Source organism: Desmodus rotundus, chromosome 6 (assembly GCF_022682495.2).
Source record: "Desmodus rotundus isolate HL8 chromosome 6, HLdesRot8A.1, whole genome shotgun sequence".
NCBI lineage: Eukaryota > Metazoa > Chordata > Mammalia > Chiroptera > Phyllostomidae > Desmodus > Desmodus rotundus.
Window position 1 is genome coordinate 9745412 of NC_071392.1, and position 114544 is coordinate 9859955.

A 114544-nucleotide genomic window follows, 5' to 3' on the forward strand; every position below is an offset into this window, starting at 1 on the left:
CCTGAGATCCCCCTGCACCAGGCTTCAGATAGTGGCCCTGTTTCCCCTCAGACCACATCCAAGGGCAGGGCTGGGGCGTCCCTCAGCCCAGGTATTCTAGAGCAGGACCGTCTCCCTTCAATGTCCTGTAAGGGACATATACTCTGCCCTCCTCCTTCCCCCCTTAGCTTCCAGATCCCAACAGGGCCACACCTCTCCCTGCCCTCTGATTGGTGCAGGGATGAGTTCTGACACTGGCAGGTACTGGGACCCAGCCAGGGTGGGGCTGGAAGGTGGCAGGGAAGCATTGGCACCAGGCCCACAGAGGCCACTGGGCTTGGGCTGGAGTGCGGGTGCAGCACAGCAGGCTAGAACTAGGAGCCTCAGGGGCCTGTGCGTGTCCCAAGTTCTGTGACAGTGTCCTCGGGCCAGGTCAGGGTCCACGCAGCTGAGGACACACAATGTGCCACCATGCACGAGGGTGGGAGCCACCTGGGACCTGCTCATTCATCCAGCAAACATTTACTGAGTGCATGTCAGGTGCCCTACACCGTCCCAGGCACAGGGAGACGCCGACGGGCCAGACAGCCCCACTCCAGTCCTCCTGAAGCTCTCATTCTGGCGTGTGAGCCTGCAGGCTCCCTGTGGGCACCTTGGGGGACAGAATGTGTGACTATGGAGGGCACATGTGTGAGTGTGTACTTAGCAGAGGCCCATGTCCCTCTGGAGCAGGACAGGAGACGGGAGACCCTGGGGTCACAGGGCAGGCAAAGCCCTTTGGCCCAGGCAAATTAGGCACCACCTAGGTCAGGATGAGGGTCCTCAGGGCAATACCCTGGCCACCCCTGCATCTCCCACCCCTCCCCATGCCAGCATGGTTTCTGCCTGCGGTGCCACCGCTGTATTCCGTTCCTCTGGACGAAGGCATTGACACCCCCAGCCCACCGTATTCCCCCGCCATCTCCCATATTGCAAAGGGGCCTCTGTGGCCATGACCTGACTATTTCAATGTAAAAGGAAGAAGATTCCCCCATGGGAGCCCTAGACCCAGAAGGCCCCAAACCCCTCCATCTCCTTCCCTCTGGTCTGCCGCAAATCTGAGCCAACCAGGGAAGGAGGGAAGGAAGGGTGGAGGGAAGGAGGGAAGGAGGGAAGGAGGGAGGGAAGGAAGGAAGGAAAGAAGGAAGGAAGGAAGGAAGGAAGGAAGGAAGGAAGGAAGGAAGGAAGGAAGGAAGGAAGGAAGGAAACAGTATCTCCTGATGGCCTGTCTTCACCGCAGTCCTGGGAGGCCCAGGTGCTATGTGATTTGACAAGGTATGGCAGAGCTGGGGTTATCACTCAGGACCCCCTAATTCCCTGAGCCCAAGCCTGGTTCTCTGCCCGCCTGTCAGGAAGGGCCTGGTTACCGAATGGAATCCCCAGGAACCAGTACAAGGGCTGGGGGATCCAGGCCCCAGCAGTGCCGGGATGGGTGAGGCGGTAAGAGTGAGGGGACCTCCCCACCTTTCCTGAATAATTAGGGTACAGCAGGGGCTGGATGGGCAGGAAGCATGGGGCTCAGAGTGGACATACAGAGGAGCCAGGAGAGGCCAGAGCCGCCTCTGCAGACCCACTGGCCTGGGAGCTCAGACTCCTTCCCCAGCTTGGCCTGATTGGGCAGGCTCCGTGTCCCTCCCAGGGGCAGTGGCACAGGCCCAGCCTCCAGTACCCAGGGCATGAGCCAGGCTAAATAAGGGGGGACTGCCCCTCACCCCGGCTCCTGAGCCCTGGGTGGGGCTGGAGGCCACTCAGGCCTGAGGCCACTGGCTGGCCCTGCTAGAGCAACTTTCTCCACAAACGCTTTTCCAGATGTGCCTTACTCCTGACGTGCCCAGCAAGCCCCGAATACCAGTCAGAGCTGTTTCTAGGACAATCTGCGCTCTGTCCCCTCTGGGCCCCGGGGGGAGAACCTCAGGCTTTGTCCAGAGGTGGATGCCCAGAGCCTCAGATGCTGGCTCAGGACCTGGACCTTGGGCTGTGTGGGGAGAAGGGGCCCACAGGCATGGCCGTGGTTTGTCGCTCTCTTAGCCAGGAGCTTCTGTGGCTCACAGGGCAGTAGGAATGGACCCTCCCCTCGGGGCCAGGCAGGGCTTCCCACTGCAGGCTGGGCTGTGGGAAACGATGACATCACTGCCTCTAGGAGGCCCACCGGGAAGATGGAGTCTGGGGTGGGAGAGGACTTAGGCAGCCAACTGGCCATGACCTTGGCTGAACAGCAGCTCAGATGAGTTTTCCAGAGTCGCTCAGGCTCCCTGAAGTGAGGCAGAGAACTCTGGTGGAGGGTGGGAAGGTAGGGCAAAGCATTGGAGGGGCCCAGATAGGGCTGCGAGAATCAGAGAACGCCCCTCCCAGAGAAGCCCTCTGCTGCCTCCCAGTGCTGGCCCTCCCTGCACAGGGCGCTCTCTGCCATCCTCCCCGACCTTGATCTCGGACCCACGGGCCCTGGTTCTTGACTGCTTAGATGGGGCTTGTCTCCCTCCCTGGCCTACAGGAGGCACAGGTCAAAGCAGGCATTTGACACTAGCGGGAAGCCAGCCTAACCGGGAAGCACAGCCATCCCCTGGCAGGGGAGCAGAGGAGGGGCCCAGGCCCAGAGCACAGAGGCCAAGAAGGATACAGGAGGTCCCCTCAAACTTCTCAGCCCAGTCCTCAAGGCTGGCCACTCGCCACCACCCCTCCCCAACTCCAGACAGGGGCCTGGTTCCTGTGCCGCCAGGCTCCCTGTCCCTGGATGTTGGCACGCACACTCCCCCTCCTCCTTCCCACATGCACCGGCCTCCTCTGACCACCTCCTCCATGGTGGCACCCCCAGTTATGGGCGTGAGTGCATGCTAGCACAGGCCACCCACTCATGGCCCCATGGAGTGAGGCTGTGCCCCATGGCAGAGCTGAGCACAGGGCTGGGCGTGGCAGGGGGGTGACCCAGGAGGCATCTGCTCTCTGAGGACCAGACTCCCTGCAAGGACATGGTGCCCACCTCTCCAAGCATGCAAATCCCTCTCTGTGTGACAGATAACTCCTGGCCATTTAGGCGTCACACGATCCCCCTTAAATCAAAACCGGATTTAGTGGGCCACCGGTGTTCACCGGAGGAGGAACAATTTAGTCATTTTCTAAGCCGCTGCCTCCTGCCTCCGGTTCACTTCTCCTGCTGCCCCCGCCCCCACCCCCACCCCTGCCTGCCCTGAGCAACACCAAGCCTTATCAGGAGGGACTGAGGGGAGGCACAATGTCAAACGTACTTCTGGAAAGCAGGATTTTCCAGCTCTCCTGCAATCGCCCTACTTGATGCCATAGAAGAGGAATCAGAGGGAGCCGACCCAAAAAAGCGGCCCCAGCCCGGCCGGGGTCGGGAGGGTTTTGACACCACACGCCCCCAGAGATGCCCCCAGCAGGCCGGGCTCGCAGCCTGAATGCGGGCTCTGTGAGAGCACAGGGCTGCCCGCCGGTCCTATCCCCAATGTGCTTGGACAGAGCAGGTCCTCCAAGAGCTAGTGGAGTCACAGTTCCCCAGCCCTGCCCTGAAGGCTGGGATGATGATGGGCCCGGAAGGCGGCATCCCTCACTTCCAGAAAATGCTGGTGGCAGCCTTTGTGCAGGGCTGCCCACCACATCCTCAGGGGCTGGGGGTGGGGACAGGCAGGACAGGGGGCTCTGCCTGGAATCCGCCCCTGTGCTGCAGGTCCCTGGAAGGGAAGCTCTAGTCAAATCGGTGGTTTGGGATCACTTCCTCACACTGGGCACACACACTGAACTTCCCCATCCCCCGGCCTCATTGCCACAAAGCATCTCACGTGACTCAAGGCCCCAGTCCCTCCTGCCCTGGGCCCTCACAAATATCTTGTCTTTGCTTTTTAGACTGCAAAGCATCACATTGGGAGAAAGGGCTCTGATGGCATTGGATCCAGTGCAGTCACTGTGTTAATGGGGAAACTGAGGCTCGGAGAGTGGAGGTAACATGCTGGGGTCCTTCAGTGGGTCAGGGTGGAGGCAGGCCTGGGATCCAGGTCTCCTGGTCCCTGCTGAGGCCAGGTCTGCCAGCCAGCCACACCCAGTCTCTCCCTGCTCTGTTTTCTGGTGACAGCGAGCCACCTCCTGCTAGAACTCCAGCAACGACTCAGCGAAGTGCCCTCCTTGACCAGCAACCAAGAGGCCCTGGACAGCCAGAAAGCATCCACGGGGGAGCCTACCTTCTTCTCCCCTGGGGCCCCAAAACCTAACCTTTTCGTGCCTCCCAGCAGGTCCTGAGCCGGTGAGAAGGCACGTCCATCCCTAGCAACACTGCCTTCCCCGAGGCCTCTACCCTGTCGCTCTTGGCGCCCTGCTCACCTTCTGAGGTTTCCCGTGCTCCTTGATGACGAGCCCTCCAACCCTCTTACCTGTTCTCGCGGAGTCACACGTGGCCAGGGCACCTCAGTATAGGCACGGTTGTCCCTCCCACCCCAACGGTGTGTGGGCTCGCATGCATGCATGCATGTGCACGCACACACACTCGGCACCAGCTCACACACACACACACACACACAGGTGTGGGCAGCGCACACATTATATACATGTAACACACACACGGACTGCCTATACAGCACCGCATTCCAGGTGTGTACGTGTGTGCGCACACACATGTGTGCATGCCCAGGCATAGACACATGCAAGTGCACGCAAGCACACAGAGTAACAGTGCACACAGTGGCCACGAACCCCTGCACCTCCTAAACCCCTTGCCGTGCGTGCTGCCCACCCCCCGAGGCCTGGGGCCTCTACACGGTCTCTCTGGCACTTCTGAGTGCTCGAGGCCACTGCCCTGTGCTGCCCATAACCCAGGGCCTCTGCTCCCCTTTCCTCACCGCAGAGCTGATTTAAACGGGGAGGCAAGGAGCCGTGGGCGACAGCCACGCGGCGGTGGGCATTTCTGTAACAGCACGGTTTCGTGGCTCCTCACTTGGGAGTGCTCTGTCCATTGCTATGTGTGTCCTAGCCACCTTCGTCTCCAGATGGGACCCACCCCCCCACCCCCCAGCTTTGGGGGGGGCCAGGGACTGGGACGAGCCAGCTTTCGGGTCGCAGCCAGGAGGGAGCAGGCTCAGTGGGTGGGGTGGCTCAGGGAAGTTTTCAAAGGCGAAGAGAATGAGCCTCCTGCCAGTCCACCAGCCAGGGTCAGGAGGCTGTGCTCGGCCCCCATGGAGCACAGCCACCCTAGGCCACCTACGAGACCACCCCCTTTCACTCTTTGGCTTCCTAGAGTGCCGTGATGCCGTGCACTGGGGCTGGCGTCTGGGAGTGTGAGAGGGAGAGTGGGCAGGACCCGCCCCCGTCCACATCCACTAGAGACCCCTCCCTCCCTCTGGTTCGGTCTGGAGATTCTATTCATGTAAAGCCAACATTCCTGGAGCCCACAGGGCCAGCAAGATCATGTCACACGGGCAGATCACTGTCTTGCCTAATGAGAAAACGATGACATGGCCCCTTGCCCTGGGCCCCTGAGCCCTGCCAGGCTCTGGCGCCCCCACCCCCAGCGCCAGCGGCCTCACCCCAGCACACACCCCTCCTGCTTTGTGCTATTGTTCCACAGCTATGCCCACCCATCCGGGGACACCAACTCACAGGCCCCCGTGCCACCCCCTCCAGGGCCCTCCTGTCACCACGAACCTCCAGGGTACCAGAGCGTTAAGACAGGAGGGTTTCCAGGTCCTGGAGACCCTACTGCACAAAGGCAAACGGAGCCAGGAGCACACAGTGCACCAGCCTCAACAACCCTGCCCCCACCAGCGGAGAGGCAGCCGGTAGGGTGCACAGTGGGCCAGGAAGGGCTTGTTGCCTGAACAAGGCCAGACTCCCCGCTTCCTCCCTGCACACCCTCAACCCGGCCCCAGGGCCGACATCGCTGGGCCCTCAAGGAGCCAGGGCTGGAGAGGTTGGGGCTGCAGTGTCTGAAACTAACGTTGACCTTGACTCTGCCCAGGCCTGAGAGAGCGTGAATATAGTGTTGGCAGCAGCCTAGGGGCGGGCAAGGGGCCTTTCCTCTGGCCCTTCTTGCTTGGGAGCCAGAAGCCCCGGAAGTGGCCATTTTCAGAGCCAGATGGGAAAGAGGGAACTACCAGGCCCGGGTCCACTGCCTGCCACACCCCTCCGTATCCAGACTCTGCAGGAAGACAGACCTGAAGGCCCAGATCAAAGCCAGGGCCAGGCCGGGGCTGGGCTCGGGCAGAGCTGCAGCCGGGATGAAGTCCTTCAGTAGAGAAATCAGGGCAGGAGAAGGAGACTCCGGGCGCATCTTGTTTACGCACCTTTTTTATCCAGAGGGTTCCATCAGAGCTTCTCAGACATCAGTGCAAACACGAATCCCCTAGAGATCTTGTTGAATGCAGATCCTGATTCCGGCTAGGGTGGCACCTGAGAATCTGCATTTCTAACAAGCTCCCAGGTGATGCTGAGACTGCTGGTCTCAGGACTCTGAACAGTGAGGGGCTGAATTCGACAACCTTTTTTAAAAACCTGCCCAATCACAATGTAATTAAAATGAAAAGACAGAGAGGTAGGAAGCTCCTCATGATACCTGAGAGAAACAGCACCTGGGCATCCCTTTCCAGCTGAGCTTCCTGGAAGCCACGGGAAGAAGGAAAAGAAGCATTTACCAGCTCTTACTTTGTGGAAGCAGAGACAGCGGCCTGTTATCAGCAGGAAGCCCCTTGATTCTGACCAGGGGTTTGATGAGCAGCTATTACAAGCCAGAGATGTGAGAGGCGGGCTGTGTTTTAGGGCCCCTGCGGGCCTTTCTGCGAGAAGGACTGAGCCTGGGTACCTCAGTTGGACGTATCCTTAATGTTAAGTGACAGCATATGTAACACAGTGCCCCCAGTGTCCAGTTTGGGCCAGCCTCATGGTCAAGGTCATCAGACACCATTTTTTCACCCCATGCTCATCCAGACACTAGCTGACTCAAGTGCCCTTGATGACAGAGAGAAGCCTGGAGTTCCGGTGGGCCCCTGTGCAGCCCTGGGTGTTCAGGGGAGGGCAGCCGGGCCCAGGCCTGAGCCGCAGGAAGGGGTGAGGTGGATCCGTGGGCAGCGGAAAAGCCCCACCTCTTCCCAGTAATCAGGAAAGTCTTCCTGGAGGAGGGGACATGGCAGACGGATTTGTTTATGTAAAGGAAGGGAGGCAGTTTGGGGAGAGCAAGTCCAAGGAGGAGAGACGGGATGGGGTGGGCTTTCAGCCACAGCAGGAGAGGGGACATTCCCTCCTTGCTCCTCTCTCCGTGGCTGGCTCAGACCCTCAGAAAGGGGCTGGTGGAGGTGGGACGACCACTGCCCACTCACCATCCCCGCGCCCACGATGTCCTGTGTGACTCTATCTATCTTCACAGCCCGGAACTCCGCTTCCCCTCCAGCGCCCTGCCCACCTCAGGGAGCACCCAGGCTGGGGGGCAGAGACTCTACCTTCAGGGACGTCCGTACCCAGACCAGTTCAGGTGGGAGCTGGGGCTGAAGGGGGAGCTTGGACAGTCAGGCTTTGGAATGTGACTGTGGGCACAGCCACAGACAGGACGCACAAGTGGACAGACTTGGGCAGTCTCAAGCCACACGGCCTTAGGAACTCACTGCCCTGGCAGGAGGGGCTCCACTTGTAAATAGGTTGGTTCATATGAGAGACCAACCTGAGAGGTCAGCTCAGCCTGGGGTGGGGGGACCGTCAGGGAGGGTACAACACAGGGTCACACAGGTGTTGGGTGCTCAGCCTTCCCCACTCACTCCTCCCCGATGGGACCCAGGACACCCCCTCTCTTCCCAGCCTCCTTTGTGATGAAAGGGGCATGCAGGACCCTGATCACTTTCCAGAAAAGGAAATGGAAAACCCTTAGACAAATAAAGTAAAGGTGTGTCTGCATTTGCAGGGAAGAAAAAAAGCGCCTGGCATTTTCTGTGATTGCCAAAGCTGTTGGCGCCTGGGGGGCCATAGGAAGTGGGGTGTGCGGGGGCCGCTGGGGGTGTACGGCTGCCCCCACCTTGGCTGACTGGGCCTCCTTCTGGGCAGGGCCAGACAGGGGCTCCGACCCATCCTTCTCCCCAGGCTCCTTGCGGGGAGAAGTCTGAATTGAAGGAAAGGCTGGGCTCCCACACAATAGCTCCCAGGCCAGAAACCAGGACACTCACAGATATTCTCAGGGCCCTGAAGTCTCAAGCCTGGGCTGGTGACAAGGAGGAAGTAAGAGGAGATAGGAGAGGAGGGGTTCCAGGAAGCCCCACCCTCTCGTCCACCCTGATTGGGGGCTTCCAGGAGGCCGGGGAGCAAGGAGGAAGAGCATAACACCTGCCATCTCAGCCTGTAGGCCCTGTAGGGAGAGCGCTTAGGCTGAGACTCAGTTTCCCCATGCGGAAGTGGGAGGTGGGCTGTGGGTCCCTGTCCCAGGGGTGTCACTGATGAGAATGTAGGCCCTGTTGCATAAGGCCACCTGTCCAATCACTTCATTTTATAGACAAGGGACCAGATCCCAGAGGAGGAGGAGGGCCTGATGGGGGCAAGCTCTGAGACCTGGCAAGAGCTGAGGAAAGGAGAGGAGGGACTGCCACTAGGGGTGGGCTTGGAAAGGTAGGGACAGATCACAGGGGTCAGGTGACATGGCTGAGGTCCAGCTGGCCCCACTGGGTCACGGCATGGCATGTGGTCACTCTTCTTGATTCTCTGCAAGTTGGGCCCATCCCAGTCCCTGCCCCGCTCCCATTCAGCTCCCAGCAAAACAGCCAGCACCCATCTCCTGGGCACAGACCAGGGGCGAGCGCCTGTTCCCACATTGCCCCTGCCCCCGGCACCAGCACTGCCAGACACAGGATGCAACTGTTCCCGCTTCACAGGCAGGACACTGCCGCTCAGAGGGGTTTTTTTTGTGTGTGTCTGTTTGTTTTGTAACTTAATTTAGGCTACACAACTGAGAAGTTGGAGCTAAGATCTAAACCCAGGGAGAAAACGCCAGGTATGAGCTCATAACCACTCCACCAAGCTGCCCGGCCCCTTCAGCGTGCACACCCCAAGCAGCAAGGATCCCCAAAGCTAGAAGAGCAGACAGACAGACTTGAACCTTTAGCTGCAGGTCCAGGGGGGCCTGGGATGCTTCTGTGCACTGGCCTGCCCAAGAGACTCCCAGCCCTCAGGTGGTGAGCAGTTTCCGTCATGCTCACTGATACCCTAAATGGCCAGAGCTGGAGCCCCAGACTCTGAGACCACAGATGGGGCCTGGCGGTCCTCCCCAAGGCCACTGAGGGACTGAGAACCATTCTGCCAGCTTGGCCGTCTTCCATGTGCATTTGGAGGTGGCCGGGCCCAAGGGAACCCGTGGGTGCCGTCCAGCTGACCCAAGGTCACTGACAGGAAAACAATGGGCAGTGGGTCCAGCTGTGGCCGGAGCCAGAACAAAGGCCTGGGTACTTCCTCGCTTTGAGGCCCCTCCTTCATGAATCGCCAAGGCAGCAGCAGAGGAAGCCTTCACTGGGAGGCAGGGATGTTCCGCAGAGACTGTTCCCGGGAGAGCAGTGGCCGCCGGGGCCGCCGGGGGCTGCACAGAGGGAGTGACTGCCAGGAAGCAGGGGAGAGAGAGGACCTCAACCCCAGGCCCATGGGCCCCCACCTGGCTCCCCAGGCCGAATCACTGCAGCACAGTTCTCCCCCCCCTGCTCCCTTCTCCATGGGCCAAATCCAGAGGTTGGCATCTTCCCCCAGATCCACCCTCCACAGTTGCAGCATCAGTCTTTTCAAAGAGTTGGATCCACCACAGCCTTGCTCTGAAACCCCCCATGGCTCCCCAGTGCTCCGTGCAAAGCCTTTCAGCATCCATCCCTGATACCCTTAGCCTTCCCACCACCCCAGACCTCCCAGACCCATCCCCATGGCAGCCCTGCCCCTGCCCCTCCCCCCATGGGGTGCCTCTGGCCCTCTTTCTCCCCAACCATCCTTCAGGATCCAGCTTCAATCCTCCTCCTCCAAGAAGCCTCCCAGACTGCCCCAGGCTCTATAGGTTCCCCTCCTCTAAGCCCTATGCCCCCAGTACAATCTAAGAAGTGTCTGAGCCCAGGAGTTCGGAGAATGGTGTCGGGAGATGACTCAATAATGAACAATCCTTCCTTAGATTGAGGTTTCCATGCCAATGCAGCCTGTTTACACGCTTGTCTGATATAATTATTTATAGTGCCCGCTCGAGTTCAGTAGCTGTGCTGGAACAGGGGTGGGAGGGTGGAGGCCGGGCCCGGAGGCGATGCCTCGAGCGAGTGCCCCGAAGAGCACCCAGCAGGGCTCAGGGTGGTGGGCGCTTATCGCCCAGGGCTCCACTCAGAAGACCGGCAGGACTGCGCCAGCCTCCCTGATGTCAGCAGGCTTTAAAACAGAAAATGCCAGATAAGAGCCCAGGATTGCTCTTATCAGGAGCCACAGGAAAGGCGCCAGGTTTAATCGCAAAACCACACCCGGAATCAACGGTTTAGAGGCCTCAGGCAACTGCAGCCTCCCCACCCCATCACCCAGTGACTGGGCTTCACACCTGGAGGTAGGGCAGAGGGGCGTGCAGGTGCAGGCTAGGGATTTGCTTCTTCAGCGAGGGGGTGAGGACCTTGGGCTTCATCCCCCTGGATGAGACAGGTACCTGGGAAGACAAGCAGCCTGAGGCCCAGGGATGAGAACACAGCCTGCCGGTGGCGGAGGTGGTGGTGGTGGTGGCGAGGATGCAGGTGCATGCAGTAATGGAGAAACCTGTAGGTGGGTGACCAACACCCACTAAGTGGCATCTGGGCCTGGGAGGCCAGCTGGTGAGGCAGCGGGGCTTCCTAGAGGCCTTGAAGACAGGCCTTGGTGGTGGGTAGAATCTGACAGATGAACGGGGAGCTAGTACAACGCCACGCTAGCAAAGGCTGCAGGCAGCGGGGGCTCTCTGGGGAAGCAGCAACTGTGGCATGGGGGTGGGGCAGCTGGGGGAGTGATGAGGGGATCGAGAGGCAGGTTTCACCCCCAACATTCCTCCCCCATGAGCTATCAGGTCTATTCCCTTTAGCTCCAAGACCATCTGGTGGTCTGCTCTCCAAGAGAACCCCATGAAGGAGAAATTTTCCGGGACGATTCTTAACTAAGGGCTGCTATCTGGGCCTCAGTTTCCCCATCTGTAAAGAGACGGCCTTCAGTGACTCCGCAGGACACAGGACAGGTGTTTATGGGAACCTGAGCCGGACAGTGGGATGAAGCATCCTGGTCGTGGTGGCGTGAAAGGGCGGGTGGGAACGGCCGACCTCAGGTTTACATGGTCACCGAGCGCCCAAGAGCCCAACCAGTGGGCTCTGATCCCTTGCTTGTGCAGAGCAGGTCTGCTAGAGCAACACGCAGGCTCTGGCAGGGTGCCGCCTGGACCCCCAAGGCAGCTGGCCTGCTCACTCGCCCGCCCACCCGTCCGCTCACTCCTGTCCTGCATTAAGCAATTTCCATATCGCAAATGCCTGGCATTTTTGCCTTGTAGTTCCAACTCCCGGAGCCCTGTGAGGATTAGGGCATGATTAGGGAGAAGGGAGGACTCTCGTGGGTGGAGGGAAATACCTGCAAATAGACTTGGCAGCCTGACTGCCTCCTGCAAGTTTCAGGAACCCAGAAGGGCTTGGGGGCCCTTGAGGATTGTCCACAGAGCAAAGGCCATCAGTGCCTGTCACCTCCGTGACCACTCACCTGTCGCTCACACTGCCTTCCCTGGGAGCACCTAGTAGCCCCTCATTGTGCCCCCTGCCTCTGCCCCACACCACCCCCCTCCCAGGACAAAGGCCAGCAGCAGAGCTCTGCACAGCCCTCGAGTCCAGGAAAAACGTCCCAGCTCCCGGCCCACCAGGAAAGGCCATCACCCACTGCCTGCCTCCTCTCCTAAGCCTCCAGGGCTCCCACTCTCGGGTCACCCCACATGAAACCTATAGACCTGGACACTCGGTCTCTTGGCTCTCAGCGTTCCTCTCACCTGCAAAGGCCTTCCATCCGATTCTCCACTTGTCAACACCTGGCCCGTCCGCCCAGGCCCAGGTGAGAGGGCTGCCACCTCAGAGGGGCCTCCCCGAGCCCCCTGCAAATATGAAGAGCAAACCCTCATTGAGTCCTTGTGAAGGGCCAGTCCCTGCTCTACGTGCTTCACAACGTGTGGACAGAGTCCCCGTTCCAGCTCTGGGAGGTGGTCATTCTGCAGATGAGAAAACCAAGGCTCAGGGAGCTTATGTTAGGTGCTCAGGCCACACAGGCAGGAAGCAGAGGGTTAGCACCAATGCCAGGCACCCCGGTCCCACTGCGGCCTCCCAGCGCGACACCTCCCTGCACCTGGCTTCAGCACTTCCTCAGGGTGGAGACGCTGCCCGCGTTTCCACAGTCGCCCCTCAACGTCACAAGCTCTGCAGCAGAGCTCCTCAAACTTTAATCTGACTCCCCCGAGGGTTTCGTTAAATGCAGCTTCTGAGTCAGCGGGTCTGGCTGGGCCCCTTCTCCTAAAGTCCAGGGAGGGAGGCTTCAAGAAAACTGCATGTGCTGTGTGTCCCGCCGAGATCCCAGTGGCGGGAGGTGCCCTGGGAGAGCTTTCCATCCATAAGAGTATGGAGTGAAGTGTCACCGTCAGCCTGGTCTTCCTGCTCACACTACCCTGAAAGCACCATAACTCATTGGCTCTTTCACTCAGAGACCAAGAAACGAACAGTGGAAAAAAGAGAGAATCCGGTGGGAGGTTATAGTAAGAAAGGACATAGCTCCTCCCTTCCTACTGAGGTCTGATTGTTCAGTGGACCAGACCCAAGAGATGGGGGCCAAGTTCAGGCTCTGCCCCTGGGAGGCCACTCACCTCTAGGACATGGTTGGCTCTTTACTTTGAAGGAAAAGGGGACGTTATTCCAAGTTCAAGGCCATTAGGAAGGCTAAGGATCCTCTCCCCAGAAAAGTACACATATATTCATGCACCCAAAGATTTTAATATAATTGCAGGGGTGGGCATGGACCTCTGAAGCTTACCTACAGCCTCCCTAGAAAGCCATGCACCCCTGAGGGAGAGCACCCACGGGCAGGGACGCACGGGCCTGTTTCATTCCTGCAGGCTCGGCCCAGCACTGTGGGCTCACTCTCGCTTCTGGCCTGGGAGGGGGTGGTGCCAGGCTTTGCTCATCTTCCATTCCAGAAAATTCCAGGCAAAGGGCATCGAACTGCATGTGTACCTGTGTCTTGGCTTCCAGAAAAGTGCTTTTCTAATTTGTCAGAACTGACCTTTTCAAACAACTTCGGGAATATTTTGATTTCTCCAGTCCTGCCAATCGGACCTGGTCAAGAGGTTAAGTGAGTTTCATTGAAAAGATAGCTTTCCTTCCAGGCTGACAAACAAGGCTGCTGCAAGGAAACCACCTTCCTCGCTGGTCACTCAGCTGGAGCGGGCTGTCCCTGGCCAAGGAAAACAAATGCATAAACATTTCGGGGACATATAGGAAGCAGTTCTGCGGGACGCCTGCTGTGAATGGTCACTGGAGTTTACACAGCCGGCCCCGCTGGGGCCTCCGCACAGCCTGGACAAAGTGCTCCCTGCCCTCTCACTTCCCTCCGGGCTCCGCCCTGCCTGGCCAAAGACCGGCAGTCGGCAGCAGCTCATGCACAGCCCACGAGAGCACAAAACAAGCTCTTTGATGGGCACCACCAGAGGCCAACTGTGCCCCCTGTGTGCCTTGCACTTAGAGGAAGGGTCTCCTTTCTGGTAGTACTGCAGAGTAAATGCAGCCCCTGAGCCGCCTACGTCCTGAGCCCGAGGGGCCATTCAGATGCTGGGGACCATCTACCACCCGGTGTTCACCACCCTGGGCCAGCAAGGATCTTGAGTTCGGCCCCCCTGTGTAAAGACCTGCCTCTGCAGGCGCAGCTCAGAGCCCGGGCCCTAGCGCTCGGCGGGCACAGCAGGGACGGCATGGAGTGGCACTCCTGTGGGCTCTGCCACACTGCTGCCTATGGCTCTCACACGGACAGCTGCGGGACAGGTTGCCAGAGGCCAGGGCTCTGCCTCTGGGCTCCCTCCCTCAGTCCTGGTGTTGGGTTCTGACACCATTCTCTCTCTGATGTTTTTAACCAGCCTCCGGGTGCATTTCCACGCTTCCTCCCATTCCTTTCTGAAATGAGCAGGATCTAAATTGACGGAAAGAAGGCGACTTCACCTGTAGCTTTCCCTCTGAGTGACTCTTTATCCCAGGCCCACTGTTCCATCCCGGCTCTGGAACCTGAGGGTCCCCACACACTACCCACCCCCATCCTCAGCCAGCTCCTGAACATGCCCCACTGCAGACACACGGGGGACCCCACCCGTCCCTCTGCCCACCCCCATTCTACTGCCCGCTGTGGCCACGACGCCTCTCCCGAGAAGGTTCTTTGGCCCATACCCACTTGGCCAGGCCCAGCCTAGCCTGCAGGTCCACAAGACTATCCTCTAGGAGCCCCAGGAATCCAGGTCTGCCCAAGATGGGTCAGCACTGCTTGTGACACCTGGCACCTTAGACCTGGGTGTGACCAGTAGCAGTCCACTGAGCTAGAAGTCCAGCCAGGAGCCCCACCAAGCCAGAGGCCATCACTTGCCTGCAGGGACCCTGGTAGAGGACAATGTAGCCCATAGGTCACCAGGGCTCTGGGGCCCCTCCACCCAGAACTGTTCCCAATTGAGCCACAAGCCACGCAGACCTGGTGCTTTCTCTGTGACACCAAAGCAAGTGAGTCTTGGCTCTCGCCATGGGTTTCTCTCCTGCTTTATGGAAAGCCAGCTACTAGGAATGACGAGGGCCCAGTGTCCTGGAGGGTTCATAGGCTTGGCAAGGGGACAGCCCAGCAGGGAGCGTGGGAGGGACACAGGCGAAAGGCAGCAGTGGCCCCAGCAGCCAGCCTCCATCCTGTCCTCAGCAGTCACAGCTCGGCTGGGAGGGGGCCACACGGTGGCAGCACCCGGGCCCTCATCACGGTCCTGGGCAGGCCCTTCATAGAAGGGGCAGGGTGGCTCTGGAGGCTTCTGCAGCAGTGCTGGCCCAGGTAGGGGTGACACCCTTCCAATAGACTCGTCCCTGAGGCCTACAGCCCAGCTGTCACCCCTAGGACAGGCGGTGGAGACATAGGACACAGCTGCCCGAATGAAGCCTCACAGGATGGGGTCTGAGCCGTTCCAGTTCACGGATGCCCCCTTCCACCTACAAGCAGAGGGACAGAAAAAGAGGGTCAGAGCTTCAGGGCCCGCACAGGAGCCATCTCGTGCCCTCACTCACCTGAACTGCTTGTCTTGTGGTCTTGGAGGAGTCAGGCCCCACCCCCCCCCCGTCCCACCCCCGGCTCCTCCACACTCACATACAGGCCTACATCCCAGGCCCTTACAAAACACAAATGCACCCAAGGCCCCGGAGAGTGATGGAGGGGCAGGTCATTCATTCATCGCTTCCTGCCACAAGTGTCCACTGGGGACCCCCTTTGTGCCCGGCAGTATGGGGCCCTCAGCTCATGTGAGGGGTCTACGCATATCTGAACCCAGCCACTTTCTGGGGTGCCCAGTGGGCACCTGTGTCACGGAGCCCATCCAGGTACAAGGAACACCTGGGGCAGGTGTGCGCGAGTGCTGCGGGGCCAGGGATCAGAGGAGGGCAGTTGGGGCAGTGGGAGCACCCAGGGAACCCTGCCACCATGGGTGACCCTCAGGTGGGTGGGGGACAGGCAGGGGAGCGGCCCTGGAAGGCAATGTTTGCAGCTGAAATTACATTTTCAATTTTTTGTCTGAGCCTGCAGCCCCAGGCCCCGGTTGCAAGGCTCTCCTCTTTTTTCTGGACTGCTGACATCTGCCTCATTTTCTCCCACTCTCGCCAGGCTGGAAGGCTGAGAGCTGTCACTGTGTGTGCCTTGTGGGGCAATGACCCCCAGTGAGCCGGGTTTTGCTGAGACGGTTAGAGAACAGTGGGAAGAGGGGGGTGAGGGACAGGCCTCACACTCCTGACACAAGAGACTCTCTGAGGCGGACAAGTGCGTCACACCAGACAGTAGAGACAGCCCGGCATGGAACCCAGGGATCATTCAACTTAGGATGCTTTTCTCTGAAGGTAAAACCCGAAGTCTGGTCTTATGCAATGTCGCCATGGTAACAGAGCCAGGTGGCGGGAAGTCACAATGTCTGCTGAGTGACCTTCCACTGGGCTGGGACAGCTGGAGCCTAGGTTCCAGGCCCCGCACTGCTTGTGACTAGAGGTGAGGCCTGGACACAGACCTGCACTCAGGAGAGCACTGTCTGTAGAGAAGGGCCATGCCTGGTGGTGAGCAAGGGCCCTCCTGTGGGTCCGAGCAAGATGCCAGGTGGCCTGGTGTGTGGTGTGCTCCGCGCTGGGTCAGGGTGAGCGCCAGGGGTTCTTATGGGGCAACAGAGCTGGGTTTGAGGGTGGACAGTGCGTCTCTCCCTGGACCAGAGCAGAGTTGATTCTGAACTTGACTTCCATTTGACTGGGAGCTCTCTGAGAGCAAGAACTAAATCTTATCCTGTTTCTTCTACAGGGTTCAGTCCGGGGTTCCACAGGGTGGAAGTGATGGGGGAACCCGCCTGCCCACAGGCCCATCCTGCTTGGTGAGCCCTGACTGACCTCAGAGGTGACCTGAGCTCCATACGTACCCCCTTCCCGTCAGGGCAGGGGCTTCCCACGGCAACAGGAAGTGTCCCTCAAAAAGCAGGGCCCATGTCCAGAGGGTCCTCACTGACCTTGAAGTTCACTTTCCCAAGTTTCTCCCTTTGAACTGTTTGGGAATCTGGGATGAAAACAACATGCTGAAGCCTTTGTAATCCAACCCCTGGAACAGGATTCCGGGAGGCTGGGCCCTCTGGTTCCCATTACCTCGGGATGTTATCTGATGGAGACAGATGGGGGGACACCCAGAGGTCCCACTCCACCCACTCCACTTTTCCGGGAACGACGGCAGTAACACTGGGAAAGTTTCACAGGTGGATCCTCACGGCGGGGCAAGAGATGGGGGCGGTGGAGCAGGTAGGCATCGAGTCCCAGGAAAGTCCTAGTGGAGGATGGAGCACTGGCACCTGGAGGGCGGGGACAGGTGGCCAGCGGGGCCGTGTGTTGCAGCGGGCCAGATGCACCCGATGTGCCAGGCAGGGAGGGTCGGCACCTCCACTGGGAACTGATCTCACAAGGCAGCCAGGAGGGCGAGGCGCTGCCCTGTTCAGGCCCTGGTGGTGTGGTCCGCAAAGTGTGGGCCGGGAACAGTATCCCCAGCAGCACCTGGGAACTCCTCAGAAATGCACATTCTCAGGCCCACAGTAAACATACTCGACCAGAGCCCCTGGGGGTGAGTGAGCCCCGGGACCTGAGTTTTAGCACACCCTCCAGAGGGTGCCCACTAAAGCCCGAGACCATGCTCCAGGGCAAACCTTCTCGATGGGGTGCTGCAACCAGACCCCGGTGTACTAGACCATCAATCCCTCAGCCACTAGAAGCCGGGTGGGGTCTGTGCCAACCAGGGCCCCCAGTCCGGGTGTTCCTAACCCTGGGGGCTGCACAGATAAGATGTCCCCTCTGTGGCAGGAGCAGGAGGCACTGTCAGAGGAAATGCCAGGTTCAGCTTAGCCCAAGCTCCTCGCCCGACAGTGAGCAGGGTCGGGGGCAGGGGCAAAGTGGACCACCTGCCCCAGGCCGCGCCCGAGCCCTGATGCAGCAGCCTCCCTCATCCCATCACTGTTCATTTCCTGGCACATGGCTGTGGTGGGGCGGGGGGAGGGCCTGGAGAGGGGACAGCTCCCAGAAGAGGAAGAGGTGCTCCAGGCCCACAGTCACATTCGGATGTGTCCAGACTGAGATCCCTGTCGGAGCGGGACCCCAAGTCATTTTCAAGCACTTGCCATCAGGGCTGAGCCCAGGAAGTCCATCCCTGGGCCCCTGGAGGTGCTCGTGGGTCCAGCAGCAGACGCTTTCCTATGGAAAGAGGAACCCCTGCAGGTGTGGCAGCTGGAGAGGTTCGAGTGGTAGGCCACCCCCAGGGGGGCTGCAGAGACAAACATGCCTCCAGAGAGGGCCCCAGGGGTCCGGAGGTGGGCGGAGCCCATGCCCAGGGTGTGATCCAGAGCCCCGCTCTACAAGCGCACCTGCAGGAAGGATGGCCTGTGGCCTCCCACCCTGTCCTGCACAGAAGGTGCCAAGGCCGTTGTCACCTCCTTTCCCCACTGCTTGACCTTCTCTCATCACTCTGAATGAGTGTCCCTTTGTACATGAAAGGAAAGCGGCCTGCACGTGCCTGTAACCCTCCTGACGAAAGAAACGCCGGCCCGTGACCCCACAGGAAGGCTTCATCCTGGGCCCAGGGGGGTGGGCAGGTGTGCAGATGGGTGAACGGATGAGGCCCAGTGGGGAAGTCTCAACATGGCCCATGTCCTCTCCCTGCACATGTGGCATCTTCTTTCTCTGTGCAGCTCCATCCAAGGGCCTGCCTGCCTACGAGTGGGCAGCACCCCCAGGTTCTGGGCAAGTCCCCTGGATCTCAGAGGTGCAAGGCCTCAGCCATCACCCCATCCCTCCGCCCCAACCCTGATCACTTCACAAACTAGAAAACAGAGGTTCGCCTGATGTTCCACTGACTCTTGAGTGGCTGAGACAATAGTAAGGAGAGCTGCCTGCAGAGCGCTTGGTAGCGTCCTGGCAGCTGCAGCACACTGGGAGCCAGGCACTGCCATTACCCGCGTTTCACAGAGGACCAAGCGAGGTCTGCGGAGGTGAAGTCCAGTGGCTCTCAGCCAGCAGGGAAAGGCCAGGATTCACACCCAGGCAGCCTGGCTCCAGAACCCGCGCTCATTGTGCCTACACCTGCAAGTTCCACTGCTTCCCTCAGAGAAGGCACTGGAGTACAGGCCCCTCCCTCCCCGGCCTTCCCCTCCCACCACACCCAGAGGCCTCCAAGTCACCGCCCCAAGGCTCAGTGAAGGGCCTGCTGGAGCCTGGGAACTCCCCACAGCTCCAAGCCCACCACCTCCGACCGTCTGGGGCCCCTCTGGAGAACTCAGGGGAATGTGAGCCCTGACTCCCCCACCCGGGGGACTGGGCAACCCCCACCATGAACTGAATGTCAACCTCCCCATAAATACTGCGAGGGGCTGGCTTAGAGGAGCCAGGTCCCCCTCCCCCAACCTGAGGTGAGGGGGTGCCTCCGCCCAGTAGCAGAATGACCACGGCCGCTCCTCCCCAAAGCAGAAGGTGCTGCTGCTACAGGAAACCACCCCCAGCTACAGTTTGGGTGGGCCAGTCCTGACCACCTTCTGGCCCTGCTTAAGACCCCCACACCTACCCCCCAGGTAACCTTACTATTCCTTCCGCCTCTGAACCTAACAACACTCCCCACACTGGGTGGCTGCTGCCCTGAGCAAGCAAGGGTCTCAAGGGCACCCCCACTCACCCCCAGCCCCCAGCTCAGGGACATCTTCAGAAGCTCTCCCCCCACGAATCACATACTTTTCCACTTGGGTGATCATGAAATACTTCATATAAATGAGCCCCAAGCACTGTGTCTTTCCAGTCTGCAGGGGCCCCACCCCCTCTGAATTGGGGCATCTTCCCCCTGCAGCCCACACTTCCACACTCCCAGCCACCCAGGTGAGGTTCCTCAGCTAGCGCTGGGGGGCCCTGACTCACTTGGTCCTGATGCAGAGCTCCAGGGGTGGGATGAGGTCGAGGTCGCTGTCTCTGTCCTCAGGGATAGTCTGGGTGGTGTCTGGGGGGGCAACAGAGGCATGTGCGGTCCCACTGAGCACCCACCTCCTGGGACCCACCTTTTCTGGCACCTGCTCCTCCTCTCGCCCTATGGGCCACCCTTGTTCCTGCCCCTCGGTTCTCACCCAGACACCACAGCACCCTCCTCACTGGCCTCCCACCTCCAGTCTCCACCCCACCCTCCTGCCCCCCTCCTCAGCTACCAGAATAATTCTATGTAAAAAGACATCTGATCCCATCGCTCCGCTGCTCCAGAACCTCCCAGGGCTCCCTACTGCCCGGAGAATAAACCCTAAACTTGTTGGTGTGGTATTCCAGGCTAATGCATGTTCTCAGGCTCTCCACACACCGTGGTGCCAACAGCTTCTCAGCCCAGTGCTGGCTCCCTGGGGCAGGAGGACCCTGATACTCGCCCACTGACCCCCAGTCTTGACACTCAGCGAGTCTGCACTGCTGACAGCCGTGTGCGGGTGTCTGCACTGCTCTCTGACGGCTGTGTGCGGGTGTCTGCACTGCTCTCTGACGGCCGTGTGCAGGTGTGCTGGGCCCGTTTCCCCAACCGGCCTGGACGCTCCCCGAGGCTTCGAGGGATGGGGTGGGAAGGTGGCTCACCGACAGTCAGCCGGATCTGCTCCTGCTGGTTGGCCAGGCCGTCGTAGTAGTACAGGTCGAAAAGCCTCTCAGTCCTCCAGTCTCGCAGGAGCTCCGGCTGCAGGCTGAAGAGGATGCTGAAGTGGCTCTCGCTGCACACCACCCAGATGGGGAACCTTGGGGTCTTCAGGAAGCATCCGACCTGGGTGGGGGGAAGAGGGCAGGGATGCCTGAGCACTTCCTGGCCAAGCCCAAGGCCAGCTGACCTCAGGGGCCCGGTTGGGGATCATGACCTGTGTGTGATGCTGAGGTTCCCTCGTGCTGCTCACAGACACAGCCTGTCTCCCAGAGCTGTCCCTGGTGGCTCAGCCTGGGGCTCGCAGGGCCTCTGCCTCACAGACAGCCCAGCGGAGATGCTCAGTCTGGAAGCCCATCTCCACCCAGCACACAGGGCTGCCAGCCGGCCACCCAAGGTCCTTCATGCCCAGCCTGTCCTGCCCGGACAATGAACAACCTCCAGAACAGGTCTCCCCCACCCTGCCCTGCCCACCCCGCAGCCCACGGTCCCTCTCACTAGTCCTCACACGACCCCAGCATGGCGAGCGCCCACACCTGTGCATCCGCGGGGCACGGTCTAGAGGGCTGGCACTCCTCATGGCCCCCGCAGGCTCCAGCATCATCCAAACCACCCAACCAGGGCGCACCAATCGCCAACTTGAGCCCCCCGCCTGGGAGGTTCTGGCTACCCCCTCCTCCGGCACACGCACCACTGACTCATGAGGACATGTCTGCCCGCCTCTCGCACGCTGGGCTGTGCCCTTAGCGCCAAGCAGGGGCATAGTCTACAAAAGCAAACATTCGATGAATGAGGGTACTTGTGAGTGAGGTGCATCAGGAACCAGGCAGGACTTTACCTAGAAGATGAGTGGGACTTGGAGCCACAGGGAGGGGGGAGGGACAGCCTGTGGGTGAGCAGGCAGTGGTGACGCCATGGACCAATGTCCAGAGACATTCAGGGAACAGTAAGGCACTAGGGAAGGCGAGCAGGGTGGGGGGATGGGAGCTGGGACTTTCCTCTAGTGAGGCGCTCCCTCCAACGTCCCTGGTAGAGGGCCCTTCTGCTCTCACTGCTGAGGGGGTTCAGCGCCTGGCCACCCCGCCCCTCGGCCCACCCTCTCTGTCACCTGTGACACCCTTGCGCCTTCCCCACCCACCTGGGCCCAGGTTTATCAGCACTACAGGCCAGGGACTGGGCCAACTGACTCTGTCCTAAATCCCCACCAGCCCTGGGAGATGTTTGCTTGCTCAGGTATTTACAGCCACAGCCTGTGGATTAAGGAAAGAATGGGAATTATTTTTCCAGTGGGGAGAAGGGCATACTTTCTCCAGGGCCTGTCACAGAAGCGTGGCCCTCCTCAGGCCCTCGGAGCCCGCTGGGAGCGGCTCTGGGCTGGGGCAAGGGGCTGCGCAGAGTGCCCTGGGCCTGGTCCCTGGTGCACGGCTTGCTCTAAACAGCTGCTGCCTCCGGAGAGCAGGAGGGCGACCTTTACATGGTGTCTGTCCCTTTTCTCTTTGTCCAAGCGCCCAGTCCCCACCTGGCCCTCACTCCAGCCCCGTGTGACATTCAGACGTGACTGCAGAGCCCGCTCCTCAGTGGGATATGGGAATTAGGTGTCTTAGAGGACGTGGCTGGACGTGCCTGAACCCCACCGCCAACTTGGCTTCTGCTCCAGGCTCCAAAGAGGCTTTTCTGGCAGGGGTGTCACCTCGAAGAGGGAGCCCCGAAGGCTGGGGACCCAGGGCTCATTCACGGCAGGAAAAGGAGCCGCGCAGCCACCCAGAGGCAGGCGTCTGCATGGCCAGCCGGCCACCCTGAATTTTCCAGCAGAGGGACAAAAAGGCAGCTTGCCATTTATACAGCGGTCAGAAGAGTAAAGGCGAAAAAAGCTGTCCAGGGAGTTTATAAATGAGCTTTCTCATTCAGGAGCCTCTTCCAAGTGGGTGACATTTTCCAAAGATGAAGTTTCCTTCCTTGGATTCTGGGGTAGCTGACCAAAGGCCTGGGGCAAGGAGGGGGCGGCAGGGGTGCGTTTCCTCCACCGTGGAGGCTTTCTGCTGGTGGGTGACCACCGCGCAGCATGACCAAGGACTACTTTTTAAAGAGGGGTGTCACATCTTTGAGAGGTGGGGGGGTGCAGCCCTAATGGAAAAGGGTCCACAGGTGATTGCGGGCAGGGTCACAGTGCATCAGCAGGGCCTGTCCTCTGGTCCCAGGCACCACGCCAGGCCGCGGGGATGCGGCAGTGAAGGGCGTAGGAACAGCCTTGTCCTATGGCGCCTACCAGGGGAGTGGGGAAAGCAGGCAGTAATCAAATAATCCTATGGACACATTTCCACCGCCTTCCACTGAATCTAAGATGCCATCAGAGTTGCCATCATTTCTTTCTACGGCTAAGAAAGAACGTGAGCTGGCCATTCGAGGCTGACTGCCGTGGACCACAGTGCTGCATCAAGGTCTCTGGAACGTTCAAAGATGGGGAAAGTTTGCACCTCAAAAGCAATGAAATGTGATACTTAGAGCAGAAAGAGGCCTACAGAGGAAAGAAGTAAGATTCTCTGGTGTGAGATGATAGGTGGGCAGGGGCCACGAGTGCAGAGCCCTGTTTAGACAGTGATGAGGTTAGGAAAGGCCTCCCGTAGGAAGTGACATCTAAGCCACAAGGTGATGGAAGGGGCAACAGGGACAGGTCTCGCAGGGCCTTGCAGGTCCTGGGAAGTGCTGGACCTGCAGAACTGCGGCCGCATGCTAGGGCTGCCCTGACCGGGCTTCCACAGACCGGGTAGCTCCGACAGCAGACACGTGTGTCTCTCAGTTCTGGAGGCTGGAAGTCCCAGATCAAGGTGTCAGCGGGTCCGGTTTCTCCTGAGGCCTCTCTGCGTGGCTTGTGGGCGGCAGCCATCTCCCCCCAGGTCTTCACGCAGTCTTCTCTTCATGTGTATCTGTGTCCCAGTCTACTCTCTGACGACAGCACTAGCCACAGTGGAGCAGAGCTCAGCCTACGGCCTCACTGTAACTTAATCGCTTCTTTAAGGGCCCTCTCTCCAAACACAGGCACATCCCCAGGCACAGGGAGCTAGGTCTTCAACATATCGATTTGGGGGGGGTCACACAATTCACCCGTAAACAGCCGGTAACAGTCTCAGAGACCTGGACAATCACTGAGGGTGTTGGGCAGAGGAATGATGTGACCGGACCCACTCTCTAAAAGATCACACTGCAGAGACGGGACACGAGGGTGGTGGGACGGGAGCCCCAGACCAGCTGGGCTGTCACAGGTGCCCAGCCCAGCGACGCTGGTGACTCAGACTGGGGGAAACAGACCCAAGAGACAACGTAGGGTGGGAGCCCTGTGGCCCGCTGAAGGACTGGACGTGCTCCTGGTCTGGGTGACTGGGCGGACAGTGCCGTGTGTGGGGTGGGGACACATGGAGGAAGGTGGAGCTTGCAGTGAACCCAGCTCCGTCTTTGCTGGGATCCCTTCAGGGAGATGGCAACAGACACCCCTTTCAGGCAGGGGAGAAGCACCGAAGTTAAACTCCCTGTCCCATGCGGTCCCTCCCAGGCCTGTCAGTCCCCTGTCACCGTGGCCACCACAAGGAGGTGGCCTTCCAGCTGCAGCGTGCATTTCCGTCCACCCCTCACTGCCAAGCCCTGGGGTGGTGGGAGTGAGGGGGAGTCCGATGGGCAAGGCCAGACCGGCAGGGTCACAGATGGCTGGGGAAGGCCCCACAGTGCCAAAGCAGAGGTGCAGATGCCGTCCTGCTGTGCGGGGTCGAACTGCCTCCCAGTCTTCAGCCAAGCACGCCACACAGGTGGGGGGGCTGTGTAGGTCTGAGGGTTCCCATCTTTGTGGGGCCTGAATTTCCTCAACCAGCATTTCACTCCAAGGGAAGGATGGCCCTCCCTGCCCCCAACCCACCGACTGATATTCTCATCAGTCGCCCTCCTCAGACCTAAGGAAACAGTTGACTTGTCGGCCAACGCCCTCAGCGCAGGAATGGAACTAGGGCTCACAGCCCTAGGCCGGGGATTCCGTGAGCACCGCCAAGGTTACCCTCTTAGCCTGTGGAATCCGAGCTGCATGTTTCCAGAGCCCACCCAGGGTCTGGTGCTCGGGGCCCTGGTGCTTCTCACAGGCCACGTGGCCACATTCCTGGGCTTCTTCCAACATCAGCAGACCTGGGAAGGAGCCGTTATCATTCTTTTCCACTCAAGTGTTTGGAAGCCCCGAGTCTGCTTCCTGTCCATGGGGGTGGGGGTCACCCAGAGAGGACACCTGGGGGTGGCCCACACCACGTGGCCCACGAGCAATGAGACAGCATGCCCGAACGTGGGATCATGTGGGACGGGCACGATGAACCTGAGCCCTAGCTTCCAATGCTGGGTTCCAACCACTCTGCCAAACCAGCTGCCTAGCACTCTGAGCATCCCCTTGTGTCACTGCGTCCCTGGTTCTGGGGATACACAGTGAATGCGGCCTCGTCCAGACGCTCTGAGAACTATGCAGGGCAGCCACAGGCCCCGGCGCTCCCCTGCCCAGGCCGCCCAGAGGCACAGTCACACTGTCCCCTGTCCAGCTTTCCCCGGGGCCCCACCCTGCCGAGAACCTGGCTGCAGTGAGAGAGGCAGTGGAGGGACTGATCCGCTAGCAAATAGACTGAGGGAGGCCTGGTATGGGTGGAACTGTCTCCCAAAAAGATGGGTTGGCGTCCTGGCCTCCAGAACGTCAGAATGCGACCATATTTGAGTTGTTCCAGACACAGTAGTTAGGATGAGGTTAGTGGAGTGGAGTGGGCTCTGAATCCGACATGACTGACATCCTTAGGAGAAGAGGACAAGACACAGAGGGAGAAGGCGGCCACAGGACAATGGAGGCAGGGACTGGGGTGACGCGGCAGGAAGCAGAGGAGCGCCAAGGATGGCTGACAAACACCAAAAGCTAGAAGAGACGAGGAAGGCTTCTTCCTGCAGGTTCCGAGGGAGCTTGGCCTTGACAACACCTTGACTTTGGACTTCTGCTAGGAGAGCCTGTGCTCCAGAAGTGTGAGATAATGCATTTCTGTTGTTTTCAGCCACCAGCTGATAGGGTTTTGCCATAGTAGCCATAGGACACTAACACAAGGCCTGTAACTCCAGGTGCCCTGTCCCGGGAGAAGATACCCCCACCACACACACACACACACACACACCTGCCCCCCCACACACACAATAGAGGAAGCCACACTCTGACCTGCAATCCCACCATAAGCCCCTGGAAGTCTCTTTCAAATAGCCTTTCCCAGAGCATGGTACCAGCTGGCTCCGGGTGTGAATCTGAAGCCCGGCACCCGAGGGCAGCGAAGCCACACTTCTTCCCAAACCCCACCTCCCCCCTCACCCACCCACCCCCGTGAGGGAGACTGGACCCGGATTCGCACCGGCTCTCCCTCCACAGCCCCCCCGTCAGTCCGGACCCCTGTGCCCCTGCTACCTGGCACACGTCGTAGTGCTCAAAGAGAGACAGGAAGCCAACGTCGCTGCGGGCGGCAATGCCTTTGAGCAGCGTGACGTTCCCGTCCCCAGCGTCCAGCTCCACCACATCGTTGAAAACGTTGGACACGGCTCTCCCGGTCAGGAGCAGATTGACCAGCTCCTGTTGATGAGACAGATGGGAGAGGCTGGTCAAGGCGAGCTGGGGAGCGAGGGGGAAAGGCAGGAGAAGGAAGGAAAGCGGGGAGGGGGGGAGACCACAATCAGAGGGGCTTTGACTTCAGGGACCCACAAGCCCTCAGGGAAAGCTGCCGACCCTCCACACCAAGGCCGCTCTGGGCACTCATCCAGCTTTACTCGAGAGTGTTCGACACAGCGTGCTCCAGGCCTTGGCGGGGTGGGGGTCCTGCTGGGGGGAAAGAACGGCCCTGACCTTGGCCGTCAGGGTCACAGTGGGGGCTCAGGGATGTGCCTTCACAGCATAGAATGTGGCCAGGGCTCCAAAACCGGGGCGCAGGGCACTCTGGGCCCAGACGGACACGGGACCACATGACTGGTCCAGGCAACTTGTAGAGAAGTGACATTTGGGTGGGTCTTGAAGGAGGGTAATTTCTTTAATAACCTATTTTATTTTGAAATAATTTTAGACTTAAAAGCAGTTGTAAGAATAGTACAGAGAATTCCTGTGTACCCTTCACCCAGCTTCCCTCGGTGATAACATCTTACATAACCAGAGACATTTACATAACCAGAGCCCATTAGCAACGCCAGGAAACAGACAGACAGCGGTGCCCATAACTCAGTCCCGGGCCTCGTTCCGATCTCGCAGGGGGTGGTGGGTCTTCGGGAGGGGCAGGGGAGCAGAGGGCAGCTGCGGCAGGGAAGCCCCTGTCTGGGTCCCATCTCTGTGTCTGCCCTTGTCGGTTGCATGGGGTCAGGGTTCAGGGACCACGTGGCTTCTGCCTCATGCCGACAGGCCAACAAGACTGCTGACCCCCAAGATAGGAGATGGTGCATCGGGGTGACTGGAAGGGCCTTTCCTCCTGCAAAGCATCTTAGGGGTCTAACCTCCTGTTAGGAATGGGGAAACTGAGGCTTGCATATGGGAAAGGACTTGCCCAAGCCACACAGCTGGTTAGGGACAGAGCCGGGCTTCCATCCATGGGTTCTGGCTCCCAGTCCTATGCCCCTTCCCTCCCCACTTACTGGTTACCCTCAAGGTACCACCTAGCTGGCCAAAGATTCAAGAGAAAGGTGACTGCTAAGTGCCGGCTGACTGCCAAGGAAAGTCTGAGAAAGCTGAGACCTGGAGCTTGGGCAGGCAGGAAGGACTCTAACCTACGTCCAGCCAGGCCTGGCGCATGTGTGAGGCCCACAGAGATCTCGGGCCTGGCGTGGGAACGGCCATCCCAGCCCTTCCTCCGGAGGGCAGGGTTCACAGAAGTGTTTCCCCTGGATTGCGTGAGCAACGCCCGGTTTCTAACTCCCTCTGCCACCGAGACCCCTGCTCCAGTGCCAGTGAAAGGGGTTCTGCTCCGGCTGCACAGGGAGACGTCAGAGGCCTCGCTGTGCCTTCACAGAGGAGGTGAGGGGGTTCTGGGAAGTGGCAGCTCAGAGATACTGCCCCCGGGGGGCAGTGGCTGCTAAAAGGCCTTCATCCAGCGGGGTGGACTTTTCCCAGCTGGTGTTCGAGGGGAAAGAGCAGGCTCCTGCTCCCCATCCGGGGTGTGCCTCACCTTCCGTCCTCACTTTCAAGCGGGACGCCCTCTTGAAAAGGGGACAGGACGGCAAGCTGCACCCTGTCCTGCACTCACAACCACACAGTGGCAGAGCGCAGGGGTCATCCCGTCCCTTGTGACTCACAGTGCAGTCTGTGGGCCTGCAGCCCTGCCTCCCTGGGAAGCCTGTTAGAATCCCAGACTCTCGGCTCCAGCCCAGGCCCCTGGTCTGAGCCTGCTCGTAGACAAGAACCTGGAGGGCTCGTGTGTACATCAGTTTAAAGAACACTGGTCTAGTCCTAACACCTCGTTCCACAAGTGAGGAAGCTGGATCTCAGGGAGGGGGTGGACATCACCTCAGCTCAGTCCGCAAGTGAAACAGCCAACCCAGCTCAGCACCCAGCCCCAACTCGGCTCCAGCGCCCTCTGCACCCGCTCTGCTGCCCACCCTGGGCTGGACTGCTCTCTGCCTGCCAAGGGGGTGGCTCCCACAGGAAGCCAGGCACCCGGGGAGGGAGCAGGACCACCTAGGCGGCCAGGAAAGCCTGAGGCCTTCCTGCAGGAAGGTGGGCAGCTGCCACCCCATGGTCCCTTGGGTGCCCGAAGTACAAGCCCGGTCAGCCCCGCGGGGTGCCCAGGTGCTCTCAGGGCAGGCACAGTGAGCCAGGACACAGGACTGGGTCACCAGCTGGGCCCAGCCCGTCTGTGCTACATGGGAGGGTCAGATTTAATGGCAACGCCCTGGCCACTCTGTGAGGCCTGGCTGTGCAGGGAAAGGCACAGACAGAAGCCAGGTGTCGCCCTTAGTCCCCAGCCCTGATGCTTGCTCACAGGCTCTTGAACAGGCCTTTCCCTTGGTGATACCATGACTGGGAGGATCAATGACAAACGGGTGGGCTCAGTGTCCCCATCCCCACTTGAGGCCGCTAAGGGCCCCTCTGTGACAATGCAGAGGGCAGGGCTGCTGGAAAGACACTGCCTGGTCAGATGTGGGGGCCATGGTGGGCATCTCCCCAGCTGACCCTGGGGCCCCAGTCTGAGCCAACAGCCTCCCCTGGCAGGGGCTGCAGGGGAGCCGCTCGGAGGGCGGGCAGGGCAGAGGAGGAAGGGGAGAGGACGGGGGGTGGGCGGGGGCCACCGGCTGCCCCTGACCTGGGTACAGTAGCTGTGTGCTCCGATCAGGTGGTTGGTTGGGACGTCAAAGTCCTGGCGGATGCTGGAAGACATGGAAAAAGTGACGTTAGCATGTCTCTGCCTGACTCAGGTTGCTGGGCGAGCCTCGCTGAGGGGGCGAGGGCTCCCTCAGGGTCTGGCTGCAGCCCTCTGCTCCGGACCCTCCCCGGGGCTGGTGCCCAGGGCTCCTCGAGTCCCCCGCACTCTCTCTAAGCGCAGCTTCCACTCTGGCCTTGCCAGGCCCTCTGCCCACGCAGCAGAAAGGGGTTTGATGTCCAACATCCTGCCCCTACATCCCAACTGTCACTGATGGTCAGGACTGGGACTGCCACCTTCTCCGGGCCTCAGTCTGTGAGTCTGTTCAAGAGGAGCAACAGTCTAAAGTAACAGCTGCCACCACCTGGCACAGACCTCGTACCAGACCCTGTACACGCACCGTTCCTGAACCCTGGGAGAGGACCGCGGCTCGGTGAGAGGCTGACCTGCAGCCCTAAGTGCAAAGGCCCTTTGCCAAAAGAAATCCCTCCAACCGAAAGGAACGGGTTTCTGCCACTGCGCTGCTTTCACCTGCCCGAAGTCACCCCTAGGGAGATGAGGCAGTATCGCTGCACAGAGCCGTGGACGGGTGAACAGAAAGGGAGCTGCTCTCTACCGAACACGCTCAGAGGACATCAGTGTCAGCCCTCCCGCCCCCCAGGGAAGTAAGAATTACTGGACAAAAGCTCAGACAGGTGACACCAGGAAGGCGACGTGAGGCCGGGGACCAGCCTCCCTCTGCTGCCCGCCCAGCCCGTACTGGGCCTGGCCTCCTCCTTCACTCCCAGCCCACAGAGAGCGCCGAGAGGCGGCCCAGAGGCAGGAAGGGCTCAGCAAGCATGTTTGTTTTTCCTTTTCGTGGAAGAGAAGAGAAGCCTGGGCTCAATTTTATGGTTTAAATCTAAGATCAGTCCACAAACCTAAAACACACGCCCTGGACTCTGTCTCCTTCCCAAACAAATTTAGAAACTCAAGCTCCTGACCTCTGCAGGAGAAAGGCTTTCTTGTCGTTTTAAATAAGCATGGCCAAATGGGGCTGGTCTGTGGTCCACAGGGGAAGATGGGCTGGGGTTGGAACCATGAGTCCCAGCTGAGACCCACAGAGGCTGTGGAAGGTTCGGGGGTCTCAGGAAGGGCCATGGAGGCTGGCCTACCCAAGACAGCCCAGAGGGCCTGGGGAGGAGCCAGCTGGGGGGACAGATGGCCAAGGGCCCCACTTGGCTGGTATGGGCTCAGGCAGAAGAATTGATGGAAATGTTCCCTGTGGTATATACAGGCATCTTCTGAAGAGAAGAAAATAACCTCAGAGGAGCCCAGGGTGGACCGATAAGCATCGCTGGCCCCAGGCCATCAGCAGCTTTCAGAAGCAGCCCAATCTCTGTAATCTCACAGCCTCGTGTTCACCCAGCGGGGTTGAGGGCCTGCGTCAGCTGCGAGCAGAGGGACAGGCAGAGAGGACAATGGGAGGAAATGGTAATTGCATCCTTAGGTGCAAACACGATGGGAAATTCAGCCGTGGGCTCAGATCTTAAAAGGGAGGGACAGCTGTATTTCACATTAGGGTATTCGGGAGACGCCAAGGAGCGGCTTATGGCTTAAGAGATTTACAACTTTGGCAAATCTCGATGCCCAGACCTCCCTCCAGGGGAATTCCCTGGAGAGCTGAGTGTTAAGGAGTCCTTAGTGGAGGAACGGCAGCCTCCTCCGTTCTGCCGGAGCGAAGGCAGCCCAAACGGCAGGGCCGGCCCCAGGCCTAAGCTCTAGTCCTGCATGCTGTGTAGCCGAAAACCTCTCCTCCCTGGGCCTCGGGCTCCCCTGGTGAGGGGTTTGTGCAAGATGACTGGCGCTGTGGGCTCAGTGGTGCCCACCAGAATTCGTACGCTGAAACCCTAGCCCCGGTACCTCACAATGTGACTGTACTGGAGACAGAACGTTTAAAGGGTGACTCAGTTAAGTGAGCCCGTTAGGGTGGGCCCTAGTCCCATCCTCCTGGTGTCCTTTAAGAAGAGGACGTTTGAAGACACAAAGGGCTACCAGAGCTGCATGTACAGAGGAGAGACCACATGAGGACAGCCAGGAGGTGGCCGTCCTCTGAGGAAGCCAACTCTGCCCACACCTTGACCTTGGACTTCCAGCCTCCAGAACTGTGAGACAATGTACATTTCTGTTGTTTAAGCTGCCCTGTCTGTGGCACTTGTTATGGCAGCCTTGGCAAACTAACACAAGGGGCCTCCGACCTCTTTTTGACTCAAAGCCCTTTCTTCAAATGACATATGAAGAAGCCCCGTACAGAAACCACGAGGCAGAGCCATTCTGGCTGGCGGCTGTGCAGTCCCATCTTTCTCCCTCCTCACCAGCCCCGGTGCCCACCCCTGCCCTTGAGCCTCTCGGTCTCCAAGGAGAGCAGGGAGCAGGGGCTGAACCACTGGAGGGGCTGTCTGAGCTCTGAGGTCCCTATACTCTCTAGGCTTCTGAGCAACAAGCTGTGACATCCTTTCCCTGGGACTGACAACTACTCCATTCTAGCAGGAAGGTCATCCTTCTGGGAGCTAGATGACACTGAGCCCCAGGAGAATCCTGCACAGCCTGGGGACCCTGGAGCCTGGAGCAGCGGCTTGCCAGGTTTGGGGTCCCAGGAAGCACAGGGCAAGGGGTGCCTGAGTGGACCTGCCCAGGGCACGGAAACTTACAAGGAGAGGCTGGGCCCTGGCTACCCTGCTCTCAGAGTTCTGGGGACCAAGCCAGCGCCGAGACCAGCGGCCACGTGGGTGTCCAGTCCACCCACTGACAGAGAGCTCCACCCAGGGCGCCAGCAAGGACTGCTTCTCCCATAGGCGGCCCCATGGACACTGCTGCCCAAGAAACAGAACAAAGAGGGCATCCAGGCTGCAGCGCCCTCGGGGCTCAGCATTTTGCATCCAGGAAAAGGATGCCCAGAGAAAGAACAAAACCGACCCAGTGCTTGGCTGCCTCCCTGCACCCCACCTGCCATCACGTCTCAGAGTGGCAGGGGCCTGCTGCTGGGCAGCTGAGGAGGCCTGGGCCTTGAATCTGAGCTCACACTCCCTGCCAACACACTGTCCCTCTATGGCCTGGGAGGCCAGGAGGCCAAAACCACCACTTCCATGTTACTGATGGGAAAACTGAGGCCTGAAAAGGAGAAGGCACATGCGTTCTTGTGGCCACACAGAGTCAGTGGGCCAAGGCCCTGTCCCCAGTACCAACATCATAGTGTGGCCTGAAACACGGGGAGGTCAGGCAGGCTGGGAGCCCTGAAACCCCACTCCTGACAGGGAGCAGCTTGTCCCCCCACCTGAAGCTGGCCCATGTGTGTCTGAATGTTGGAATGAGTGAATGAACGGATGGGTGAATCTGAGCAATTCATTTGAACACTGTATCTGTCCAAGTGGCCTAGAGACAGGGTTCCAGCTCACAGTCATAGCCATTCACCCAAAATCACAGTCCATGGGGTGGGTCAGTGGCCAGCTCAACCTTGGGCTGGCTGTGTGGCCTCAGGCAAGTCTCTGCCTCTCTCAGCTGTGTCTTCATTTATAAAGCCAAAGGACTGGAGCAAGGGGTCTCTGGGGACCTTCTGGGATGCGACTCTGATATTTAAAACATCTTGCCTAAAATAGGTGGTAATCAACCAAGGAGGAACCCACCAGCCACCTCCCCCCGACCTAAGCTCCAGGATGCCAGGCCCCAGGGGCACCGTATCACCCCTCGGGGACAGTCCTGACTGTCCTCTCGGCAGAGTCTCCCCCAGATACTGTACTGTCCACCGTGCTCCCCAACCCCCCACTACAACCTCCAGAGACAGCACCCCTCATTTGGTGTGACCCCTATTCACCTGAGGGCAGCGTCAATAGTCTAGCAGGCAGCTGGGGACAGTGAAGAGGACCTGGGCTTGGAAGTCAGGGAGCCCTGGATTCAAATGCAGCTGCTGACCAGTTGCTCCCCTCTCTGAGCCTCAGTTTCCCCACTCAGGATTTGGGTATGATGATGCCACCTTCTGTTGCAGGTTGCTGTGAGAACTGGGTGAGGTAAACTATAGAAGGTGTTCGGTGTTTGGTAAATATAGCTTCCTTTTTCCTACAATAACAGCAATAACAACCACCACCAAAGAAACAATGAGAGGTCACGATTCCTGCAGCCTCAACCTTCCGTGCCAGGGCCAAGAACCCAGAGTAAACAGAGGCCTCGCAGCCGTGAGCCCCTGAGAGGGATCTGGCTAGGGCGGATATTGACTTTTCCCAGGAAGGCAGAGGAAGTGGACGATGAGTCAGAACACCTGGGGGTCAGGCCCCCTTTGTCACCTGCACTGTGTGACCGTCAGCAAACTGCTTTCCATCTCTGAGCCGGGGATAACAATATATAACCACCTCAAAGCCTTGTTGCCATTTGGATGGTAGAAAGGCCTGGCAAACTGCAGACAGCTCACAGGAGCTGGAGAGGCAGGGGCTAGATGGGGTCCAGGAGGCAGGGCAAGGTGTCTGCAAGGAGACACCCAAGCGGCCCTCCTCCTCACCACCACCCCCCACCCCCATCTCCCCCACATGCTGGCACCTTCCTCCCAAACCAGACCTCGTACCATTGTTCCCAGTCAACCCCCACCACTGGTCTTGGACTCTTCTGCTCCCACTGCCTGCCAAAACCCTTCCCGCATAGCCCTCAGCGCCCTGCTAAATGTCACTCCTCCATAAAGAGACACCTCCCTCGCCCCAGGGCAGATGTGCCCCATCTGTCCTTGGACGTCCCCTTCCTAGGAGCACCCACCAGCTGCTCTGCCCCTCTAGGAGCTGGGACTTTGAGGGCAGGGTGACGATGTCTCTGCCTGGCCCTGAGGTGCCCTTAACGGGGCTCTAGGCCTACAGGTGCGCAGCAAGGCCCGGCTTTCTTCGGGCTGTCCGCACCAGTCCTGGAGGACGCTGGGGGCCCTGAAGGCGTGCAGAGGCAGGGGGGAGGACGCTTCCTCCCCATACAGCAGAGGCTGCTCCTGAACAGAAGTTTCTTCCAAAGGGCTACTCACCTCTCCCTCCTCCCAAGGCCACCCAAACCCTTCATGGAACAAGGAGATATAGCCTTTGGGTGAGTGGGTTGGGGTGTTGGATACACTGAGATCAGGGGATCCCCCACGCCAGCTCTGCCACTAACCCTGGTGTACCCCAAGCTTGGTCGCCCTTCACTGCCACGGGACAGCACCCCCTGCTGCCCATTCAGTCTTCAGTCTCAGTGTCCGTGGGCAGACCCACTGCACCAGCCCTGCCAGCTGCCACTCACTGGCCCTGACTCGCCCTGTCAGCAGCCTGGGACCGGCGTGCTTTGGCCCAGACCGTGACCGTGATGGCTGAGACTACACGGAGAGCACCGTACAGGGGACCGCCACCTGGTCCATAGGGGCCTGTTCCCCACTTCTCCTTCTCAGCTGGCGGACCTAGCCGAGCAACACCTGCCACATGTCCCCCAGCCCAGGAATGCCAATGCAGGCACAGGGCCTGAGACCAGGGGCCTGGGGACTCGAGGGGTGGTATCTACCACCCTGCCCTTAAGTGCTTGGAGCCTTGGGCCCCACATCTGTAAAATGGGACGATGGCCCTAGGCCAGTAGGCCTGTCCCTGGGATTACCACAAGCTCCACGAGCTCAGGGTGGACATGAGGGCCCCTCCCTTCACCATCCACAGGGTGAGGGAATCCCACAGGGAACCCCAGAGGCAGCCAGCCAGAGATCTACAGAAGGGAGCTCTGGTCGCTGCCCAGGGGCTGGGGGCTCCCAGGGAAGGGTCAGGGAGAAGAAGGAGGGCCAGTTGAGGGAACTGGGGCCTGGGTGGGGTGTCTGCCATTTCCAACGGCACAGTTCGGGTCTAACTCCCACCCACCACATTGGTCTCTTGAAACACAGTTGCTGAAAGTGATCGCAGCCTCCACCCTAATCTGAATCAAAATTAAAGGTGATTTGGAGTTCACTGAGGAAGTCCTTCCCCTTCCGTTCCCCAGCTATAGTCAAAAAGTCTTGGCATGTCGGTTAGGAAGGGCCATCCTGTCCCATCTCTCACGTTACATGCGGGAGACCCAGGTAGCAGAGGCCAAGGGGGTCGGTCAGGGCCACAAAGCAGCTGCTGTCCTTGTGGCACTTGGGTGCCGGGCCTCGTTATCCTGGGCCGGAGGAGCCCAGGCGGGTGAGACGGAGGGTGGGGGGAAGGGGACACACAGCCCACCTGTCCTCTCCCAGTAGCGGAGACACTTGGGGCCACCTTGGACCTGGGGTTCTCACCACGAACAGCCCCTGCCCAAACCCTGGCCGCCCGGCTTCCCCGCGGCAGCCGCTGGCTCTGCCAGGGCTGAGAGCTCTGTCACTGTTTCCTTTGTCCCTGAGAGGAGCCTGGGGGCCTCCTCCAGGGCGCAGGCCCAGCTGAGTCCCACACTCACAGCCGCTGTCCTGATGCAGCCCATACAGCCCGCTCCAGACCAGCCGGCCCACCCCTTCCCCAGCCTGTGCGGTGGACCTCTGTGGGTTTCCACTGCCATCTGAGCCAGTCCCTGTGTTGCATGCCCTGTGATGGTGTGACCCGGGCCTGGCCACAGCAAGGCGTCAGGAATGGGGTCACGGCCCCCAGCAGGCAGAGGGGTGCTAGAGAAAGGGGCCCCCACCACATAAGAGGACCCCCTGAAAACACAGCTGAGACGGAGAAAAGAAGGATAAAGAAGCACAAGGAGGGACATCAAGCCCCAAAGACACTGTCTGCATCCCTGGGTCCAGCCTCTCCTACAGCCCTTAGCTTCTGATAGGAATCAATTAATAGCGTGGTTGCCTGCCTATGCCGGCTAAGAATTGAGTTTCTGTCACTTGCCTCTGCGCTACCAGCACTCATGGCTGGCTTTCATTCCAGGGCCGTTTGCACAAAGAAGCACACTGTGCTGCTCGGCTCCTTGTCACTCTCTTGGAGAGAACTAGACAGCACAGAGTCATCCTGCTGCGCGTGCTGCCCCTCGCCCTGGCGGCCTGGCCATGCTGTCCAAAAATCACTCCAGCACATGGCAAACTACCTCTGATTTTGGACTTTCGGGACGGCCCTTGGGCAGCCGAGTTGCCACTGTACCGAGTGCCAAGGGCCTGCTCTGTGAAAAGGTTCTCTTCACAAGCTGTCCCCCCACCCCCAGGCCTGAGCCACCAGCGGGCACCGCCCAAGCCCTCCCTGATGCCAGAGCCGTCACACTCCCCGAGGGGCTGCGCACCCAGCCGTGCTGCGCAGGCCTGGCTCGGAGCTGGCCCCACCCCAGGGCCCTGAGCCCCCTTGGGCTTTTGAGAGTGTGCTGGAGAAAGTTCTAAGCTGTGCAGTTTGGATCGCAGGGGACCTGGGGGCATGACAGCCTGTATGAGATTTATTGTAAGCAACTTAAGATCTGAGGAAAGAAAACAGAGCAGGAAATCCAGTGGGAAAAAATAAAACCTCTGCGAGGCTTCAGAGTGGGCCCAGGACAACAGCACCCGAAGGCTGCTCGGCCACCGCTCTTCCAGCCTCGGAGGGCGAAGCCCCCGGCTGCACGCCCTGGCCCTGGCCCTGGCCCCCCTCAGGGTCGGGGATGGCGGGGACAGCGGGCCTTGACTCGGGTGTGAGGGCTGCCCCTGGGCCTCAGGCCTGAGTCTGAGAACTGTGTTAGGAGGGAGGGAGGGATGGCTGTGCCCTCGGTGTCTCTCACACACACACACACACACACACACTCATACACACACACACACATACACTCCCACATGAACACACACTCTCTCACATACACACACATATACAGACACACTCATATACACACACTCCTACACAAACACACACACTCACACACATACACACTCATACATACTCCTACACACACTCACATACACTCACGCACTCTCACACACACTCACACACTCACACACTCCTACACAAACACACACACACTCACACACATACACACTCATACATACTCACACATACTCCTACACACACACTCATGCACTCACACACACTCATACACACTCACACATACTCCTACACAAACACACTCTCACACACACACAATCAAGTCCCCCACCCCACAACCTCAGACACAACCACCAACACCCATGCAGCCTCACCCGTGTCTCATCCACACGCACGCACACCATCTGTAAAAAACAGGGTGGGCTTCCCAGGCCCCGACTCCGCTTCCTCCTGGCTGAACAGCACCTGACCTGAGACATTCTGCTGTCTCTTTGGGCCACTAGGACATGTGGCCAGGTGGCCCTGAAACAGCCCCCAACGCAGAGCCGAATCTGAACCCAGAGCATGAAGGCCTTACAGCTTCCTGGCTGTTTACAGAGTGTGGGCCCCTCCACAGCAGTGGCTTCAACAAGGCACCTGGCTGGGAGGACAGCAGGGGCCTCTGCCTCCTGTTCCCCCCTCTCCCCCGCTTTCTACAGTGAGCTTCGGGGTATGTTTCTCTAGAAGAAACCCCAATGTCATTCATTACATGACAAGAGGTGAAGAAGCACTAGCCCACCCCCTCCTGTCAGAGATCGGGTGGCCACGAGGCTGGGGGGCCGCAGAGCAAAGACAGGACCTGGGTGCCTGCAGCTGCATCGCTGCCAGTGAGGGGGCACTTTGTTTTGTGTGACTTGTCACCCCCTGGGCTGCCCTGGACGAGCCTCCGCTCAGTCTGACAAACGGTGCCTGTGCTGGGTGACGTCCTCCGGGGGCCCAAAGGTCCGTAAACACAGGCCTTCACAGGTCGCTAGCCCTGAGGCAGGCCAGGAGGAGGTGCGCCCCGCCGTCCCTGCCAAGCACATCACAACAAACTGGAGCCAGGCCTGGCTCTCCTCCCGAGGCCGAGACGGGGGCTCTGGGGAGCCCAGGGAAGCTACATGGGGCAGACACGTGACCGGCCTGGGAGGGGCGTGGACCGTTCTGGGAGCGGCCCTCCCCAAAGGCGAAGGCGAGAACAGCTCCTTCAGAGGACCCCTCGGAAACGCCGGGAATGCTAAGTGGCGTTTTTAGTGGTTTCGGCGTGATCCTCTCCCAGGCTCTGGGCCGTGTTGCGACAGCTCAGGCTATTCCTGCGCCCCCATCAGTCCTGTATTTCATCCTCACGACTGCCGCCCTCCAGGAGGATCCCCTGGAGCCCAGGGAGGACAGGTCAGCCCCACTCCAACGCTCGTCCCTGGCAGCCCCGAGGGAACATGGAGAGTCTGCCCAAGGGGAAAGGGAGTGAGGGTCTGGAGAAACACCCAGACTCGGCCCAAGGCCAGCCCCCTGCCCCGCCAGCTGCCGTCAGGTAGCCTACCTAAAAGTTATCTCGAACTTCAACACCTAAGAGAGTTGAGTGGCACTCGTCCAGCACACCCCTGGGCAGTGCACTCCCAGGGCGGGGATGGGCCCTCCCACCACCCCTTCTCCTGCCCCACCTTATGTTCGGCACACAGGGCCCTGGGAGCCCCCAGGCCACTCAGGAAGTGCCTGCCAAGGGCGACCACAGCCGCAGGTAGACCCATCACCCATTGTAGGACATCCCTAGGGCTGTGTTCCCACCACGAGGCACCAAGCACAGACGGGCGGGACACAAGAGGCATCTGAGCACAGCGGAGGCAGGAGCAGACTGGCCGGGGCCATTAACCAAGGCTTGCTACCCAACAGGAGCCGTGCCGAGCACACATTTATTTCTCCAATTAATCGTGTGAGGCAGGAATTATCCCCATTTTACAGACAAAGGCAGGCTCGGAGGATTATAGAGTCAGCCTGAAATGGAGTCTGTTTTATTCCCAAATTCAGGTCCTTAAACAGCAAACCCAAAGAGCCTTGTCTGGGGTCAGGCTGGCAGGTTGAGCTGTGTGACCTTGGGGCAAACCACTCACCTCCCAAAGCCTCGCTTCCTCTGAAAGGCAGGGGCGGGGGTGCAGGGGTAGGCAACAGAAATCACAACAGTGCCGCCCAGCAGGGCTGTTGCGGAGATGAATGAGCCTCATGTGTGAAATGTCAGAGCAAAGGATCAGGCAGGTGGGAAGCTCCCGAGATGCCGGGTGCTGCCGTTCTTATGGCCTAGTGCTGATGAGAATATCCTCTACGTCTTCTCAGACAAGGGGATGGGGAGGCCACGGGAGGAAGACAAGCCCGACCAGTGTCCTGCGGAGTCCAGTGCAGGTCTCTATGCCAGATCCCCTGGAAGGCGGGGCAGGCTGGCCAAAGCAGCCAGGGGAGACTCAAACCCTCGCCCCCTCCCCGGCCCTGAGAACAACAGGAGGAGGTGGCTGCAGCTGAACCCCACGCGTGTGTGCCTGGGTATGTCTCTGTGCGCGTGCCTGTAAGTGAACAGGAAGGGGTTTGGCAGGATTGTAACTTCAGGCCCGTTAGCATGAGGCTCTGCAGGTCCAGCAAGGTAGCCTTCCCTACACATCTGCCCCACAGGTGCCCGACACAGGTGGATGGAGCAGGGAGGGGACAGAAGCAGCCCCACCAGCTCTGAACGTGAGGAGCAGCCTGGACGGGGGAGGGGGGGTCCCAAAGCCCCTGCAGCTGGACCGACGGCCAGAGTCACTTCCTACAGGAGCAGGCATGTAAACAGGGGGCCAGATCCCAGGCTGGTGAGCCAGGACCTAGACCCCCAAACTAAAGGGGCTGCTGTGCACGGGGACACTCAGCCAGACATCACCAGGCCTGGCCCTTCTAGAAAGCTCAGCTTCCCCTCAGTGAGGTCAGAGGTCTCGCCCACTCCTGGAGACAGCCCCCCGCCTCCCCTCCAGCCCAGGGATTAGCAAACCCAGGCCTGGGGAGAAGGCGGTGCAGCTCATGGTCTCCATGCACGTGAGCCCGGGCCAGGAATGCGCCGTGCCACTATGGCAGGATTAGAAGGAAAAGGCCACAGATCACGCTGTGTGCACACATGTGCTTCATAAGGTCAGCAGCAATGAGCAGCAGGCAGGCCGGTGGCACCAGGCCTCAGAGCCCTTGCTGTCCTGCTCCCACCAGCACCAGAGGCCACGGGCAGTGTGGACGGGCCGGCCCAGGCCCAGCCACAGGAGCCAACGTCTCCTTCTGTGGGGGCCTCCCAGCCCCAGGCACTACACGGTGATGCCTGCCACCTCCCCATTTCCTGGGGCCCACCTGCTTAGGGTTAGGCCCAGATCCTCCCCCACTCCAAGCACCCCCAAAGTGGAAACCATTCCCCCAGGTCTCCACACCCCTGGGGCCTGCTCTCTGCTTGGAAAGGAATAGGGCAATCGATCACGCCTCACAAGACTGCTAATGCACCATTAATCCGAACTGTCCCGGGTGACACAATGCCCAGGTGACAAATAAGGATAAGAAGTGTGGAGAGCTCCTGGAGAACGAGCATGATGGAGGAACTCCAGCTCTCAGGCAGCTCAGAGGCCGTTTTTGACCAGGATGCCTGGAGGCAGGACCCAGCCTTCCACTCCCTCCACCTCCAAGGCCCTGGGTGCCCGCCCAGACCCCTCTCAAGGCTGGCTGTAGACATGAGCCTCGCAGCCTTGGTCTAGGGAGAGTACCCCTTTCCCTGAGTTCTCAGGGCCCCTCGCTCACCTCCCAGGTTTCAGACTCAACTGTCCCTCCCCACACGTGGCCCGGGGAGCCACAGAGTGCCGCAGTATACCCAGGAATCCCTCAGATCACCCCCACACTCCGCAGCACATGTGGGGAGACCAAAGAGAAGGTGGCAGTGAACATGCATGCATGTAGAATGTAACTGCTCCCTCTCCTCCACCCTCCCTCATTCACCCCTGCAAGCAGGCTCGCTGTAAGCACCCACTGCACACCGAGCACCACCCTGGGCTCTGGGGAGGCACGGTGAACGGGCAAGCCGCCCCAGCTGTGGAGGCAGGAAGATACTCACAGCTCTGGGGACCGGGACAGGATGGCGGACAGGGTGAGCAGGATGCATCCGAAGGGGCCCGCTTCGAACTGGGAAGAGGAGAGAGGAATGAACGCCCATCAGGCCAGCACCTCCCTCCTCTCACCTCCCTGGGGCCGAGGCCCAGGGAGCGGCCTGCACCCCGGTCCGGCCTGGAGCTGGCTGGGTGGCCCCTAGGCAGACCCTGTCCAGGTCCCCCAAGCCAGACCCCCTAAGGGATGAAAAGACCCCAGCCCGAGTGACAACAGGAGCAGACACAGTGCCCACCAAGGAGCAAACCCTTGACCTCCAAGTCCCGGAAGCTCAGGATGCAGCGGCGGTGGGAGCAGCCCCCGCTAGCAGTGCAAGCATCTTAGGCTCACGTCACGTTTCAGGCTCTCACAGACTTGTTCCGTGAGGGCTGCTACGACTGCCCTCTGCCCTGCGCCCTGTGCGGGACCTGGGGCTCAGGGCCTGAGCAAGTGGCCCGAGGCCACGCAGCTGGTAAGCAGCCTGTGAGCTTGCAGGAGGCTCCGCCTGATTCCAACTGCTTCCCCCCAAGAACAGTGCTGCAGGGAGAGCAGTGGAGAGCGAGCGGGTCTGGAGCAGAGTCCAGTCAGGGGCCAGCGAGGCAAGCTGGGCAAGAGGAAGGGCAGATCCGGTCTTTCAAAAAAAAAATTTGTATTTTGTGGATTTTTTTTTGGATTAACTTGGCTATTTTTTAGATACTGCATTACAATATTATTCATGCTCATTACTGAGGTTTGGGGACCCCCTTGAATTTTGCACCCAAGGCAAGCAGCTTCCTTGCCTCACCCTAATCCAGACCAGAGCCCACAGCCTAAACCTGGCTGCCTGAGTTTAAATCCAGCTCTGCCACTCCCAGCTATGTGACCACAGGGACATTTCTCAACTGCTCCGTCCCCAGTCTCCTCATCTGGCGGTGGCTTTCACAGAACATGAAAGTTTGGCGCCAAGAGGCTGCTTGCTGCCGGGGCTTTCCTCGTGAACAGCTGGACACACACCTGCCCCCAGGAGAAGGGACTCGAGGAAGAAAGAACAATAAGCCACTGGCTCTGCTCTGCTGGGAAATACAAGGTCCTCCACACATGCACAGGAGGGAGTGTCACAGAAGGCTTTCTGGAGGAAGTGAGGTCTGAATGGAAACCCAAGGGACAAGGAGGAATCAGAAGAGAAGGGAACGCTGTTCCAGGCAAGAGGAAAAGCACGTGCAAAGGCTTAGAGGCAAGGTGGGGGGCAGGTTTACTGTAGTTAGAACACAGACAAGCCCTGAGAACGTCACTTTTTAGTGAGTAACTTTGTATCTTTTCTGGAAGTAGAAACGCAGTGAGTGAGCCAACAACAATCTTAAATCGTGTCATCTTAGTTCTGTGATAGCAGGCCAGGCTCTCCACTTCTGCTGTCCTCAGTTTCCCCACTTGCAAAATGAGGATGACGACCACCTACGTTGCGTATTTCCCTGGGTTACGGCGCACGCCCGGAAAGACGGTCTGTGGACTCGCTCTGACAACCGCAGAGCTCAGTGCTGACCCCCTCGCAGCGGGGGACACGGGCCGGAGGACTTGGGCTGCCTGCGCCCTTGCCACAGCTCGACCGCAGACTTGCGTGTTGCCTCGGGGAGCGGCAAAGCTCTCTCAGCCTCAGTTTCCCCTCCCAAAACGCCTGCCTCCTTGTGCCTGGACTCGCACGCTCCCCTGAGGACGCCACAGCCCTCTCTCCGCCTGCTGCCCCTGGGCTGTGCCTGCAATGCCTGCCCACTTGCAGGGCGGCAGTGGAGTAAGGGGCACAGGAGCCCGCTGCCAGCCCGAGCTTCCCTAAGAACCATTGTTACTGCCCCGGCCAGCCTCTCCCGGCCCTTGGAACGCCCTCAGGGGAACTTCGCAAGAGCCCTGCCTGGCCAGGGCCTCCGTGGGGACTGCTTAGATGGGACTACAGACAGTGAGGAAATGACCCCCGCCTGGGCTTCAGGCCCTTGCTGGAACATGACTGAATGACACCAACATCCCATTTTCTTTTAAAAAACTTTTATTAAAATTATCTCATCAAGTTCAAGCTGCCAAGACATGGGAGACCACAGGGCCAGACGCCGACATTGAAAGGCCGGAAACCACTGTTAGGGTCTGGAAAAATGTCTGGTCCCTCTTGGGAAGACGGGCCGTCCCCCGCCCTGCTTGGGCCTACAGGACTGCGCCCACCAAGGCACCCCAATCGGAGGCAGGGGCGGAGGCAGCCCTCCCTCCCCACTCAAGGAGGTGGGGGCGGGGGCAGCCAGACATCTCGCCCCAAGGGTGAGCAGTAATGAAAACACAGCAGGGAGGCTATTTATTTTGGGCAGCAGTGGTTCAGTGTTCACTTCCAGGCCTGGCACAAGGAAGCCCTCGCAGGCCCAGGCCATGAAAAATGGATTTGTTGAGGGCAGTGCTGAGGCAGCGCGTCGGCTTCCAGCAAAAACATCAGCTGCGGGGAAACATGGCCTTCCAGAGAGTGGGCCAGCTATTGGCCGTGTGCACCGGGGCCCAGAGTGGGGCCCAGAGGCTGACAGAAAGGAGGCAGCTGCCACCCCTGGCACTGGCCTCTCGCTCTGACCTCGTTCACAGTCGCTGTCGTGCTTGGGCTTCATGGACACCTTGGGGGGACAGGTCAAGGGAGCAAGGAGGCCCCATCTTACACTCAAGGATGAGGAAGACCTTGCTGCTGAGGGGTCCCCCAAGGGCCATCAGCCGGCAGGGATGGGGCCTCAGATGCCTGGGTCATGGGGTGAGTCACCCCAGGAACCCCTCTCTCCTCTGCCTTCCAGAAGCCTCGCAGGTCACCTCCCTGTCCTGGCCTTGGCGGCTCCATGATCTGCTTCACCGGACAACGTGAACCTGGCCTCCCAGGTCACGTCACACACACTGACCTCAGCAGGCTTTGCTCTTCTCGAAGGTGGACTGCTGTATCACCACAGCGCTCGGGGAGTGTTTAATAATCGCTTTCCTTTCTGCCTATGCCGAGCGCCTGGCACCTAGCCTGGAAGACATTCTTTCCCCTGCATTCACGTTTCTTCTTTACGAAGCACGGTTGGTCCGTCTCCCTACCCACCAGCATCAAGTAAATAAGCAAATGACCTGGATTCAGCCAATCCGAAATGAATACCTTGGACCTTGACTCTTGAGTGAGAAAAAGACATGCAAAGGTGCAACGAAAGGGGGGAAGTGGTTAAAGGTGACAGCAGTGGCAGTGAGTGTCCAGTGTTTGTAGCAGTGAAGGTGGCAGCAGTGATCATCCAGCGGGAGTGTCTGGTGACTATGGTTCAGCGCCTAAGCAGCCTGTGGGGAGTTTCTATGGCCATGTTTCTGGCTATTTTGATATCAGCATGGTGTACAAACTTGGTTTTCAAACCTCCCACTGAGTCTGTGAACTACTCAAGTCTCCCAATAAAGACATTTTCTGTTTTTTATTTAAAAAAAAAAAAAAAGAAGAAGAAGCACGGTTGGATGGTAAAGAGCTGGAAGTTACTTACTAATTGCTCCATCTTCCTCTTTCCAGATGAGGTGACTGAGGCCCAGTGACTTTCCTGAAGCCACATGCAACCAAAGTCCTCAGGCCCCTGCTACAGGCCACTACAGCCACCCTGGTCTAGGTGGGGAGCGCACTGAGTCAGCAGATGACCCACTGGGTTAAGTCCAAGGAGAACCAGAGAGAGCGGGGACAGGCAGCAAGTGACAGCCAGCCTGAGACTCCTGATACTGTGGCCAGGACGGCTCCCCCATCAGAGCCCTGCCAAGCACCCCTGGACAGGGCAGCCAGTGCAGCAAGGCAGTGACCTGGTCCAGGCCCCTGGGACAGGGTCCGGGCACCCGAGCCAGGCAACGGCTCCAGGGGTGAGGACTTCAGGTGGCCCAGTGCCCCAGTGACCGCACACCTGCCTCCCACGGTCTCAGCAGGTCCCACCTCCCTGCCCGGGGGGCCTCTGTGCTAAGACGGCCAAGACACGTCCCAGCCTTTGGTGAATTATGCCAGGAGAGAGGACTGTGACGACAGGAGCGTCCAGCCTGCTCCCACATCCGGCAAGTTCTCCCACCCTCCAGGCTCATCACCGAACCTTCTAACACCTTCTTCTCTGGAGCCTAAGAGAGCCGAGCCCGCGGCCCAGAGGCTGGAGGGAAGATGGAGAAGAGGCACGGAGAGTTCACCTGCCCTCCAGAGAGTGGCTGGGTGCTCCCCGCCCTTCAGCTGACACGCAGACTTGGGGCCAGCGGTCTCCTGGCCTGGGGCCATGCCACACCTCCCTCTGCAAGGCTTCCTTCTCCTTTCTGTGCGCCTGTTAGTGGCCTCTGTCAAGGTCGCCTTAAATAATTATGGCCATGGTGATTGTGACAACCCCGACGAACACTACCAGCCCTGGCGATGTTGAGCTGGGCACTCCATGTGGTGCTCCGAGGCAGGCGCTGCCACCATCACCCCCTTGTACAGGTGAGGAAACTGAGGCCCAAGGTCACACAGCTACTGAGGGCTGTATACTAAATGCAAAGCCAGGCCAATGTCTCCGGAGAGCACATTCTCTCCCCTGCGGCACTCAGCTCAGTCCAACCTCCACAAAGCCATGGGCTTCAGCCCCAGTTCGAAAGCCCTCAGCTCTTAACCACATTGCTCCTGGCCTGGCCAAGTTCTGCATCCCCTCACAGCCCGCAGTGGGGGCACACCTTGCCTCCAACAGATGGTGTGTTCCGGGGCCCTGCCTAGCCTTGCCCTGCCTCCCAGGGTCCCAGGTGAAGACCCATGCCAAGCAGGGTCTCCATCCAGTGTGCCCAGACCTCCGATGAAGCCCAGAAATCCACACTCCTGTCACCCACCCTGCTGCTGCTGGGCCCCCGAGGCACTGACAAAGGGTCCTTTGCTCCCAGAGGTGGCTGCCTCCCCTCGAACAGACTCAAAGCTCTCATAACCACCGCCCATCTGCTGCTTCCCTTCACTCGGACCCGACTCCGCCCCCCACTGCAGCCCGCACTATGGCAGCATCCTGTACCTTGTACCACGGCCAGTCCTCAAGGACGCAATGGCAGTGACTGGACCCCCGTTCCCCAAGTTTATGCTTCTCCAGTCTAAATCACCCACCACCCTCGGCCATGGCGCCCAGGGCCACCACCAGCTCCTTCCCAGCCTCTGCCCCCCACCCCCTAGGGTTCCCACCCTGGAGCACGACTCCAGTTCACCAGCATCTCTTCTGCTAACAAAGCAGACCGCTTACTTAACAAGGACACGCCACAAACCACACCGCTGTGCATACCTGATGGATGCTCTGTCGCAGGAAAGCCACCAGCTCCTCGTAGCAGGTCAGACTGTGGAGCGTGAGCTAAGGAGACACAAAGGCACGGGTGACCCACCAAACCCTGGGCATCCAAGAAGCACCTGGGGCGGACGGGGCCCTGAGGGGTGGGTGTCCTATCCTGGCCGCCGTCCTGGCCTGTTCTAAGCCCAGGAGGCAGAGTCCCAAGCCCAGTGGAAAGCAGAAGATATGAGTATCTTTTGCTTTCTCAGGCAGGTCAGGAAAAATTACTTTTAGAGAAAACATCCAACCAAGTGAGACCCTTCAGAGGCTCCCAGGACCACAGGGGCCCAGACTCGGGTCAGACAACACAAACTAGGTGAAGCAAAAATCCTCTGGAAGAGGAGGCTGATTGGCCCACTGCTCAGAAATCCTCCGTGAGGAGGAGGTTAACTTGGGGAAAAGTCACTGTTTCTGTGTTGCCGGCCATTCTCATTTTCTGTTCCTTCCCTCGTTTCCCTTAGGTCTGGTTTGATGGCCAATGCTGGGCCCTATCAACGCTCTTCCACACCTTCCACCTTCCCTCCCCTCTGCACCAACCCCTCTACGCTCTCAAAGCAAGCCCAGAGAGGACGTGGAGACGGAGACATGAAGGGGAGCACGCGAAGGCTGGGTTTAGCCAAATCACAGTATGCCGGGCTGCTGGGGCAACTTCAGGCTCGGCACAACCTTGACGTCACAGGCCGCCCAGCAGTCTCTTTGGGGGCCATAAAGCCAGTCTGGCAAGAGCCCATCCCCAAAGCCCCCACCTCTGCCTGCCCCAGCCCAGGTGGAGGGCTCTGCAGGCCGGGCTGCAGGGAAGGCTGGCCCCTCCCCAGCAAAGGAAGGATTTACTTATATGAAAGGAGACTGGGCCCAAACAAAGCCAAGGGTTGCGTGATAATTTTCCAGAAAGCCATACTGTTTCTAAGACTCCATCTGCTTTGTATTTCCCTGTTGGAATGAACTGCTGTGTTCCCGAAGGCCTGAAAAGGAAACGGAGACGCATGAGTCCTGTGCATGGAAAGAAGACATGACCTCAAGCCAGGGCCAAACCACATGTGCCACGAAATGAGGACAAACGAGAAGGTGGTTCTGGGGGAGAGAAGGGAGCCAAGGCGTTCTCCTTTCCCCTGCTAGGCCAGGGCCAGGGCGCGCCACTAGCCGAAAGAATGAAAACAGGAATGGAGAAACGACAGCAGAAAGCGACCAACCCGAGTCCTGCCAGGAGGGAGGCTGCCTGTCACCCACGACTGACAAACGCCTCTCCAGACGCAGGGATGCTGGCCTGCCCCTCGGGTTCGTGACATCAGAATTTCTGGCCTCTGTCCGGTCTGAGGCTCCCACCGAACCCATCACCCAGTGAGACATGGACGGGATGCTGGGCTTGGGTTGGGAGCCCGCCGTGCCCTTAGCCTGCTGTGTGGCCTCGGCCCAGCCACTGCCCCTCTCTGGGCTTCTTTTTCTTAGTCTGTCAAACAAGAAATTGAGTTTTTGCCCCATCTGCTCTCAGGGCTGCCAGGCAGCTCCTGAGGGCCAAGGGTAATCCGTTAGCTGGAGCATGGGTACCCAGGACAAGCACGCCACAGGAACGGTAAGCATGGTGACGCCAGCACCTGCTGAGGCGGCACTAGTGTGTGACGGACGTCGTCCTGAGCGCTCCGCTTTGCTGTCATTTTTCATCTATTTACATGGATTGGGGACTTAAACAGATAGATAATATTATCTATCATACATCGTTTTATTTATACTGACTCATTAATTCCCCCATAATCACCATATGATATAATCATTATCACCCCCATTTTCCAGATAAGTAAACAAATAGAGCACAGAGAGGTTGAGATGGTCGCCCAAGGTCACAAAGCCAACAAGCAACAGTGCTGGGAAAAGGCACCCCTTTACTAAAGCTTGGCCACCTGGCCTGCGAAGCAATGCTTCCACACTGAAGGGCCAGGCCTTGAAGCCAGCCAGCCACCTGAGTGCATTCAGAGGACAGCACCCCAGTCTGGAGTAGGAGCAGGTAGCAGGGAAAAGGCTGTTGGCTCCAGGCTCCACCACCAACCCCTCACCTGAGCTCCCCCTCAGAGGAAGGGAGGTCCAAGCGACAGAGCAAACAAGAGTGTGCTCTGGGGACTGGGGAGGGGGAACTAATCGGGGGGTGACGGGGTGAATTGAGAGGCTGTTTTCCGAGGCTTCCGGATCAGGGGTGCTGGCTGCCGGGTCAGAGGTCTTTTGGGCAGGTTCTCTCTCCCAGAGCTCCCCCAGGAGGGAGGCAGGGCAGATCCAACCCTGTCCTGAGACAAGAACGAGCCCCCTCCCAGGGCAGGCTGCCCAGCACAACAGGCTGACTCTCTGGGCTGGCCCCAGCGTGGGGCACAGGGCAGGCGTCTAGGGGGGTCACAGATGTGGTCCTTATTGCAACGACACCCAGCCAGCTTGCTCACAGCTGGGCCAGCCCGAGGTCAAGCACAGCCCTGGGAAGCAGCACAGCCCCAGGAAGCACTTACAGTGTGACCACGGCTCTCTCGTGGCCCCCGGCCCGCCACAAAATGTCCGCAATGGCCAAGGCCAGACAGTGGGTCCTGTGGGCATTCGAAGGTTGAAGCTGCCTGAGGATGGAAAAGGAAGTGCATTTATGACTATGGGGACATGAACTAGGGACAGCTCAGCCCTGTGGCAGATGACCCACCCTTTCCTACGCCACCCAGAGGGGTTCCTGCAGAGCCTGGGAGGAACCTCCTCAGATGAGGACCAAGGGAAAGGCTTAGAGGGAGGGGCCCTGGGCAGGGCTGAAGGAGGAGCAGAGGGGACTGGAGACTGGGCTGGCCCTGGGGTGTGTGTAAAAAAGGGTGGTGTGTTCTGATGGCCCAGGCGGCGGAGCAGACGGGCCGCAGGCCTGCTGCCACCTGAGGAAGGAAAGCCATCCTGGGCAAAGGCTAGGCGCTGCCCTGCCCCAGCCATGCCCAGTCGGACCCCTGGACCCCTGGAGACCACAGCTCATGCAAGCTGTGGTCTTCGCCACACCGGCCACAAGGCGATAAGACCACAGTTGCAATCTGGGGCCTGACTGACCAGTGGCTTAGAAGTCATGCAGTATGGGGAAGTGGGAGAGGAAGGATTCGAGATGAAGAACACAGGTTGGGGACTGGGGAGGGGGAGGCAGTCGGAGGTGCCTGTGGGACACCCAGGTGAAGCTGTCAAACACCTCTAAAGCCCAGGAGAGTGGCCAGGGCTGAGTGTAGGTTTGTGAGCTCCCAGCACCTGAGGGTTCCTAGGCACTTGGAGTGGCTAAGATTGCCCAGAGAGAGGACAGGAAGGGCAGGGGTGGTGGCCAAGGATGGGGGAGGCAGAGGAGGCAGAGCTGGGAGGCAGTCCTGCCCCACAGTATAAAGAACGAAAGGACTGTAAGAGGGATGGGTAGTCATCGATGCTAAAAATGGCAGAGGGATCGCTGATGAAGGAAAAAAAAGGGTAACTAAGAGGCCCCTGGTGGGTGAAGTGAATGAGAGGGAGGAGGGACACAGTCGAATACAGATGCTTCTTTCCATTTCCATTTCCCGGGCTCGGATGGTTGTACTTTCATTAACCGTTAAAACCACCCTGGAGAGGAGGCAGGTACTACACAGTCTCCTTTTCAAAGTGGGAAAGCTGTGGCACAGAGACTAAACAATTCATCCCAAATCACACAGTAAACATTAGAAATCTTAAAATGGCATTCAGGGAGGATGGAGAACTTGGGAAATGGAACCAACCGTCTGGCACCCTTGGCTTTCAGAACCAGCCTCCCTTTGCCTTCGAGCCTGGCGTTCCAGCACCATGCTCCTGGTCACAGACCCTCCCAACCCCCGTGTTTATGCACAAAAGTCCTCTTTCTTTTCTGGGCTTCACTTTAATCACTTTTCCAGTCTCTCCATCCTTTTCGAAGCCTCCTCCAGCTTGCTCATATGAGACACAGCTTTCCAGAAAGCACAGTGGAGTTGGGTAAGGGCAGCTGTCAGGCCTGAGTCCCTTCCTGGCTCCCAGGCCTTGGGAAGCCCCTTGCCCTCACCACCCATAAATGGGGCACTGGGCCAGGTGCCTCTAAGCATCATGCCGGTCTAGCCATCCGGCCATCGAACCGGCCCCGGGGCAGACAGGGGTGTGCACCCGTGTGTGCGCCCAGATGGAAGTCAAGAGGAGGGAGGTGATGTGTCACTCACTCTACTATCCCCAAATAATTTGGTGTCTGTCTTCGCTGGCCACAGCTCGGTGACAAGGACGGTCCTGCATTACCTCGATTGGCCAGACACACATTCATCAACCCCCTACCGTGCACCTCGCTCCTGGCCGGGCTCTAATCCGACAGGGCTTTCTGTGAGAGTCTAACCCCCAAAGGAGCTCAGGGTGAAGACACTTGTCTGTGGAAGGGTGGGAGTGGGGAGACAGTTCCCTCTGTGTTTGCCAACATCACCCACGTCTTTCAGAGACGTCTCTACCTTAATTACTTTAAAGCAGCCTGACCAGCCTGAGTTTATAGAAAACTCAGAGGACGAACGGCTGACAGTGAATAGAGGGCGGTTTGTCCACCTGCTCCTTCTCACGGTCAAAGGCTGCTGGAGCAGGTGGAAAGAGGCTGGCCTTGGGGCCACTGGCCTGGGTTCCCAGCCTGGCTCTGCTCCCAATGTCCCTGGAGGGGTCTTGGGCAAGGGCCCCCCCTTCTCTGGGCCTCAGATCCCCCAATTTCAGAGGAGAGAAGGCGAGAGGACAGTGTCCTTGTCTGCAGCCCTGTCCACACCCGCAGGGTGATTCGGGCCCGCCGCCTGTCTCTTCCCACCAGCTGGCCAGCTGGCACAACCTTTCCTCCTCTAGTGGAAAAACCCCAGTCCCGCTGCTGGGCTCTGTCCTCCCAGACTGAAGAGAGGCCAGCTGCCGGCCTGACGGAGCGGGCCTTAACAAAGCCAGACAGTCCTGCAGAAAGAAACACCACCCCTGCCAAGAAGCCTTCATGTCGGCATGGCTTCACAGGAGGGCATAGTCACATCCTCCAGGCACCTTTCTCAGAACCATTTCCCCACTAGTTGCGAGGGGAGCGAGCGAGGAGGGGAAGGAGAGGGAGGGGCCCTCTGCTGCCCCAGCCCGCAGGGTGGGCAGAGCCAGCCCAGGACAGCATAGAGCCCTCAGTCCACAGGTCCTGGAGGCACCCCCACAGAGCTCGCCAGCTGCCGACACTGCCGAGGTGTGCTGTGCCAGGCGTTCCTGAAGAGACAGGAGTGTGCCCGTTTTTTTTTTAAATTGGGTCATCTCTGACATCCTGGAATTTCAGAGTCAAAGGGAGCGCTGAAGCCTCAAACCTACACCAGCATTCAAGGCCCACGAAGAACATCAATGGCCCAATCAATCAATATTAAAAATGAAGAAATAAATCAATAAAGCCAGAGGAGCTGGGGACTGAGAGGTCCCTGCCGAGATGTCAGTGTCCCCTTTGCTCACATGAGACAGTGGGTCCCCAGGTATTTGATGTACTATTCTGTGTACTCTTTGGTATTGATTTTTTCTCCCAATTAGGAAAAAAGAGGAGGTTCTGCAGAGAAGCCCTTCATAAAACACCGAGTCGGCGTCGGTCACTGAGATGCCATCTGGGCGTCCAGCACTCGGGGGTTTCGGGCTCCTGACGCTCGAGCCTCCCAGCACCAGCCCCTCCCAACCCCTCTGGCTCTCTCTTTGCCAAGTCTCATCTGGGGCACAGCAATGTGTGTGACTGACAGGGCGTCCTATGCCAGGCTTGGCTCTGCCACTGAAGCCAGGTGTGACCTCAGTTTCCCTACAGGTACCACGGCAAGTGACGTCCATGGTCCTACTCGCTTGCAGAGCCCTTGATTCACAAGGACTTCATTTGCAGGGCCAGTGTCAGGCAGGACAGAGACGCACCAGTGGAGGAAGGGAAGCCCTGCTCCCCCACACCGTCAGGTCACCAGGCCCTGGTCCCGTGCTCTTTAGCACCCCCAAGCTGGGGACAGGCTATGGAGCACAGAGCCAGGCACTGCCCCCAGCCTCAGCAGGGCAGCTAAGGCTGCACAATGCCCGCTTGGCAAAGGCAACTCCCTGGGGCCTCTGACCTGCAGGCCATCACCCAGCAAAGCATCAGCTCCGACTCTGCCCTCACTGGCTCACACCTCCCTCCACCGTTCACCAGCCCCTCACTCCCTTGGCCTTCGCTTGACCCTCGCTGCAGCCTGAACCCAGGCAGGCTCTCTGCTCCCAGCCCCAACCTCCCTGCAGCCCCAATGCAGGCTCACATCTCTGTAGAGTCGGCCCATCACCCCCAGGGCCTCCCCTGGCTTGTCCTCCTCAGAGCCACCTGTCTGTGAGTCCCCTCAGGTGTTTTCAGCAGCCCTGGCTGCAAGAGAGAGCCCAGGTCACTGGGCCAAGCCTTCTGCTCCTCCCTCTTGGTTGGGTATGAAGAATGTTCACCCTCAGGCCTGCTCCATGGTCTATGGGAGCAGGTAGCCACTGCTGTGGTTAACCTGCATGGAGAGCAGCTCAGCGGGCAGGGCCTGGGGCAGAGAGGAGGGGTTCACAAGGAGTGCCACAGATGCTCCCTGGAGGAGGGACCCCGGCCAGCAGGTAGCCTTCCCCCAGAGTGGGGCTCCTTCCCCCCAGGCACACCCACACAGAGCCCCAGCAGCCGCTCCTCCCCTTCTCCCTGTGCCTCCAACCTGTGCCCCAGGACCCACTGCAGACCCCCCACCCTGGCCTCCAAGGGCCTCCAGTCCAGGTTGCCTCAACCCCTGTCTCAAGGTCTCGCAGACAGGGAGCCCTGGGGGCCAGGGCTGCGTGCCCTCCCCAGCAGAGTCTCGACGGAGCTCTCCATGTAGCCGGCGCTTACACAGACACCCGTCAGAAGAAACTGGGACCTGAGTCCACACTCAGTCAGCAGCTGGCTAGTGGGCACCGGGGTGGGGGGGGGTAGAGAACCTCACTCCCCACAGCTGGCAGTTGTTTTTCAGCCGGCAGGCCCCCTTGGCCCCCAGTCAGGATGGCTTTCTGCCTCCCAAGCCCTGGCTCTTGTCTCTGGTGTGGAGAGCGGACTCTACCCCAAGGACGTGCCTAGAGCCAGGGGCTCTCACATCCCCTCAGTGAGCATGCAGGGTGGGCAGTACCAAACTAGTCCTGTCTGGTGCCCTGGGCAGACACGGCCATTCCTGGAACCAACTCAAAACCCTTGTCCAGACTACCAAAACACGATCCACAGCTTCTCTCAGAAGTCCAGAGCCCCAGTGAGAAAGCAGCTGTGAAGGAGCACGGAGCTGAAAAGAGTTGTAAGTCATCTATGAGGGCCAAGGCCAAGGCTTGACCTGAGTAGACAGCCTGGCCCTGACCCATCTGCCAGCCCCGGTCTTGTCTGGCCCCCCCAAACTCTGCCTTGGCCACCTCCAGCCACTCTCAGCTCCTCTCCTGGCCCTGCTCTCCTGCCCTCGGGCCCTGGCACACGCTGTTCTCCTTCCTGGAATACCGCTCCCCCTCCCTGTTGGTCTGGATAACACACGCACTCGTCCATGCATTCACTCAATGAAAATCCCGTGGACGAGGCCTTGGGCTGGATGCCAGGGACAGGCTGTGAACCAGGCAGCCCAGGGAGGCCTGTATTCTCATGGGGCTTGAGTCTGGGACAGCAGCTGTGGGCTACAGTGCCAGTGACATGGATGAGCGGGCACTAGTGGGGGGCAGGGGGACTTGGGGGCAGGCCGGGTTTGTCTCAAATGGGGAGGCCTGGGAAGGCCCCCTGAAGTCATGGCCTCTGGGTGCTGAGAAGCCGCACGCAGGGCCTGGAAGGCCAGGAAGGAGTGTGAGGGATCTGCTGAGAAGGGCAGCTGAGGGAGGAACAAGCGTGCACAAGGATGTGAGCGAAGGGGAATCAGCTGTCCTGTGCCTCCGCCAGATCTCGGTAAGATGACAATGTCACAGCTCTTTGTGTCCAGGTGAACCTTAGCGTCCTCTGTGTCCCCTGTGACCTCCTGTCTGCTGGTCTGGCCCTCACGTTCCATTGTAGGTGCCAAGAGGGCGAGGGCACAGTGGTCTCATTGAGCCCCGTCTCCCCTCCGAGCACCTGCTAAGTCCCCCACGTGCCCCCTGTTAGTGTGAGGCTGGTGGGGACACGTGCACTCAGAGGGTGTCCCTGCACTGGGGGGCCGGCCCGGGCCCTGCACTGGGCACGCCCACAGGCAGGCAGGAGTGCTCCTGAACACGGGGCACTGTGCCAGCCTCTGGGCGGGGTGGACAGCAGAGCTCTGCCCACAATGGGAACGAGAGCCTGCCTGCACTTGGCTGGGCTGGCCCTGCAGGTCAGGCCGTGGGGATGGCCCCGCACCAGGGAAACAGCGAGGGATGCACCTATGGCGGTGAGAACGAGGACAAGCGAGATGTCACTGTGCTTATGGTTAACAATTCTGACTTGAGCAAAAAACACCTTGATTATTACTTTTTAAAGCAATTGGACAAATTATAAAATGCCAAGCATGACAAGCTGCCTTCAGGTGGACCATGTCTAAGGCAAAATCAGTGAAGCCAGTAAGGGTTTCAGTGGCACCGCACTCAGCGAGGCACCTGGGGACAGGGGTCTCTGCTCAGAGTCTGACCCTGCATAAATGAGGAATAGTCTTTGTTGTCTTCATAACACCTAAGCTTAAAAAAAAGGCAATCAAATGCCTAGTTCAAAAAACAAGTGCTTTTAGTTAAAGAGCCAGCAAAACTCAACTGCAATGTTAGAGTCTGTTTAGTTACAACTGCGGGGAGGAGAAGGGAGGTATCTACTGGGCAGGAGGATTCGCCCAGGGTGCTGGAAATACTTCCTTCCTGACCTGGAGGATGTAATCACGGGTTTGTGGTTTGGTGATAATTCATTAAGCAGAATGCATCTTTGTTGTGCAGTTTGGGAGTGCGCACTTTTCTGTACATTCTATTTCAACTAAAGACACAAGCTAGCAACTGGGCCCGCAGGGAAGAAGGCGCCTCCTCATTAAGGACGGCCTGGGCCCCAGCCCCTTCCCAGCCCGTCTGCCTCTGCACCCACCATGGTGCCAGATCGCAGCTTTCTGCCCGCCCACCACCCTGACGGGGCATTTCTGGAGACAAGGGACTCTGCACCACTTGTGCCTGCACAGAAATGCTCCAGAAGTGTCTGCTCAGTGAGTGAGAATGAGAACGAGGTGCCCATGTGCAAACACTTAATGTGTGTGCTGGAAAATAAATGGCCGAGGGTGTGGAAGCAATGTTCTGTGGGGCTGTCTGGAATGTGCGGTACGGCTGTTGGCAGAGGTGAGGTAATGTGGGGAAGGAGGCGAGGCCTGGACTCCGGGGCAGGGTCAGCAGGTTGGCGTGGGGTGGATGGCAGCCGGGCAGATGCCGCACCGAGGAGGGGGTGGCCTCAGTTCCGATGCCACCATGTGGAACTGCACTGGGCCACCCTCCCTGCCTTTGTGAAATGCACGCCCCCATTGCACGGGTCGGCACAGGCCTGTTCGCCAGCCGCCAGTTCCCCTTCCAGGACACGGGAAATATCGGGAACACACGTGCTTCCTTGCTTGTTTTTTCTGGACACTCCGGAGAGGACAAGGGTAGGTAATGTGTGCTGACTTACCGAGCATAGTCAGCTCTGCTATCTCCTTCAAACAGGAGCTTCTGCAGGACACAGCCTTGGACAGCTGCCAGGACCCCGCAGGGACCACCCTGCCAAGAAGGACACAAGTGAGTGCCAGTGAAAAGTGACCTCCAGAGCCAGCCTCTGCCCACAGGTGACAGAGCACAGGGGCCCCTCCGAGCCACGGCCTTGGAAACAGGGGTCTCTGACATGGTGACTCCTCCTACAAGGTGCTGACCCCCAGCCCCAGAGAGGGGATGACAAAGGTCCAGCACCCATCGCCAGTGGGAGGAGCGAGTCTGCAATGTCTGATGGGGGGAAGTGACTCTCCACAATGAGTAGATGTGGAGCTAGGGACGTCACCATAGGTTTCCAGTCACCCAGGAAATGTCTCCATGTCCACAGGCTGAGGGTGTCACTTGTCTCCTCAGCCTGCAAGTCCCATCCTGACGGCCTCCTCCTCCAGCAAGCCATTCCCAACCATCCCAGCTAGAAGCAAGCCCTTTGGCAGCCTCCGCTTACATGAGCTCACTTCTGCCCAGCCTGTGGCCCGCCTCGGCACCCATTTGGCTTGTCTTTGTCCCCTCTCCCATCAGCCTGAGTAGGCTCCTTGAAGAGCTCATCCCTGTAGGTACTGACAAGTACAGGGTGGTCAGAGCAGTAAGCCGTGGGTGCCCCTGACTTGGGGGTGCAAGAAGACAAGCTGAGTGTGGCCATGCTGGGAACAGAAGCTGTTGTCCTGGGTTCTCCCCAAGGCAGTGTGGGGCGGGGTGGGGGGCTCCTGGGTCTTGAGAAATGGAACCCAGTTCATCTGCGGGATTTAGAGGATCTGCTGGTCCTTAAAAAGTCCACATCTTGGGAAATAGTTATAAGCCATGTTCAAATCCCACCACAATCGACCTCTGTCTCCCTGTCTTACATCACACCACCTACTCATGTGCTTCTGCTTCTCACACTGCTGCCTCTGCCATTTCTGCAGACCCCAGACTCTCTACACCAGACAAGCCCCCACCCCTACCCTCCACCCCACTTTGTTCATGCTCTGCCGGCCTCAAACATCCTTTCTCCCGCAAAACCATGTCCCCATGCTCAGCCTTGGCCCCTCTCTAGTGCCCCGCCCCTGACAGACGCAGGGCCTCCTCTGCTCCTCTCAGGGCACTCCAGCACCGCAGCACTCACAGGCAGGGCGTGCCCCAGCCCTTGCTCTGGTGGCCATGTGACAGTCCTTCACTGGGTGACAGCCGGCAAATGTGGGCTGGCCAGCACTGCGTAGCCCAGGGAATGTTCACATGTTTTACCAAACTGGGGTGCGTCCCACCCCATTGCAATGGGCCCGCAGGAAGGTCCTGGAGAAACTTAAAAGCAACCTGCCTTGTTCTGCACAATGCCGTATCTTAACGGGGCTGTGTCACTGAATGAAAAGCTCTGGAGTTTCCACTCTTCATTGAAGCAGCAAACGCTGGACCCAAACAGAACGGTCTTTAGGTCCTGTCAAAAGAAGAGTGTGTTTTTATGGGTGGTTTTAAATGTAAACAGCACACCGCTCCATGGAGGTGCCCCCCCCCACCTGCCCCACAGCACGGTGGCCCATCCTCCGCCAGGGATGGCTACCTTCTTTTTAGTTGCAAACCCACCCTTCTCACACTGGAGGAAGGATAAAATGGGCCCTGAGGGTCTCACCTCTGGAGGGTCTGTAAACCGAGCCAGCCTGTGCTGGCCCAGGCCAAAGCCTTTTTAGGTTCCTTAGAGGGAACTTGAAACACAAAGCACTAGTTTCACAAGGCAAGTTCTTGACCACAGTTAGCATCGCCTACTGAGCTCCCACCAAGCCTGATGCTCAGGCCACCTGCCAGACAGGCTAAATCAGAACCCCTGGGCTTCCGGCTGCAGGGTATTTGTAAAAGCTCCCAGGCAATTGATGCTGGTGCTGGAGGACAGGGTGCTGGTGCTGGAGGACAGGCTCAGCAAAGCCTCAGGCCAAATCCGCCCCTCCCCCACTTGTTTCATAAGTCAAGTTTTGCTGAAACACAGCCCTGCCCGTTGTTCACGTTCCGTCAGTGTCTGCTATCACACCGCAATGGCAGAGTTGAGTGGCTGCGACAGAGCCGAAAATGTACATCTGGCCCTTGGAGAAACAGTCTGTCAGCCCCTGCGCTAAGATAACCCCTTACTGCAGGTAGGAATCTCCTCTACAACGTCACCTACAAGCAGTCCCCCGAGACCTCAGCCTGAACACCCCAGCCACCCAGGGAGGAGTTCCGCCACCTCATTTTTTCACAGCTCTGTCTTCTCTAAACTTCCGGCTGACATGTAGCTCATGGTTTACCTCCCACCAACCAATGCCACGCTCCAGAGCCCCTCCCCGCTGCCCGGCCTGTGGACAGGAAGGCAGAGCCTCTGTTGGACGGACGCCCCCTGCCCACACTGGCTACCTCCTCTCTCTCCACCACGGCTATGCATCCAGGGGCCCTGAAGAGGCCTACACGTGGATTCCGATGCCACCTCTCCAGACCCCCTTCTCTCGATTAGGTCTGTCCTACAAACTCAGAGTACTTCCCTCTAAATTTTTTTTTTCCATTAAGTACAAGGAAAATCTCGGTGACAGCATTTGTCTACATGCCATCAGATGTGGGCTGGTGGCACAGGAGAGCCTAGGGCGAGCCCACCTGTCAGGGTTTGGTTCCTGGAACCGATGACAATCATCCGTGTATTTGAACTGAGTTTCTCAGAGGCACTAGAGTTTCGTGGCTGAAGCCAAAGTCTTCTCTCTTAATGACAGAATGCCAGCGGCTTGCTGGGCCCAGCACAGTCACCAGGTCACAGGGTTATGAGCCACCTGCCTGGTGCGGTGAGCCCCAGACCAGACCTTCCTTTGATCTGTGTGGGCCTCCGGTTCTCCAGCTGCTTTTGGAGAAGCCACTGCTGGGTGGTCTCCACGGGCCTCTAGGGACCCTCCCCATTACATGAGTGCCCACTGCAGAGAACCACAGCCCTGGGGCCACAGCCAGCCAGCACATTTCTTCCCAGGTTCAGGGTCACTGACACACGTCTGACCATTGGCAGTTTCCAAAGAAGGGAAAAAAAGGGAGAAGAGGAGAAAGAAAACCTCTAGAAAAATCTCTGACTTTCAATCGGTGTGTTGAGTAAATACTTGGTAAGTAGGAAGACGAGGGGGTCAGCTGTGTCCCCAGGAGTTTTATTTTTTCCTCCTGGATCCCAGCTAAAGAGCCAGGGCTGGGCAGCAGGCACAGAGTTCCTCCCGCTGGCCGAAGGGAAGGGTGAGGCCACCGGGCAGCAGAGGTGGTGAGGAATCCCAGATACCCCTGCAAAGGAGGCTGCTGTGGCCAAGGACCTGCTCCCCAGGTGTCCTGGGAGACCGCTGGTGCAAACCTGGAGGAATGGTCAGCGCCTCCCTGTCCTTCCTCACTGCAACCCAGCCTGAGGGTGCGAGCAGGAGCAGGGCCAGTCTAATGAGGACAGCCCTCCCATTGCCATCCCAGCTCAGGAGGACCCTCGCAATGAGGTAAGGCTGCTCTGGGACAGAAGAACAGGACCCTGGAGTGTCTGGATGGGAGGAGGTGGAGAGGGCTGGGGGCGCCAGGACTAGGCCCCCTTTCCTGCCTCTCGGTGCAGGGTTTCTTCTGCATCCCACCCAAATTTCCATGGTAACAATGACCAAGAGGTTATATTGAGATAGGTGGGGCCAGAGGGATCACAATCACCTCATTCACACCCACGCAAATCAAGATGCAGCAACTCACACTTTTAAGCCGACACCCTACCTTTGCCACTGAGAGGTCGATTGGCTTTGATACTGTCTGAAGCTTCAGCATTGACAGAACTGGAGAGAGAATGACTTCTTCCTGTATCGACTCGTCCTCCACATCCTCTGAAAGAGAACCTTGGCCGTGTGAGCTCTTGTTATAACTCACAGAGAATAGAACATGAAGTCACGAAACGCCGAGGGCACTGATGAGTTCTGAGGTGCTTTAAATGAAAGGTGGCCCCTCCACCCCCACCCCCCTTCCTCTGGGGCTCCCCGGCCCGCCTCAGAAGGAACGAAGGCAGAGTGAGAGCACTTGATTCTTGTCCAAACCCCACACTGGCCCATGCCACAAGGCTGCTGGCGGGTGGGACACAGCTACGGGTCCCCTGGGAAGTTCTGCTTGTGGGTACACAGTGAAGAAACTGCCCGGGGCCTGGGCCTGTGAGTCCACCCAGAAAGGCCTTGCTCAGACACATGTCTTACGAAAGGTGGGCATGAGGCACAAATCTGTCCCTTGAGGCCAAACGTGAAGAGGGCAGAATTGGCCCAGGAAATGCCATCATTCCTGATAAAATAATAATAGATTATCACCTCTGTGGGCTGTAGTTTTCATTTACCAGCCACTCCTGTTTTATCACCTAACCCCCTAACAGCCCCGAGGGAGTAATTATCACACCCCTCCTCCCTGGTTGACAGATGAGGAAACTGAGGGTTAGAGAAGGTAAGTAACCAGCCCAAAGTCAGGCAGCTTGGAAGTGGCAGAGACAGGAAAGACTCTTTCCCAGGCCGACTCTTCACTGGTCGGCCTTCCTGCCAGCCAGACGTCCCTGGACCTCCAGCCAGAAGGGACACTAGGTCACATTCTGGACACAATCGCCGTACTCCTTGGGCGACTGAGGCCCAGACAGGGCCCCGTGTGAGTCTTAGAGGCCCCAGCCCATGCTTCCCCAGCAGCTGAAGCTCTCCTGGCCATCTGCCTGCCACTGCACCATCTTCCAGAACAGCTGCTGAAGGACGCACGTGAACGCCGCCCAGGGCAGCAGTGCTGGCAGGGCTGAGCAGGCCACTCTCCAGGGAGCCTCGGGAGCCTCCTATTTTCTCCCCCATTTCCCAAGATTAAATGATAATTTGAAAAATGCACCATACTGTATAGTTATCAACATTCTTTCCCATAAATCTGTGCCTCTGGAGCTGTAGACACATCACGGCCCTTGCCCCACACCTTCTGGAGATAGCGTCCAAAGGCCAACAGCCCCAGGATACATCTTATATCTTATCCCTACTGCCTGCCCTGGGACAGGAGCAGGCACAGCCCAGGTCAATGCCTCAAGGCTCAGTCCACCAAAAAGGAGGCAGATTCCCCTTTTAGTCTGCAAAACAATGCTTTAATAAGTCTGGGATTTAAATGAGAACCTTTCATAGTTAGGGTCTGTGAAAAAGCCACCCCATGACCATGGCCTTACGAAAAATACCCTGCAACAAAGAGCAGATGTTCACCCAGCAACATGCAAGGAGCTTAAAAACATGGCCCTGGGTAGACAAAGGAAGAAAGCAGATGGGATTTACACCCATTTCAAACACATGCACACCCAACAACACTACTCATTTTTCAAGGACATGCACAAGCCAAAGATATCGACTGCATATCATAGAATGGTTGCTTACAGAGGAGAGGGTCAGGGGAACTTTGGGGCGGGGCCAAAGGAAAATAAGGAAGAAAAGGCAAGAGGGAGGGAAGAGAGGGACTTAGGAAGGGAGGGAGGGAGGGCAGGCTTTGCAAAGATCAGTACTGAGAATTGTTGCTGGAGAAATAGAAATAATTCAACCATAGACCTCAGAGCCCCAAAACAGAGGGAGAGGGTAACCTGAGTGACTCCACCAGGCCCTGAAGGGCTCCTTGCAATGCCTCAGGCCAGACTGTTTCCTGGAGGAACAGAACGGGCAATATTTAAGCCTATCTGGAGGCATCTGTTTAGTCTGAGGTTGTCCAGGAGGGAGCCAGGGCTGAAACACCCTCTGCTTGGGCCCCATGAAGGACGTCTGAGGGTGGAGGCTGGGGGCTCTGGGGAAGCGCAGGCCCCGGGAGGTGGTGGGCTGCCTTGGTTTCTGCCAGGAGGATGCTGGCCCCTGTTCAGGGCGTTGGCTCAAGACCACACAGCAGGCCTCGGGCCCAGATGTGGCAGGACCGCCATGCAAGGGCAGACAAAGCACTACCGAATGACATGTTGGCCAAGCGGACACAGCCATCTGCAAATGCCAGTGGTTTGAGGAGCTATTTTTAAGGCCTTGGTACAAATATCTGGTTGAAAGGAAGCAAGAGATTTTGTTTCCCTTCCCATTTTATTTATCCCTTGGAGGAGAATATATGAGGCCCCTACACATCTCTTTCCAGGTGCCTGCTTGGTAGTTCTGACTGATTACAAGGTATCTCTGGCAGTACCCAACACAGCCCCACTCCAGGCTTCGGTTGTGACAACAGATTCGCTCTCCCCAACCTCCCACAGGGGACCTGGCTGAGACCCCCACCCTGTCCCACACGCCACACTGTGGCATCCCTGGACCATTCTGCCTCCTGAGTGCCTCCTCCTGCCTTGCCCCGCCCTTTCTCTCTCCACTGTTACAGGAACATGCCATTGGTTTTCTGTTTGCTCATCAAGCACTTTACTCAGCATGTGCCAGGGATTAGGCGGGACAGAGAAGGGGTGAGGATTAAAACATCAGCCATGCCTTCAAGGAGACCCCTGCCTATGGGGGGGGGGGGGGAGAAAGAGTCCCCCACAGAGAATATAGCATCAGTGCTAAAACAGAGAGGAGTGCAAAAGGTTTGAAGCGCAGAGGGGAAGAGGTAAACAACTCTTCCTTAAAAGGCCAGGGAAGCATCCCATGAGAGGTGAATATTTCAGCAGGGTCTTGAAATACCCATAGCACTTCCCCATATAGAACAGGGGACCAATCACCTCTTTTCTGGACTATTCCAAAAGCCCCCTCACCAGTCTCCCAACATCCTGGCTCGTACTCCTAGAGTCCATCCCCCACACATGCAGAGAGAGCCCCAGACACATAGCCCTGGACGTCTCCCTCACCAGCACAGACCCATCCGTACTGGCAGATGGTTGACAGCCACACTCTGTCCCACAGCACTCAAGACCACCCCTGGCTGCCCCAGCCTTCCTTCCCAGCCTCCTCTCCCGAGGGCCCCACAACCTTCCCCACAGGCAGGTCACCCCAAGCCAACCTCTCTCTCTCACACTCCAGGCCCTGGCCCCCACGGCCCATTTCACAGCTCTGCCTGCCCATCCTTCAAAGCCCAGTCTAAATCCCAGCTCACCATGGACACTTCCTGAACCCCCCACCGAACGAGGCTGGCCTGCCCTTGCAGCAGCAAAGAACTGAGGGTCAGGTGCTTTCTGTGCTGCTATGGGAGCCACGGCCCTGCCCTCCAAGAAGGAAGGCACTTGGACTCCTCGCCATCTTCTCGCAACAGTCACGTAATGGCCAAGACACGTTTGCTGAACTGGACCAAGGAGACAGGACCTGGGGTGGGGAAGAGCATGCTGTCCCTCTAACCAAATTGGATTCCTTCTTCCTGCCCCCACACCAAAGCCCCTCCCCTTTCTCTTGGTGACTGTGTTCCACGGGCTCTTTTCTCTCCTCCTTTTTGAAATCCTTAGCTGATCCACTAGCCAAGAGGGGCCTGTCTCCCTCTGGAAAACACACACACTTCAAAGTGCTGGGTTCTAAGAGATTTGCTAAAAGCCTTCCTTCTAATAGAAGCCCTCTGGGCTCTGAAGACCGGGAAAGGCTTGGCTTTATGTCCAAACAGGAATGGCTTTCGGTGGAAAAGCTTCAAGTGAGGATCTCTACAGAAAGGCCCCAGACGCCAGCGCTTCCTGGCTCCGTGCTCACTTCTGCACAGCCACGTGCAGAGTGCGGCCCCTTCCTGGATAGGCCACGCGCCCCCACCTGCCATTTCTGATGCTTAAAACCAGGGAACTGTTACCTCTGAAGTGAGCTGAGCGGGATAAACAAACCCCTGCCTTTCAACTTCATCAAAGCAAGCCACGAGACTGCCTGTCTCACTCAGAAACTGCCACAGGGCCTGGCTTTCTTCCTTTCATTGAAAGGAAATGCTTAAGAGGCCAGGGAACGTGCGTGAGCAGCTCTCTGTGCCAAAACGGCCCAACAGGTAAATCGTTGGCTCCTGGAAGCAGAGCAAATGTGAAGGCGCTCACGCCTCCGCGTCTCCTGTCTGGGCGCTGGTGCGCCACCCTCCCTTCTGCCGCTGCTTTGCCGAGCCCTGCAAACGCCCCAGTCTACGGGGAGCAGAGAATCACAGAAAGGGGCAAAAAGGCAGCTTCAAGACTAAAGAGTGCGTGAGGAGTTACTGAGGTGTATACCTACGTGGGAGCACATCGAGCTGAGCACCGAAGGGCTGTGTGCCCTTGCACTTCACAGTTCCTAGTGCACGCCTCAATCAGACACATTTTTCAGAAGAATGGACTTCCCCGGGCACAGCCGAACTAATGTTTTGACTGAGAATGGTCTTCTGGAAACCTTTGAGGATCTGAATGGCCCTAAGAGAACCTCCAAATGCAGCAAAGACTCCTCGGTCCCGCCCCAGCCCCAACCCCCGTGTGGACCCAGAAACGCAGACTTCTTATGAGGATTTCTCTGGAAGGGGAAGATAGACGGTACAAGAAGCCATCAACCAAAAAGAGAGAAGCTTCCTGAGGTTAGGGGGGAAGAAAGGAGCCCCACTCCACCTGTAGAGAGCCCTACCACCCAGCACCTCCAGATGAGGACCCCTGGGCCCTGGGAGGTACAGCACAGAGGCAGCAGTCACACCTACCGAGCTGCAGGGCACCCAGCTCACCATCAGCCTTGCTGGTCACTGGCAGCTGATTCTTCCTAGAAAAAGAGAAAATGGCAATGTACCCGAGGAGAACGGCAGGGAGATGCAAACAGCGGAGGAGAAGGGGCTGGGACCCGGAGAGGTGCCCTCTGGCTCCGGCCCTGCCCCTCTGTGCGCCTTGCACTGGTTACCCACCCTCTCAGGGCCACAGGGTCCGCTGGATGGAACCAAGTTGTCCCCAAGGTGCCTTCCAATGCTGTGTCCACACACACACACACACACACACACACACACACGACAGTGTAGTTTGACACCTGCCGCGAACCGAGTACGAGTCAGTTTGCTGGTGTCACGGTGACACCGCTGGGAAGCACACACACAGGTTCATGCAGCCATGACACAGGTCCTTCTCCTCTCGTCCCTACTGCCTTTGTGTCCCTTCTCCCAGCTTTCCTGGAAAGCTACCGGCCGCCATTTAAAGGCACCAAAGGACCTGCCCTGTATCCTTTTCCTACTGAAAAATTCTCCTGTGCCTCTGGCTTGTAAACTCCAGCATATGGATGAGGAACTTTCTTAAAATGGCCTACCTGTATTTACTCCTCTTTAGGGTCCCCCCCCCTCCAGCATGCATCCATCTGAACTAAAGTAAAACCATTTTCTAAAAAGAACATATTAAAAATAACAATATGACATCACTCTCTGAAAACCCGTTTACTATGTTAAAAAATGACAGCTCTTTTGATGGTGGCATTGAAATATCTTTTCCTCCAACATCCTTGCAGGGTAAGATATGATTGAAGTAACAATTGTAATCTTGCCACGGCAGGTTCCATTGAATTGGCTTCCTCCTGAAGATGTATGAAGGGGTGTGCGGGGAGATCGCAAGGACGTGCAGTACCCAACCCGGGCACATGCTGCTTCGGGTCCAGGCTTCCTACTCTGGGGCTGGGACGCGGAGCTCTTCCGCCTCCCCCCCCCCCCCCCCCCCCCCCCGCAGGCGGCCCTCCTCCTCCCCCTGGCCTCCCCACTCGTCAAGCCATTTTCTCCATTCAAACCCGCCAAGTCCCTATGCCCCTAGCTACCGGGATTCTGCACCGTCCTTATGCGGATGGTGGAAGACGGGGCAGGAGAGAGGTGCTGCGGTTTGGAAGGGCCACAGAGGACATGAAAGGTCAACACGGATCCGGAGCTGGAGCCGGAGCTGGAGCCAGCCCTCCCCAGGCCCCAGCACTCACATCAGAAGCTGACGCCTGCCATCCCCCACCGGCTCCTCCACCACTAACTGCTAAGAGACTGAATCCCACCTCTGTCACCATCTCGCCCGGAGACCAAGACGAGGTGCCCTCCCCTCACTGCCCGTCAGTGTCCCTGTCTGAGAAGCGATGACCGAGGCACAGGTGTAGACGGGCTCCACGCACAGAGAACGGCAGGAGCTGCTCCGCACATCTCCGCAACATCCCACGGGCCAGGACGCCTCTGCTCTCTGCCTTTCCCTCTCTTACGTAAGCCAGGTCACTGCAGTGGCCGCCTAACTGGTTTCCCGACCCCCCAGTGGAAGACCCCACCCCATGCCAGCCCCCCACATCTTCACGTGGGTGTCAAAGGCATCTTTCTAAAAAAGAAAATCTGACCACCTGCTGCCTGGCCGACGTGCTTCAGAGGTTCCACATCACCACCATCATCAATAATCATATTCATAAAAATGGCAGCAATGAAACACAGCAAATACTGTTACCTGCCTCCTCCGGCTGTCCCAGGCACTGCACTGAATGCTTTGCAAGCAGCAGAAATCCTCTGCCTCTCGGAACAGCCCTAGGAAGTAGGTACTGCACTGAGTCTCAGGCAGGTCGGGTAACTTTCACAGAGTTACACAGCAAGCAAGTGGCAGCACGAGAATCGGAACCCAGGCGACGACTCCAAAGAGCCCCCACATACAGCACTTCCTTATGAAGTCGGACCCAGGCCCGATATGGTGCCCTGTGGGCTACCTATGGCCTGGCTACCCACCTCCCAGCTCAGCCCACTCTGCACCCACACACTGCACCTGCTTCCCCCATGCTGAACTTCTCAGCCCACACCTCCGTACCTTTTCCTTAGCTGTTCACTTCGCCCGAACTATCCTTTGGCAAACCCACACTAACGCTCTACAGCCCAAGTGGGATGTCACCAAGTTCTCAGCTCCATGGCACACACCACTCATTTCTCCCCTACTCACCCAGCACACAGGTGGCAGCTATCTGGCAGGCCCGTCTCCCTGCCCAAGGGGACACAGCCTTGGAAAATAAAGACATAAATTGCAATACAAGGTGGTATGGAAGGCTGAATACTGGCCCCCAATTAAATCCATGCCCTGTGAATGGTCCCTTATGTGATAAAAAAGACTCTGCCAATGGGATTAAGTTAAGGAGCTTGAGGTGGAGGACGATAGCCTGGACTCTCCAGGTGAGACCCATGTAACTACAAGTGTCCTCACAAGAGGGAAGCAGGAGAAGATTCGACACAGAAGAGGAGAGAGAAGATGAAAGCAGAGGTTAGGGGGATGCACTGCAAAGCCGGAGGAAGAGGCCGCAAGCCCAGGACTGTGGGCAGCCACGAGAAGCTGAAGCAGGCAAGGAAACTGACTCCCCTTGAACCTCCGGAAAGAACTTGCCCTGCCCGCACCGTGGCTGGAGCCTCATAGAACTGACTTCAGACTACAGTCCTCCAGAACAAATGATAAATTCACATTGTTTTAAGCCATGAAGTTTGTCCTAGTTTCTACAGCAGCCACGGGAAGCCAACACACAAGGTAAAAGACATAACCACAGAGGTGCACAGGACTGCAGGACTCTACTGGCCACCTCTGTGTCCCGTGTACCCAGCACTTAGGCAACACTCCTAAATGAATGTCAAGCATCCAGTGACCCTCATAGAAGCTGGGTGACTCATACAATGTCACACAACTTAGAAGTGACAGAGCCAGGACTCAAACCCAGGCCACTGTCTCCAAATGCTCTCTCTTGCTCTTTCTCCTACTTTATGCTTCCTTCCTTGCCCAGAACCCTCCATGGCTCCCTGTGAACCTTGGGACAAAGTCCAAGTCTCACAAGTAGCCCTCCTGGCTCCTGAGGGCAAAGCCACAAGGCACCAGGGTGGCCCTGCGCTGTGGTGCAAGGGAGGGGGCATGTTCCCGCTGCGTAGGGTGCAGCTGGGCCACTCCCGGTCATGGGACTTCCACCGGGGCTCCATCCATCAGCCACGAGAGCCCAACTCGGACGCCCTGTGCACACTTCCCATAGACCTCCCAGCGGAGGAGACTTGCAGCTCGCTCACACTTGGGGAATGTGCCTTTGTTCCTTTCCTGTGTCCCTTTGTAGCACGAGCGCTACAGGGTTTAAAAGGTCAATTTGAAAGCATGTTCTTGCCTTTGAATGAAAACTATTATGGAAAACAATGACAAAAAGATAAATCAAGGATTCAAAACACTTTTTCAAAAATTTGATTGTGCAGATAACCCAGCGACATGTGTTAAAGCATGCATCTGATAAACCCATGGGAGGAAGGCCACAGACAGCCAGCTCGCCTGCCGTGTCTGGGCGTCCACTCCCCACCCAAGCTCCTCTCTGCACCCCAAGGGAGAGGCGAGAACCAGGGCGCTGTGAGTGTCCAGAGCTGCCTGTGACAGGACTCAGACCCTGGGTAACTGAACACTGGTTGAGTGGAAAGAGCCACTTGGAGGCCTGAGTGCCTGCTCCCCAGCACCCTGCCCAGTCCACATGACCTTGGGCAAGTCACTCACCTGCTGTGGGCACCCATTGCCTCATCTGTGCCCTGGGGGGTGGTCTGCGCTCGCCCACCACTGTTGGGCATGACCAGGTACTGGGGCTCCGAGGGGGCGTGCCCGGGCCATGCCCTTCTTGAAGATGCTCTACTGCTTGTTATCCCAACACTCGGAACATTTCACCAGCTCTTAACGTAAAAACAGAGACAAGCAGTTGCTCTTTCCTGTATGGCTGGTACTAGACACTTGGCCAAATTAGTTATGGATTCCAAAAGAAAGGTGTCCTGTGGGAATAAAGATATTGTTCTATTGTTGAGAACTCAGAACCCAGTGTGAATGGAGTTCAGACTGACCCCATTTATGCAGCACGGGAATCTGAAACATAAGACATTAATGTAAGGCTCCCCAAGTCAGTGATATCCCAGCACACGTAACCAAAGCAACGCAGTACCTGAAGGGCCACTCCCACAAAGAGGGTCCCGCAAGACCCCCAGGTCGGGGAGAGAGACTCTTTAAAAGTCCACTGAAAATATGCTCAAAATAAAATGCATCAGAAAAATGAGCACCATAAGTGAAAGCCAGCTAAAACAAAATTAGGACTCCCAAGAACTCGAGATAACAAAAAAACAATTGAAACAACTTATAATAATTTGAGATATTAGTGAAAGCTTTTAAAAAAGAAATTAAAATTATAAGAAAAGCAAAAGACTGTGAGAAAAAAATGGGCAGCTATGAAAAATAGTCATAAAAATAAAAAGTACTTTCCCTGGCTGGTGTGGTTCAGTGGATTGAGCCTGCCAACCAAAAGGTTGCTAGTTTGATTCCCAGTCAGGGCACATGATATTGTGCCAGTCGATATTTCTCTCACACATCAATGTTTTTCTCCCGCCATCCCCACTCTCAAAATATAAATAAGTAAAATCGTTAAAAAATAAAATAGAAAATAAAAAAACTTATGGGCATATAATGATGGTAATGGACAACAACATATTTAACATTTTTAAAAATCTATGAGTCTGCTTCTAGAGGAGAAAGGGAGGGGGGATAGGTAGTGGGAAGCTCTTCTCTGTAGAATACCATCAACATTTAAAAGACTGATAAAAAATTTACATCACTGTTATATAAACTCCTAATATGGGACAAGATCACTGATGGATCCAAAAAAACCACTGGTCAAAAAGTTGTTTTGTTTGTTTAATCCTCACCTGACATCTTTTCATTGCTTTTTTTTTTTTTTTGAGAGAGAGAAAGAAACATTGATGTGAAAGAGGAACATTGATGGGTTGCCTTCTCGTACACACCCCGAATGGGGATCGAACTCACAACCTGGGTTATGTGCCCTGACTGGGAATCAAACCCATGACCTTTAGGTCTATGGGACAAAGCTCCAACCAACTGAGAGCAACACTGGCCAAGGTGAAAGGTTTGTGAGGAACAGGATATTCACATAGTCGGAATGTTACAGATTCCTTATTAATTGCAAAGGGAAAGTTACCTTCATAATGATAGAGAAACCACCTTAATGGAGTGATTCAACTTAGCATCACCAAAAATAAAACAAACTGACCTTACATGCTCCTGATGTGACGTAATGGGAAATACACAACGTCACATGTGTCCTGTCCTTGCCAAAGTGTTTAACATAAACCTAGGAACGAAAAAGACACCCAGAAAGTGGCCATCCTACAAGACAAGACTACACTCATCGTGAGAAACTAAAAAACCAGGGGGAATTGTTTGAGACGGACAGAGACTAGAGAGACGTGGCTAAACCAAACGGAAGCCTAAAATAAGTATTTGGGAGACATCTGACCGTGGGCGTGATGGCAGCCAATGTTACTGAGTCAGCGCGAGTGAAACGCCTTGGGCATGGCCACGGTGCGGCCGTTACATAGGAGGATTTCTTGTCCGCAGCTGAAATACTTCGGGGAATCTGAATTCTGCTTCCAAACAGATGTGTGTGTCACAAACACACATACTGCATGCGGGCCAGGAAAGAAGGAAGAGGAAAGCCAAATGAGACAGAATTTTATAGTTGCTGGATGTAGGTAAAGGTTATATAAGTGTTTGTTGTACTATTCTTTAAGATTTTCTACAGGCTAGAACTTTTCTGAAGCTGGGGATAAACTTATAGTAAGCTGAAGAAGGAGATCAGATACAGTGAAGAAATCATAAACCACTAAGTGCAATTGGATCGCACTACTCAGAATGCAACTCTCTCGGAAGAGAAATAAAGTATCTGAGTCAGCAAACAAGAAACATGGAGAGAAAAAATTGTAAGTCCAATATACATCTAAAAGCAGTTCCAGAAGGAAAGAATAAACAGAATATAAGAAAGGAAATTATTTAAAAGATAATTGCTAAGAACTTACCAGACAGGAAGCCTCACAGAAACAAAATAAGCCTCAAATGGTACTTGTGACAATAAATGTACACTAGATGTGTCACATGGAAACTACCGAACACAAAAGACTGTGAGGGAAATCTTAGAGAAAAGATAGATGATCCGTTAACAATTACTTAGACAAGAGACATCTTTAATATGCCAAATATTAAAAGCCATGACAGAAGGAGACACTTTCAGACTTGGACTAGAAAACTTTACTCTCGCAGACTTCCACTGAACGAGCTACCACAGGATTTGCTCCAGGAAGAAGGAAACGGAACCCAGAAGGAAAGCACGGTATGGAACAAATGTCGGAAAAGAAACCCACAAACAGGTAGATAACCTTTAATGAGAGCTGACCATACAAATAATAACAATGGCAGCTAATTTGGGGGCAGTTAAAAACAAAGGCATAATGCTAGACCATAATAAACGGGGAACACAGGAAGAAGTAAATAATCAGAGTTAAAGCTTTCTAAAATCTGTGCATTTTTTGAAGGGGTAGAGAGATGGATCAAACCTAAGTCCTAAGTCAGTTATAATAAAAAATTCAAGAGTAACCACGGAACATGAAACACATAATGTATAACTTCCAAATCAGAAAGCAGAAAAAATACCTATCAGTTCATTCACAAGGAAGTGCCACTGTGGAAACGGTGTGGCAGCTGCTCAGAAAGGTAAACACAGTTACCATCTGACCCCACAGCTCCTCCCCTTGGAGGTGTGAATCCAGAAACACTGGAAAGAGACATGCAGGCTCAGAGCAGCAGTGCCCGGGGCACTCAAAAGGTGGAAACAACGCGCACGCCCGCAAAGGAATGAGTGGATAAACAAAATGTTACATGTCGGTACCAAGGAATACTATTCTGCCATAAAAAGGACTAGGGAACCGACACATGCTACAGCGTGGGTGAACCTTGAAGACATTATGCCAAATGAAAGATGCTGGAGACCAAAGGTCACATGTGACATAATTCCGTTGATGTGGAATGTTGCAGATCGGTGGCTGTCGGGGCCGGAGGATGGGAGGAACGGGGAGAAACTGCTCAATAGGAAGAGACTGTACTCGGAAGAAAATATGTTCAAAGTAGATAGAGGTGGTGATCCCACGACATTGTGAATGCACTAAATACCACTGAATCGTTCACTTCAAAATGGTTAACTTAAAAAAAAAGAAAGAAAAGAAAGAGGGAAAAAGAATTAAAGAAAAAGTGTGACAAAATTAAAGTATAAAATATAACAGGACAAATGATTTCAGGTATATCAGTAATTATAATAAGGCAAACAAATGAACCTGGTCAGTAGAAAGAGACACTGTGGATGATTTCGTTTTCATTAGCAATGTGCGGTTTACAAGATAACTGACACAGAGGCGGAGGGGCAGGCACGGGAAACCATGCCCCACTTGTATGCCGACCATGTGAACTAATGTAGCCAAATACCATCAGATAAAAATACACTTCGGGATAATATGCATGATTGGTAACAAACCTATTTGTTACAGAGTAACAAAGAGAACAATTCAACAGGAAATTTTAGCTATCATGAACCTCTATAAAAGGAGGCTAAGAATAGTTCTCCCTCCAAAGGTGGCAGTGAGGATTAAACAAGCTAAGGCACCGAGTGCCGAGAACAGTACCTGGCACACAATCACTGCTACATAATAGCTGAGATGATGATGACGGTCCGTGAGGCTAGTAACAACCTTGGTTCCAAAACCTAACACTTACAAACGTAAGTGCAAAAATATGAAATAAAGTAACAGACAATTGTATTAGCCACGAGTTTGAAGAAAATTATTACCAAGCGGGAGTGCAAGAACAAGGCAACATTAAAACATTGACAACCACGGACACAGGCAACGGTGTGGTGACGGCCAGTGGGAAAGGGTGGGGGGTGAGGGCTGGGTGGAGGCAGGCAAATGGGGGGAAATGGGGACGTTTGTAATAGTGCTGGCAATAAAAATAAAGTTTAAAAATTGAGTAATGTAAGTGACACCAACAGGTTAAAGGAAAAAATGTAAAACAATCTCAATAGATGAAAAAAAGCATTAAATAAATATATATATTTAAAAAATAAGAACCTAGCAAGTTGATGGGAAGGAAAGGGTTTGCTTTACAGGACGTGTGTATCTGGGCCCTACGGAACACCCCAACACTGAAGCTCTGGTAGCGTCCCCAGGAGAGGCAGGGCCAGATGGGGACACCCTCATCCCACGAGATTCAAAGCTCACTAGAAGCGGGCAAGGGCAGCAAGGCTGTGCTGCTGATGAGCACAGCGCTGGAGCCCAGGTTTCTGGACACAGGTTCAGCACTCTCGTTACCACCCCACCTCAAACAAGGCATCCGTTTGGAATGGACCAGAGGGTCAGATGGAAATGAAGCAGAGCTGTCCCATTGTCTGCAGGCACACAGGAACCGGGCAGACCTGCCACAGGGCCACTCGTGCCAGAGAAGACAGGTGTCACCTCACAATACACTAACTGCCTGGAGTCTCGGCCTCCTTCTGACCAGAATCGTCTTTGGAGGGCTGCAAGGACTGTGACATCTCCGGATTCTGGGCTTCAGCTCTCCGGACCCACCCGCCCCCACCAGAGCCCCTCCTTGGCCCTGTGTGCCCGAGGAGCGGCCATGCTGGGTGGTTCTCCGCTGTCCCCACAGTGACTTTGCACAGGCCTCTCTCCCTGAAAGGCCCTCGTTAAAGACTGAGCTTCAGGAGGGGTGAGGCTTAGAGAGGCAGACCCCTGCGGGCAAACTCACTTAAAGGGCACTTTGTGTTCCGTCCAAGTTCTCCATAGAAGAGCAGATTGTTTCTCTCTTCACTTCCCTGCTTTCCATCTCTCTGGCTTCCTCCAGAAGCTCAGCCAAGGCCCCCAGAAAAGACAAGGGCGGCATCACGGTCAGTTAGACAGAGGGTATTGAGGGGGTCCCTGGGGGAGCCTTGCTTCTCACAAATGGGGAAACTGAGCTCTGAGAGAGGATGGAGCGCCCTGGTGTCTTCACGCCCCGGGGTCAGCCCGATGGGGCCGCGCCCTAGCATCGGGAAGGGCTCCACCCCCCTGGCCCGCTGCATCGCAGGCGTTTTTGAAATTAAGCCTCGCAGAACAGGAGGCCCCCTCCAGGGTGGGGTATCGGGAAGTCCTCGTGTGCACCGACCACCACGGACGCGCAGCGGCTTTAACAGATTTGTTCTGTGCCCGGCAGTCGCCCATTCCATTGACCTTCAACATATAAAAAGGATCTTTTTTATTTTTCCTCTCTCTTTTCTTTGCTCTTAAGGATGTGGAAAACCTGACTAGGGTTGCCTGGTCTGCCATTTCCTGTGAAAAAGCACTCTGTTTGGAATCCTGTGAAAGCAATCTGCGTTAACAATTCAACCCAAATAAATTATCTTCCTGAAACGAGTGAAAAGCCTTCACTGGGAATTGGGCTGCAGACCCAAGTCTCTCTCATCCGGGTCCACGATGACGAAGGTTGGACAACAATAGGGATGGCCCGGTGAGGGCAGGTTGGGGGGCTGGGGAAGGGGCATCGATGGCCCTGCATCCTCCTGGAAAAGTCATCGGCTCAGCCCATCTGTGGGGAGAGAAGACACACTGTACTCCTGCCTCTTGCACCATTGTTCTCCGCGGGGCGGCGGTTTCTCGGCTTGACTATCTTTCCCTACGGCCCCTCCCCCCGGGCTTTGGCACACAGCCTTGTCGAGAAGTATGCAGAGCCAGAGCAAGATCAGAAACAAGTCCAATATCTCCTTCCTTGAGTCTGGCTGGACTCTGGCACATTCCAGGAACACCGAGGCATTAGCCTGGGAGGGTCCCTTCAAGGGCACACAACTGGCAAAACAAAACTGAACCACATGTGACCTTCCCTCATGGCATTCTCCCATTCTCCCAATTTGGTACAAGGCCTTGGCACACACCTGGAGATTAATGGATGCTCCCTTTGGAAGCTGAGTGCTCACAGTTCCCTAGATAAGGCTGTCCCTCTGAAAGAGCTGGAAAGGCTAACCCAGGGGCCCTAGTTTAACCCGGTGGCCCTGCCAGGGGTGGGGGTGGGAGCTTTTGCCAAGTCCCACAGGGCTGTGGGTAAAGCCAGAAGCATAATGTTTAGGCTCCAGGTTCACCTCAACTAATTTCCATCTATCCCGTGGTGAATGTTGGCGGTATGACCGCATTTTCTAAGACCCCACAACATTGGGACAGGTTGGTGAGTCCTCCCGTAAGAGATGTAAGCTGGCAGGGCATCGTGGCTCTCACCCCTCCCGTCTCCCTGCCCTGGGCTCAGGCTGCAGGTTCCAGGTGCAGCTAAGATCAGCTCCACGAGGAGGCCGAGGAGCAGGCGCTGCTCAGAGAGTGGTGAAAAGGAGGGAGAGACGATGCTGCTCCAGGGAAGAAAGAGCCCTCTGGAGGGAAAAGTGGTCCCTGTGCTGTACATCTCTGGGACGTGGCCACGCCCACTGAGGAACCATCTTTCACCTGAGACCTGCAGTTCGCCAGGCAGAAGGCAGCCAGCTCACAAGCTCCCTTCTTGGTCTTGACCCTCCTCTGTAGCCATCAGCACAGGGCTGCCTGGCTCAGCCAAGTCCGACCGTTGTGAGAGGCTGGGGGCGTGATGGGGTGCCAGGCCCAGGCCATAGGGCCCCCACCCCCGTGTGAGCCCCGGCCTGCACACCCAGCAGGTGGGATCTGGGAGGCTGCCTCTTCCAGGGACACTCTGCTTAGGGCTCCTGGTAGTGGAGCGAGGGCCCCACAGGATGCACCAGAGACTAAGATGCCCCCAGGCCTGCCGCCCCGAGGCTGGTGTGAGAGCCCAGATGGAAGAACAGCTTCTATGCCTTGGCCCTGAACCAGGGCGTCTAAAGTCCCCTTGGAGTTATAAAAGTGAAGGTTCTAACACGCCGCCTAAAAGACATTACATAAGAGTTGCCGCCGGTTTCCATGGTGGCCTGGAAAGCTGTGTGGAGATGTTGACCTAGCTGCTAGGAGAAGCCACTTTTTGGCACCTTTACAGTCCTCATAAAGGCCAGCATACCCAGGGACTGAGCTGCCCCAGTGGGAGAGGCCAGCTTTCTCCGAGTCCCATTAAACAGTAAATCCACTTAGGTTCTGTTTGGTTACACACGCCAAGGGACAGCTTAAAACAACTTGTAGGATGAAATACGTTCAGTTTGAACTCATAAAACATTCCCCTGCACGAGTATTCATCAAAGAGCTGTGAGCAGTGAGTCTGAAATGGCTCCGTCTGGTCCCGGTTAACTTCCTCTCCGTTTGAAAAGAAAGATATCTGGGCTCATTTCCCTTTAGAAAGGTTCCGAGGCCTCCACGTAAATGACACTTATCTTTGGAGCTCCAGGCTATCCCCGAGTGGCCCTGAGCAAATGTTCACCTTCCCTGGGCTTTCCTTTTCCTTTCTGTGACCTTCTGAGGCTTCTAAACATCTTACCCTTTTGTCCTCACAAGTAATTGTCTGTGGGGGGTGATCTCTACTTCACCGAGCACTTGCAAAGCACGGCTCTTGTGGGACGAGGCACAGAGACTTCTCAGCCCTGTTTTCCCAAGTGAGGACCCCGAGGGTCAGGAAGTTGGAGACCCTCCCACACAAGCCAGTCTGCGGCACTCTGGGTGATGATGAATGAGGAAACCCAACAACAATACGGTGAATCTTTCACAAGGCTTCATTCATTCGCTTCAAAGATTGAGTTTCTAGTTCAAGACTGTGCCCATATTTAAACTTTGTGAAGTTGTTTTCGTAGTCTCACTAAGCCAGAAAAAGAAGTAACCACCTGAAGAGCATCCTGATTTACCACGAAGTTCATGGGCTTGGGCTTCAGGGACCGTTACCTGCACAGGCCTGGCCAAGGGGCCTTAGCAATGTGTTGGCATATTCTTCTAGTTTGTAAGATTGGCAAAAGTTAGATACTTTTATATTCTTTGTCTTAAAGAAGCCACCCGAACTGTGTTAGTTTCAGGTCACAGGTCTGAATCTGAACCTGATGTTTTTGGTTTTCATTTCTGTTGTTTTGCTGACCCACGAATTCCTCTCAGTGACCCACTGCACCAGAGAGATGACCCAAAGTCTCCTGCGACCCAAAGGCCCTACAGCTGCCTTACCCCCGTTCGGATGGAGGAAGACAGGCTCCCACGGCTCCTCTTCCTTCCACTGCACCCTGCCCCGGCACAAAGAGGGAATCTCCAGGAAATTTTGACCTACTCCAAAAGCACAGAGGACTGACAGTTTTCTGGGCATTTCTTAGAAAAAGTGGAAAGAAACACAGTGCTTGAAACCCGAGTGAGCTTTGCAAACTTTGAGCATTACACCACTCGCACACAGAAAACCAGAAAGCTGTGGAATGTCCACGGGCGAGCCAGCCCGGCTCAGGACAAGCACACCCTGGGCTAAAATTAGACGTGTCCCTGAGCCAGTGCGGCGGCCACCCTGTGCCTCTCCTGGCAGCCGCTTCGCTTTCACTTGCTACGGGGTGCGAGGATCCTGGGGTGCCAACCAGAGCGTGGGGCTCCTCCCTGCCCGCCCCTCTGGGGTTACCACCCGGCCTCGAATGTGGGTTCCCACCTATCCAGCACAGGTGGCTCACAGGCGGGGGGTCCCAGCAAGTGCCGGTGCTCAATGGGGAGCTGGGACGTGGCTGAGCCCAGCCCCTCAAAGAGGGGAAATCTGTGCCGGCACTTTCCGTGACCCCCAGAGCAGAGGAGCACAGGGCCCACCTCACACAGAACTTAAGAAGTGGGGACTCTGAATTTCAGCCCGGGCGTGTGCACTGCTGAAGAGGCAACATACTTTTTGTAAGTTTTTAGGAGGGGAAAGAAAATCAAACAGCACCTCTCTTCTCTTTAACAGCAAAACTTCTGCAGAAGCAGAACAACAGCCTTGGGCGAGGCTCTGGCCCCCCAGTTTCCAGGGGTCTGAACCCAGTAACACAGGCAGAGGCCAGGAGTGCACGCCCTCCAGAAGCCCCCGGAGTCCTCCTGTCTCCAGGCTGCACCCTCCACTGCAGTTACCTGTCCCCTGGGGCAGACGTGCAGAGGCCTACAACCCGCAGCCCTTCGGGACCGTGTGGGCGGGAAATGGCCCCAGCACCGCGGCCAACAGGAAGGGCTCTGACCAAAGGTATCTGGAGCTTTTTCCAGAACAAATATAAAAACCATGTGGAGCGGCTGGACCCACGTCGGGCAGCCGCCCGCTGGAAATGTCACGTTGAGCCTCACGACGTGGGTGTAATCAAAGGGCTGGGGGTTCCAAGAGAACACCCCGTGGGTCAGGAGAGGGGAGACACCGCCCGCCAGTACCACCAGGCTGTGGGCTGCGCGTCCCAGTCCCGGCCGAGGGTGGAGGTGGGGGACGGATCCGAGAGGGAGGGTAGGAATCAGCTTCCTACTGCCCACCGGGATGATACTGCAGGAGGCTGCTTTCTGTGCATCTGGAAATCATGCCTAAGCTGTTGTTTCAGGAACTGCGGCTGGTTGCTTGGAGGTCAAAGGTCTTCCCTGCAGGGAAGGGGCTGCTACGCCCCATCCGCGGCCGCGCCAGGCTGTGCCCTGGGTGTTTCTCGGACAAGCCTTGTGTTTTATGCCATCGCCCCGCGCACACTGCAGCATTTATGGGCGCACTGTGACCTGCTCACACTCCTTTACGATGCTCGCAGAGAGATAAAAGGTAGATCCTCCTGACTATTCATTTCTGCTACTTGCCCCGAGTGTCGCTTCCCTTCTTATTTTGAAAGTTAGACCAACACAGTGGTTACCAGCACGCCCTTCATTTCCAGGGACACACTGCTCATGTTTTGCCAGTACTTGCTTTCCCTCCCTCTGAACTCACACTCTCTCTCACACATACACACACCCCTTTTTTTCCAGAACCATCAGAAGGCCAACTGGACATCATGGTCTGTCACCCCTAAATGCTTCAGCGTGTACCGCTGAGACCAAGGGTAATAATCTATAAAACCCGTGCGGCGTTTATCTGCATGAAAATCCTTTTAAAAACCAAGGTCCTGCTTAAGCTTTCCCAGATCATCTGGGAAGTGTCCTTTTTTGGAGTTGTTTTGTTTAAAAAGAAGAAGAAATCTGTCATGATGCCTTTAGTAAATATTAAATGGGCCAGGATCGCTTTTGGTTTTCACCTAAAATGGATTCTTTCAACCTCCCTTTCCTTCCTCTAGTGCATCCCAGGAGGGCACCGGGTGTAAGGGTGCCTGACTGCCCACAGCGAGGCTGGAACCTGACCTGAGATTTGTTAAGAAGCAGAGGGGGCGGGCACGGGAGAGGCTCTGGGCTGTAGAAGTCTGTGTGGATGCATCTCCTTGGCAGTGCCTGGCATCGGCGCCTGTCGGGATGCCCTGCAAGTTCATGCGCCCTCTCCATGGCAACCTCCGGAGAGCGGACACTCAGAGCGCCCTCGCTCCGCCAGGGGGTGAAGGTGAAATCGTGGAGGAGGGTGTAGGCCCTGCAAAAGAGCCTGCAGTCCGCAGAGGGTGGCAGAGTACTTGGTCTTAGTTTCTATCGGGGACTTTTCAGTTTGCTTGAGTTTCCTTTTTCTCATTCAGAAGAAATTCCATACAAAGGGAGAAAGGCTGGACCAAGCAACCCTGGGACCAGAGGAAGCAACACCATCGGTAGCAGGAATGCTACCTCCCCTTGCCAACTTGCCCTTTCTCTTCACCCTCCAGAGACTCTAACGAGGCCCCGAGCCCAGTGCAGAAGCCGTGAGGACGGCGGCCACAGTCACAAAGCCAACCCACTGGCCAGGCCTGGGCCCCGGGGCTTCCAGGAAAGAGAAAGGCGGATGTGGACATCTCTGTCAACCGCCAGAGCTGTCAAATGGGCCCAGCCTCACCTTGGCCTTCACTGCAAAAGGGAGGAAACGCCTCCTGGAAGACAAGGTCAATCCGAAAATGCTGGAGACCCCAGGGTGCCAGGCCCCACGGGACAGACTGGCCCCAAGGCAGAGGAGCCCCAGCCACACTCTTAGCTTCTCTTTCCTAGGCCACGGCCCCGAAAGGGACATTTCTCTTGGACCCTCATAATCCTCCATAATCTAGCTCTAACCTTACTTCCCATCCTTTTCTTTCCCGAGTTTCATTCATTCAAGGACACATCCACCCACTTCAGGAAAGAGGTATTTGGCTAACTAAATAGTAAGTCAGAAAGCTAGTATTTTTTAAAGTAACTATTGCAGGTCAAATATTTTTAGATACATAATTTCACTTATTCTTCATAATAATCCCATAAAGGGGGGGTCTATCATCCCATATTTTAGATGAAAGAGACTAAGCCACACAGAGATTTAAAAAAAATAAAGACCATGCCCAAGGTCACTGCGTTACCGAGGACAGATCTGTCCAAGTGTGAATCTCAGGCCCTTTCAGCCTCCCCAGGTGGAGAGGCACACGCATGTCACAGAGGGAGAGCCCCTTCCAAAGTCTCAGGATACGGTCAGGTGCCCAAACAGCGGTCCTCAATAACTTAACAATGCTTTACTTATTTAGAATAAATTTCAAAAAGCTCAGAACGCTGGGGGTTCTGAGCAGAAAGAGCAGAACTGGCTCTTTCACTGGCTATTTAAAAGGTTCTTTGGAAGCTTGTGATGCCCTGGGCCCGTCATTATGGACATTAGTGGCCACTGTGGAGCATGGCCAAAAAGGAACCTGGTCACCGTGGGCGCTGCCCCTCCCGGCCCCGGCCCAGCACTCGCTTCCCGCTTCCGCAGGAGTTCCTGTGAGTGAGCACCTCTTCCTCCATGCAGCCGGCGCCTAGCCCTTGGCGCACAAACCTGCTCTGGTCTCCCCATCCTGGAAACAAAGACCCTGACCCTTAACCTCTAACCTCCTGAACTGCTGTCCTGCCCTACACTTCCCTCCACCTCAAATCTCTTAAACAATCCTTCCTGTTCTCCGTGTGTATCCTTACCCCACATTCCTCAACTCGCTGCAACTGCCCGTCTCTCCCCTGTACTCTACTGGAAGTGCTCTCTCCAAAGCCACCCCCGTCACCAGACCCAGTGACCCTCCCCACCTCCCTCAGGGTCCGACAGAGCCAACCGCCCATTTTCCTGGGACGCTCTCTTTCCCCTCACCTCCTGGACCTCCTCCTGCCCTGGCCACTCCGTCTCTCCATCACACCAATCCCACCTCGGGACCCCGACCTCTGGTGCCTTTATCGCGCGTCCTTGGCACTGTCCACCCCTCCAAGGACTTCCGCTCTCAGGCCCAAGCCAGCACCTCCCAAGCTCCCTTCTCCCCAACCTCTCACCCCACAATTCCCAGGCTCTGTGTTTCTGCCCCACCCCAAACATGGAACCAAAGCTCCATGGGACCTGTCCAGAAACAGACTCCTCGTCCGCCTCCAGATCCAGCCAAGGCTCCGGCTTCGGCTCCCGTCTCTGCTACTTGCAGGCCCAGGCTCCCGGGCCCCCAGGCCCATAGCCTCCGTGCAAGCCAAGACCTGTGGACGGGCCTCAGAGCTCCGATCCTCAGCCCTCTGGTGCCGTCAGGTCACAGCCCAGCCTCCCTGCTAGGTTGGGTTCCTGCTGCCAGTACCCTGCTCTGTCCTGCAGTGTCCCTAGACTAATCTTCCTGAAGCGCACCACAGACTGGTCTAAAAAAACACCATTTTATAACCAACATTGCAAGAGACCTTTCTCTTCCTCTACTGCTGCCTGGCCCAGCTTCCACGGACCTGGCAGGTCCTCCAGCCCCTCTCCCCTAGGCCCCACACATGCCCCGCATTCCAGCGACACCTGCTTGCCCACCTCTTCGCCTGTGTTCACACTGTCCCCTCAGCTCAGGGACCTTTCACCCCCTGAATTACCAGACTGACCCTCTAAGGCCCTGCCGATGACAGCTCCCCCACAGTCTCTCCACCCCCAGAAACAGGCTAGAGGCCCCCAGACCAGACTGCCAGCGTGAATTCAGACTGGTCGGCCATTCTGTACCTCAGTTTCCCCACCTATAACATGGGGGCCAATGACCCGCCTAGAGTTGCTGTCGGGATGAAAGGAGGGGGCATGTCTAAAATCCCTGCAACAGGACCTGCCAAATAGTGACACTCAATAAAGAGCAGCAGGTCTTTGTCCCTGAAACGGTCCGGACTCCAGCTCCACAGTGCCCTGCCCTTGTCCCCTTACCCCTCATGTTTTTTGAAGTCCCACAGAGCAGCTATTGGCATGGACGCTTCGGCCTCCTTGGGGTAGGGACCTCGGCTTCCACACCTCTCTCCCCAACACTATTCCCACAAACAGGAGGCACTCCATAAACACTTCGTTGCATTGAATAAAACTGAGTAACATGTATTTAGAGTGAGATCAAACACTGTTTACTCCATCAGGAAAAGGCTCAACTTCTGAGCCACCCATGGCCATGAACCTGGCCCCAACAGGAAATGGAAGGAATCCCATGGCTTTAGTAAGGGCTTGTGGAATGAGCAGAGAAAACAAAGTCGAATTTTCTGGAATGAGGCGCACACATGGAATCCAGTTACACAGGAAACTGCCTGGCAGGTCATCTTTGTGACTGAAGAACTCTGCCCGAAATGCCCGACAGAAGTCAGCACCAAAGGTCACCTTTCCAAGGTGGAGGCACCAGGCTGCCTGAGTCACAGCACCACTCCGCCCACCGCCATCATTTGGGAAAACCAGCCGGCAATCCTGCGTGAAGGCCCACCCCAGCGGGATGACTGGGATTTGGCAGGGGAAGGGCTTCAGGGGAAGGGCTCCCAGCCCAAGGGCAGCCAGCCTTGCAGAGCCATACTCAAGGTGGGAACAAGGATGCCCACCTTTTCCCTAAAGCAAAGCCCTTTCCAGTCCTGAGGGAAAGCTATGGGCGTAGGCTCTTTGTCCACAAGCCACCGTGAGTGCACACTATCCAACACTGTCCGCAAATGCAGACGAGTCCAGCAGGCCCCGCACACAAGGCTGGGGAACAGTAGGAGAGCTGCCTTAGCCTTCAGGAGTGAGACCCCAGGGACACCAGCAAATTTACTCCCAAACAATCTCAGGCTCGAAGAAATGTGGGGAAGAGTGGCGAATATGTCCAGGCACAACCATGGGGTCCTCGGCTGGCCCCCAACTGGGCTTCTCCAACCCAGCCCATGCTTCAGGGCCCAGCCCAGGAGCAGCCCCTCCTCTAAGATCCTTCGGCACCTCAGCAGGCACCACCCATCTGGTTCTGGGACAGATGCTATTTTTAGGTGACTTTTCCTAGTTGCTAATCACTAACCCCCTCCTTTATGTGAAGGCTCCTTGGGTGAAGGGGAAAACTCACACTTCCCTTCCCGCTCCCCCAAGGCAAAGCCAATACTTCAACTCCATCTAGTAAGTTTGGAACAATTCTGAGAAAAATGGAGGGAGGCAGGTCACAGAGAACTCACCCCCATCTTCAGACAGCTGATGGTCCAGCAGGAGAAACAAGGCAGCCTATCCTCCCTCTCCAGTGTGACATGGGCTCTGGGAGGTATAAGAAGGGGCCAGGTCCAAGTATAGGGACAAAGAGGAGACTGAGAAAGGCTTCCTAAAGGAGGCAACGTCCAGGGTGACTCACATATGGACCAGCACAGTTGTGACGGGTTGGGCTGGTTGGCTGGTGGGATGGTAAGTTCATGGGCTGGTTGGCTGGTGGGATGGTAAGTTCGTGGGCAGGTTGGCTGCTGGGATGGTAAGTTCGTGGGCAGGTTGGCTGCTGGGATGGTAAGTTCGTGGGCTGGTTGGTTGATTGGATGACTAATTGGTTAAATGAATGCATAAATAAAAAATGAATGAGTGAATGAATCAATCCAACAAGTGAACTTGAAGATAAAGTTTAGATTGTTCCAATTCTATTAAAGATGATCAGTTTAATTTTCATGACACTGTCCCAAACAGATAAACATAAATTCCCCTTCCAGTCTCCCTATTATGTACTTTCTGTCATTTGCTCAATATTTCTGGCAAGTCCAGGGATACAACTGGGGAGAAGAAAAGGGAAAGGAACGCCCACTCCAGCACTCAAGGAGTCCGTGGGAGTTAGGAGGAGTGGTCAAACCACCATGCTGTGTGGAGGGCTGTCTGTGATACCGTGACAAGCAGAAGAGAAGCTGTCGGGCTCTGAGGGCCAAACCAGGATCAGGGTGATAAATACCCGGTGCCTAGGGTGCAGAGTTTAAGGAGGCACTCACTCACTCTCAGGTTCATGCAGACGCCCGGTCTCACTTGAGAGTGAGTGCCTCCTTAAATACTGTACCCTGGATACCTCACTTGCTTCATCTCATCCTGGCACTGTTGCTGCCCTCTCTATAGGCTGCCCTCTCTATAGGCTGCCCTCTCTATAGGCTGCCCTGGGGTTCTGGTACCCAAGGTCTGCTGGAAGCTACCTGGCAGACCGGCAGGTAAGAATCTTGGAGTGAGGAAAAAAAGGTGCCCGGGAAAGAGGAATCACCACACACCTCTCCTGCTCTCTGACACTCATCTCCCAAAACTATCCCTCAGTCTTGACAGCTGGTTCCCACTGAGCAGCCACAGCTGCCCCTGGAACATCCTCCCAGCCTGTGTGCCATGGACTCGCCCCTCCGGCAGAGGAGGATTTCGCAGCTGCCACCCTGATGTCTCGAGATGGACAAAATGAGACCACTCACCCTTCCAAGGAAAGGTGTGGACACTCTGTCACCTCTTCAGCCACGTTTCTTGATCTCAGAGAAAACCTGAGTCATGGGAAGCCTCTTTCCCCTGGGAGAGGCATTGGATCAAGGCCTCGGAAACTCTGGAACTGAAGGTGCCTGGCAGCTGTACGTGCGGCACCAGGCCGGGGCACCGACCCCATTACGGGGGCTCCCGGTGGCCTGTCCTGTGCACCAGAGCCGTGTCTCATGTGTAATCTCCTCCATGTGCAAGGGAGGGGCCAGCCTTCTGGAGAGAGAACGGTCTTCCTCTGTGGACTGGGGGCACACGTGGAGGGGAACATGGGTAAGAGGGGAAAGGGGACAAGATGAGCACAGGGCACCACGGCCAGATGAGGGCAGCAGCATGCCTGCACAGGAAGACAGGGCCCTGGAGGTGGTTATGGAGGCAAGGCTGGACCCGCCCGGGAGCCCCAGGCGGGCCACCTGTCCACACCGGGCTTCTGGCACCCAGGAAGGCGACTGTGTGATGTGTGTCTTTCAAGATTCAGCTGATCTCGAACCTCTATGGTCTGACGTCAAGTCCAAACAATACTGAAATGGAAGGTCTGCCCTCACCTGTGCCATGCAGTGCAGATGCCGTCAGAAAGGGGAGGCTCAGCTGCGGGGAGCAGTCAATGAACCGCCAATGCCACATCCCTGTTTCACCATGGGCAAGCCCCAGATGGGCCAGCCTGCTGGTCCTGCTCCTTACCCGGAGCCTGGGAGGGGCTGGGGGCCCAGGAGTGGGTGGGAGTCACTGATCTCTCTCCCACAACAGCGTCCTCCTTAGCAGGGGCCTGGGAGGGTCTGCTGAGGGAAATCAGGCAGCAAGGGGACCAAAGTCTCTGGGGTCCTAAAGATTGGTGACGATCTGCTGCCACCTGCTGTCCATTTCCTGAAAAACCTGAAAATCTGACAATGTCAGATTCACTAGTCCCTTGAACTGACCACCGGCTCCAACACAGAGGCAGGGACGTGATGCTTTGGGGCCCTGGCTGGGCCCACGCCTCGGAGACCCATGCAAGACAGCACAGGTGATCACAGCACGGGTGATCACAGCTGTTCCTCACCAGATGGCACTGGCACACCACGCAGTCTCTCTCTGCACTAAACACGGCCCTCCTGCCTGGTCCCCAGCGCCCCTTTCCGGTCTTCCGCTCCTCTGTGGGGGCCACAGTTCAGCACCCAACTACAGAGGGCCTCATGCGGGCCCTGGGGGCCCTCTCACCCATCCCCAGTGCCGGCTCTGGGCTCCAAGAAGAATGTCAAGAGACTCCTCCCATCCAGTTGACACAACAGGACAGACCCGGCCACAAAGCCAGGGAGGGCTGTGGGGTTGTGATGGGAGGGGCTGACTGTGGGCCTGGGTCAGCCTCCACTCCCATCTGCCCCCTGGGGTCTGTCTCCTCCCCTGCCACCTCCACGCAGGCCCACCTCACCAGGGCACCTCGTGCACCAGAGTGACGTCATCAATGGGCCTTGTAGCTTGTCCGTCTATATTATGACACCTGGAGCTGGGTGGGTGTAGAAGCAGCCAGAAGTGACACGGAAGACATGGGAGCCCCCACCAGAAGCCCCTGACAGGGCACAGCCATCCTAGGCGCTGTCCATGGTGGCTGCTAATAGCTCACAGATGCACACTTCTCCAGAGAACTGCCCTTTGCCAAACTCACCCAGGAAGTGGCCCATGGCCCGCCCCAGTATGGGCAACCCACAGCCAATGACTAACAAGGTTAAAAAAAAAAAAAGCTTCTTTGTGGCTTAAATGTTGGACCAGCTCTGGGTCAACTCCCACTCTCACCTCCCTGTGGGGAGACCCCTCAGACTCCTGAGACCTGCCTGTCCTGCTTCCCTCGCCGAGGGCATGCCCCCCGATAAATGACATGACCCTGACCCTGCGTCTCAGGCGCGGCTTCTAGGGCCCCGGTTCCGTGAGCCTGCAGCACGTCACCTGGGAGCTTATTAAATACCCTGCTGGGCTCCACCCCCCAAGTCCCAACTCAGCAGGTCAAACAGGCTGTGTTTCCAACAAGTTCCTGGGTGATGCAGATGCTGCTGGTCCGGGAATCACAGTTTAAGACCCACAGCTCTTGGGAACCTGCCCTCAGACAGAAATGACTCAGTGAGTAATAGGCAAAGGGGTCAGAGGTGGCAAATGTAACCATGCAGCATCAGCCTGCCTCCCAGCTCCAAACCCTGCCGCCGGACACAGCAGCCTGCTGGCCCCCAGCAACACACTCTTGTGTTCAGGCTGACTCCAGGTTGCTGAGCCCTAGATTGTGTTACTGTGCACCCATGGGACTCACAGGAGCCCACAGTCTAGGAGGGACTCCAGAGGCTCAAGGCTGTGGTTCCCATGCTCACCCTTTACACAGGGTGGATCTCAGCAGGCAGCCGAACAGGCTGTGATTCCCGGATCACCAACAAAGCGGTAGTTTGGTCTGGGCATGCCAAGGCCACGTGTGGAGTACAGGGCAGGGAATGTCAGAGATGGGGAGCCCCTAAAGAGGCTCCAGCCAACCACCGCTGTCCCCCCCGCCCCCACTTATAGACAGGAGCACAGAGGCCCAGAAAGGGCTGGAAATCTGACCTGGGCAGAAACCCACCCTGCAAACACAGGGAAAATAAGTGTTTGACTTAAAAGCCAGCCTTAGAGTTGCTTTTATTGTCATCAGAGAACAGCTGTGGGCAGGCAGAACTGTTAACTTGGGCTCTAGTTATAGTTCTGGTGGGAGAGACGATCTCTTCACAGCTTCAACAGGACCCCAAGGCCAGACGGGAACTGTCCCATCACAACTGAGCAACAGGGCCTGAAATGAGAACCACAGGACAGCTCACTGCTCACAGCGGGGCTCCAGGCACATGGCCCTGACACACAGGCCACAGGGCGGCCAGCGAGCAGAGAAACGCCTCTGGCCTTATGGAGAGGCGTGGTGGGCTACGGACTGGGGCCCAGTGGCCAGGGCCCTAACTTCCTCTCCCACAGCCTCCCTCTTTCCGGAGACGGCAGCCCCCTTCTTGTGACTGTTCAGCACAAACACTGGAGTCGCCTTGCCTTGTCACCTTCCCCAAAAGAGCACATCGAGCCCACGGGCCAAGGATGTTGCCTCCACCACACGCATGTCTGTCTGTCTGTGTGTCTGTGTGCCTGTGTGTGTGCCTGTGTGTGTGTGTGCCAGTGTGTGTCTATGTGTCTCTCCGGGTCCATGTGCATGTGTCTGGACCTCTGGGAGTGTGTCTGTGTACGTGCACGTCTGTGTGTGTTACATCCAATGCACCCTATGTCTCACTGCCTTCACTGCCACCGCCCCGATTCAGGCCACCATCAACCCTCCTCTAGAACAGCGGTCACCAACCTTTTTGACACCAGGGACTGTTTTTGTGGAAGACAATGTTTCCATGGACCTGGGTGTGCAGGGGTCGGGTGCAGGGGGAGGCAGGGGGTCGTTTCATGATGAGTTAAGTGCATTACACTCAAGCTCGCCTCTTGCTGTGCAGCCCGGTTCCTAACAGGCCCAGACCAGTACCAGTCACAGCCCAGAGGTTGGGGACCCCTGCTCTAGGCTACTGGGACCACCTCCTGACTACTCTCCCTGCCACCACTCTTGCCACCTTTAGTCCCTTCAACCCAGCAGCCAAGGGGTCCTTCGGAAACACGAGTTGAACCCTGCATGCCTCTGCTTGGCCTCCAGAGGCTCCCCAACCTCCCAGAGTGGAAGCCAGGGCTTCCAGAGCCTCCAGGCCCTCGCCCCCTCCCTTCCTCCCCCTACCCGCTCTGAACAGGAAGAAGCACATGCTCCTGCCACACAGCCTGGGTGCAGCTACTCTCTCTTCGCATTTGCTCCCGGGGGGCAAAAGGCTGGTTCCCCATTCGCCTTCTGGTCTCAAGTGTCACCTTCTCAGAACGGTTTTCCCTGGCTACCTTTCTGTACAACAGCAGCCCCAAAGCCAGGCTCCCGCTTATTCTCCCTTGGTTTGTCCTCCCCCACAGCACGCTGGTAGGTTACAGACTTGTCTGACCGTTGCTCAGGGCTGCCTCTCCCCATTGGAGAGTAAGTTCCCAGAGGGCAGGAACTCGGTCTGCTTTGCTCACACAATCAGCAGTGGCTAGGGCTGTGGCTGGCACATCACAGATGGGGTGCTGGTAGACAGGGACACCTGGCTCTCCAGGGAGGGGGGCGCTGACTGGCAGCATTTGCTAATGCCCACGGTGTAAACATTCCTACCACGGCCACCCTCAAGCAACAACCTCAATGCTGAACACAGAATCGGGAAACGATGCCAACATCAGCTCTCGGAGACGGTATGAGCGGCCCTGACGCACTCCAGCACCCACTAGAGAGTTGCTAAACACATTAACGGAATAAATTGTTATTTCTGTGAGTTGACAGGCTCTTTTTGAGGATGTAACTCCAGGAACTCAGGGTCTGAAATCACGTTTCTCCAAAACCAAGGGAGTGACTGCTAAGAAACAGGACGTTGCACGTTGATAGGTGACTACTGTGCTGGGAGCTGATTGAGTACAGAAAGGACAACATACTTAAAGCAAAAGCTCTAAACATCAGCTGGACAGTGAAAACAGCTCACAGAAGGTCCTACAACGTGCCTGCAAGAGCCCGGGTGAGTCCCTCCCCCTGTTCCCCAGCCGCCAGCTGGAGGGCTTGAATTCTAAGGCCCTTTCCCGCCCTGACCGTCTATGCGGTTAAGAACTGAAATGGTCCCAAGAGCCTCTATTCCACCCTGCTTTAAAAACACTCAATTTAAAATATCCTTTAAGAAATCCCGCTAAAATCAAACTTCAATTCCACGGACTCTATCATACTCTAAGCTTGTGTTCTGAGAAGTGAGAAGACCCCACTTTCCCCAGGGTGAAATCCATTAGCCCTCACAGAACTAGCAACCACCCTGAGCTCACTGGGCCACCACGGCGGGTCCCAGAGCCAGACATTCCCTACCCACCTAGTCCCGCTGATCTCAGGGGCCATGCAGCCATGGGCTTCCCTGTTCCCTCCTTCACGTGACCCACATGAAAAAGACAGACAGACAGACAGACAGTCAGTCAGACAGAGGAGAATGCCTGGAAAAGATTCACAACAAAAACTCCCCTCGGAGTGGTACACAGGGAGACTGAGTGTAAAAGGAGTGCACTTTTACAAAAATTACAAGGAGACAAAAAGTTCTAAATGCTGCAAGAAGAAGACAGCCATCCTCAGTGGTGGGCAGAATAATGCCTCCCCTCCCGAGGATGTCCCGGTCCTAACCCCGGAAACCACGAGCACATTGGGTTACGTGGCAAAGGGAGGTTTCGATTGCAGGTGGAGCTAAGATTGCTAACCAGCATCCTGGAGATGAGTGATTATCCTGGATTATCCAGATGCCCAACATAATCACAGGGGTCCTTCCTTACAAGGGGAAGAGTTAGGCAGAAAAGGGATGACCAGGGAGATGGCAGCCTGAGAAGGACATGGCCCGACGGTGCTGCCTTTGCTGATGGAGGACGGGGCCACAAGCCAAGGAATGTGAGCAGCCTCTAGGAGCTGAAAAGGCAAGGAAACCTACTCTTCCCTGGAGCCTCCAGAAGGGATGGAGCCCTGCCAACACCTTGAGTTTAGCCCAGGGAGACCCAATGCTGACCTCTACCGTCCAGAGCTACAACATAATAAACTTGTGCTGTTTTCAAACAAGAGTATGGTCATTTGTTATGCAAGTAACAGGAAATGAATGCACCCTCATTTTGGCCCACACTGCCAGGCCATCTGGTCCCTGACCCTAACTCAGGGACTATGCGACCCTGGAGAGGCCCCTGTTCCTCTCGGGGCCTCGGCACCCCAATCTGGGCCACACGCACTCCCATCTTGGTGCTCCTGGCCCCCAAGGGCCCACAGCTCATGCCACTGGAGGGGACAAGGATTTGCTCCGTGGTTCCAGCACCCAGATACAGCTGCTGTGGCCATTGCTGTGGGTTGAGTCCCCGAAGGAGGCCAACAGCTCTTCTCAATTTCCTGACATGGTCATACCCGTGTTTCCAGGGGAGACTGGGTGAAAAGCATGTGGCTTGAGCTTGTGAGCCCATGCCCACCTGGGAAACATAAGAAGCCAGTTCCCAATGCCTGACGCCAGTGTGAGATATTTTAAGCTAATATGCAGAAAAGCCACCACAGGGTCCGTCTGTGTGGCCATTGGACCCAGAGATTCACTCTGAGGGACTCAGACAAATGACAGGCCAGCAAGCCCAGGGAGAGGGCTGCCAGCACACAAGGGAGGTCGTCCCCAGCCAGACTGTCAACGTGGGGAGCCCCTAGGCTTGGAACGCCTGGCTTTGGGGACATGTAAACAAAGAATCGCCTCCCCCATGCACTTAGTCCTGCATCTGAGCTTTCTCGAGGGCCTACTCTGGGCCAGGTGTGGGGGGGGGAGTGGGGGGTGGGGCAGTGATAGCAAGGCATGCAAACGTGTACAGGAAGACCCTGCCTGCGACACAGCATGATGGCAGGAGGCAGAGTGAGGCGAGGGTGACAGGGCCACCTGGGGCAGGGCCGCAGCCACAGCAGTTCCAACTGATCGTGAGAGGAGCCCCACAGGGGCAGCCCTAACGAGCCAGTAATAAATGACAGGTGGCCCCAAGCAGCCACATCCCCCACAGTGGGAACCCAGACCACATGCCTTCTAAGCATCCTCTAAGATCAAAGGACCCAGAAGAGAAACATAAATAGAAGCAGAAAACAGTCCCACCAGTAACTGAGCAGCACTGAGGAATCAGAGTCGGAAGAGCCTGATGGCACAGAGATTCGAGTCCCCTGACTCCTCAGCAGACCACATGCTTCCCCAGCCCCGCCCCACCCCTGGTGTGCCTTCCACGCCCAGCCCTGAGCCCATGCTGCGAGGCCCTGAGAAGTTTCCACGCATCCACCTTTCCTCCAGCCTCACTAGGGCTGAGTGAGGGAGCGTGTGCCACACACACAAGCCTGCGCGCTGTCATCTCACCGTCCTTTGTCACGCTTTACAAGATTCACATTTGCACATGTCTCTCTCACCCCGGGGAGCTCACAGGATCTGATGCCCACTAGGACTGACACCCGCGTTTACTGAACTGAGTGGAATAAATGGGCGGAGAGAGGACTGGTGGAGGGGTGGGCGAGGGCAGGGGTGCAGTCAGGTTTAGCAAGTGGAGTAACGTGGGCCCTGATTTCAGACCCAGGGTGCTGCATGCAGGTACGCAGCAAGCGCACAGCACCAAGATGCCCGAGGAGAGGAAAGCAGCTGAAATCCAGACCAAGCTCCGCTCGCCAAACTGCTCGCGGGCTGCTCCTTTGGACCTGCATCCCCCCGGAACCTTGACAGGTCCGTCAATGCCCGGTGCCTCACTTCCCTCTCCTGGACAATGGGCATAACAACTGCCAGGTGAACGAGTGTTTGTTCTCAGCTCCCAGTGCCTTCTGGGAGTAAGGAGGGAGCTACACTGGTCTCCGCCTCCTATAGACCTTTCATCTCCTCCCCTTTGCTAACTCCATCCTAAGGACTTACCTGCATGGCTAACTGGGGAAGAGAGAAAACGGGAATGTTAGGCTTAGCTGCACCCTTTCTCCTCTTGGCAGGGAGCTGCTCCTCCAGGGGCTGGCCCCTCCCCGCATGTGACCCTGTGAGGTGACCCACCCTGGGCCTGAGGTGAGGTGGGGAAGTCTGTCCAGCTCCAGGCTGGACCAGAAAGAAATATCAACAAATATTGTTCAGTCCTTTCAACAAAGGACTGAAATCATGCAGAGTAGATATAACCAAAGTGAAAATGTTAGTAATCAAAAACAAAGAGATAACCAGAAGAATACCCTAAATGTTTTGAATTAATCAATTTGTATCTAAATAATTCATGGGTCAAAAGAAGAAAGCACAGTGGAAATAAGAAAATACTTTGGCAGAAGTAAATGAACGTATAACCCATTAACCCATGGGATACAAACGAAGCGCCGGCTAGAGGGAAATGTTCACCCTTAAACGACATAACGAGATAAGACCACAGTTGTGATAGAACAGCAACAACCAAGAATTTGTAAAAATCCCTATAGACAAAATAGGAAATCATAGCAAGTTAAACTCAAAGAAAGAAGAATGAAAGAAAGAATAACAGTGGGAGTGGAAATCAATGAAGTAGAAAACAAATGTCAAGACCAAAAGTTAGCCCTTTGAAACAGTGTACAACTGATAACTTCCAGTAAGACTGGTCAAAAACCAGGGAAAACACAAATTTCCAGTGTCAGGAATGAAAACCACACAGCCCCGAAGATCATACTGCCTTTAAGTTATAATAAGGGGATATTATATTTATACAATTTCACACCAACAAATTTGAAATATAGATAAAATAGTAGAAATATAGATAAAATGTATTTTTCCTTGGAAAAATACAACTTGCAAAATGGATACACAAAAAAATAGAAAATCTGATATTAAAAATTTTTTTCGATTGAATCCATAATTTAAAATCTTTCAACTCAATGCTCAGAAGCCTTCACTGGTAAATTCTTCTTAGCACTTAAGGAATAAACACCACCAATCCAACACTAGGTCTTCGGCAGACCGGGAAAAGGAGGAACGGTTTCTAGCCTATGCTAGACACCAGGCTCCGAGGAGGCTGTTGCCAGAAAGGAAATTCACTAAGTCCTCCTTCACAAAACCCTGTACAAAATAGTAATAAATTGAACCCAATGATATGTAAGAAGATCATCTACCCTGACCAAGCGGGGTTTGTTCCAGGAATGTTGGATGGTTTAACACACAAAACCAATCACTGTAGGAATCACCCAGGTCTACCGTGCAAGAACAGGATGAAAAAACAGCCCCGCAGGAGCCTGGGGGCGCTGGTTCATCACCCACCTCCAGCCTCCCCCGAGAAGCATCTCTTCCACCACGTCAGCCTGGCTGTGTTGCTGCAGGTCTGTGTGAGGGCCAGCTGCTAAAGCCTTCTTCACTTGGAGAAGTGAGAGGGGCCAGAGAGACCTCCCCAGCAGGTTCCCACAGGTGCACGCTCTCTGGGCTGTTTTCTCCTTGACTGCAATCACCTTCCTGCTTCACAGCCTTGTTTGGTGAGCCCAAGGCGCCACCAGGGACTGGAGGTTCTCTAGGAAGAGGCATCACCTGGGCCCAGTATGCTCACCTGAGGGGCAGGAGTGGGTTCCCCTGCCTTTTGAATGCTCTTTCCAGCCTTTCCTGGGTTGTCTTGGCATTCCCACCTGGCAAGGAGAATTTCAAGGGCGTCCTGCTGGCCTCTGGGCCACGGTCCGTGGCGGGGCTGTCTCCTGAAAGATCTCTGCCCCTGCTGCTCCCCCTCTGTGGCAGCCCTTGGCTCGGCAGGTGAGGGGGACTGCTGGGTGTGGCCCCATGCTTTTCTGCGGTGGGCTCACTGAGTTGGCCCAGGGGGCTCCTGGCAGTGGAGCCGGTGCTGGAAGCCAGTCCCTCCTGGGGGGCAGGACAGGCCGGGGTGCGGGTGGACAGCTCAGGGGCTCTGCAGCCTTCCTCCTCCTCGTGGGGCTGAGCCATGCTGCTCAAGGCCAGCGGCCGCCTCAGGGAACGCTTGCGGAGCGAGTCCTGAAAGGGACAGGACAAACGCAGTGAGCAATCCCTTCAGCAAGGCAGGAACATACTTGATGCCACTCCAAGCATTTGTCCATGATGCTCCCTCCCCCAGGAAAGCCTCTCCCCACCCCCAGGTCCTCCTCTTAAAGTCCTATCCACTCCTTCACGGGATACTCAAAGGCTACCGCTCCCACAATGCATCCCTGCAGCCCACCTGCGTAAACCCCAAGAGACAGACTCCTGGCCTGGGCTCCAGCTCCTATGTCCCCGCCCACCAGCTGGGTCCCCTGTGGCAAGGTATGGCACTTCTTTACCCCTCACTTCCCTCCCCTGCGACACAACCTGTCCACAAGCCACTGTCTGCAATTTCTGAACCCCAAAGCAAAAATTCTTCTGGAATCCTGTAACAAATTCTTTTAACTGCTTTCAGGTTACTTAATCTTTTCTTAAGTGTGACTATTCAGGTTTAGCTGCAGACTAGTAAATGTTTTTGTTCGGCAAAGACCACATACCATGTAACTGCAGGTGTTATACGGCATGAGGTTTACGTGCTGTATTTCTGTTCTGGCAAAACTCTAAAGTCCAGAACACACGCAGCCCAGAGGTTCTGGAGCGGGGCCCGGGGGCCTGGGGGCCCGTGGTGCCGTCTCCCACAGGCTCGCGGTGAGGGTTAAAGCCGAGGCCTGCACACAGCACTGGCACACGGCCTGACCCATCCCAGCAGCTCACGAATGTTCGCTACCGCTGCGCACCTCCACTGAGGCCCTGCCCCTCGTGGACCCCCCACTGCCACAGACCAGGAGTGGCAGCGGCCATGCTTCACTGAACTGCAGTGTCCACACAGCTCCCAGCTCAGTGACCCACACCTAGCAGGCACCAAGATTTGCTTAGTTTTTGAAATGAAGGAATTCCAAAGGAATCAACTGGTATATCCTTTGTTATATCCATGATTAACTGATGAAATGGTTAAGTCACGTTGTTACCAATCTAGGCTGGGGAAGTAAGGGACAAAAATACACCTGCCAGGCATTTCCAGAAGCTCTCAGCATTTCCAGAATTAATCCTGAGCCAAACAGTAAAGCCTGTGCTGGAATAAGAAGAGCTAATTCTGTGGTGTTCCTGCCCAGCGGAAATTACTAGACACCATAAGCCTCCTCCAAAAGCCACTCAGGGCACCCCCTGCCACAGCGCGAGGAAAACATTAGTCACCATTCCCAAGGAGACACAACCTCTGGCCTTGGGCGGGGCTCCCGGCCTCTTACTCATCCCTCACAAGTGCAGAGCCGATCCAGCAGTGAAGAATGATGAAATACCCAGCAAGTCTTGCTCTTTTCTCTGGGGCAACCGAAAAGTATGGCCAAGGGGCGCACAGGCCCACAAAGCACCTTCCCGAAAACCTGGGGAGGTTCTACAACAACCCATGCTTCGCCACCCTTTGCTGGGTCCAGACGGCCCGGAGGGCAAGCGCACGAGACAACTGATGGAAGGAGATGTTTCGGACAAGCTCGTGGTGGTAACGCCGACACAGCCGTCACCCTCAGTGGTTGTGAAGGGGCCTCCACCACCCAGACTTCATCATTAGGCTGCCACGGCAGGGGGGGCCCCTGGCGTCCGGCCAGCCCAAAGCCACTTCCGTAACGACGAGGTGACAGATCAGCCTTTCTCTCTGTGTCAGCATGCGCAGTCGGGGCGTGACTGCTGCTGCTCCTTGGCAGGAATCAAGGCAGGACCGCTGGACCTGACTGGCACCCTTGGTACTCACCCCGCTTGCGACAAAAATGCAGAAGTAAAGTGCCAATGCCAATAAAGTCCAAGCTCAGGCACGAGCATTATTAATACTCTTCAACCTTCAGCCTACGGTGCCCATCTCATTAACATCTTGTGTGACAAAACCAGACGTGTGTGAGCGTTCTGCCTCACCCACAGGATGACGCCTGTCTCGAGGGAAGCACTCGTCACAGGTCTGAGTTGTGAGCTGCACCTGCGATTTCTTTTCACGACAACTGAGCAGACCAGCTGTGGTTACGTAGACCTGGGGATCTGGCAGGCGTTTCTCGAATATACATGAAGCCTGTCCCTTCCAAGGGGATAAATAAGCGATGCATTGTCATCAGCGATAAAATACAAATTTTCAGGCAAAAATTACTCTTTGGGGAAACTTGGATCTGTCCCTGTGAGCTTGAGAACTTCTCAGTACTTAAACACTTTTCTGATGGGTTGGGTGGTAACACCAAGAGATGTGACTTTTTAAATTTTATTTTTTGTATCAGGAAATGTGTGGATATTTGGAAGACAACTCAGTAACCGACATTTCCCAAATGACAGTGGTAACGAATTCATTCAAAGTGAAAGCCAGACCGACAGAAATGGACAAAAGCGCATCGGTGTGTTTTCAGACTCCACACGAACCACCTGCAGCTCGTCCAGTCTGGGTATGGTATCAAGGAATACCCGCATTTTCTAACGACACTATTAAAATACTCCTCCCTCTTCCAACTACACACCTGGAGGAGGTCAGATGTTCTTCATCTACTTCTGCTACAATACCGTAACGCAGCAGGCTGAAGGCAGAAGCCAGCATGACACTTGAACAACCTTCCAGGAAGCCAGACGTGAAAGAGATTTGCAACAATGTAAAATAGTGCTCCTTACCTCACTACTTTTTTTATTTTGGAAAATATAGGGGCTTTTAAAATATGTTGTTTATGTTCAATGTAATGGATTTACTATTGTTATTTTTATTGATTTAACAAGTAAGTCTTTCTTTACTTTCTCAGTTTTAATTTCTACACTTGATCTTAGCCAAAAGGCCAAGAGGCGATCAGTGTCCATTTCTGATACAGTAAATGTTCACAGACGTAAGACACATAAACGAAAGCCCTTCGGGCTCCAAACTCGCAGCTGGACAGAAGGCCCTTCCACAACGCCCCCAGCGCAGGGGGTACCTGGCTTTGCCTGAACACCGCTAGCCTAGTTCCTCTGGAAAAGGCCCCTCCCACTGCTGAGGGGCTCTGAGGGACTGAGCCGCTCCTCCAGCCCCACCCGCTGGCCCTGGCTGTGCTGTCTGGAGCGGCCAAGCGAGCCCACGCACCGAGCCCTGGGCCATCCGGGGCTCGCATCCTGCGCTCAACACAGACGGTGGACGGTGGACGAGGCTCACCTCACTCACACTCCAGCCCACCCGCCGGAGTAAAGGCCCTCGGTGCCTGAAGGCCCTGAAGGCACATCCAGGCTTGAAACGAACAAGGGCACTGACATCAACCAGCGGTGTCTGCCACGGGCACAGAGGCAGGCAGTGGCGTGGAGTAGTCACCTGAGAGCCACGTATTCGCCATCCTGGGGCGACGCTATTCCTTCCTCCAGGCTGGAAGAACTCTCCCCCCTTCTGTCCCGCCTCCCACAAGCCTTCTCCTCCCAAGATGAAACACTCCCAAACCTCTTGATTTCCTCCAAACTCTTCGCCTCCCTAGTTCCTTTCCCCTAGACACGGTCCAGCTTATGAATGTCCTTCTTCAATTACAAGACACCTGGGATGGGACACGATGTCAAGGTGTGGCCTGAACCCCACGGAAGGGGGCAGATCCTCACCTCCCTTGACCTGCCACCCAGACCACTGCACGACCACTTCAGAGCCTCGCAACCCCAGAGCTTGAAGGGGCCTGAGTCACCTGGCCTAGTCTATGGCCATACGACCCTGAACGCGCCCGATCTCGTCTGAGACACCCGGTCTAACAAATGAGAATGTGGCCAAGAGAAACAGACAGTGTCCGCAAGCCTCACGAGATGGGGGCAGAGGCGGGGAGGGGTCCACATCTTCCACAGGAAGGGTTTCTGCAGGACCAGCGCCCACAGCCGCGGCACACACCCAACCGGGCAGCACGAGAGAGCAGAGGTGACGCGCACCGGCCGAAACACACAACACCAAGTTCTGGTTTGCTCAGGCTCCTGCTTCGCCTCATACCACACTTTGAGACTGGTGTTGGATTTTACTTTGTTGTTTTACAAAGTCTTTTGACAGTCATTCTCTGATTTGGCTTAGTCTCTCCACCTAATGGGACCTTACCACAGTCCCTCCTTAAGGGACACTATAAAACAACAATGTTCAATATTTAGAATGCTTTTTTTAACCAAAGCAAATAGAACTACAAAGATTGGCATTTCTTTTTCCCTTTTAAGTATCATGTTTTATAAAATACAAAAGAAGTTCCCCAGACTTGGATGAGTCCCCCCACTCCTGAACTGCAAAGATCAAGCTGGGTAGATGTGTTCTCACTCAGCAAAGCAACAGACAACCACGGTATCCGCCTCACTGGCGTCATGGGTAAACTGAGGCAGGAAGGGGACAAGGACGGCCCCTGCCCCCACAAGGAGTTGACAGCAGAGCCAGAGAGAACACAGAGGGGCGTTCTTCCACTCCCACCACACAGACCCCTCCCCTTGGGCTCTCTGTGGGGTACCCCCGAGTGAACGCCGGCCAGTGCCCACTTTGCACTCTCGCACTGACGGTAAGGAGCAACAACCTGTGGGGAGCTGGCGGTGGGCCCGGCCATCATGCCTCGGACAATCAGGCCAGGCTTCGGCCTGGTCTTCTCTCCCACCCTCTTCGTGTCCGAGGACGGCTCTGACGACGGGAGCTTGTCCATCTTCTCCCACACAGGGGCTGCGGCCGGAGGGCTTTCAGCCGGGACGGCCTGCGCCGGCTTACTTTTGTGTGGGGGCCTCTTGGATGATACGAAATTACCAAGTACATCCCCATCGTGATTGTCGTGTCTGCAAAAAGGGGGAATATTTCCATGAAAACAGATTCCTCAAGAGGAATCCCTAATGACGATAACAAATTCCACATTCCGCAGTCACTCGCAGGGGGCCCACTCACAGATCCGTGGTGACCTCTAGCCAGCCTGTACTTCATCGTTAAGGGTAAGGAATAGAAAATACTTGCGCATCAGGGCAAGTCTGGCCTACAAGATGAGACCAGGAAACAAGAAACAAAATCAGAGGTGACGACCCATGATAGGACTCCCTATATTCTCTACTAGAAAGAGCTTCCTTATTCTAGACCCAAGTGATTAAGGAAAACTGCAGCCCTTCCATTTGGACCGGGACATGCGGAGCCCAGTCACGCTGCGCGCCACGGGGACAGCAGCAAACCCGGCCTTCCCGACACTGCAGTGAAGGATCAGTAAGGTTGGGCACGCCAACGGCTTCATTTTCTAGGTTGTTTGGCACTGAAAGAGAGAAAGAGAGCAAGAGGGTGAGAGACAGAGCAGCAAGCAGGGAGGAAGAACAGGAATGAGAAGGAGACAGGGACCCGGGTAAAGAGGACTTGCCCTGCGTTCACGCAGAGCCAGCACCCCTGACGCAGGCCGGGCTGCTTTCGGCACTGGACTCGGGCATGTCGGCACACCCACACCTACTGTGCCAAGCCGCTTACCACGCACTGGGCCACACAAGAGAGAAGTGGGCGCATGCGCTATGATGGGGCTGTGTCAAAGAGAGGAAGGATTTGGAACCAGCCTGGGGAAATCTAGGGAGGGCTTCCGGAGAAGGCAGCAGCTGAGTCTGAAAGAACAGTAGACAAGCGGTAAGCAGGAGAAGGCCCCAGGTTCTAGCCTGAAGGCTGTAAAAGCCACCCATGCCCGGGTGAGCTGTAGGGACTGGCCATAGAAAGGGTTTTGTGAGTTAGCCTAAAGGAGTCTGGATTTCATCCTAGGAGCTACAGGGAACATCTGAAGGCCTTTCAGCAGCGGAGCAGCCTGGCAGACTTGTGCTATCCTAGGTCCAGGATGCATTCGAGGAGGCCACTGGAGTCCTGGAGACCAGGGGAGAGCCCTGGTCTTCCAGAGGAAGCAGGAAAGAGTTCACCCTCATTAAGGACTCAAAGATGCAAAATAAATAGGCCAGGAGGAGTCAAGGATAACAGCCAAGTTTGAGCTTGGGCAACTGGGTGGAACTCAGGCACTTCAACAGACCGTATTACAGTTTTTTATCATTTCAGAAATATTTCATATCCCAGCCAGGCAGTAAGTGTAGATGAAGGAGGAAGCATCTTCTTCATTTCACCCTCGTTAACTTGCACATCTTAAGCCTTGAGTTAATGTTTTAATGGTCGCGTCACCTTCTGGCATCTTGAAGCCTGCATCCCCAGGCCTGGCTCCCCTGGGGAAGGGAAATGCCTTTGGACAGCGCTGCAGGAACACACCCGTCCCTGCGAGGTGAGGCTGCCTCCCAGAGTCCTCACAGGGAGTGTTAAGGTGCTAGTGTAATAGGACTGTTTTACAAATAACTAAGGTTTAATCAAGAATGCTGATTGTTCATTTTCTTCCTAAGAGTTCCTAGGGCCTTATTTTTCAGATTTCTTTCCATCTCTCCAGGGTTTTGTTGCCTTTAAAAAAATGCTAACAAGCCCTGGCTGATGTGGCTCAGTGGATTGAGCACCAGCCTGCAAACCAAAAGGTTGCAGGTTCGATTCCTGGTCAGGGCACACGCCTGCATTGCAGGCCAGGCCCCTAGTTGGCGCCTGTGAGAATCTGATGTTTCTCTCCCTCTCTCCTTCCCTTCCTCTCTCTAGAAATAAATAAAATATTTAAAAATAAATAAATAAATGTTAACAAAACAAGCCCCTGAGCCATCATGGAATTTAAAATGGAGATCACATGGAGGGTTATCAGTGGGGAGGGGGAAGAATGGGGGAAAAGGTATGGGGAATAAGAAGCATAATTGGTAGGTACAAAATAGACAGGGGGAGGTTAAGTATAGGAAATGGAGAAGCCAAAGAACTTAAATGTATGAGCAATGGACATGAACTAAGGTGGGGGAATGCTGGTGGGAAGTGGGGTGCAGAGTGGAAGCAGGCAAAGGGGAGAAAAAAGTGGGACAACTGTAATACCACAATCAATAAAATATACTTTTAAGTCATAAGCATCCCCATCACACAGCGGCCCATCCCCATGGCGTCCGGAGCGGGGCACCAGAGCTCCGAGACAGGGCTCTGACAGCGCAGAGTGGGGAAGGCTGAATGATGGCCCCGCAAAGATGTCCACTTCTCAACCCCTGGAAGCTGGAAACACGTCACCTTACATGGAGGAGGGGCCTTGCAGGTGTGGTCAGCTGAAGATCATAACATGAGGGGTTATGCCAGATTATCTGGGTGGGCCCCGTGGAATCACAGGGTCCTTATTAGAAGGAAACAGGAGGATCAGAGTCAGCAGTGGGAGAGAGTGGAGTGATGTGCCGGAAAGACAGGAAATGGCCATAAGCCAAGCAATGTAGGTGGCGGCCACCACAAGGTAAAAAAGGTAGAGGTGACAGACTCTCCCCTCGACCTCTCTAGAGGGGACAAGCCCAACTGACACCTTGCCATTAATCCAGTGAGATCAGTTCTGGACTTCGGACCTCCAGAACTACAAGGTAACAAGTTTGAGTTGATTTAAGAGACCACAGTGGTTAAATTTTGTGTATCAACTAGGCTATGGTGCCCGGTTGTTTGGTCAAATACTGCCCTACATGTTACCCTAAAGGTGTTTTTTAGACCTGATTAGCATCTCCGATCAGGTGATGTAAAGAAGATTGCCCTAGATAACATGGGTGAGCCTCACTCAATCAGTTGATGACCTTAAGAGCTAAAGCTGAGGCTTCCCAGGGAAGATGAAACCCTGCCCCAGGCTGTAACAAGGAAATCCTGCCTGAGGTGCCAGCCTGCCAGGCTGCCCTCCAGGTTTCTGACCTGCCAGCTCCCACCCACAATCACATGAGCCAAAAATAAATTGCTTCTCACACACACACACACACACACATCCTCTTGGCTCCTACTCGTCCCATTTCTCTGGAGAACCCTGACTGTTACAGCCCCTGAGGTTACAGTAACTTGTTACAGCAGCAACAGGAAAGTCATCCACAGTATAAACACCTGGCTTTGCTCGCCTCCGACAGTGATGTTCTCCACGCCGCATCTTCATCTGCAAGGTCGTATATATTTACCAGCGTGGTCTGTGCGCATCTCAACGGTAATTTGTTGCTTTTCTTTGGAAGTGAGAGTGCAGGCATCGGTGCTTCTTGAGCAAAATTGTTAGCAGTATTTTCGAAGTGATCCAGAAAATATCTGGTAATGAGTTCAAGGTTTGTCTTTAGAGGATGTTCCTTTGCCTATCAGGGGAAGAAAAAATATCATTAATTGCATGTACAGCTCCACAGGAAGGGCGATAAAGATGGCTCTGCTAATTCTTTCACACAAGATTATCAGCTTCTCAGTCACACGCTCTTTGAGGAGATGGCCAACGACTGCCCATCAAGTGTGAAGGGCTGGGTTACGACAGAGACAAAGACAAAAATCTCCACCCTAAGAACAGCCTCCCATGCGTAAGTCAGGCAACTCAAGTGCAATTTGAATCTCCTTGTGCTTTTTTCTCGCAGGAGTAACTCTGTAAAACATACACCCTTTCCTTTAAAAAGTGAAGCCTTTAGGGATCACTGACTGCAAAGTCTGAATATCTGGGGCCTGAATACCCCTTAGTTTGGTGCCTCCTGCATCTGACCTTGGACTCGGGGACGTCAGGAACAACGCAGCAGCAGGTTATTGCAAAGAACAGAGAGGCGGTCAGGACTGGCTCGGTCTACACCCCAGTCTTGAAGGAACAAAAAGATGCAATGAAACTCGTCAGCAGTCGGCTTCAGAAATGAATAAAATCAGCATTCCCTAACCCTGAGACAGGGCTCTGACAGCGCAGAGGGTCCAAATGTCACCAAATGTCACCTTAGGAGAACTTTTAAATACACATCCCCAGGCCCCACTGAGTCTCACGAAGCCAAAACCACAAAGATTAGAGCCTGATTTCTTTTCAAATTCACCTAAGAAACGTGGACAGACACAGTTGTCCAAGCACTGACCCCCAGGCTGGCCTCCAGGGCCAGGCCACATAACCGTGTCAGGGCCCACACCACTTGCCCAGAAACGCCAGGCCCCTGGGAAGTGCAGCCACACATGGATGTTTGGGGACTCTGCAATCAGAGCAATGAAGCGCCAAAGAGAGAGCCTGACCTCGGGGGAGCCGGGCATTGGGGGGAGTCGGGCACTGGGGGGAGTTGGGCATTGGGGGAGCCGGGCATGGGGGGAGCCGGGCATTGGGGGGAGCCGGGCACTGGGGGGCGTTGGGCATTGGGGGAGCCAGGCATGGGGGGAGCCGGGCATTGGGGGGAGCCGGGCATGGGGGGGAGCCGGGCATGGGGGGAGCCGGGCATTGGGGGGAGCCGGGCACTGGGGGGAGTTGGGCATTGGGGGAGCCGGGCATTGGGGGGAGCCGGGCACTGGGGGGAGCCGGGCATGGGGGGGAGCCGGGCATTGGGGGGAGCCGGGCCTGCGGGAGCCCTTGGGCACGTCCAGTCCTTCCCCCTCCTATTGCCATGACCTATACAGCAGAACTCCGGGGCCAGAATACAACCTAAAATATGTGTTTCGAATGGCGTTAAAGACAACTAAGCACTACTGGAGCCATCTTAGGGAAAAAAACAAATGAACTTTTCGGCCAACCCAATATATAGGCCTTTCCTACCACACACTTAATAGGAAAAGACAAGCTACTGGAATTAACATGAAACTTCAGGGCTTTCCTAGAATCACACTAGCTTTGTATGAATGTCAAAGTCATTATGCAGGAAATAGATTAATAAGTGTCTGTCTGTAAAATGTAAGTCCCGAGTCATTGTATAACAGCAAGTGTATAAATCAAATAATCAGGGTACTTATCAAGACCTAATGAAAACATCTTAAGTATCTTGAGATAATAGTTACCTTAAGGAGACTATATTACAGCAAAAAAAATAAAAATAACTTGAGTGGCAAAGATACTTCTAGAAAATTAGGTAAAGTTGCATTTACATTAAACACCCCACTGCACCAGAATGGTTCATTGAGTTTTCTGGTTAACTGTCTCACTCCCCATGGAGAAATCTTTCTAGAATGTACAGTCCACTCTCCTGCCTTAAAATGTAGCAGATGGAGGATTTCTGGATACCTGCTGCCTGGGTCAGTAGGCGCCTCTCCACAGCAGGGGTCCACAACCTCCAGGCCTAGGTACTGGGCCGCACAGCAGGAGGTCAGCTTGAAGGTAATGCACCTGACTCATCCCAAAACCATCCCCACCATCCCAATCTGTGGAAAACTGTCTTCCAGGAAACCGGCCACCGGTGCCAAAAAGGTTGGGGACCGCCGCAGTCCACAGGGCTTCAGCTGACTGCTTACGGGAGACGGAAGGGCCCGTGTGTCGCCCCAGGCCCCAGAGGACGTCACCTGGCTGCCAGTGCCTTTTCTCCTCCCAGGGGAGCACAAGGCCTTCCTTCTGGCCTCCTGAATGTTCCTGTAGGTGGACACCAGTTGGCTGAGGTTTATAGGTTTGCTTGGAATTCCTTCACGTTGTGGAGGAAACCCACATAAGTTCCTCCCTGGGCTAGGATGTGCACACTGGTGGTTTCCAAGCTATTCTGAGGTTCCTCCTGGTGTCTCAGAAACAGCCGCAGAGGGCCAGGGGTGCCCCACCCCCACACCAACCCAATCTGCTACGATTTCACTTGAGAAGAGAGTTACAATTAGAGGAAGCTTGAGCACCATTACCAGGACAGAACAGGAACCAGAAGGTCTGGCAGCAGCCTCACTCCCTCTGCGTAACTGACTATGGCCTTGGCAAGCCACCTTTCTCTGGCTTGGGGCTCCCTGGCAGCGTCCCCATTCTACCAGTGGCTTCAGAGCTGCTCAGCTCCGCCCTGGAGGGCTGCCCTGAAGGCCAGGGAGGCAGGACCCCCTCACCTCCACCTCAAAAAAAATAAAAATAACTTGAGGGACAAAGTGGCAATAGGACTGCCTCCAGGCCTTGTTTTCCATATTGAACTTCTGCACGAGATATTTTATTGCCTTTTAAAAAAACTGTGATAAATGCCAAACAATACAGTCATTAGATTCTTTCCAACGCTGACACTGTGCCCTACCACAAGGCAACATATATATGCTGGAGAGCCATCCTCAAATCCAACTAGAGAGTCTTTCTTCATAACAGAAAGCACAGTTAGGTCCGAAGGGCAGCTTCATTCCCCGCACACTCACTCACTCACTCACTCAGTCCGTCCATCCGTCCGTCACAGAACCCAGAAATGCACGCTGACTATTCACCATGTCCCCGGGCAATGTGGTAAGTACAGGGACACAACAGCGAACCAAACAGATGCCATCGCTGACCTCCCGCTGTGGTCAGGGCGGTAGGGTAGACGGACACTAATTAAGTGACCACACGGATACGCTGTTGTACCCTTGAAAAGCACGACAGAAGAAGAAAACTACAGGGTGCCGGGAACGCTTGTGATGCAGCGGGGGACCGAGGCTGGGGGTCACAGAAGCCTCTCCCACCCCACCCATTCTCAACTCCAATGTACCTGGGGGAGCTGAACCCAACCTTCGCTTCTGCCTGAACTAAAGAGTAAGATACTACTCAGAACTGAAGACGGAAACTCCTAGGCAGACAGGGAATGGAAAATTTTAGTGTAACTGTATACTATATTCTTAAGGAAAGTCTGGCTAAAATTAGCCTCAGTGGGGAGGAGGGAGCACAGGAACAACTGTTACAGATTTGGGTTCAACATGAGCCTCCTAGCTGGGCATGCACAGTACGCCCCTGGGGGCGGCCCGGGGGCCTGGCTGAGGCTGGAAACTGACTCACACTTGGGACTCATCAGCACTCGCTGGTCTGTTTCTCCCTGACCGCAGGTGCGGCCCCCCTCCTGCTCCCCATCTCTGATGGCTTGGCAGGGCCCGTGCGTGCGTTGACGCGGCCAAACTCAGTTCCAGAACACCATGTCGCACATTAACAGCACGCACCTTGTTCTCCTTGTAGAGAAATTCAAGATGCAAAACCTTGCGGAGGTTGTTCCGGCTGTTGATGCTGAGGTCAGTGCGCGGTCGCTCCTGGTCCATGGTCACGCACGTCCTCTTTAAGCCCTGAGGGGAGAAGTCCGAACCAATATTTACCATTCCAGACCAAAACCCTCCGTTCTCCGACCCGGGGTACAAACAACAGACCGCTGATGTTTCTTAGGGTCATTCTTACCCGGCTAGCCTCACGAGGAGACGGCAAAGGCCAAACACTGACCGAAGAATTTATTTTTATGTAACCTTCCACTTGACATCATCTTCATAATTAATATTCTGAATCTTACAACGGCCCCGTGGGCTGAGCAAAGTGAGGCTGGCATTGTCAGACCATTTCATAGAAAAGGAATGGGAAATTCAAGTAACTGACTCACCCAAGTATGGCTCAAGAGCCCTGGGTTTGGCCTTCGTTTGGGGGCTGCAGAATGGGAAGCTTTAAAAGCAACCAAAAGGAAAAACATACACAAAAGGCCAATATTCATTCCTTTCTTTTCTCAGATGGGGAGCCAGGGCTGAATCACCCAAGGCAACACAATGGAATCATTAGCAGGGCTTCTGACGGCACAGCCTGTGAGTCAGGATGCTGGGACCCCGCCCACAGCAAGCCACCCTCCATCATCCAGGCACGAACCCCCAGAAGGCCCAGCTGAGACACACTCTGGCAGTGGGAAGTGCCGTCCCCTGGAGCCTGGCTTCTTCATTGGAAAACCAACCACAGCAGCTCTGGCTACCCACGGTGCCAGGCCGTGTTGACCCTCGAATGGTGGAGGACGGGGCCCAGATGCCTGGCAAACAGCCCCGCCTGGCATAACAAGAGCCCTTTGCTCTGGAAGGACCCAGACCTCAGTGCTAGACAGGCCCCAACTTCTCCCCTAGCCTTTGTGTTCAGAACTTTGCAGCAGAGGCTCTCGCTGCTGGGGAAACAAGACATAACCTGCTGTCGGCCATGCATTGAGGCGAGAACTTGTGAAACAAGAGGTATGAACACAACCTGGAACCGAACAGAATAAAAAGAAAGCCTTGGGTGGGGGCGGGGGGTGGGGACAGAAAGAAAAGGTTGCATGGGTTGGGAACAGGAAGGGACATTCCTGAGAGCACTGGGGACTGTCAACTGGAAGAAGAGGTGAGACTGGAGAGCGAGTACGGGCATTTCATGTGGGCCTGGCCACGGCTCCCCCACCCCTCTGAGTGCTGAGGGAACCTCCACAGTGAGGGTCCTCCTCCGCTGGGTAGCAGTGGGTGAGGAGCTCAGGTCAGCAAGTCTCGGCACATCTACCAAACTCTCCAGGACCGTGGTGCACGCTGGTATTTGGAAATCACTGGGCAGTGGACAAGAACACCCTCGGGGATCAGCCAGTCCTCGGCCCCACCGGGTCCACTTAATCTTCATTCACTTAGCAAACAGCTGTAGTGCAACTACTATGTGCCAGGCTGTTCTAGAGGCAAGAAATACAGAAGGAAGAAGGCAGAGTCCCCCCCTGTCCCACGAGGCTGCTAACATGCACGACTACGGAGACAAACGGGGAGAGCAGAGACGAAGATGAGGGACACGATTTCAGATAGTCAGCTACTCATTAAGCATCACCCTCGTGCTCACTCCAGTCTTCTAGTTTCCTGTCCGTGAAACGAAGGGGACGAACCACTAGCCCATGAGGTCAGCTGCTGGGGGCAGTGTGAACCATCAGTCCCGGCCCTCCTGGTGGTCACATTCGATGGGGCTGAGGGGCTGTGACACAGTGGCAGGGGACATGAGTGAGACTGAAGAACAGCTCATGTCGGATTTCCGGGGTGAGAGGTGAGCTTGAAAGGAGGATGGTGGGGCACTTGAAGCTGAGACTACGAAAAGGGCAGTGCCACCAATGACAACCCTTAGGCACGGTCACAGGAAAGGGTGGCGGGGTAGGACGGGGCTGGTGACTGCAGGAGAGGGGCCACGGACCTGAGAGGCCGGGGCACCAGGAGAATCACTCGGTGGATCCCGACGTCACCGGGAGGCTGTCACGACTCTCCCTGAGAGGAGGTCACACTCAGTGAGTTCAAAGAGGCCAGTGTAGCTGGGTACGACGCTGGGTCCACTGGGTCGGGGCGTGGGGTCCTAGGGAGCCTGGGGAGCCAGGTCGTAGCCAGCCTTGTAGGCCCTGGTGAGACCTTCACTGGGACTTCACTCCAGTCGTAACAGGAAGTCCACGGAGGGTTCCGAGCAGAGGAAGGTGACCTGGTCTGCCCCACTCACCCTGGGCACGTTTCCTCGCCTCCTACTCTCGTGATAGCCATTAGAGGACCGTTATGAGGATTTGAGAGAGCAAACAGGCACCTAGAAGGCACCTCAGACCATGATGGGGATCCTCGTGATTATAACTGCTGGGCCCTGTGGGGAGACCATGGTCTCTGCCCCGAGGAGGAAGACAACGAGAAAAGCAGTCCACCTGGGCTGCAGTCCCAGCTCTTAGTGACTTTCTGGGAGACTGTGGGCAGCCCCTTTCCTCTCTCAGGGCCTTAATGTACCCAAATGAAAAATGGGGTGGCGAAGAAGCCAGGTGAACCAGGCGACGGCCGAGGTTCAGGGCTCGGCTCTGTGCACCTATCTGGCGGGGGGTGGGGGGGGTGGGAAGGCAGGCGTATAAACTGTAACATGCGCATCAGCGAGTAAACCAGACCAGATGAGCCCGTCATTCCAACTAGCGTTACCCGACAAGACCTCTGGAAGGACATGGGACTTGGGTGGAAGAGGGAAGAGCACGAGGAAGACGCTAGAAGTGAGCCTGGGATGGTAAGCTGAGACCAAGGGGAGCCTTGGAGATCAGGTGAGCACCCTGGAATCTGTCTGTACTCAAAACAGAAAAGTCACAAGGAAGACTCTGGGTGTTTTGCTTGGTGACCAGACTTTTAAAAAATGACAGCAGCAGCCAGCCTCCCAGGGTGTGTCACTGATAATCCAGTGTCTGGCTGAGACTGGGTGATGAAAAGTCAATGACCCATCAAAATAAAGCAGATACAATGAAGCCGCATGCCTTTCAAAAAATGTTTTAATAAAAATACATGTTTAAAAAGCAAACACTTTCAAAACAGGTGCACATCAGAGATGGGAGAAGACAATGTTGAATACCCACTATGTGCACCATACAATGCTGAGGAGCTGTGCATATATCATTATTAATCCTCATTATTAATCTGCCAAGGGAAAGTCTTCTTATTCCTGTGTTACAGGTAAGGAAGTCAGGGCAGTGAGTAGCAGGCCCAAGCTCACGCTGCTAGCTAGTGGCGGACATTTGAACTGCTCTGACTCCAAGCCCTTCCCCTTCCTCCATTCAAAACATAGTTCACTGTGTGTGTGTGTGTGTGTGTGTGTGTGTGTGTGTGTTTTAATCCCAGACAAGTGCCCATCACCCAGCCTTCCAGGACACCAGGAAGACCCAGGGCACATGGCAGGTGGCCAGCCTTCAGTCACTCTGTAGGAGTAATGGGTGCTGGCTGTCCCTAGGCTCTCCTTCACCGTGACCCCCAGCCACCTCTTTCCTGGGGTGCCCTCACCTCCACTGACAGGGCAGAGAAGAGCCAAGGGCCTCCCCAACCTTGGATCACTCCAAAAACTCTCCTGGGACAAGACAACAAAACTTCAAAACAAAACCCACTGCAACCACTGGGCTGTTGATGAACTTGACTGGAGGGTCTGACTGTCAGGAACTTTTTAGCCCTTCGGGCTCCCTTTTGGGGGCAGTTCTTCCTGGCGGCACAGTCTTGGGCTGGACTGGTCAGGGAGAAGGCGCTGGGCCATCACCCCTGAGCCACGTCCCACCACCACTGGCCGGGAAGGGACAAGCCCCAGGAGGGTGGCTGCGGTGCGGCCCTGCTTGCGGGAAGTGCGCGGGGACAGAAAGCGGTCCTGGGAAACGTAGTTCCCCCCACCCCAGCCCAGGAAAGTGGAGCCGCTGTCGGGCACCACTGGGGTAGGTGGCAGGCAGGGGAAGGTCTCCCTCCCCGAAGGGGCAGAGGCTGCAGGGCAGCCCCCAGGGTGCCCCCAAATTAGAGCAACTGCCCTGCGCTGCGGAGGGCGCGCCACGTACCTTTCTGCTAAGGAACTCCCTCACCAGGGAGGCGGCCACCTCCTCCACGAAGAGGCTGTCCATCCTGCTTGCCCTGCCCACGAGGCCGCGGCCGCGCAGCCCCAGACCCCCGGCCGGTTGGCCAGTATGGCCGCGTTGCCGTGGCGACGTGTTCTCAGCACTGGAGGCTCCGCCCCTTCCCCCAGAGTTGGGCGGCGGGCGGGCGGGAAGGGGCGGGGCGTCTTCTGAACTGGCTCTGCAGCGGGAGGCACGTTCCGCGAGGCAGAAGCCCTGGGCTGCACAGGAACCCGCCAGGGCCTCCCGGCCGGGGTCCTGGCTAAAGACCCTGTCCCTCTGGGTGGCCTAGAACAAGTCACCGCTCCAATTTGAGTCTCCATTTCCCAAGACGGGCAATGGGGAAGTGCCTGCATCCTCGATCCTGGGAGAGAAAACCCACTGGCAGGTGGCCCCTAGCGGTCTACTAGCGGCACCCGAGCTGGCTCCTGGGGTCGCTGGAGACCCACTGACCCTGGCTGGCCTGGGCTGCGAGGGTCTAGAAGCCCGGGGCTCTGCCTACTCAGCACTGAAATTAAAGGGCAATCCCTCCCCACTTAGTGCCTGCTTTCCCATAAGGAGACTGTTCGTCATTGAGCACCAAGCATTTTACATGCATTATCACATCTTTAATCCTACCACTTCCACGCAAGATGGTTGTTATTTTCTCCCTTCTTCAAAACATGACGCTGAGTCCTGGCTGCCTAGTTCAGCGGGTTAGAACACGGTCCCAGACACACCACAGTTGTGGGTTTGGTCCCAGTCAGGGCACATACAAAGGTCAACCAACGAATTTCTCTCTCTCTCTCTCTCTCTCTCTCTCTCTGCCCCCCACCCCGTCTCTCTCAAATCAATGTTTAAAAATTAACAAACAAACAAACAAAACACTGAGATTCAAAAAGGTTTAGATTTTGCTGAAGGTCACATAGCTAGGAATGGGCAAAGCTGGCTGCCAGCCAAACCCATGCCTGTGCCCAGTACCAGCTGCCTCAGACCCAGTGGCTTGAGTGCCCCCCTCACAATCTTGGCCTCATCTGTACACATCCTAGTGCACTAGTGTGCTAGTGGCTTAAACAACAAACGTATTTTTTCACAATTCCAGAGGTTAAGGGTCCAAAAGCAAGATGCCACCAAGTTTGGAATCTTCTGGGGCCTCCCTCCTTGGTTTGTAGATGGCGGTCATTTCCCTGTGTCCTCGTGTGGTCTTCCCTCTGTGTACGTCTGTGTCCTGATATCCTCTTCTTAAAAGGACACCAGACATACTAGATTAGAACCCCCCCCCCACAATGGTCTCATTTTAACATAAAGGCCACTTTAAAGGCTATGTCTGCAAATACAGCCACATTCTGAGGTCCTGGACTTCAGGACTTCAACACATGGATTTGGGGTCACGATTCAGCCCACAGCACCTGTCCTGTTACTTATGAACTATTATTTTTAACCAACACATGTATTCTTAAGTTTCTTTTACAAGGAAAGTGCTTCCAGGCAGTAATATTCACAAAAATCACATCTTAGGCATGTTGATTAAATCTCTAATACACATCAAAACAAATACATAACTGGAAAGTTATGCACCCATCTAAAAACCTTCTTGCAATCACACTTGGGAAGGAAGCATCTCATGCTATGCAGGCTCCCAAGGAAATAACACCGAAGGTCACATGCTAATCTCTGGGCATCTTCCCCCAGACAATGCAATGGTGCCTCGGGACACTTAGTGCACAATGTGTGACAGCACTCATTGGTGAAAGAGGAAGACAGAGCTGCGGGAGGCAACACGGCCTCCACCCAGAGCCCCCACTGCTCCAGCTGCAAATACTCCCTAGCGGATGGGTAATAACACGGACACCCAGTGCACATTGCATTTCTGGTAAACAATGGGTATTTGTTTAGGATAAGCATGTCCCATGCAATCTGAGGACACACGCTTTAAATCATCATTTTATCTGAAATTCAGTTACCTAGGAACCCTGTCTTCATCTTTGCTAAATCCGCCCACCCTAGTTTATAGGCAGTGGTGTGCTCAGCCAGGTGTCACATTTTCAGGAATTTGGGGGGACAGTTGTTAGGCCACTGGGAGCTTGCAGTCAACTGTGGTGGGAGCATTTACACGATGGGAAGTGGCAATCTCCATAAACCACTTATCACCTACTTTTTTATATGTGTTTGCTTCTTGTCTTTTTAGAGCTGGTTGTGAAACATTTACCAATCCTGCAGCGTTCAGAGCCCTCCTGGTCTTAAACACTCTGGGTGAAGACTGGAGCCATGTCCCTGGGTGCCCAACAGTCGCACGGGAGCCAGAGAACACCTGAGGATAGCCGCCAGGCTTAGTGTATCAGAAAATGGAATACTCACTCCTATGACCCAGAGTGAGGTATGTCGGAAACTTAAATTCTAAAACAAGGATGTTTAAATCTCAGGATTTCCTGGCTGCCGAGGTGGAGCCGTGTGAGATGGCTATGTTTCCTTGTGGCCACCAGAGGGCAGAGCAGGGCAGGGCAGAAAGTTTCCAGCAGAGGTGCAGACAGGGGCCTACCGCTGAGGCCTCCTTAGAAAAATCTCCCCGTTCAGGCCACCTCTTGGCCCATTGTTCTGCCAGGCCTCACACAGCGGAGGAGCTGTGAGCTGGTGCACCCAGAGGAATCTGGAAATTCTTGGACAGGCAGGGCCACTGCAAAACCAGAATGCTGTCTCTGTGGGTCCTGGGCACTGGATTTCACTGGGCACTCTAGGGACCCAGGGACTAGGTACTTCCAAACCAGTGTGCATGTGGGTCACCTGGGAGCTAGTTAAGCTATGGATTCTGAGCCAGTAGGGCCTGAGATTCTGCACTCCCAACAAGCACCCAAGTGCTGTTGCTGCAGCTGGTGCGGGGGCCACACTGTGAGAGAAGCAAGGAGTAAGGAGTGCGTCTTGAATTCTGACCTTTCCCCAGAGTCACAGGGGGCCTGGGCATGCCTTGGAGTCGGCACACCTGACCCCTCAGTCTCCTGTCTCCAGGCGAGAGAGGGAGGGGGCTCCAGCACTCTGCCAAGAAAATGTGCCCCACTCCCCTTGTCTTACCCCAGGCATGGTGGTCTCTCTTTCCTCTGCTGATATGTCATTAGGAGCATCCAAGAACCACCATTCCTTCTAGAAGCCCACCAGAGAGCCACTGTCTGCGTGTCAGCACTGCTTGCTCTCCTGCCCTCCTGCACTTGCTTGGCCTACAGCCTCTCTAACTTAGCAGGTTCAAAAGCAGGCTTCCCATCCCCAGACATTCTCCTCTCCTGACGTGTCCATCCTAGTGAGGACACTCCTCCAACTCTGCCTCCTCCCTCTCTTACACTCTCCCCTGCACCGGTGCATCCAGGCCTCTTGATGGTACCTCCTAAACAGCACTCTTCTTTCTTCTGCTTCTTGTTCTGTCTCTTCATCTCTGCATCTCTCTCTCTCTCTCTCTCTCACCACCCTCTTCTCCTGCCCCCTGTGACTCACTTCTTCGTCCTCAGTCTCTGCTCCGCACCCCTGTCCTCTCCATTCTAGGGACTGATCCTGTCCTGAGCTGGATCTAGAACTTTGAGGACCCACACACCCTTTCCCAGACTAGGCCCAGCTGCCTGCCTGCTGCCCTGTTGCTGGCACTGCTCACTCTGAAGGCATAACCTACATGCTGGACCCTAAGCTTCCCCAGCTCCGATGGGCAGTGAGCCTGCCCATCTGGAGAGTCCTCAAGCCCTCCTCTGGATGTGGCTGCCTTCTCCTTGGCCCTGGCACCCACGGGGAATAGGTCCTGTCCTACTGGAGCCAAATCAGAGCTTAAAATAGCAGGAAATCTAGAGATCCAAGAAAGGAAAATGCAAGCTTCAGCTGAGGAGGCTGGAATTCAGGAAGAGAAAGGATCTCCATCCCTGCACCCCACACTCTAGACAGGGCTATAACCAGGATCCCTTTAACATTTCAGTGGTCGCCCCATGTGCACACCCCAACACTGCAGCCACACTGGCTTTACTCAGCCCTCCCTGACTCAGGGCCTTTGCCCGTGCTGTTTGCTCTGCTGTGCATGCCCTTGGCCTTGGCAGTGGCCATACTTTGTAGAACCTTCTCTTCCCTCTAAACCCAGGTAGTTCATAGCTCCCCTGAGAGCCATCTTTCCTTCCCCTTTCATCACCTGCCCAGTGCCACGTGGTTTTGCAAGGTTCTGTTGACACGTCATCTTGTTTCCATGAGCCTGTGAGGTCCACCAGGCTGGGGACGGGCCTTGGTTACTGCTGTCCAGGCAGAGCTGGAGCATGACAGTGTCAACACAAGAATCTGCAAAAGCGAGCACTTCTCTCACGTAGCCATTGTCCAATCAGCAAACTGTCCCTGCTCACAGAGCACCTGCTCCAGGAAGTGTCCCTGGAGACCTCAGCCCTCAGGAGCCCTTCCTGTCGCTGTAGCACAGCGGGGCGTAGAAAGTAGAGGTCAAAGGCGTGGCTGCCCAGATTTCAACCCTGCCCCTGACACTCAGGTAGGTGCACCAGGCCACTTACTTAAGCTCATTCTCTCTGCTCGTTACGTCAGATACAAAATGAGGGTGATAGTGGAGGCTAAGTGAGTTCTTGTATGTTCGGTACTCAGCTCAGCACCTGGCCCAAGGTAGTGCTGGAAGTGTAGGCCATTGTCGGCACTCTTTCCACTCTAACTCAGCGTGTGCCCAGTGAGCAGAGGAGAGGCCCCGCCCTGCTGGCATCCAGGCACCACACTGTGGCTCAGTCAGAAGTTCCTGGAGGGTGGGCTCCAGCTCTCAGAGCTGGGGGACTCCATGAGGAGGTCAGTGAGGGGCTGGGGGCCCCTAAGAGGTCAGTGGCATCTAGAGAAGGTAACTTCTGGGTTTCTCTTTAGTCCTGAAGACAAAGACACTCGAGCAGAGGGTGGGGCTGTGACATGGGTGGGTGGCTCGTGCCTCTGGGAGACAGCACAGCCAGGACAAGCACAGGAAGAGAGTGATAAGAGC

The 114544-nt window shown here is 56.0% G+C and overlaps 1 protein-coding gene across 2 annotated transcripts; it reads right to left on the reverse strand.

Annotated features, from left to right (window-relative positions):
• Positions 1-14371: 14371 nt before the first annotated feature.
• On the reverse strand, positions 14372-109673 carry MINDY4 (MINDY lysine 48 deubiquitinase 4). Of its 2 annotated transcripts, XM_024563105.3 has the most exons (18): positions 109531-109673; positions 105416-105535; positions 101465-101700; positions 98076-98325; positions 93137-93567; positions 64198-64256; positions 59365-59471; positions 56954-57070; positions 55583-55671; positions 48474-48575; positions 46886-46949; positions 45946-46011; positions 40659-40726; positions 28746-28809; positions 25877-26038; positions 20367-20547; positions 19677-19755; positions 14372-15206 (listed from the first exon to the last, which is right to left on the reverse strand). In XM_024563105.3, exons 1-18 carry the CDS (start codon positions 109591-109593, stop codon positions 15158-15160), a joined length of 2307 nt encoding a protein of 768 aa, XP_024418873.2. In that variant the 5' UTR covers positions 109594-109673; the 3' UTR covers positions 14372-15157. The 2 variants fall into 2 exon arrangements, with proteins under 2 accessions (XP_024418873.2, XP_045053332.2); XM_045197397.2 differs by lacking the exons at positions 14372-15206; positions 19677-19755; positions 20367-20547 and having other exon boundaries at positions 25903-26038; positions 46819-46949.
• Between the last annotated feature and the right edge of the window lie 4871 nt (positions 109674-114544).

Excerpts from the sequence above, each read along its gene's own strand:
- MINDY4 (XM_024563105.3), bottom strand. The coding sequence starts at position 109,593 with ATGGACAGCCTCTTCGTGGAGGAGGTGGCCGCCTCCCTGGTGAGGGAG. Across the intron at positions 105,536-109,530 it reads GGGAGTTCCTTAGCAGAAAG|GGCTTAAAGAGGACGTGCGT; the intron begins GTACGTGGCGCG and ends TTCTCCCCTCAG. Across the intron at positions 15,207-19,676 it reads GAGCTCTGCATCAGGACCAA|GTGGAAGGGGGCATCCGTGA; the intron begins GTGAGTCAGGGC and ends CTCTGCTTGTAG.